At 49.5% G+C, this 116,497-nt stretch overlaps 4 protein-coding genes across 6 annotated transcripts; 2 read left to right on the top strand and 2 right to left on the bottom strand.

Moving 5' to 3' along the window:
- Positions 1-9,498: 9,498 nt before the first annotated feature.
- On the top strand, positions 9,499-74,843 carry LOC105181493 (SET and MYND domain containing, class 4, member 2). The gene is made up of 9 exons (XM_025304169.1): positions 9,499-11,838; positions 14,497-14,641; positions 35,961-36,091; positions 57,459-57,663; positions 59,222-59,343; positions 60,222-60,749; positions 61,650-61,854; positions 71,207-71,422; positions 73,708-74,843. The coding sequence occupies exons 1-9, from the start codon at positions 11,475-11,477 to the stop codon at positions 74,051-74,053; spliced, it is 2,262 nt and encodes a 753-aa protein (XP_025159954.1). The 5' UTR covers positions 9,499-11,474; the 3' UTR covers positions 74,054-74,843.
- Positions 74,844-80,526: 5,683 nt separating this feature from the next.
- Positions 80,527-97,079, bottom strand: yps (Y-box binding protein ypsilon schachtel). Of its 2 annotated transcripts, XM_011138301.3 has the most exons (7): positions 96,901-97,079; positions 94,490-94,553; positions 88,333-88,366; positions 87,899-88,157; positions 87,479-87,786; positions 85,526-85,588; positions 80,527-84,971 (listed from the first exon to the last, which is right to left on the bottom strand). In XM_011138301.3, exons 1-7 carry the CDS (start codon positions 96,959-96,961, stop codon positions 84,924-84,926), a joined length of 837 nt encoding a protein of 278 aa, XP_011136603.1. In that variant the 5' UTR covers positions 96,962-97,079; the 3' UTR covers positions 80,527-84,923. The 2 variants fall into 2 exon arrangements, with proteins under 2 accessions (XP_011136603.1, XP_011136604.1); XM_011138302.3 differs by lacking the exon at positions 85,526-85,588.
- A 3,079-nt stretch (positions 97,080-100,158) lies between these two features.
- LOC105181495 (nuclear pore complex protein DDB_G0274915) lies at positions 100,159-108,563 on the bottom strand. Its single transcript, XM_011138303.3, has 5 exons — positions 107,708-108,563; positions 106,999-107,582; positions 105,770-106,309; positions 103,046-105,619; positions 100,159-101,764 (listed from the first exon to the last, which is right to left on the bottom strand). The coding sequence occupies exons 1-5, from the start codon at positions 108,535-108,537 to the stop codon at positions 101,604-101,606; spliced, it is 4,689 nt and encodes a 1,562-aa protein (XP_011136605.1). The 5' UTR covers positions 108,538-108,563; the 3' UTR covers positions 100,159-101,603.
- A 912-nt stretch (positions 108,564-109,475) lies between these two features.
- On the top strand, positions 109,476-112,597 carry bor (ATPase family AAA domain containing bor). Of its 2 annotated transcripts, none has more exons than XM_011138304.3 (4): positions 109,476-109,849; positions 110,132-110,606; positions 110,678-111,701; positions 112,273-112,597. In XM_011138304.3, exons 1-4 carry the CDS (start codon positions 109,633-109,635, stop codon positions 112,402-112,404), a joined length of 1,848 nt encoding a protein of 615 aa, XP_011136606.1. In that variant the 5' UTR covers positions 109,476-109,632; the 3' UTR covers positions 112,405-112,597. The 2 variants fall into 2 exon arrangements, with proteins under 2 accessions (XP_011136606.1, XP_025159921.1); XM_025304136.1 differs by lacking the exon at positions 109,476-109,849 and adding an exon at positions 109,966-109,984.
- The last annotated feature ends 3,900 nt before the right edge of the window (positions 112,598-116,497 follow it).

Below are 116,497 nucleotides of genomic sequence, written 5' to 3'. Positions count from 1 at the left end.
GGAGTATTCCGCTGCGCTGTGGGAATTAAATTCCTCCAAGAACAATAAGAAGCGCCGCGACGGAAGTCAAATTCGACTGGCTGCTCTCGACCGCGACGACGACGCAGATTTACATGGGAATAAAGCGCCGCGGCGGGACGAGACGAGACGCGCGCCGACGATCCGATCGCGCGCGCGCGATCCGCCGGACAGAGACGGGGGTGACTGCGGAGAGGAGGGTGGCTGTGCTTCGAGCGTTCTCTCAAGAGTCGATTTCGTTTCGCTTTCGGATCTGCGCTCTCGTGAGCGCTCCGCCGGCCGTTTTCTTCTCATTTGCGTAAAGTGCTTTCCGCGCGTGTCCGGCGCGTAATACATCGCGAAAAGCGGTCCCCGAGGGGCCGTTCACGATAATTTATCGCCCCGGCTGTCTCTCTCTTGGCATAAACTAGTTTGCGAGACGCGACGGTTTCGGTTCCGCGGCTTTAGCCGCCTCGCCGGGTTGCCCGGTTTACAATATGGCGAGAGATTTCCGTCTAGATCCCCGAAAACCAGCGGCGCACGTCGCGTCCGGTCGAGAGACTTTCCCTCTAATTTCTCCCCCGTCTCCTCGCGACTCTTATCGGCGACTGCAAGATACTTTTCCGTTCAACGAAGCCCGAAGGGAACAACGCCGTCCGGATTATTTTAAGACTGTCGTGGCGCGAGATGCTGGGGAATTTGCAATATTTATTTTACGAGCGTATATTTTGCGTTGAGAAAGAAAAATCTCTGCGATTTAAAAAGAGAGATAATTCTCCGAAAAGTCGTGACGTCGAAATTCGAGTACCGAGGAAAACTTGCCCAAGTGCAATTTTGCCGAGTCGCGTTGTTATGACTTTTCCGGAAATTGCCGTAGTTTCCGCATTTCTAGACTTCCATTTTTCGGAACGATGCGAATGTTCTTCACTTTCTTCTTTCAATTATATTTATTAGGTATTTATTAGATATTTATTAGGTATTTATTAGGTATTATTAGGAATTTATTAGGTATTTATTAGGTTATTTATCAGGTTTTCGTTACATCGACGACAAAATTACAGCGGCGACAGAATTGCTAAATGTTGCTTTCATATTGTTACATTATGCGTTGTTTTGAGCAAATTTGTCTCATTTTTATCATATTTCTATTTCGTCGCTTTATGTAATAAATATGTAATGAATATAGCCGTAAAAGCTACTTATAAGGGATGCAGTCTTTCGACAAGTCGACTACTCTGATAAAAAAGCGTCTGGTATTTGCAACTCTAATTGCATAGCGAGAAAATTATAATCAGCGGAATTTTTCCAGCAAATGTCGCTATATCAGCAATGATGACCCCGCAATTGCATATCGCTTTTACTATTTTTCGCTAGAACCACAAGAGGACACAGTTGCCGGCACAAATCACTCTAGCGAGATTAATCATCTCTTTTCACTCAGTGTAATAAATTCTTCGCAGCCAAATTTAAGCAAACCCGCCTTCTCCCGCGGAAACTCGGCGAAGGAATTCCTATACATTGCTGTACTTCTATTTCCACTCGCTTATCCGTTTGATTTCATTTACCATCTCGGATTTAGTTTCATCGCATTTTCGGCCTCGTTGATTTATCAAACGTTTCGCGACACGACAGAGAGCGAGAGAGAGAGAGAGAGGGAGGGAGAGAAGAAGAAACGGATCCCCTCTCCGTATTCCCCCGCCCCCGCAGCAGCCGCCGAAGCCGGCTGGCGGCGGGATCGATCAGCGGTCGCTTAGAAATTCTCCGTGGAAGTAATCCGCGGCTTATCGAAGACACGAGCAAAAATCGGCGCGTGCGCGCGCCGCGCCGGTCCGCTCGCGCAAGAGCAAGAGGGAGGGGGGGACGAAAAGAATCCGCTTGCGCACGAAGAGTTTTACACGAACGCGCCGGACGCTTCGTTAAGCACACGCTCCGGTCACGTCCAGTCAGGAGGTCGTGTGAGCTAATTTAACACCCGCGCAACGCTATCGGCCGCGCACGTCTCATGTATGACGGGCGGTAAATTGATAAAAAGAAATTGCGAAAGACGCTCACGTGTGCGAGACAGAGAGAGCGATAAAACAAACGCGAGCTATACGAAGATGCACATGTGCGATGTATATGTGCATGTATGTGCACACTGGAGACGTTCTGGAGTGCGGTCGCGCGTCGTCGGTTAGACAAAAAAGCGAAATCGTGTTAAAAAGAGCGTATCGCGCGCGCGCACGCGAAGCGTCGCGAGCGAGCGAGTATTAATTGTTGGTGACGCACCAAAGACAGACAGACAGACAGAGAGAGAGAGAAAGAGAGGGGGGGGGAGCGGTAGATTTTTGCGGAGGGGGCCAAGTCTCGTTATCAGTCGATTGCCTGGGCGAGAAAGAACAGCCTCGCTCGCTTCGCTTATCGTGAGAGAGCCCGCGTTTTTTCCATCGCGGCGAGAATATTCGCGGGAATATCGAAGAATGTCGAGTCTCCTCGAGTCGGCAAAACGCCCGTAAATCGCTTGGCGTGCATTAACGACGAGCGTGATGGACGCGGCTGCGCGCGCGTGTATGTGAGCCCCGTCGGATGTGTCACGTTGCTTGTTTAGGGAGAAAGAGAGATCGGATTGCGCATCACCGAAGACGGCCAATATCGAACGCGCTGACACAGCCGCGGAATCGATCCGGTGACTCTCTTTAATCGCGTCGAAAGTCTCCGTTAAACCGGCACTCGCGACTGTATTCTCTCCTTTTTCTCTCTCTCTCTCTCTCTCTCTCTCTTTTTCTCTTGAGCGCGCGCACGCGGACAATTTTTTTCATCTCCATTGGGATATTTATCACGATGCGAAATAGAAATTTCTACCGACGACCATTCTTGGTCCCGACATGCGAAATGTGGCGTTCACCTCCGCGCAACACGTTGAAAACTCAAAAACGTCGAAACGTCGGAAACTCGAGAAATATAGCGAGCTTAGAAGATCATTACCTGACACGGAAATCAACTCATTTATTGAATCAAATAATTTATTTAATAGTAATATTTCGGCAATCTTATTGGATTATAATGTCTTAAGAGATTGCCTATGACAAATAATTAACACGCATTCTCCCTCCCCCCTTCTCTCTCTCTCTCTCTCTCTCTCTCTCTCTCTCTCTCTGCTTAATGGTTTTTTTATTTACCAAAACTGTAATCTCAACATCGCGCGTTAGTCATGCTCGCGAGATGCAAAACTGTTTTTCTCTTCCCTCACGGATTCGCCTTGCGCTCTTAAGGGATTAACCCCGGAGAACGCCGATATAAACGCGTTTATCTGTAGCTATCGGTCGCCCGCGCTCTCTCGCCGGAATAGCGAATATCGCGTTAACCGGCGAATATCGCGCGAGCGCGCTGGGCGATTTCGGGCGAATCAATTTTTTCGCGGTCGAATATTTCTCGTTCATAGCCCACGTCCGCGCGCGCGCACCACCGGACGCACGTGATATGCCAAATGCACACGGGGTGTCCCGGAAATACCGGCAAGGACGTGCGGGGAACGCGCGCTGTGCCGTGTGTTGGCGCCGTGGTATGAGGCAAGCTGGGCGAGGGGGGGGGGGTGGGGGAGGGAGGGCCGACAAAGGGAAGGGGGTACAGACGCGAAACACGGCGACTGGCCGATGCGCGTCCCTCCGTATTCACCGCGTTAATCGTATGTTACCGCTTCCGGAAACATACCCGTTCCGCCGCTAATCAGCAGGGACGCTCGGCCGAAACGCCAAAACCGGCCGAACTTCTGCCTCCGGTGGCCCCAGCGGCCGCGCGGAATTTCCATTTAATGACACACCGTAGCCCACGACGCGGAACTACCTAGGCGAATGCGCGGGCGCAAACAGGCTTTGCCCCGGGGACAAACAGCGCGCTTGGTGTTTGCGACCTGTAATCGCGCAGCGAAAGAATCACAAGTCGGGGGGAGCGGTTTCTGCGCTGTGAGTGTCACTGCAGCGCTCGCGATAACAGAACCACGCGTGTGCACCGCGACTGCGTTGCTTTCTTCTTGGAACAGCAAGGAGATGCAGCCGAGAATTACGACAATTTTAGCAACATTAGAAGTTTCTCTTTTTACTCTCAGCGCACGGACGAATTAAATCCGAATCGTCGACGCGCACCCCATAGCGTTCGAGGTCGAGGGGATGTGCGGGGCGGAAGAGGTCTCTCTCTCTCTCTCTCTCTCTCTCTGTCTCTTTCTTTCTCGCTCTTTCTCGTTTTCTTTCCACTGCAGCAGACCCTCGCGACATTTAAGACAGGCCGCACGAAGGTCGCCGCGGCAGGGCCGGCGCGGCGCGCTGGAAGGAAAGTCGATAAAAATACCATTAAGATCCCCCCGCGAGAATATTTCGCCGGCATTATTGTGCAATTTGCTCGAATTACGCGAATCGGCCGCGTCCCTCTGCAGCAACACGAGAAACGCCGGGCCCGGCCTCGGCGCTCGGCGAAAAAGAATGCCATTTAGCGTCTACGCGGATTAAGCAGCCCGGGAAATTAAATACGAGCTGCGCGGCGTTCCGTTCGGCGCGCCCTTATTGCACGCGAACATCCCTCGCGTTCGGCACGACGGCGGTAACGGCGAAGCCGGCGCGCGAAGTTAACTCGTCGAGTGCAAGAACGGCCGCGAGATGGCCACCTGCCGAATGCCTTTGTCGAATGCCGCGCGTCTTTCGCAGTCTTCATCGCTAATCGTCCCGAGAGGAGGTCCACCAAAAGTTTATGCTTTTCCCGAGCGATCTCTCCTGAAAATTTTTCCTGAAGAATCGTAATAGCGAAATAATCGAATAGTCATATCAGCGGCTAATTTTATTTTTTTTTGATAATTTTGATACGTCTGTTAATTTGGAGTCACCGCTACAACAAAGCGCTTGTCTCGATGTTCTGCTCGACGGACTGCTTCTTCAGTAGCTACATCTTCTTCGTGTAATTTTCTACGAATTCCGTTTCCCCGTAACACCGATCGCTTTATCATCCCATTGATTAATTGCCGAAGGATAAGCGAACGAAGCTCCTCCCGGAGTTTTCGATTTTTCGGAACGATGCGCGTCCACCCGCTCGCTCATTAACGTAACCCGCGGGAGTGACAAGCGCCATGACACTCCACGCGAGCTCCAGGCCGCACACGCGAATCGTGTCGCGCTCCCGCGCCATCTAGGAATCAAATATCACACGGGGTGCACGCGCGCGTGCTCCTCCCTCCGAGAAATTCGCTAATTACTGGCGACGTTCGGTCAGCATTTCGCTAAATCCACCGCCGCCGCCTCCGCCAGCTGACCGCCGATTAGCCGGAGCATTCTGGCCGCCGATAAAGCTGCCAGTGTTTTGCTTGGCTGCTACCGCGATAACTCCCCATCTTGGCTCCATAAATCGGCCCGATTATCGCGAACCTTCTGCGAGATACGTTGTCAGCACTCGTTCCCACCGAGAAAATTACGCACGAGAACGACCGCGGTGCACGAACCGCCGTTATCAAAAGAAACACACACATACACACATACACACACACGCACGCACGTACGCGCGGCCGCGCGCGACGCGCACACACGCACACACGTACACGCGCGCAAGAGGGATTGCCCACAGAATTTAATACACCTATCGCGGCTCTTCCGAACCACCCGGTGTAAGGAAGCTCCGTGACGTCACGGCTGGACCGGGAAGAAATAAAGGGACTCGGGGTTGTAGCCAAAATATCGTGATCGATGGAGATATTCAGACGGCGCTTGTGATGATGCGCGTCGCGCTTGCAAACCGAAATGAAGATAAATTTCCGAAACTACTCCACCCCCCCCCCCGCCCCCCGTCCCGGCCGCGTTCAATTGCTTCAATTTAATGACGAAAGATGACAGTCTAGATAACATTATGTATCGCTTCTTAGTATTGCGCTACTTTTCCACGCATCGTTATTACGCTTACGCGATAATGAAAGAATATTTGTTCTAATCTAATCTAACCCACTGCGATGTGGTCGCTGTATCTTTTTTCTTTCTTTTTCATTTGAAACATTCACGCAGAGAGGATTAGGTGACTGGGATATTAGGTGAAGAAAATACGAGTTCACAGCGCGTAGACTCATCTGGGGTAAAGTGGCGCAATATTATCAGCGACCGTGCAGCGTTATTTAAATCTTTTTGGCTTTTGAACTTCTCCGAGCGATTAGTTTTTAATGAAGAAACGTTTCTCCAGCTGCGTGAGCGTATTTGACGCGGACTTTGGTACTTTGGATGTTGCGCCGCTGCACGTTTATATTTCGGTTACTAGAGACGAGTATTTTAATAAGTTTACAAATCTGCTTACCTGGTTATATAGAGAGGAAAATATTTTAGTAGATTTATAAAATCACAGTTTGTCTCTATCTTTCTCGTGCAAAACCAGCGAGGCACCGGTTATTTGATGAGAGAGAGAGAGAGAGAGAGAGAGAGAGAGAGAGAGAGAGAGAGAGAGTTTCGTCGCCGAAATCCTGACAAATTTGCGGACATGTCTCCTGCGGATGTTAATACGTACCTTAGTAGAAAATTCTCTCGGCGTCACTTCTTTTACTTTAAGAAGGGCACTTCTCCCGCCGCATGCGTAAGTAACAAACACAATCTGGCTGGTCCATGAGATAAACAAAAATACGCGCGTGTGTGTGTGCGTGTGATAATTTATACGCGCACGTACGGACGCGCGCGCGCGCGCGATAATTTAATGCGCCCGCGCACGAACGAGGCGGGATTTAACGGGGACGCGCAAGCGGCACAATTTTCACGGCGTTACCGCGAGCAACGAGCGAAAATCTGGCGACGACACTGCTGAAAAATTCATGCCTTTCGGAGAAGAGAATATGAGCGGGATTGCGAATAGATAAGGGGGGACACCTGACGCGTATATGACGAGTAACGGAGCATACATGGTCAGACGTTAAATCGATACAACTGCTGGCGCGCGGGGCGGTCCCGCGGGAATTTTATACGGCGTTACCGCGCGCGAAAGGCTCCACTTACTCCAAGAAGTCAAGTGTCGATTTTTCATCAGGGAAGGAACATCGATACTTTACGCGCTCGAGGCTGCGAGAGTGACGTCGGGACAAGGGGGGTGGAAAGAACGAATTCTCTCTCTCTCTCTCTCTCTCTCTCTCTCTCTTTCTCTCTCTCTCTCTCTCTCTCTCTCCCTCTCTCTCTCTCTCTCGAACAGCGCAGCTGATGTTCGCCGGGCGCCGTTTTGAAAACGCGCGTGAAATAATGCCCGACCGTTCGGCACGCACGGAAAGCCGCGGGGGAGAAATTATAGACTCCCGCCTCTTCGGCATTATTTTGCGACTGTACTTTCCTCCTTTCCCCCTTTCGAGGGTGAAATACAGCGGATTAACCGAACGACGTAATCCCCTCCCCCCCGTGCTTCTCCCGCGCCGTCCGTCTTCTTGCTTCGAATTTGATTCGACGGAAGTCTCTTGTTCTTACTCACTGATTTCCGGACTGGAATTTTCCTCCTCCAATATCTCCAATTTCTATCGGAATCGCCGCCCTTTGAGAGAGAGAGAGAGAGAGAGAGAGAGAAATAAATTACGAGGGAAATAAGTGTGATACGGTGAAATTTTTTATTATTTTATTACATCTACCTGTTAATACAAGTAGATCTTAGGACGAAGAAAAACAGTTGTCGCAATGACAGTTATCGATCGACTCGATGATTGCAATTTGGTCGGCGACTCCACCGATGCTTTATTACGTACCACGTCGCACGACGTGTAATTCCTTCGTCCTTCGATGCAATATTCGCACGAGAGCGCTCGCGAATTTTTCTCCAATATAACGTCAAGATAAGGCCACGGTCAATATAATGCGTTAATCACAAGATTCTCCATTGGTTCTTCAAGAGTTCGGCGGAACTTGCGGTTGCGGGGGATTATTATGAGGCGAAACTTTCGCGACTTTCGGGAGTTTATCGGAGAACTATCGATGCCCCGGCATTTTTTGTCAGTGGAAATTCGTATCAATTTGCTCTCGACGAACGGCGCGTTTCAGAGCTCGAGCGTATCGTTTACTGCAAATGAATGAATGAAAGAAATGGCAGTTTCGATCGTAACGTCTGACAAACGATGGCGCGTCGACGTGTACTTTAGACAAGCGGTCGACGATAAATGCGTCTGAAATCAAAGGAAAGGAGAGGAAGCCGAAAGGATAACGTCGACTGGAAAATCCTGACACGTGCGCGTCCGCGACAAGGTAGAGAAGAAACTAAACTAAATCCGTTTGTTTTCACCTCATCGTACCAACCAAATAATAAATTGAAAAAGATACGTACACAAGGCTGATTTTCTCAAAAGTCTCCGACACATTTGCGGTTTTAATTCATTATATTATTTTATCATTCACGGAAGGATATTAATCGATTTAGAGTATTAAGAAATGAGAAGCGTTGGAATTTGACGACACGGCACTTTAGTCTTGCTTTTTCACTAACACAGTGTGAGGAATTAAAGAATAACTCTGCACGAACCAAGCAAACAAAAGTAACAAAAAAAAGAAAACAAATGCAGCAATCCCAAATTGTGACTCTGTCGCAACTCGAGACCGGTAGCCCTCAGAGGGCCCTCAGAGTCGCAGGACGAAATGCGCGCGACAAAGCAGTCGCACAGCGTCGCGATGTCACGCGGCGGACTCGGGGAATTAAAAGCCGAGACGAAAGAAGTCAGGTCAGCGTCCGTTAAACGATCGAGACGGGTCGGCGCGGCGCGGCGCGGCGCGGCGGCCGGTCGTGGCGAAAAACGTCGTCTCTCTCGCGCTCGTCGGCCGCGCCGAGGTTTTGCCCGGCGCAAAAAGCCGTCGAGGTGCGGAAAGCCCGGAGAGTCGCGCGCCGCCACGACTTTATTACTCGGATAGTTCGATTTACGAGATACTCGAATCCAGGTATTTCCCCGCGAGGAAGCGGCAGGACGGCGCGCGCGGGGACGACAGCGGGCGCGGCTGTAGGCAGCAGCCGAGAGAGGGGCCGAGGCGGGGAGGGGGAGGGGGAGATCAAGGACGTTGGGCGATAAATTTTCTTGGCTATAATGGGGCCGTGTGGTGGAACGGGCAGTGACGCGCGGATATCGGGTAGGATTTTCCGCGTCGACTCGAGAGGGAACGACGCTGAAAAAAGGACCAAAGGGAGGAGGACGCGCCAGCGGAAGCGGGGGCAGGCGAGATGGGCGGGGAACGAGACGGGATCGAGGATGTCGTTATCGACGAGAGAGATTTTCCGAGGTTCCTCGATCGCTCTCGGCGCGATCGCTCGCTCGCTCGCGAGCGCGCGATCCCAGATGACTCCTGACGAAGGGAGAAAGAGCAAGAAAGAGCGAGAGAGAGAGAGAGAGAATGAGGCGTTCTCCGGCGCCGAGTCGCTCGGTTCAGTATCGGAATAGAGGTATCGCGCGCGCGGTGCGTCTAAAATTATTTCTCTAGCTGCCGTTGTCTGCGGGGGACGAGCGGTGGTAGTGGAAGCCAACCCTCGGCTCGTAAGCGCATTCCGTCCTCGTCAGTGCGCCATATATATTCGTTGCCGCCTCTCGCCCGCATTCTAGCGGCGTCGTCAGTCTAAGACCGGTCTTTCGCTCTAATACCTCGTTCGTGTCTATAAAGTAAAACCCTCATAAAGCATCGAGGCCGGCGCGCGAGGAATCCCTGGGTCTGTGCGGTTTTCGCGGTGAGCGAAAGTGGCCGGGGATCTTTAAAGTTTTATTCGCCGGGCAGAGAGAGAAGAGAGAGAGAGAGAGAGAGAGAGAGAGAGAGAGGAGGACGCCGGCAATCGGTTTCAGTCATTCCGCATGCAGCCGGCCACCTGCGAAACGGCCGATGCTCTCTGCGAAACTACGAGTCGGGAGATAATCGAAAAGAAATCGCGCGACGAGAGACGCGCTCGGACAGCGGGGGAGTGGAAAAAGTTGGGAAGAAAAAAGAAAAGGAGCGAGCGAGAGAGAGAGAGAGAGAGAGAGAGAGAGAGAGAGCGTGCGGCAATAGTGAAGTGATCGCTAGCGAGATGTTTAGGCGGTGCGTTGGACGGCGTCCAGCGAGTGGGGATTGAAGTAAAATTAAAACGCGGGTGAAGTGGCTTGCGCCGCGCGAGTGAGCTTGTTCGATTCGCCGGTTCCTGCATGCCGCCACTTTGTCGCACTTGGTCAACTTTGTGCGTTTCCGGATTATTCAGCGTGCGAGCCGCGCGGAGCCGTTTCTTGAAGATCGCGCCGTACGTTCTCGGCGGACGAGCTCTCCGGGTCGGGTGAGCGGAAGTAACGGCGGAGGAAGATAAAAATAATACCGCCGCGAAGGATTAAGAGCTCTCTCATTGGCCATTCGAGATTGCGGCGCTGCCCAATTTGCGAAGGAGGACTCGCGCGGCAGGCGAAATTTTTAAATTCTGTTCCCGCCGCTCCCCTGATAGAGGATCCCCGAGTGGCTATTTCTCACGGGCGAATAGAGTCGTTTAATTCCGTGGACTCGAAACGAGAGAGAGCGAGAGAGCGCGAGAGAATGAGAGAGGGGGAAGGAAAGAGAGAGATAGAGAACGAGAAGCCGCCAGACCACCACGGCAGCTTTTTATGATTCAGTGCGGCGGTACGTCTCTTTCGCGCACCCTTTCTCTCTCTCTCTCTCTCTCTCTCTCTCTCTCTCTCTCTCTCTCTCTCTCAGCCGCTCACTTTGCAATTGGCGACAACTCGCCGAGTCGCTGCGGCGCGAAACCTAAGCGGCCGATTAACGAAATTCTCCCTCGCCGTGACAAAATATTTGTACGCGGCTTCTTGGTATTCCGGACGGCGGCGACGCGTTCATGGCCGTTTCTTCTTAATTCTGCACCGGAGTTCGCGAAACGAGGTCACGCGTTCGACGAGGACGACGCGGAAGAGTGCGGAATGCCGGGCGGGACGTCCGGCTGCTGCTGCAAAATTCAAAAGGATCGGTCGCGCTCGCGCACGAATCGAAGTCAGCTGTTACATCGGAGGACACGGCGCATGCGCTGATCACCAACCGGCAACGAGAAACGCGAACGCGAATGCGTAAAGCGCGTGGCCGAAGCTCACTCGCAGGACTCGCGGGCCTCGGCCTCGGAGGAGCCGCAGAACTCCTTTCGCAGCTCGCACGGTTTCATAGAATCGCAAGCACTCTCGCAGAGTGAAAGCCCGAATGCCGATGAATTGAAGAGAGAGAGAGAGAGAGTACCTCGTATGCTGCGACGCGCGAGAACGAAAATAAGCTTCTGCCGAGGAAGTCTCTCTCGTTTTTCGACGCGAACATGCGGTACTCTCCGGTTCATTGACGCTTGCGCTTTCGCTTCGCAAAGAGCGCTTGCAATTCTGCAGCAGCGAGCGGAAAAACATTGCAAACTGCGAAAGCTGCGTTACTACACCGGTGTTGAGCGGTTTCTAGCGGTGAAAAAGACGGCGCCCCGACCTTTGCGAGCGAAGGAAGGACGAAGGGACTCTCTCTCTCTCTCTCTCTCTCTTCTTTCCCACGGCGACGAGGATGATGCAGGATCGCGAGGACTTTTACGGCACGCTCTGCTCGTCGGAGACCCTGCGCTCCGGCAAGAAGGGCTTCTTCCACGATTTTAGCGATTTTGTCGCGCAAACCGCCGGCGACACGTGGACCTCGCGAATATTCGGCAGGATCGACGACGACGAGGGCCGCATGCGGGCGGTGTTCACCGACGCGAAGATACGGAACGTCGTGGCCGACACGCTGGCGAAGGTGCAGCTCCTCTTCCGGGACAAGGACGCGGAGATTTCCAGGCGCAGACGACTCGAGGGCTACCAGCTCGCCGCGGTCGGCCAATACGACAAGGCTCTTTTGCTGTTCAGTCAGGCCGTCTTGCGTGCGCCCCAGCCGGGTAGCTACAAATAGAATAGATTGCCGAGCAATCGGGACGGTCAGGGCCGGCAAGGGTCGCCGGCGAACGAACGAGCGAACGCTCGGCCGGAGCCCTCTCGCGGTCGTCGATTCAGACGCACAGCCGTGCATTTCCTTGATTTCATGGCCGGGAGACTGTTCCCATGCACGCGATATCGGAAATATATTATTGAAGGGATAACAATGGCTGGTACGAGAGAGTCAAGTAGATACAGTCGCGTAAATACAGCGAGTGACATTCGGCCGCAAAGATTCTTTGAGTTGAGACGTTGAGAGAAAAATGTGAAGGATCTGAAGAATTACAAATGGTGAGGTTCGGTGTAAATCAACGCTTGATTCGCATCAGAATCTCCGGAATTTTCTGTGTGATAAAATGTGAATTTCTCATTCGGGGGAATATATATATATATACCTGGCGACGAAAGGAGCGGCGATGCATCCTCAGAGAAATACTTCGGCTTCCTTTGTCGCTGATTTGAGCAAAATTTTGTTTCAAAGACGGCAGAAGCGTCGGCGCAAGTCGATTAATTTCAGTCTCGAACTTGGCCGAACACCGCGGAATAATTTAAGTTCTTCAACTTACATCGAACCTGTCACTTTTGTGACTCGCACTGCACGCGCGCATTATTTAACTTTGGAGTATAATGTTTTCGTCGGAATTATAGATATTGCAATTATACGGAAGTGTTCGGCACGCCTCCAGCGCAATCGAGTCGATTCTTCTCGAATTTGACTTATCAGTTTCGTAACTCAACCTGACGGGACCCTGGAGAAGTCCGCGTTAAATTGCGCATGAAATAAAAAGATGATGTATGTCCGGCCATTGATGCCAACATTCCTCCTCCTCACTTTAAAATAATGAACAACGCTCGGGAGAGAATATTTCATGTTTAGTCTTTCGGCCAAGAAACCGATAAAATGCAGCGACGTGACGCAATTACCGTTGCGCCGATAATTAGAACGCGCTCGCGTTGTACGGAATGTTTATTCGACGGCCAATCATTACCGCAATGGAACCGCGATTGATATATATGCTGCAATTATGCTGTTGTTTCGTTAGCGTTGTTACGTTTGTCGAACGCGTTGTCAACACGTTGCCCGCCTCTTTCTCGACGCGCCGCCGCACCCCGTCGACGTAAGAATATCTGTTAATTAATTCAAAAAGAGGGGAAATAACCCCAGCGATAAAGGGAGAGTTGCGATACTTCCGGTCATTCGGTTCGACTCTCTCCATCATTCGGCTCACGTGCATCTGCTTTGTGTGTAGACCGGCCAAATTCATTACATCAATCGCGTTTAAGATTGAGAACAATGTGTAGTCATTTTTCTTTTTCTATTTCCAAAGTACAGCAATTTCTTTTTTCTCTTTTTGTTTGTGCTTTCCTTTTCGTTTCATACGATACGGTTTGTCGTTTGAGACTGTCCAGTGATATTGACTTATTCCTCAAGGTTAAAATATCGCCGACCTGTCACTTCATGAGTGAAAATTACTTCTACTCTATCAAACGGCACAGCTGCGAAGATCTGCATTCCAGCTGATAACACGTCGCTTGACGTAGCTTTCATTTACTCACGATGGAGCGCGTTAACGCGCAATTTCGAAGCGTTCGAAAATATCCTCGGTTGTTTTCGGATCAAGCTCTCCCCTCTCTCTCTCTCTCTCTCTCTCTCTCTCTCTCTCTGTCTCTCTCTGTCTCTCTCTCTCTCTCTCTCTCTCTCTCTCTCTCTCTCTCTCTCTCTCTCTCTCTCTCTCTCCGTTAAACGAAATATTTTTTTTCGATTTTAATGAAACTCGGCGAAAGATATCAAGATGCGGAAGGAAAAAGACAGAACGCTTTCACGATCTCGTTTACCACCGTTGCTCTCACGATAAATAATACATAAACGAAACGTTTCGCGAATGTACGCCGATCTCTCGCACGCTTGTAATTATGCGATGTTCCAGTGCGTTTACCCATGACTTTTAATTCCATTTGAAACTCGTTGTAAACTTGAACACGCGAAACTGAATGTCAAAACACACGTTTGAGACAAGTATAAACCCGCGTCGGATGATTTATCAAGGAAAACGGGTGCAATTGTCACAAATTGGGACACCGCTGCTAATTGGAACATTCAGCTTACGTAACTCTCCCCTCACCGCTAATTGGACCTTCCCCTCGCCCAGATATTCGTCTGTCGACGCGCTACACACACACACACATACCCGCGCGCGTCCTGAAAATGTTCTCCTGCATTTTTCCTCGGATCGAACATGGATGTGCTCAGGAGAGAGAGAGAGAGAGAGAGAGAGAGAGAGAGAGAGAGAGAGAGAGAGAGAGAGAGAGAGAGAGAGAGAGTCCCTAGAGATCTCGACGATCTTAAAATACGCGCCGGCCAAGCCGATCTCGCATCGGCAGTGGCACCTCGCCAGCTTCACAACAAGTAGAATAAATACGTCACTCGACTCCTGCTTACCGCGTCGCGTCTCGCCGACGTGCGTCGCTGGAAGGGGGTGGGATTCTCCTGCGTTTTGGCATCGCGAGCGCCGTATCGATAAATCGCACTGTCGACGGTAATCGACGAGCGCGATCTCGCGCACGAAAACGGCGGCGGCGACGAAGTCACACACGCGGCGGGGTCGCGATATCCGTTTCAGATAGAAGCACGACGGTTGATCAAGGTCTGACGTTGCCGCTGGCGCTGCTGGGGCGAGCCGAGATCTTTATGGCACTCAAGGAATACCATTTCGCGCTGGAGGATCTGCGGCTGGCCGCGGAGCACGAGCTGCCGGATAAGCCGACGTAAGTCACATACACACACACACACACATCTTTCTATTTTCGACCGGGGACGCGCGTGAACGCGCCGAGATAATGGCGTCGCATCCGGCCGCGCGCGACGTCTCCGTCGCTGCGGGGGGTCGGTCGCGCGTCACGATATTCGCGATCGCGGCCGGATCGGCTCTAAATCGGTCCGGGCAGGCCCGATCTCGCAGTTGGCGCGATACCCGGACGAGCTGCTCCATACATAATGCAAGCGGCGGGGAAATTCAGCGGAGCGAGTTACGAGCCGCGACCTCGATTCGGCGCGAGACCGAGACATCGAGATCGCGCGCGCGGGTCACGCGCTCGCCAGATTGTCGCGAAAGCCATTCGAGCTTTTTCTCTGCGTCCCCCTTTCTCATCTGCTATCCTCCGTGCCCTGGCACTCTGTCTTTGTCCCGGACCATTTCGCGGCGAATCGTGTTTCGCGACGGGAGCTCGCACGAGAACTCTTTCGCGCGGACCCTTTCCGCGAGTCTCCGTCGCGTCGCCGGCAATGCGCCGCTTCCGGCTGGTACTCTCTGTCATTTTCGGACGAGAGCGCGCCCTCTCTCTCTCTCTCTCTCTCTCTCTCTCTCTCTCTCTCTCTTCCTCCCTCTCGTGCGGATTTTCCGACCGCATCGCATCGCGCACCGGTGAATTTAATCGCGAGTATATCTACTCGGAACGCGCCCGACCGGTCCACGGACCGGAGGCGGACTTCGAGAGCCCCCGATATAATGCCGAGGACGCAGGGATGCGCGCGTACTTCCTAAAATATTCAGAAGGGATGGATACCGCGCCGGGACGGCGGCGGCGGCGGCGGCGGCGGCGGCGGCGGCGGCGGTCGCTTACGAACGAAACCAGACTTCGGTTTTAGCTTATCTAACAACCCTCTGCTCTGCCGCCGCCGCGCCGTTCCTGGGTTAACCTCGTGAAACTATCCGTACGGCTATGCGAAGCCTTTGAGCAGGCGAACAATAAACATTTAACCCGCTGCTCCCGAGGATTTGCCCTCCCCTCTTTCCCCCTTCCTGTTCCTCTTCGTTTTTCCCTCTTGTTCTTTCTTCCTTGTTCTGTCTTCTTCTTGCTTTTTCTTTTTTCTCTCTTCCTCTCTTCTTTCCGTCTCTCTTTGCTTTCTCTCGCGATGAAGCGCGAACGGATGTGTAAAGCGCGACGACTCAGGCTCAAATTTTTATACGCCATTGACGCACAACGCTCCCCGAAGGCTCCGGCTGCCGATGCCCGACCGGCTCGTGCGAAACTCGAACTTCGGCTCGGCGAGGGTCGAAGAAAACACGGAAAGGCAGTTGCAAGCACCCTTTTCCCTCTTTTCCACCCCCCCCCTCCCCCCTCCATACTTCGTGCGACCCGAGACAAGAGACGAGTTCCGAATATCGTAAAAGCTCGTATGTACACGCGCGCGCGTCCGTCGCGTCTGCGAGTCGTTCGCTAACAGCGCGAAAAGTGAAAGAGCCTCGTAAACACGAGGGTTATCTGATTTCGAGGTCCATTACGCGCGGGACATTGCCCGCCGATTTTTGGCTCGAACCGCGAGATGGTGTCTTCAGGCTGTAAAAACGCTGGGACGGTTGAGGGGGGGCTCAACGAGAACCGAGTGAGGGCGAGGAGATGGAAGACGCGTACTCTCGCACAACGGAAGCGCGGGCGATCTTCCAGCTCTCCTCGCTCCTCCTCGCGGATCGAGAGAGAGAGAGAGAGAGAGAAAAGCAAAAGGAAGCGGCTGCTTTCGGTCGGCGCTCGCGATCGACGGCGGTTCGCGGACCACCCTGTACGTGAGGCGAGCGAGCACGTGCGATACTGAGCGAGTTAAACCGCCATTATACACCGGAGGAGAATATTATAAAATCCCCCGCGGCGAAATAATAACGAGGGTAATTCGCCCCGCGTTCGATGGCGATCAGCGGGATTAACAACGTCCGCTAACGGCGACGGATGCGATTAAAGGACTCACACGCGCGCGCACGCGCATTCATGTCCGTAAGTGTAACGCGCATCTGCCGCGACTGCTTTTCTTCTCTCAATGAAATCGCGAGGTAATGCCGGCATGACGGCGCGGCGCGGCGCGGCGGTCAGGGCGATTAAAATCTCGTTTGGCTAGGATAATCGAGCGGCGAGTCGGCAATGAGAATTAATCAGTCGTCATCGTGTATGTAATTACAAATAATTTAACGGATCGATGAGATTAATCGTTAATCGGCGTGTATGTCAATGGAGCCGAGGCGAGCGATCGAGGCCGAGTCGTGCGATTCGCACGATCAGTCGTCGCGTGCTCGCGACGCTTAATCTCGAGCGGTTCGGTCGATTCGCGCGATTTTTAACGCTGGATGATGCGTATTAGCGCCGCAAGTAAATCGGGGGAAACAAGGGGAGAGAAATTGCGAGATGTACCTCGTAGAGCGTAAAAGTAGCTGGTGTATTGAGAGAAACTGGCCGATCTGATTCGAAAGCTGGCTCGTAGATGATACAAACCGCGTGATATTTTCTAGCTAACGAGCTTGTCAGTTGTTAGTTTGTTAGTGATCGTAGCGTCGAAGTGTGGAATCAGTTACGTGAGACTCGCCCGGCCATCACATATCGACCATGATAGACGCGATTAAACAGAATGCTGGTGTTTCCAATCGGAATTTCGAAACCGTCCGAATATTTCAGCGGAAAATTGCTTCACTCGGACGAAACATTTTTCCCGCCGGCTTTATTTTTCTCACGGTAGACACGCGGACGAGCGACAACCGGCGAGGCCTTGAGACCCAAGAACAAGTAGAGGTGACCCGGTCACCTCTACTTGTTCTGGAACTCGTACCGTTTGTCGGAATCTCGATACGACCCATCTACCTGTTTAGCGCATCGTTAAATGGAATCGGACAATCGTTTGTCGAGAAATATATTAATACATAACACACGCTTTTATATCGCATCTCGAATAATTTCTCGGGGGTCCTAAACATTCTCCTTGACACCCGTCTGTAGCTTCGATAAACGAGTTCAACGTCGAGCCGATCACGCTGCCGCGTTCGATTCGAGCTGCAGCGCGATTCTTCCTGATTTTGCCGAGCGGGCCGCGTATCTGTTTCGATGTCCGCTGCGCCGCGCTGTTTGTACATAATTGCGCGATACCATAAACAATTTTGGAAATTCGCTACTACCTGTGGATTTAGTGAAATTCAGCACGGTCACGCTTTAACGATCCGCCTCTCTGTCCCCGCTCGCCCCTCCCCCTCACCGCCGCCGGTTTATCGACGCAGACAGGTGCAGTTATCACTGCATCATCCGTAGAGACACGAGCGAGAGTCGCCCCGCACGGGCTGCTCTCGGCGGCCGCGGGGGTGTTTCGCAAAATCGATAATAAAGCAGCGTGCAAGCCGCGAGCGAGAGAGGACGGACGGACGGACGGTCGGAGAGAGCGACGGGCGAGCGAGCGAGGGCTAGCTGTACTGTCAATTAAAATCGCAGCTGAATTAATGACGGGTAGATGCAAAGCTGACGGATTACGCGAAATGAATTTTACTGACGCGCCACCCGGTATCCGTCCCGACCCGTCCCGCGAGCGGTGTTATGCCCCGAACAAGGGGCGGCGGGCAAGGGAGTTAAGCCGTGGGGTTAAGTTCTAATTATAATTGGTGCAATTATCGACAAGCGCCACTTGAAAATTCTCAAACGAGGCGGCACGACGACGGGGGAAGGAGGAAGCACGACGAGGGGGAGCGAATCGTGAGAATGGCGAAACTCCTACTCCTCCTCCTCCTCCTCCTCCTCCCCCTCCCTCCTTCGTAGAAACGGACGTATTAGCGAGGTGATTTTTCGGACGATCATGACGTTTCACAGGGGCGAACGAGAAGAGGAAAAAAGAGGGCCACCGCGTGCGATGCGGGAAAAATGCGCGCGGTATGTAACGACAGAAATTATCGCGATATTCCCGCGAGCGGAGAAATCGCGCGCCCGCGCGCTGCGTCCGATTGTGAAACAGCGTTCTCCCTCACCTCTCCCCCTCCCCCTCTCTCTCTCTCTCTCTCTCTCTCTCTCTCTCTCTCTCTCTCTCTCTCTCTCTCTCTCTCTCTCTCTCTCTCTACCTCACGGAATATGGATTTTTACGAATATTCTCGCAAACAAAACAGACGATATTTTGCGGAGGGGAGAGAACCGCCCGCCCGCTCGCTCGTTCGCTCGCTCGCTCGCTCGCTCGCTCGGCCGTCCGTTGCCGCCCGTTGCAAAATAATGCTCGCGGAATGACATTCGGGAAAACACGTTTGCTTTATCGCGAAATAATAGTCATTCCGTTTGGCGCGAGCGGTAATTGCGAGGGAATATTTTGCGAGAACAAAAGGCGCGAAGATGGAGAGCGAGCGAGCGAGCGAGGGAGGGAGGGAGAGAGGGAGAGGGCAAGCGACCCGGGTCCGTATCAAATTCCCGTTTTACAGTCATTTCCGTGTCTCGCGTTATTATCCGAACGTCATAGTTAAGAACCGCGAAGGGGCAAAAGTTAAGACGGAAAAAGGGAGCTTCTCCCGGTCACGAAGTGCTCGGCGCTGAATTTAAATCGAGCAAAGCGATGCGTAAGACAATTTGTCTTCCCCCGCCAAGCAGCTACAAACGCGCGGCGGAATATTTTCCGTCGAATGAGAATTTTTTAAGACGCGGCAGGGGAGCTGCAAGGGGAAACGCCGCGATCTTCTTACCGGCGTGACATTTATATTTTGCCGTGCTCCATCACTCTCTCTCTCTCTCTCTCTCTCTCTCCCCCCTCTCTCTCTCTCTCTCTCTCTCTCCCTCTTTCGCTGCTCCTCTTGATCTTTCTCTTCGTTACTCGATATACCACAAAACGCAATACATCGCGCGCAGACGAAATCGGCGGCAGACGGGGCTGAGAAATGTCCTGAGATTTTTTTAATCTCACTCACGTGTGACTCAAAATTCATTTTCTCGGGGAGTGAGGGAGAGAGAGAGAGAGAGAGAGAGAGAGAGAGAGAGAGAGAGAGAGAGAGAGAGAGAGAGAGAGAGCTAAGAGAAAAAGGTGGAAATGGAGATCAGCCAGATACGGGATCGAGCTATCAGCTGGAGATAGAAGACTTCCCGAGCTGCTCCTCGGGGGTCGCGCGAAATTAGATCGGTCCGATCTCTTCCTCTTCCTCTCTCTCTCTCTCTCTCTCTCTCTCTCTCTCTCTTGCTCGCTCGCTCACGAAGGCAATCCGCGACTGGATAAATCGCGGTAGGTACGAGCAGCCGCGCTCGCAACGAACGCTTTTTCCCCCGGATCCTGCCGGACCGTGTTCTCGCGCTTCCCGGGGAAAAAGAGACAGATGTTGAACATGATCGGGGTAGAAACAGCCCGGGGAGAGGAAATCTCGTACATCCGCCCGTCAGTTCGGCAAGAAGGATTGCTCCTCGTGCCGGGCTGGCGCGCGTTCCGCAGCGGGAGCTTTGATCCAGATTGCAGGCGGCCTCTCCTGGGATAACCGGCGAGATCCGCGACGCGCGATTATCGAGATAAACATGCGCAGAGCCGCGCGATGTTTCGCGTGATGTACGAGAGAAAATTTTCGTCCGCCTCGGCGACGACGACGACGACGACGACGACGACGACGACGACGAGGATGACGTAACTTATCATCGCATATTTCAGAGAGCAGCGCGAAGCGTTCTCACGGTGGATCTTTCTTTCCCGCGTGCGGTCGCACCCTCGCTGGGAACAAAGGACCCAAAAAATTGCCCCAAAAATTTCGACGCCCAGACATCTCCGTGGCGGCGGCGGCGGTGAGCTCGTCGCCGTTGCGGGCGGACCTACGCGCGGGCGACTGCAGTTAACCCTTTAATTACGGCCGAGCTCGGCGCAGGAGCGCGCCGCAGCTCGCCGTTGAACGCGCGTAATGGATGGCGGCGGCGCAATCGGTGTTTGTCACCTTGTGCTATGTACCCTCTAAATTTCTCGGAGCGACGTCTCACTCGAAACGGTGGTGCGGGCGTTGGCGCACGAAGCGATAATGAAGGGAGCGCCACTCTCTGCGAGTGGCGAGAGCGAACGTTTCGCTCGAATTTAGAACGGATTCTGAGTCCATACGAGCGAATGTCTCAATTGATTCGAGCGAATATATTCCCGCGATCTGCGGTGGAGCACGTCGACGATTCACTCGACGATTCGGGCTGATGAATTCATGAGCGAAGAGCCACTCGAAATCCGAGTAAAATTTCGCTCCAAGAAATTTAGAGAGAGAGAGAGAGAGAGGGAGAGAGAGAGAGAGAGAGAGAGAGAGAGAAGGCGCAGGAGAAAAAAGTATTCCGCAGCGAAGGAAAGCAATTATACTGACTTTGCTCCCCTTCTTTTGAAAATATAATGGTCATCCTCAAAAAAGGAATATCTCAATGGTGGTCTTCGAATGTACTCGTCGCGAACGTCTTGGAAACGTTCATTAGACGAGCATCATTCACGACAGCGCAAAGTAATATTCAACAAATGAATGAAACTCGCATTTGCGACGTCGTCGAAGAATCAGGGACAAGTCGCTGCTCAACAACGTCAGGCCACGAAGCGAGGAGATTCCCGAAGAGAGCCGCTGCAGCGGCGTTTTTTCTAACCCAACACGGTCACTTAGAGCGGGGAGTCACTGCAGCACGGCGCACGATAGCAAAAAAGGTTAACGGATCCGCTTGGGGATCGGGAGTAAAGCGAGAGAAGAGCGCCGCGATCTCACCGGGGGAGCGGCTCGTTACGTTGATTTTTCGCAAATTACATAAATTAAAAATGCTCAGCTTCTATTATTCCTCCAGAAGAGCCCGCCGGACCGTGCGAGAGGTTCGGCAAGAGGATGAGGAGGAGGAGGAGGAGGCAGGCGGGGGGAGAAGAGCTTTGATCGCAGACAATGCGGAGGAGAGATTTAATTATTGATATAAAGAGCGCGCGCACGCGGGAAGGGGGGTAGGGATGAAAAGCGCAGAAGAAACGCTTTGGCGCTCGAAGTGACGGAGAGATTCCTGCCGCCGCCGCGTTACGAGGAGGCAAAGCGTAAACGCGTTAGATTTATCGGCCGAGAACTGCGCGGAATAAAATAACGCGCTCTCGTGCAGGGCGTCAGTTACACGGCAGCGCGCGATATCCGAGGTAGTCGTGTTGAATTAATGCAACGAGGCTAGGAGACTCGGCTCTCCGCTCCGCTCCGTTCGACCCGATCCTTAACCCCCGAGCGCTCTTTAATCCCGCCGCGGGAGCTTTAAATCCGCCGAATGTCTCGGACTCGGAGAATCGCTAACCGCGCAGAGGCCACGGAGGACCACCCTCCAACCGATAATGGCGATTTTTATTAATTTCGAGTGTGACGCTGTCGAGAACTCGCGCGAGATGCCGGCTCGTTAAGCGAAACAGCTGCCCCTCCCCCCCCCCCCCCGCCCCCTCCGAAAGAAAACACCTCGCACCTCCTGCGCTCGCTGCTCTTGCCGTTTTTCGCGCAGCTTTCGCCGGCTTGAGGAATTCGTCGTCCGGCGATAACGCCGCCACTGTCTCCTCGAGAGCTAAGAGACGTCTGAAAAACGTCAGATGCAGCGATCTGGAGAATTAGATCCGCGCTCGGTTTCTCGGCTGCTTGCGCGTGTGTGGTGTGTGTGTGTGTGTGTGTGTGCGCGAGAGAGGGAGAGAGATGAGGACAAAGAGAAAGAGAGAGATAGAGAGAGAAGGGGGGGGGGAACGTCGTCTCGAATATCCATACCGTCCCGTGAACAATTCGTCACGAGTCGAACTAGTTTGCAAGTCGCAACGCTCCGTTCCGGTGAGAAAAGCGCCCGGTGCTGTCGCCGAGGTCGCTGCTCGAACATGCCGGCTTCATCCTGCCGTGCGTTGCGACACGAATATACATGTACGAGAGCGAGTCGGGAAGTGAGGTTGCCAACTGCTATAATTTTTTACTACTTCGCTTGTACCGGCGCGCTTACACGTATCTTAAAAATATACACTCGCCCTTCGCTGCTGCTGTTTCCCAACGCAGCCGCCCTCTGCTGCTGCTGAAGGGACACTTGGCCGCTAAGCGAGAAATCCGCGAATCAAAAGCCTGCTGGAAAATGGGAGCCTGTTCACTTGTGCACTTGACGCTTGAGACGTCGTCGTCCGCATTGGAACCGCGTGTGTGATGCACGAGGATGATTTTTTCGCATTCCTGGAAAGCGCGCGAGTCCGATCGGGAGTCGACGATTACGTCGAACCGCGACGGCCAGCAGCGGAGGCCAACTACGAGGGCAGTCTGAAAAGTTCTCGGCCTAGCAATGAAAGAAATTTTTTTGGCCGTGAAATATGTCTTATTTTTCAATATAATCTCCTGAAACTTCGTTACATTTGTTCCAACGTTTTTTCCAATAATTCAATAAAGTCATCATTAAAGTGTAATTCCGGAAGGTTCTTTTCGCTCTGGTGTATCCAAGCAGTGGATCCAAGTTTCGTCAAGAGTTATGAAACGACGCTTGAAGTCCATTTGATTTTGCTTAAAACGATCCAAACGCGCTCGAGAGATACGCATTCGAATGCGTTTTTCGTCAATTGTTAGCAAATGCGGCACCCATCTAGCACAAAGCTTCCTCAACTGGTGCTACTACTCGAATGATTTGACAGATCGAACCAAGTTTTACATGGGTTTATATCAGGGATGCCACTTCCCAATACAATTATAGTTTGACAGTTTCTAATGCCATGTATGTGTCAGGTCGAGAACTTTTCAGACTGCCTAGCACATCACTCAATAAGTTCGTAGGATGACTAATAAAACAACAACTTTTAGGCAAAATTTGACTTTATTCATCTACATAGTCTCCTTCAAGAGTGTTCACATCGATTCCCCAACGCTTCTCTAACATTTCGATGCCTTTTTTTGTAGAACGATTTATCTTTGGCCGCAAAATAGGCTTCAATTTCTCGGCAATCACTTCTTCATTGGAGCCAAATCTCTTTCCCTGGAGCATTCTTTTTAGGCCTGCAAACAGATAGTAGTCGCTGGGAGCCAGATCCGGAGAATACGGTGGATGGGGAAGCAATTGAAAGTGCAATTCGTGCAATTTTGCCATTGTTGCGAGCGACTTGTGACACGGTGTATTATCCTGGTGAAAGAACACTTTTTTCTTCTTCATTTGGGGTCGTTCCTTCGCAATTTCTTCCTTCAAACGCACCAATAACGCCGTATAATATTCGCTATCGATGCTATTCTTCCTTTCTCAAGGTAATCAATGAATAAAATACCTTGCGCGCATCCCAAAATACGGAGGCCAAAACCTTACCAGCTGACATTTGCGTTTTTGGTCGCTTTGGGCAGATTTCGCCGGTTGCTGTCCACTCAGCTGACTGCCGATTTGACTCTGGAGTGTAGTGATGGATCCATGTTTCATCCATTGTCACATATCACGTATCAAAAAATCCGTTTTATTGCGCTGAAACAGCTTCAAACAGCCCGCTGAATCGTCGACGCGTTGCTGTTTTTCATTGACTGTGAGCAAACGCGGTATCCACTTCGAGCAGAGCTTCCTCATGGACAAATGTTCATGCAAAATGGTGAATACACAGCCTGCTGATATCCTTAAGGTGTCAGCTATCTCACGTAACTTCAATTTACGATCGGCCAAAACTATTTTGTGGACTTTTTTCTATGTTTTCTGGAATAACTGCCGAATTTGGGCGACCAGAGCGTTCAGCGTCATCGGTATTTGTACGGCCGCCTTTAAAATCAGCAAACCACTTCTCCACCATTTCTCTACCATGTCTCGATGGAGCAGAGTCCGAATAACACTCGTCAAGCCATTGCTTTTGCTTGAACGCTATTTTTTCCCATTACAAAAGCAACGCTTTATTAACACACGAAATTCAGATTTTTCCATTGTTTTCAAAATTTAAAAAACAGTAGCGTCACTAAGACACCACCGTAATTTGTGAACTAAACGTCCGGATTGTCATGAGATTTTGACACGTATCACTTGAAGGTTGGCACTTCCTAAAAATCATATGGATTTGTCAATAATAGCGCCATCTATATGTCATCCTACGAACTTATTGAGTGATGTGTGTTACGTATGTCGGGGAATAACGCGCATATTTTTAAGACACGTTCAAGCCTGGCAGCGCGAGTAATAAAGCGGCAAAAACTCAGCCGAGCCGCGAAGCCTTACCCTCCGACTCGACCTCGTGCATCAGCGGACAAGCATGGAAAAGCGATTATCCAGGGCCGGCTGGCGGTCGCAAAACCATTTGCCATGCTCTACAGACAAGAAGATCCCTGACGGCAAGTAAGATGACGCATTTTCGTCCACGTCGCGTCGCGTCCCCGACAAAAAGCGGAGCACCCCATGGGTGCCGCGGCGCAGTCCCCGGGGGACTGCGGCCGGATTGCCGCTCGACTCGAACCCGAGAGCGGGAAGAGCGGCCGGGTAGGAGGAGGGAAGAGGAGGGCGGCAGAGAGAGAGAGAGAGAGACCAGGAGTACCTCCGGCCGAGCTAATTAATGAAGTAATCGACGTACCGCCTTAGCCTCCCGGCGCTGCTTAGTCACGGCAGTGAAGCGGTCTTGTTTCGACGTCGCCCACGTGGCTAGACTACCGTCTACCGCCGTTGCGCATCCCAATGACTCGACATTATACTGTCCGTTGATCAGACAACCGTCCGCAATTAACAAGTTCGCGGGCGGTTCGGTGCGGTTCGAGTGTACGGCGTGCGGCGCGGCGTGCAAGTGGCGCGTGATGCATGAGAAGTAATTTGCTCGGCCATAATGAGTTCGGGCTAAGGCTCGTCGGGAAGAAGAACGGCCGTGATGAGTGTGGAGTGCGGCGTAAATGCCAAGGAGCAAGACACAGAGGAGGAGGAGGAAGAGGAGGGGGGGGGAGGCATGAAAGGGAAGATGGAAAAAGAAATGAGCAGGGAACGGGGAGAGAGATATGGAAAAAAGAAAACGGCAGAAGGAAGGATCCTGGCCGAATGACAAAGCGCATGCGAGTCTGTTGTCGGCGCCGATTTACCGAGCAGCGCGCGCATGCGACTGTTCCGAGTCCACTCGACGCGAGTCGACTTCTCGCGCAACGCCGCGACACCCCCCCGGTGCACACGCGAGAACGCGCCGCGATAATCCGCGCGCGGCGGTGTCCCTCGTTATCGCGCCCATTGTCACGGCATTAGTATTGTTATATAATTGTTATGACGGAGAGATTACACCCGCGCTCTGCTCAGTGTGCTGCGCGGATGAGCGCGCGGTGCGACGCGATATAAAACGGGATCGGCGGCCGATACCGCGCCGCGCGCGCGACTCTCGTCGCGCAGTGAGGAATAATTGGACACGTCGTAACTAATGGCGCGGTCCGAGCGCGTCCGCTTCGCGGGAATCTTCGCGCCGCGATCGCGGGGGGAGAAGAGCGAGGAAGGAACGAAACGAAAAACGAGCGAGACGCAGTCAAACACGGTGAAAGGGAGAGAGAAGGAAGGAGGGAGGGGAGAGGCCGCGTAAGCAGCCGTTGGTTTGCCAGACCGCGGAGAAAATAGCCGGATCGACCATATTTCTGTCCGAGCCGTAATACCGGCAAGAGGAACGTCGCGCGCTCGTACAACGCTACTCTTCTGCCCCGGGCTGGATTATTTTTGCCTGCGTCCGTCCCGACATCGATACCACGTCGGGCGATTCGCGCAAATAATTTTCTCCGGGGGATCTTCCGCAGCGATTTGTGCCGATTGAACGGCTCTACGCGCCTCTCTTTCTCTTTCTCTCTCTCTCTCTCTCTCTCTCTCTCTCTCTCTCTCTCTCTCTCTCTCTCTCTCTCTCTCTCTCTCTCTCTCTGTCCGGAAAACCGGCATGGCGAGACGCTGCCGTTTTTAGGTGGAAAGTTCAAACGAAAATTCCGGTGAAAAGATGGGAGAGAGGGAGAAAGGCCGATATATATCTTGATAAAATTTGGATTAGTCGCGAGAATGCTCGGCTACTCGTGGCGGCGGGGGGGGGGAGCTTCAAGAGAGTAATTCTGATTCGGCTACGGCGATTATCGCCTCGCGCTATTGTTAAGCTGAGCTAAGAAGATGCCGTGTACAATTTCTCTCTCTCTCTCTCTCTCTCTCGCGCTTGTTACCACTTAGCTTCGATTCTCTCTTCCCTTCTTCATCCTACTGCTCTTCTCAAAAGCGCAATTCCTCTCTGCTATACTTATTAATGTACCGAGATTGTACAGGATCGTACTGTGAAACAGAGAGAACAGCTTTATAGGCGGACTCCGAGCCCCGGCAGAGAAAAGTGTCCGAAGACACTTCTATTTTTGAGGGATCATTCTTGGCAAAGTAGCTCGGGCGGTTTGTCATTGCCTTCCGGGAGGGGACGACTCGTAAAAATATCACCTGTCAATGGTATGACGGGGACTCGAACTCGAGTCTTTCGGCTGGCGTCTTCGCACCAGCTGACCGCGCCACGGGCGTCCGACGTGGCTTCAATTAGCCGACGGGAGATGCCAGCGATCCATTTCCAGTGCTGTATTTTCGAAGCACGGTCATACGGAGTACTTGCCGATACAAGTTCCCGCGTGGGTAATTTATGTGCTTCTCAGCCGCGAGAAGCGGTTATGCACTTTTTGTAGAGCGAAGCTGCAGCGTCTTAAGTTGTCACGATTAGAAAGTGACGCGCTGCGCGCGATGGAAGCGCGATCGGCTCTTTGTTACCCGCTGGGAAAGAGTGCGACAAAGATGCTGACGTCACTCTTGAATCGCACTCGCGACGTCGCATTAATTGTCACCTCGACTGATTACCACGCGCATCAGCAGCGGCTCGCGATTGGGACCGTTTGGAGCGTTGCGGCTTGATTCGATGAAAAATGCATAATTCTTCCCCGCGAGAGGAATTTTCCAAAATCACCAAACAGACCGCACCGTGGCGCGTTTGGCGCGCATTAAAACGCGCTGTCAGGTGGCGTACTTATCGCGCGTTTGTCATTGCCATCTCATCTTCCCGGCGTACGTGAGGGACGGGCGCGTGCTCTGGTCATGGTATCCGATAAGCACAGAGTCCTCAGGATTGGACGTCCCACATGTGTGACGCTAAACGCACGCTACGGATGAGCAACGACGTCCCCTTTAACCCTGCAAGCGCGCGATTACAATGCCGGTCCCGCACGCGCGTCGCCCCTCCCCTCGCCCCCTCGCCCCCTCCCCCCCTCCACCGAGCCGACTGCTCTGGTCTCGATTATTCGTTTTTATCTTCATAGACAGTTGGCGTATCCCTCAATCTGTGATCGGTAGGAAACGATCCGGTAAGAAGGAGCCGTCCTCCTCCTCCTCCTCCTCCTTTTCCCCCCGCCGAGCGATTCGTTTTATTCTGGGATATCCCGCCCCGCAATCTTGACGTGCGCTCTCTCCTCGCGAAAAATCGTATTCGCTGGCGCCGCTTTCACGACCTCCGCCTCGATCTCGACGAGGAAAACGCCAAGCATCCTCGCGGGTTTCTTATCGCATCGGTTGTGCGCCGCTCGCGGCTTCCTGGCCGAACGGTCGCGATTAATGGACTCGCTGATTAATCGACACTCGCTGTCATTATGCGCCTACGAAGTTTGATCAAAAAGTAACGAGAATTTCTAATTTTCTCGGAAGGTATTTATTTAATCCTCAATGTTTATCCCATCTCCTTCAAAGTAGTCCCCCTGTGATATTATACACTTATATCGACGTAGTTTCCACTTTGGGAAACACTGGTGGAACGCCTCTTTAGGTACGCGTCTTCAGCTGGATCTGCGATTTCGCCTTTATCTCATCTATTGTTGAAAAACGTGGTTCTTTGAGTGTCCTTTTGAGAATTGGGAAGTAGGAAAAAGTCACAGGGGGCCATGTCTGGAGAATAAGGTGGTGCTGGCATCACGACGGTGTTGTGTCTCGCCAAGAACTGTTGGATAAGCAAAGCGGTATATGCTCTCTCTGATCCGACTGATTTCGCCACACAAAAAATCGCCAAACACACTGAAAAGCGTGTCTTGCTCATTCGCTCGCCAAGCACAAACTAAGCGTCGCAGCTGCCTGAAAATTAACACGCACGTCACTGGTAGTGTTACCAACGCACAAAAAGAAGAATCAACTGAATGGACAAGCGCGTGCAATTTCAAAATTCTCGTTACTTTATGATCAAGCGCTCGTATGAGAGTGTCATTTCGATGAGATGAAATTACGAGTCGCCAGTATTGGGCCAGCATTTTGGACTTGAAGAATCTCGACTTCTCGCGCGTAAACAATCCATTTCTTGCCGGTTTAAGCACTTCTGCGATACTCAGCTTGCCAGTCGAATCAAAAGAGGAGAATTCTCTCGCTCTCCCTCTCAATGCTTGAAGCATCCGCCGGAAGACGTAGTCGTTCGGAGAAACGATTGCTCGATCGAAACGATTGCTCGGTGTATTTCGTCCGAGTCGAAGATGACGATTAATTAGCTAAACGGCGAGCACAGGTGGCGCGTAAGAAACGGAAGCAACATGCGCGACGACGGCCGCCACCAGCCGGCCCCGGTATTTAATTCCGCGATAAGGAAGTCGCGGCAGGGGCAGGGGAGGGGGCGAGGAAGTCGCCGATTAATCTTGCGAACATATTCCACTTCCCTTGCAGAATGATGTCTGATGTCGCGACATCGCCGGCGCATTAAAATTCAAAACTCTGCCGTTATTTGCAGGCAGAGCGAGCGTTTCCACCGTGCCGCGCGTACCAGCCGAGGTCGTCGTCGTCGTCATCGTCGTCGTCGTCGTCGTCGTCGTCGTCTGCGCGACGGCGCAAAACCACTTTGCCAACTTTAAGAATTTTTATGACAGCCGTCAGTTAATATTCAATACGTCTCGTGTGCCCCGCGAATTCGCTCCGTAAATTCGCTAATGACGAAACTCGTGCGGGCAGGTCGAATCGGACCCTAGGGCGGGGGAAGGAGGGGGGACAGGGCGCGCGCGACTGTCGGTCGTTCAGTTTTAATTAGATGAATCCTCGTGCTCTCGTCCTCGTCCACGTCTCCGTCGCCGTCGCCGCCGCCGCCGCCGCCGCCGCTGTCGTCGTCGTCATCATCGTCGTCGTTTCTCTGTCAAGTGGTGGATCGCGAACTTTTTCCCGAGGAAATGATAAATTTACTCGGATAATAAGGTTTCTCTCCTTTTTCGCTTTTTTCTCCCCTCTCCCCTCCTCTCTCTCTCTCTCTCTCTCTCTCTCTCGCTTTCTCTTGCTCGCTCTCTGTCCTTCCTTTTTTCAAAAGCGATGCACGATCGCGCTTAGTCTCGATAAAAATTTACCCCGTCCCCTCCTCGCGACCCTCTCCCGCGTTATAACGTTTTGTAACTTGTCTTGTCTCCTCTCCTCGAGAGTCACGGCGAAACTAATTTCCAACTCGATCAATTCGATCGATATCTGCGAGGGTTTCCTCGCCGCTGCTGCTGCTGCTGCTGCTGCTGCTGCTGCTGCTGCTGCTGCTTCTGCTACCGTCGCCATCTCCACGTTTCTCCGGAGCATAAAATAACGCCTCTGCGAAAAAGTCGTCTCAATTAGCCTTGAGGGTTTCTTATGAAACTCGCGATTAGAGTTTAAGCGGCCGCAGTACCGCGGAGTGTGTGCTTTTTTATATATGCGTACATATACATACATACACATACATACATACACATATACATACATATATATATATATATAATATATATATATATAGCAATCCGGTCAGCGAACAAAGTGCAGCGTTTAAACCGACTACCACGAACCACACTCGCCGCGCGCGCACCGCGGTAAGAAATTTAATATCCGCGTCCACAAGGATTATTTAAACTGCCCGCTGGCTACGCTATCGGTAAAAAGTTTTTGAAGTAAACCATACGCCCGTACTTCCTCCACGTCGGCCAAGATTGCTCACCTCACCTACGCTTTCACCTCGACCATCCCTCTTCTCTCTTTCTCATTCTCCCTCCGTTCCTCCGTTCCTCGCGAGAGCCTGCCAAGTATAACGCGAAAATTGTCCACACTGCAAATTAAATTATCGTGAAATTAATTAATTATTTATCGATCTCTTTGACGAGACGTAAAATTGCACTTTTACGCGGAGCGCGCAAAGGGGCAAGAGATCGAAATGCGCAAGCGGAGAAATGTTAATTGCGACGCGTCCGAACATCAACGAATCGCGCGCGGATTGCGCGCGATGACGAATGCAGATCGCGCAATGCAGTGCGGCGACACGGGAAGGGGGGAAGCGGGAAGGCACGAGAAAAACATATACTCCCGAGATTTATGAATTCGAGATGGTGCAGCGAAACGACTGCGGGACGTCTCCCGACGCTTCGACGTTCGCGTTTTGATCGCGTTGGATGTTAAGCGAAATCGAAGACGTCGCGCGGGATTATGCGGTGCCGCTCTTCTGCTTTTTCTCGCCTGCTCGCTCGCTCGCTCGTTCGTTCACTCGCTCGCCTCTGTCTCGAGGATGCCATTACGTCTGAGACGATGAAGCCATTATGACGCGGCGAGTGCGTGCCGAGAGTATTTTTCCATCGCCGACGCGGAGCGTCTTTGCGAGTCGACGTGGTGGCCGCCGCCGAGGAGACGATGAGTTCCAATCGATCGCCACTTGTCACTCGCATATTCGCAGTTGCTGCACTCGTCCGCGCTGCACAAAACGCGCGCGTCTAACGTGTGCACATGTAGAAATCGCTGCAGAAAACGGTAGACAGAGAAAGAGAGAGAGAGGAGGGGGGGGACAGGAGGGAGGAGAATGAAAGGATGAGAAAGGATCAATAGAAGCATTTACTCTACCTTCAAAAGAAAGGACGGACGAAAGAGAAAGGAGACAAAGAGAGGACGGCCGGCAAAGAGCGAAGGGAGGAGACAATGAACGACAAGAGCCGGCACAGGGAGAGAAAGAACGAGAGGGCAGCGGAGAAAGAGAGAGAAAGAGGGGGAGGGGAGAGAAAACGAGAGGAAGGCCAGGACAGCTAGCAGGTCACAGTGTGATGCAGAGAAAAAGGGAACAAGAAAGAGGGAGAGAGAAAGAGCGCGTGTGTGTGTGTGTGCGCGCGCGCGAGAGGGAGCGAACACGTCGGCCCGGTTTGATTTCACCGGATGGGTTCGCAATAACAGTGCAAATTATTATTCCACTCCCGTCCACATCGATCGATATGTCGCTTCGATCTATATATTGCGTGGCTATGATCCGAAGCCGACACCGCCGACCTTCCCTGCTCCGCGAGTAACCCCGGAATTAACCCAGGCAAAGCAGGACGGCGCGGGGGGTGGGACGCGGTAGACAGACGGAGACAGAGGGGAAGAGAAGAAGAGGGGAGCAAGAGAGAGAGAGAGAGAGAGAGAGAGAGAGAGAGAGAGAAGGGGGAAGGAGAGAAAGAGAAACATCGAGGGGGACAGGGGGAGGGGGGGTGAGTGGGAGGGCGAGAGTTTCCAAAGAGTGTTCATGGAGCAGAAAATATCGACAGATCACGCGCGCGCTCGCACGCACGCACGCACGCACGCACGCACGCACGCACGCACGCACGCACGCACGTACACGCCGGGCTACTTTTAATAACCGATAATATCCGACGTGCGCTGAATTGAATTTATAGGGAAAACAGAGAGCTACGCTGTGTTTCCTGCTCGTCGCTTCCACGGGAGGGAAATGGGATATGGACGATTTCCGGCGGCGGCGGCGGCGGCCACGAAACTCGCCGAACGTTCTTTCGCCGCGGATCGCGCGCGCTTCCTCCTCCTTCTGTTCCCCCCGCCCCCGTCGGGGAAGATAATAAAATCGCCGAAATATCGGCGTTGTACGGCGTTACTTATCGACGAAACACCGCCGCCGCCGTATTACTTCGACGCGGCAGCTCACGCTAGCAAGGCAAGAGCGAAGGGGGACTGGAGTAGAAGAAGAGGATCGTTCGATTCGACGACTTGTCGCGGAAGAGTCGCGCCGCGAAATATAGGGAGTTTTTCTCGGCGCACATGTGCGGCGTTTCACGGCGGGGAAACGTTCGCGGGGACGCGAAAAGTCCGGGGAATCTTGGAGAGTTGAGAGTTTTCGGGGACGAGCGCGAAGGTAAATAACATCTCGTTTCTGTCTCGCTGCAGCCTCGTATTAACTCGGGATCCCGATTTTGCGGAAATGGAATTGAAGTCACCCGCGAAATTTTCGACCCCGCGCTCGCCTTCGCAGACACTCGGCGCCGCCGAGCCAGCCGATAACGATCTCCGCGGATAATATCCTCGCTTGGGCACCGTCGGAGACGAGTCCGCGTCTGAACCATCCCCGTCTGCTTCTCGATGTCCTGCGCAATTATCAGTTTATCCTGTGCAATCGGCAGCAGCGTCCTTCTCGTCCACGCCGCGGGCCCGCTGAGAAACTTCGCGCGTCGTGCAACGCAACCTTAAAATCCTTGCAATTTTCCAAGGGCGGAATGCTCAAGGATTGAAATTCCAAGACCGGTAATATCTCGTTTCCTTTCAATTTCGAATTTCGATCTTCGAATCACTCAACTGCGATTGTATCGCGAGCAAACTGAACTTTTCTGACGAGAAGGGAACGCGAAGTTTTCAATTCGAAGCTCGCTCGCGAAGATCTTTTAGCGCCCCGGCGAATGTCGATGGCGATCACCACGAGAGATATCCTCACAGCTAAAAATCGGCGTTCAAGCTGTCCTTCAACATATTTGTTTCCCCACGTCTTGCGCAGTTGTCAACCCTAATCGCCAGGAATACCCTGGCGCGTCGCACTCCCCCAGCGAGAGGAATCCCTCAGGTGGGCGAGCGAGTGAAATCGCGCCGTGTATCGAAAGAAAGACAACCCGTGAATTCGCTCTCCTCTCCCCCCCCCCTCCCCGTTCCCCGTTGCGGGGCGCCGGGGCGCGGGCGGAGCTCTGACGTCGTCGAAGCGGGGAAAATATTGCAAAATCGACGGACGCACGACGTGCTCCGCAGTGCGTTTAATAATGGATAATATTTGATACCAAATCCGCCCGAGGGTGGTGATGGCGGCGGCGGCGGCGGCGGCGGCGGCGGCGGCGGCGCCGGCGGCGGTGACGGTGGCGCTGATGGTGATGGCGATGGTGGCCATTCGTCAACACGGGCTGCACCGGAATGAAGCCGCCGCGGAACAATTTCGCGAGGAAAATCCAAAATAATGGAGCAAGCCTTTCGGGAGCGGTTAAACCGCGACGTTAAACCGCTTCGACCTTAGCTCGGGCGCTACCGCACCGCCGACGATGTATTTTCGCTCTCGCGTACCCGACGGACGTCGTGTACGTTTCGATATTATCCCCGTCTCGCATCGTATTCGCGTTTTCTATATTTAAAGCCGGCCGAGGGCGTACGACGAGAAAGATTTGACGACCGGCGAACTTCGCTCACCCCCGTGCCTTTTTCTCTTTCTCTTTCTCTGCTTTTGTCTGCCTCCCTCTCTCTCTCTCTCTCTCTCTCTCTGTCTCTCTCTCTCTCTCTGTCTCTCTCTCTCTCTCTCTCTCTCTCTCTCTCTCTCTCTCTCTCTCTGTCTGTCTGTCTGTCTCATACTCTCTCCTTTTCTCTGTTCTCTTATCGGAGACGCGGCGCGATGAATTTCCGATGACGAAATCGGCAGGTAGCAGCGGCTCGCGATGATTTTATGATGAGCGCATTAAACGAAAATTCGCCGTCGCTTTGACGATGTTATAGAGCACGGTCGTTAATTTCATCCGTTGAGAAATTATTCCGTTGTCCGATTTACCTCCGAACGGGGGTTTCAATTACCCGAGCTCGACTTTGTATCATTGTCAGCGCACTCTCTCTCTCTCTCTCTCTCTCTCTCTCTCTCTCTTCGGCTCGCGTTCGCCGGTGATACTTCCTAAATCAAATTATCGCGAAATAACGATGTCGCTAATTATTCGCAATGTCAGGTCTTAATTGGCCGAATCATTGGCCGTATTTTGCACCGCGCCGGCATTATCATACGAGCGTGTTTATATCGGACGGACGTGCGTGCGTGCGTGCGTAAGCGCGACGCCACCCGGCGGGGAAGGAGTTCGCGGCAAGCCACTCGCGAAATCGGCGCGTAATTCGCCGAGGCACGCATCGAGATAATAAATTACTCTCCGGATGCGGGGAAAGAGAGAAAGAAGGAAAGAGAGAGAAAGAGAGGGGGAGAGAGAGAGAGAGAGAGTAGCGTACACGATCGCGCCGTTTCCTCTTATCGAAATGAATATTGTAATTTCCAAGCGACTTTCTCCGGCGGCGTGACTTTTCTCCCTGCCTCTCGGCCTCTCCTCTCCGCCCAGGTCCCATTCCCCCTTTCCCATTCTCGTACCCTTTCTCTCCGCCCGCTCTTTTTCCTTTTCTTTTATTTCCGCCGCGAGACCGTGCCTGCGCAGCACGATTTATGTCGCAGTTTCCTTCGGCTTGCGAGAAATTTACGTACGTACATACGTGCACGCGCGGCAGGAAGTTACGGATTCGCGGACCGCGGCGATAGCAAGAACACACACACACAGACACACAGACACACACACACTGACGTTATTTCCGTTCGACACTAATTTTCATCCACCGGCGCGGCGCGGCGCGGCGGCTCGACGGCCGCGCCTGCCGAATCCGCGCGAAATCGTCGCACGCGATTTTTCGCGCGATCCAAGGACGCGCGAATTCGTGACAACCAGCGCGGCGACGGCGGCGACGGCGCGGGCGCGTCGCTCTCCCGCTCGCGAGCGCCGACATTTTTCCGGGAGATTATTGGAAAAAGCAACGGCGGCCCCGAGAGCGCGGCACATTTCTCCGCGCTCTCGGGACCATCGCGGCCGATAAATTCGCAATGCCTCTCCGCGAAGTTTCTCAATTATGAATATACGTACGTGCATATCTGGAATATCCGTGTGTCTTCCCCTCCCGCTCCTCTCTCGCTCGCCCTCTCGCTTTATCGACTCTCGTATGTGCACGTGCACGCGCGCGATCTTTGTATCAATAGTGCTTCCGTCACGTCAAATATCCTATAGACGCCTGCACACCGGATATGTACGCGTGTATACATATATAGCGAGTATATCTCGCAGTCGCGCGAAACTCCATAGTATTTGCGTCTACTTCGTGAAACTCGAGAAGATAGTAATTTCAAGCTCGTCGGCTCTCCGCGAGTGTTTATCCGGAAGTACGGCAGCGCGCGAGCGAGACACACGCGGGACATACGTGGAATATTCATAACGTTCTTGCGCCACCTCCGCTCCGCTCCCCCCCCCCGCTAAACGACTTGCAAATGTTTCGCTAATTACAATAGAGTCGCGCAGGGGGGCGCGAGCGAGCGAGCGAGCGAGCGAGCGAGCGAGCGCGAACCGTTTTCCCGATTCTCACGAGTGCGTTCTCGTTTTGATTGTTGAAGGCGGGAGCTGCAACGAAAAACGGAGGAGTGCGAGGCTTTCCTCAGAGTCAACGAGAGCTCTTTGGCGCCCTTCGATCCCGCCGGCAACGACGTCAACAGGCTGGCTCGGTTAATCCCGGACGGTCAAGGAGGTACGTACGTTCTCTCTCGTGAGCGCACGTTCTCGTGCGCGAGCTGCGAGCTGCCGTCACGTGAACTCGCGAAGCTCATTTTCGCTGAGGTCAGGTCGCCCCCCCCCCTCCCTCCCCCTCGAACCCTCCCGCGCGATTTTCCACGATCGTGCACGCTTTGTGCGTCGTGTGCGGCGCAGTTACCGCGGAGGTCGCGCGGGGAGAGAGAGAACGGAGAGAGTTCTCCTCTCGGCGCGTCAACTGTCTTGTCTTGTCGTCCTGCCTGAGAAAAAAAGGAAAGTAGCAACGGCGATATTCCTGTGAGGTTATCGTCGCGCTGACACTGTGTGTGTGTGTGTAATTAACGCTCCCCGCGGAAATGCTGATCGTGACGCTTTCGTTACGCGATTACAGTCGCAAGTATCAGACTGAGTTCTCTCGGTGCGCTTGGGCGATTTTATACGACGACGATGAGTAAAATGTTAATTTTACGTCCAGAAAGATCCGCTCTAAATTACAAGTCAAAGTGACTTTAATCGACAGTTGTATATACGTTTTTTTATTGCGGTGTTTGGTCGCCTCGACTTTAAGCGTGATTCGAGCAACACTTAATGCGCGTTAATGTGTTAGACAGGCGAAGGATGTCGCGTGAGAATATATTAATTTTTACACTTTGCACGAAAACGTGTCTTACATATCCTTTCATTATTTTAATTATTATTCCGCTAATTTTTACATCTGACACTCTTACGTCGTACGTTTCAGAGGCGAAGATAACAAACGAAGTACATAAATGTAGAGAAAGGGAATATGTGTGTGTGTGTGTGTGTGTGCCGATTAGTTAAAAAGATCCGTTACAAGAGAGTCAACAACTGTCGAACGCAAGTTCTGTTGCAGGACTGCTGCAAGCTTCCACGACGAAATTTCCCTTTGACTGTTTATCACAGAGCCTCACTCTCAATTCTTCTCTTGCACAATGAATCAGCGCTTCCAGTTCGCCAACAAGCAACACACATCAAACGAATTATTTCTTCGCAAAATTTAGTGTCGGCCCACCGGCGCATGAGATCTCGATATTTTTTCCCTTTCTACTGCGTAAGACAAGAAATATCGTGCGAATAGCGGCAACTGCAACGGCAAGGCAAGCGCGCGCGATTATCTCATCTCGGCGATCTGCGATCTGCGACTCGCGCACAGTGCTGTGATACAGGAAATTGATATTCGAAAAGGTCTACAGCACTCGATTTTCAACCGATTGGGACGATTTCTTTTTCCTTTTTAATGAAGGTGAGAAGATCACCTACAATTCGACCGAGCGATATTTTCGATATCAGGAATCCTAACCAAATCCTTAATAGACAAAGTATGAAATATTGATACTGATTTTCAGAAGATGATTTTTTCTACTTCCGTCAACGCGCAAACCATTACAATTGCCAAACTGTGGTATTGGTTTTCTTCCAATGTCTTCTTACCCTCGCGATATATAAATCCGAAGAAATCAATAGCTTATGCATTAAATCTTCATTCGTTGCTACTCGGGAAATTTTTCGCGCATTGAACCGTCTGAATCTGCGAGTTTCCTTGTTTCTTGCTTCTGCAGCTTGCAGCTTGCTCCGCAGGTTTGGAGTTTACGAGTCGAACAGTACAAGATTTACAATCCATGGATTCATAGTTTGGCAATCGTAATGGTTTGCGCGTTGACAGAAGTAGAAAAAATCATCTTCTGAAAATCAGTATCAATATTTCATACTTTGTCTATTAAGGATTTGGTTAGGATTCCTGATATCGAAAATATCGCTCGGTAGGATCGTAGGTAATTCTCTCATCTTCATTTTCAAACAAAAAATCGTTCCAATCGGTTGAAAATTGAATGCCGTAGCTGCTTTTCGAACATCAATTTTCTGTATATCACAATACTGTGTCGCGGCGCGAATTCGAGACGCGCAGGATAGCGTCTCGCGCGATTCTCCGCGTCTTCGGCGATTTTTCGGCGTGTAAATGCCGAATGCGTATGCATTTCTTACGCGCCGGAATTCCGTCGCGAATTATATCAATCGCCCGGGATGCGCGCACGCGTCGTAGATGGGATTCCGTAGATGGTCGCTCGCTCACTCGCGCGCGCGCGCGTCTTTAACACGTAGCAGCGCTGGGGATCTGCGAATTCTCCGGGTCGCCGGATACACGTCTAACGCAGTGGTAAGCTGCTGATTATCCGCGAGCGATAAGATATTACGGCGCCATATGCTGACGCATTACTGGCAACGCGGGAGCGCTGCATCGCACGACGTGTTACGCGGCCGCGTAACGTTACGCGGAGGCGGTTCTAAGTGTAATCTGCGGGGATAACAAGAAGGTTAGCGAAGCAAGACTGGCGTCAATATCGTTATACCGGCGGGAGACAGAGACGGAGACTGGAAACGAGCGAGCGGCGGACGAAGAGAGTGAGAGAAGGTGGCGGAGATCACGAGGGAGAGAGAGTGCGCGTACAAGAGAGAGAGAGAGAGAGCGAGAGAGACGGAGACGGAGAACCGGAGTCTGCAATAAAGACGGAATAATAATGTCTCTCGCCTTCCCACTGTCTCTCTCTCTCTCTCTCTCTCTCTCTCTCTCTCTCTCTCTCTCTCTCTCTCTGTCTGTCTCGCGCGTCGGGAAACCTGTATCCGACGTCAAAATGCAGGAACTATTCCGGATTATGCGCTCGCCGGCATTGTCTTGTCTATTGACTGCTTAGAACTATCCCGGAGACGGCTTCCCGGATACGTCATTTTCGAGTTCACCGGCTGGAATAAGGAGCACGTCTCCCGCCGACAGACGGTCCCCCGTGTGTAATAAGAATTACGGTAATTCATAGTCGCGCGCGTACTCGCCTCGCATGTGCAGCAAAAGCGGTGGCGACGGCGGCGTTGGTGGTAAACGCGCGGAAACAGGAATCGCCGAAAGCGGATAACGCCCTTCCACTCTTTCAGTTTTGTTTCGTTTCGTTTCGCCTCTACCCCTTCACCACCCTCCCCATCTCTCTCTCTCTCTCTCTCTCTCTCGCTCTCTCTCTCGCTCTCTCTCTCGTTTCTTTTGTAGACACGTCGCCAGAGCAGATTTGCGATCTAACGCTGTTAATTAGAAGGAATGTGACTGCCAAAAATACAGAGAACTGACTCGACGCTCAACTCGATTCTCCGATACCGTTTTTCCGGGCTATATGTGTGTGTGTTCTCAATTCCGGGGCGAGAGAGAGAGAGAGAGAACGAGTGAACGCGGATGGCGACGACACGCGACGACACGACAAACGCAGCCTTTCTTCTCGATATCTCGGCGCGACGATCAAATTTGAGCGATCCGCCGCGAATCAACGACGTTGCGACGTCGCGGTTGACGAGCGACACGAGAATGGCGCGCGTTCTCTTATCTCGGCAAATTGCGCGGGCGTCGTTTCGACGAGAGGAAAGCGACGGCGCATCCGGTACGCCAGCGCGCCCGCTCGCGTCTTTCCCCGAGACGTCATTGCTGTGTCTGTGCAGTCAGCACGACCTTTTAAAACTTATTAAAAAACAATGTTAGTTCCAGTAGCATTTCTCATAGTTCTACAGTTCCTGATAAGAATAAAAAAAAGAGTTCTGTATTCTTAATAGCAAAAAATCGAAATTGAAAAAATGTGCGGATTTTTTTTCTCCTTTTTATCGGGGACTGTAGAACTCTGAAAAATGCTACTGGAACTAACACTTGTTTTTTAATAATTTTTAAAACGTCGTGCTAACTTCACGGACACGTCATCGCTTACGGCGGAGCGGCGACGCGCACAACAACAGTGTCTCAATTTGTGACAGTTGTATCGTGGTATTATTTAATACCAGTTTCCTCTCCGTTAGATTTGTTATTCTTTAATTTCTCCAAAACTAAATTGTCAATGGAAAGATAACAGTAACCGGTCATGTCACTAAACGGTACCTCAGTCATCTCTGAGAAACTATTCGAGATTAATTTCGAGTCCATCTATAAATAAAAAATGTGGTACAATTAAAAACTCAAATGTTCAAACTTTCCCACAAGATCGACTCTGTGTATTTAACACGTGTATTATTAATTCCCAAATTTATTTTCATCATGAAGCTCACTGATTGAGACATTCAACTCGACCTCTTGAAAACTGTCGACGAAAAAAGCAAAAACTAAAACTGTCACGTCACTAAATTTACGTATTTACGTGGTATCTCAGTCTGATCTCCGAGAAGATATCATAGAGAAAACTTCTCAAGGTCTCCAAAAAAAAACAAAAAATCAACTTTGTACGTTCAGTCCGATATGTACATTATCGATTTACGAATTTACTTTCACGCGGCTGATGAGGTCACTTGGGGTCACTAATTGGACCATTCACCCGACTTTGTCCCGCGACTTGAATTCGCGCGTCATAAACACACACCGTGCCCATGAAGAAAGCACGGGCGGTCGCGAAGGGCGGGAGGGAGGGCGAGAGAGAAGAGCGACGAGCCGCGCGTATTCTTCGCGGCGCGGGGAATTCCGTGCCGCGCGGCGGTGACTTTGCGGACGATATCGAGTTTCGCACCGTCGTCAGGGGGGGGAGGAGGGGGCATTGTCGGCGAAAATCCTATTCACCGGCACGAGCGGGCGCGATTCCGCCGTCACAAAAGCCGCGCCGCCGTCGCCCGCAAAATATGTGATTCGTGAAACCCAGCTTAAGACCGCGACGCCGCGCGTCGGTAGCGTGATGTCGCGTAAACTTGCATTCTCACCGTCGCATTTCTCCGGCTGCCGCTCTACGGATTTAATACCCCCCGTCGCCCCCTGTTCTTCCACCTCCTCGCCCGCGACCGATTTAACCGCGCGAGCATTACGAGCGCGTCGATCAAAGCACGAGCGCGATTCCCCGCCGATGTTCCGTCGAGCGAGCGCCTCGTCGACGGCGGAACGAGCGATGACTTTTGTAGTCGCGATGACGACGCTCGATTGGCCGCCCCCTCCGGCTCTTTGGATCTCTCCGCGAATCACCACCGTCGCGTACATTAGAAAAGAAATAAAGAGATTAGAGAGCAAAGCTCGTACCGAGTTGAACTAAAGCTGCCGGATGTTGAATCCGGCAGATCTCTGGAGGCGCTTCCAGGAGGAGGAATTTAGAAACGTAGTCTGTGAAAGGATGTTTCTTGAGGAATATATCGATGGATAAGGGATTTTTAATACAATCTGGATTCTTTTCTGTAGTATGAGCTAATTCGTACAGTTGTGTGAGATCCAAGCGTCCGGCGCAACCCCAAGTAACCCGAAGTAATCCTCATACGACTCATGACGAATCGAGCGATTCTGTCGATAAATCCTGCCATTCCACGCTCATATAAAACAAACCCAACATCTGCGCAACTTGCCGACGTGCATTGATCGTCCAATTTGTTGCCTGATCGCCCAATCGAGGACGAAATTACTTGCATTATGCAGTCGAATCGATCTTCGGGCGATTATCCTCAGGCGATCGAAGGACACCCGCCGCAGCTGCTGCGCAACTGCTTTCAATTTTGCCGAGTCCTGGCCGCCGACCTAGTTCGACCTGATCGCGTGGAGACGGGCCCCGTGCAGTGCCCGATTGCGCGATTAAGACGCGAGATAAGACGCGTCACTCGCGAGATTCACTTCCCGCCCGCGGGGGGCGGAACGCCCTCGGCCGCGCGCGCCTGCACCCCGGGGTCGCGCAACCCCGTAATTTTCTTCGTGGCAGCTCCGACTCGGCCAACTCGGTTACGTCTCGCAGCGGCTCCTCGGATAATCACCGGAGCTGCGCTCGCTTACGCGCGTACCCGCTGCGCCCTAACCGCGCGCGCGTTCGCCTCTCGTTCGCGGAGAAGCCGCCGACGGAGAAGAAGCGCCGCGTAACGGCGTCGCCGGCGGAGAGGAGATCGGCAGAATAGCAAATTGAATCCCCACGAAGCTCTCTCTCTCTCTCTCTCTCTCTCTCTCTCTCTCTCTCTCTCTCTCTCTCTCTCTCTCTCTCTCTTCCCGGAAAACGACACCGCGCGTCTCTTACCCCTCCCCCTCCCCCTCACCTCTTTCGTTCTATCTCTCTGTGTCTACCTCCCTAGCCATCTATCTACCTATCTATTCCCTCTCCCCCGCTCTCCCCGTCGCTCCCCCACCTCCCCCCTCCGCCCCCCCCCCCGAAGATCGATGGGGAATCGAGTTATCGGCGTTAGTAGATCGAGCGTACCTGCGCCGCGTTAACCCACGAAACTTTATTGGCAATGCGCCGCGCCGCGCGGACTCACGCGTGCCCGGACTCGCGATCGCCGCGAATTCCAGAAAATCGACTCTCCCGCTCGCTCGCTCGATAGGGCCGCGCTACCCTCCGCCCTCCACCTCTCCCTCCTCTTCCACGCCCGCTCGTCGACCGCCCGGGTACTTGCGAGCTTAGCAAACCTTTTCCGCCCCCCTTCTCTCTCTCTCTCTCTCTCTCTCTCTCTCTCTCTCTCTCTCTTGCTCTCTTCTCTCTTCCCTCACGCCCCCTCACCCTCGCTGCCAGCCCTCCGGAATGAGAAACTTCTTCCTCTCGCGGTCTTCCGGCCCGCGCTCCTCTCTTCCGGTGAGCGGGAGAGGATAGGCGGAAGTGGTGTAGCGCTTTTCCAACTACCAGACGATCGTCTGATTCATGCGCGCACCTGGAGGCGGGGGAGGGAGGGAGGGAGGGAGGAGTGCGAAAGGTGCAACGCGTCGTATTTTCGGCTCCTCCTCAGCCGCATTCCAAGGGGTGTAGATTTCACTCGATGGTCCTGGAGACGCGCTGCATGTACGAGGTGGGAGGGGGGATTTTTTCCAGCCGGGCACGAACGACGTCCTCGACGAGACGTGTCGGGACGAGATGGGTGTGCATGAATGTGCTGGCGATTTTTATGCTTTTATTTTTGCTAAAAGGTCGCGTCCCTTATCGGTGGTTCGTACACGGAGAAAATATTGCGGTAGAAATTGCGTTAAAATGGTAGTCCTTGGTACAATATTGCCCGTCAAGTCGAACAGTACCCGTACTGCAGCATGAATTACTGTAAAAGGAGTGAGTGACGATAAAACAAAGCGGAGCAACAGGACATTCAGGTGACTGCGAGACTGTAAAAAGTCTCGCAAGCGTGCACAATATTTCTGAGCGAACACGTGGCACAATTTCGCGGTTATATTTCTGTCCAAGATTGCAAAAATTTTGTCGCCATTTTCGCGAGAATATTTTCTCCGCGTGCGGCGGACTCGTATGTCTTTCCCGCAGATTGACGAAACGGAAATACGAAGGAAAACGGTACGAAAGAATCATAAAAATCTACCGAAGACCGAAGTATGTCACGTAAAGTTTAATATGAAAATTTGGGTGGGTGTAATTTTTAGTAAATTTCTTGCCGCGTCATTTCGCAACAAAGACAGGACTGTGCGTTACTGTGCGTGAGGTAAATTTCAATTAACTCATATTCGCCTCGTAAATGCAGTTAACAATTACATAAGTGCGATTAAAAAATTTTTCCGCCTCGTGACGAATCGCCGTTTGCGCACCCCATATTTAAAAATGTCCTTCGAACCTTTCCATACGCGAGCTCTCGTGATGCGCGGAGGTTCGCAGTCTCGTTAATCTCGCGTGTTCGTAATCTCGCGGCGAAAAGAGAGAAGCATCGTAATCGTTATGCAAACGATCATACTCCACCGTCGCGGGAACATATCCGCTCTAATCGAATGGAACATTGCCCATACAACATTAGAGTCCCCTCCGACAATGAGCTCGAGTGAAATTGTCGCTTCGTGCGAAAAAATCGACTGGGAGATCGCGAAGGGGGCGAAAATTGACCACGCGTTGTCTCATCCGGGAATCACAACGACGTAAGGATAGAATCGTTTCGTCTCACCCGAAGGATCCCAAATTACTCACTCACACACCGCGACGCAATTCCGCCACTCTTCATTTCTGTCTCGGGTGAGATTCCACTCGAAGATATTCACACAGAGCAACACGAGAGAGAGAGAGAGAGAGAGAGAGAGAGAGAGAGAGAGAGAGAGAGAGAGAGAGGAGTAGAGAGATGATCGCGCTGCCGCACGTATGCGACGTCGGTCGCGAACGTGTTAAGCTTAACATGCGACACGAGAGCGAGAGCGGGGGAGAGACACACAGGAGGCAGCAGGTAGAGAAGAGCGAGATGAAAGCAAGGAGATTCGCACGGTAACGCTCATCAGCATACGCTCGTAATCGCTTATCAACGCCCGTTTGGCCTCCGCGCGCGCGCGCGCGCGCTGTCAGCTTATATTTCGCTACAAAAGTTAATTAAGCAGCCCGAGTCTCACACGGCCGAGTCTTATCCGCGCGATACGGCAGCCCGATACGCCTGCCTGCACTGCGAGGGCGTTCCGAGGAGGAGTCGCGAGATACCCCGCGGATGCCACGGGGATCCGATTAACTCCGGCTCCGCAAGCTCACTCTAAGACGTAAACCGTAAGAAATGGACCAACCGCGGCCGCTTCTTCATGAACCGTGGGAAGAATAATCGCCCGCGCTTGGTTAATTCGCTTACTGCTCGCGTCTTAACCCTATGAGGCACGTATTTTTTTTTCAGAAAATCCGAATCTCATGAAAATTTATATTTTCGGGGGTTTCTGGGCTCGCTGATGACGAATCCGTTATCAGATCTTCGAAATTCAAGATGGCGGACGCAAAAATGAAAAATCGCGATAATTTCGGTCTGACTATGGGTATTGTGGGGTTTTCGGAGTCGCTGATTACGAATCCGTTGTCAGATTTTCAGGATTCATGATGGCGGCCACAAGTATGAAAAATCGCGATAATTTCGGTGACATCGATGATTCGTAATCAGCGATCTTGAAAGCTAACCCAAGTGCAATTTCAGCTAATCGTGTGCAAATTTTATGATCCGCCATCTTGGAAAATAAATTTTAGAATTTAGACCTCAGATTCGTAATCAGCGAGCTCAAAAACTAACCAGAGTACAATTTTAGCTAATTTAATAAAAATTCTATGATCCGCTATCTTGGAAAATTAATTTTGGAATTTGGACCTCAGATTTGTAATCAGCGACCCAAAAAAACCCCAAATTTTGATTTTGAGCAGAAAATTCACTCATAGTTCGTGGAAAATGATTTTTTTCTGTAAGAATGTGTATTTTTTCCCAGTTCATTTATTTATAATAAATGGACAACTTATGCAAAACACTTTTCAACCTTCCATGTTATGTCCCCATATCATATAAGAAGCTAAAAAACGCAAAAAACCCGACAAGAATCCCTCAAATATGAAATATTTCATGAAAATGTGAGAATAAATAGGTGGTAAGTATACTTACCACTATGCCTCAAAGGGTTAAAGCAAACTCGCGAATCCTCATCAAGGCGAGCCTCACAACGCGAATTGCCTGCGTGGCGATAACGAAAGCGACGCTTATCTTTGATAAGTGCTCCATTCACTAACAAGTGAAGTAAAAATCGCCAGTCGGTCTATCGACTGGTCGTGATCGGGGGAGGTGTTTTTTAGTGGGTAAAAACCCCACACTATCCAATTGGGTGTCTTTTAAAGATTTTTCACCTCCCACTGAAAAAGAAAATTAAAAAGAAAATAATGAAAGTCGCGCGAGACGAGCCGCACGAGGATCGAGCGATCGTGCGAAGCATTCTCGAGCCGCAGGACTGCCGTCCTATCGAGATTCCTCGGTTCTGATCGGGCAATTCTTACGTTACGGCTGCGGCGATTCGTGCGGAGGTCCTAAGAATCATCCGGCGTGGTTCGCCGAACTCGCTGCGACAGCCGAGTATCGAACCGCCGGATGACGACGGACGCAAGAGGATGACCGATTGTCGCCGCCGAGTCTCAAAACACAGCGGCGACGTTTGTGCGAACGGCGGCGAGAATCAGGAGACAAAAGCGCGCGCTTTATTCCATCGAGTGGCGGATTCGAGTTTCTGCGGTCGGATTAACGCCGTGCATCCGCACCCCCCGCGCTGTTGCTTCCGCCGCGCTGCCGCTCCCGGGGTATCGGTGTACGGCTTTATGTCTGATTCCCCTGCAACTTCTGCCAAGTTGTATTAGGATTGAACTACGCGCGCGCGCGCGCGAGCGAGAGAGACGCAGAGGGAGAGAGAAGATGAGGGGGTGAGAGAGAGAGAGAGAGAGAGAGAGAGAGAGAGAGAGAGAGAGAGAGAGAGAGAGAGAGAGAGAGAGAGAGAGAGAGAGAGCGGGGTATTGATCCTTGATAGTTCGCGAACGCCCAGCAATCGCGGCAAGAATAATTCGGCAACGATACAGTAACGAGCTTAATCTCGCAAGTCACTCCGCCGGCGTTATCGATTCGCGCGCGCGCGCGCGCGCGCGAGCGGCATCCGTTTCACGGCCGGCCGGCCAGCCAGCGGCGGGCGGAAAAACGGCGGAGCGGAGCGCGGAAAATATAACGGAGGAGTAATTGAAAGGCAAACGACGGGATAAGGGCGGCTGCCCGTTGGCAGCATCGAGAAAAAAGAAGAATCCGGCAGCACCCTCCGCCCTCCGTATTGCTTCTCACGGGGGCGGCAAGGTGGAGAAGTAACTGCGCCGGAAAGAAATCGCGCGCTCCGTTCTGATTAACTCGAGAAGCGGAGTGACCATCGAGTGATTCTTGACGCGAGAGTGAGTTTTACGCAGGCGGGGGGGAGGGGGCGGCGCCCGAGTGAATATTCTCAGTCGGGAGAATCGGGAGTTTCGCACGTCGAAGCTGTTTTAGCGCGATCGATTCATATGGGCTTAGAATTCGCTCTGAGCTCGAGCGAAACTCTCGCGAACCGCGGTACCGTCGTTGTCGCTTCGCTGAATGTTCGCTCATCTTCCGAGCGAAACTTCGCTCCGGCAGATCGAGGCGAGCGAATTTCTTCGCGGAGAAATTCCGCTCTCTCGTCGGTTGCTGCGAACAATCCAAGACGAATGGAATTGTATAAGTCATGTCCTCTCTGAATTTTTTTCTCCTGCGAAGTGAAGTTTGACTCGAGGAGGGCAAATCGACGGCCGAGTCGACGCCCGGCGCTCTCAGCGATTCTCCCCATTCTGACTCTCGTCGGGCGAATGTTTCCGCTCGAGATTGAAGAGTGAATTTAATATACTCCGCCGCCGCGGAGGAACTTGTTTCCTCTAATCGGTCGGGACATTACGGAATCAAAATCTACTCTAATCTCGAGCCAGACACGCAGCCCTGCGCGAGCGCTAGTATTTTCACCACCGCCCCGAGTGAAGATACGCCATTTTCCATTCACTTTGAGCGAAGTTCCGCTCCGAAAGACATTCCGATGTAGAGCTCTGAGTAATTAGATCGATATCGCGTTACGGTTTGTTCTCCAAGCGGAAGAAAGCGTTACGTGTTTAGTAACAACGCGCATCGACTCGTCGCGCCTGAATTGTCGGTAATGAATTAAGATCAACACGCACATGCGCACACAGACGCCGATCCATATGACGGGTCGAGAGCGATTGGTGTTAGTCCGAGAAACTGGATTCCGGCATTGGATCCGGGCCGAAATCAGGCCGGGATGGGTCAGGCGCACCGGCAGGACGCGCCGATGGGAAAAGCGCGGGAATGCAATCACCGGCCTAAAAATCCGCAAACCCGTATATCGGAATGTTTGACGAAACGTCGGACGCGATCCGGTTCCGATCCGGCGTCGAATCCGTGCGGGAATGCGGCCGCCACGCCGGGTTGAGAAGCGAAACGCGGGGCCGGCTATGGTTTCCATGGTAACCCACACAGTCGATTTTCCCGGGAAACGCTTAATTCGATATTCCTTTGGAAGAGAGGCTGCCGCAAATATATGCAAACATATAATGCGTGCCGCTCGAGCGACGCCTCGGATTCGCTCGCGTCATCGCGCAAATCCGTGTCTCTTTCTCTTCTTCCCCCTCCCGCACCCCCCCCGCCACCCTCCCGCTTTCGCTCATCCTCCTCGACTTCAGCGACAAAGAAGAGACTTTTGACGACTTGGCAGCCTGAAGAGCGAATGCGAGAGAGAGAGAGAGAGAGAGAGAGAGAGAAAGAGAGAAAAGGAGAAAACGGAAAAGAGAGAACGGCCTCATCAGAGGACGGGATACTCCACCTTCCGACAGGGGAGGGGGAGTATTTAATCGAAATGCACCGTTTTTATGCGAGACAATTTCGTTGGTCCTTTGTGACGCGTGTCGCGAGGTGGGCCAAGATAACACATGTTTCACGCGTGTCGAAGGTCGCAGGCGGCCGTTTCCAGCGCTTCTCCATTCGTCTTCTCATAATGAGATTCGTCTAGACGCGGATAATTCTATCGGCTCCTTCGTTCTCCCCTCCCCCCCTCTCTCTCTCTCTCTCTCTCTATCTGTATTTCTCTCTCTTGCCCTGGCTCTTCCACCCTCATCGCCCATCGCGCAATCTCGCTTCGCTCATCGAACGGGGATAACTCGCGAGATAATAAAAATAATTTGGCCGGCGCCTCGAAGAGAGAGAGAGAGAGAGAGAGAGAGGCAGCAGATTCGATCGTCCCGAGCGAGTTCGTTAAACTCGATTAGACTCACGCCCGGGAACGAACAACCTCCCCCGCGTGTCGATTGTGACAGTCTCGACTGCGAGCGCATTCCCGGGAGCGTCTCCGCCGCGGGTGGGGCGGCCGGTCTTTCCTCGAGGGGGAGGATTTCCGCGCGTCTGCTCTGTTCGAGCGGTTCCCTCTCGCAACGAAACACGTGCCCGCGAGAGAGGGGAGACGGTCCAGCCACGCATCCCCCGCGATTAATCGAAGCTCTTTGGCTCGGTGGTTAGCCGGCTTGCGGAGTCGCGATAGGAATTCCACCTCGCTTACATCAGACGTCCGGCGCGGCGCGATGGGCACGAGGACGTGGCCGAGGACGAGGACGAGGACGAGGACGAGGGTAAGTAGGTAGGTTGGTAGGTAGCTAGGTTACACGAAGTTTGTGCGAGGGGGAGAGCGAACGGCCAGAGGGAAGGGAAGGACGAACAAAAAGACACTTTCCAATTACGGCCGGTGCCCCGGTGCGCGCGGGCTCCGGTGTAGCTGACGGCCGTTTAGCTACAAAGAGACGAATCGACGTCGATAACTTGGCGCGCGCATCATTTGAGCGCCAAATACCATGTCGGAAAATATCGGATTTCCCGCGCAAACGAGGCGTGCCGTCGACGGGACGGACGCCGGTAGAGGGTGGGCGGCAGGGAGTGAGAGAGAGAGAGAGAGAGAGAGAGAGAGAGAGAGAGAGAGAGAGAGAGAGACAGGGACAGCTGTCGAACAATTCCATGCATTCGTGAGCACGCGCGTCCGACGAAGTATATGCGGAAACAATATTATTTCGCCGATGCTTCGTACACGCGACTGGACCGGCCCGACCGACCTTCGGAGGGTCCTGGATCTCCCTCTTATCTTTCTCTCTCTCTCTCTCTCTCTCTCTCTCTCTGTCTCTGGTCTCTCGTCTCTCCCGTTCTAGGTCCGAGATCTGCATCGGCAAAGCGAGGATGAGGGATCTCCTCCACGTCGCGAGCAGGCTGTATCGCAGAAATGATATCTTGGTCGAATTATTCGGATCGGGAATAATTTACGCCCGGGGCGTTCTTATTTCCCGTGGCACCGTCGCCCACGTGCGCGTTCCGCTCCGCGAAATTGACTCGACCTTAATTAAATGGCTAGTGACGAATTTTCGCGCGTTGATTAAAGTGACTTTTTGTCTGTCGCTCGTGCGCGAAGGAGACGGAAAGAGAAAGGGAGAGAGAGAGAGAGAGAGAGAGAGAGAGAGAGAGAGAGAGAGAGAGAGAGAGAGAGAAAGAGGGACAAGAGTGGGAGAGAAGAGGCAGAGTGTTAATTATTTTAATGCAGATTAATTAGATCTCCGCTAGCATGGCCGCAGTTTCGGCCGCGTCGAAAATCCTCGGCTCTGAGCGACGCAACACGCGTGTCTCAAAAGACGTCTTGAGCTTCCCGTATTCCCGCCATCTTGATTAATGGCCGTATTGATTAATGACGTCAGAAGCGAGAAAACATGTGTTGAAAATTCTTCGATCGACAGAATACGTCGAGACGAAGAGGATCCGTAAAACCGACATTCGTGATCGATCGAGTGCTCGTCTGAAAAATATTCCGGAAACTTGCCTCTCGTTCTAACGATCGATAAATAGCCGCGAACTTAACGGCGACGGGATCACGAGAGGGAGAGAGAGAGAGAGAGAGAGAGAGAGAGAGGGAGAGGATGAGTCGAGGAAGAAGCTTACGTGCGACGTGAATCTTGCGGCTGCTCGTTGACTGTCAGAAGCGACAGGACAATTCTCGGGGCATTTTACGAATGCGCCCAATCGATCACGAGTGTCATTTCCTGGACATATCCTTCCGTTACAACGTGCCTCGCGGGGATCCTCGGCGTGAACTTTCTCGCTTCTGATCGTCATCAATCACGAGTTCCGTCCGTGAGAAAGCGCTGGCCTTAAAGACGTCCGAAGGACGTCCCGCTTGTTTCAGCCGGCTTTCGGACGTCTCTCAGACACGCGTGCCGTGCGCGTTAATCCTTTCGCGTCGACGACCCGAACCGCGGCCGCGCGAACAATCCGAGGAACGATCCTGAGGACTGAGGCACGACAAGCGCACGCTCGTCGCGCGAACATAATATACGGCAGGATACGATTATTGAACCGCGGATGAAAGTGACGCTCTCAGTGACGCGGGGCAGGGGGCAGGGAACGCGGGGGTTTAATTAGATTTTTATTTGCGCGCTTTATTGAGGATAATAAAATATCCGCGCGAATATTTCGCGTGTATGTATCCGATGACAGAAGCCGCGCCGCCACGCCGCGCCGCCTGCTCGTGCCTGCCTGCCGCGCGGCCGGCAATTAGCGATCAATCGATCGGAATCGCAAACAGAAAAAAAGAGGCGAAAAATATGAAATTTTGATCGGCCGTGTCGATAACCCCGTGATTAACGGCGGCAACCGGTCATCGCGCGGACGCGGCCGCGGAGCTCCGGTTTGATCTCGGCCGTGTTTATTCGCGTAAATGCCGTTTATACACGCCCGCCCGACCGAGCGAGCGGCTTCAAAAGCGGCCGGCCCGAGGGCAGGGAAGAAACGGAGCAGGAACGGCAGGTGGTAGATGCCGAGGGTGGAGGAGCAGGAGGAGGAAGAAAGGGAGAAAGAGACGAAGCATTTTCCGCGGACTCGGCTTCTCATTCCGCGGCGACGGCCAACGGCGAAACGATACTCTCGACGCTTACGCTTTTCAGCTAATGCCCTCTCCCCCTCCCTCTCTATCTCTCTCGCGGCTCTCTCTGAACGCGAATAGCGGCTTGACTCCCGTAGCAGACGAGATGCCTGGAATTTCTCCGCCAGTGGCAAAACTTTGTTTGCCCCGTGGACCGGGAATTAAATTAAAAGACGCGTCGCGCGCGACGCTCCCTCCCCCTCCCCTCTCTTTCGCTCCGTCGCTGCCTCTTCGCTCTGTCACGCTCGCTGTCTGTCTCTCACCCTCTTCCGGTCGTCGCGTCGCGACGATACATTACTTTCTACCGCTTTTAATACTCTCATCAGATTGGATTCATTTATCTCTCACCCTAAACTTAGAAAATCCGATCCACCGCCTCCCCCCCCCCACCCCCGTTACCCCGCACGTGTTCTCCGTCGAGTGACACGCAGCGCTAAGCGGTGAGAATAAATTGAAAATCTTTTCGACCGGCGAAGAGAATTGCCGCTCTTTTCGCGGCGCCCCCGGTTCGCGTGCATCAACTTCGGTAATTAGCCTTGTATCAATTAATAAATTCTGTCACGCACGCTTCTTTTGCTCGCCGCACTCGTGTACCACTATCGCTCTCTTTCTCTCGTCATTTCTCTCTCTCTCTCTCTCTCTCTCCCTCTCTCTCTTTCGGCCCGTGCCACTCTCTCAAGAAGCCGCGCGTTCTTGATTTTAAGAGTGCTCGACGAGCTCGACGACGACTTCTCGCGCGGTCTGTCAGTCGGCAGACGATCTCTTGATGTTTCACGTTGAACACGGAAGAAAAGGGCGAGAAGGAAAGAAGCGGGCGAGAGGGGCGGTAGGAGAGGAAAGACGGAGAAAGACAGTGGGGCGAAATAAAATGTCGGATCGGCAGGACCTCCCCCGACGAGCGAAATCCAGCGGAATATTTACGCGCCGGCGGCACATGCAACGCAATCCGGCGCAATCCAGGCGCGATTAATTCCACTTTGGGTCGCGAGCGATTGCAACAAAGACGGCTAAATTATCGCGCGGCAAGGCTGGAGGAGAGCGGGCCGAGAGGAGAGCGGGGCAAATCGCCCCGGTAATAAGTGTAAGGACATTATTTCACGCGCTCTCGCAGTCTGAATGCGAGCTACCGCTTCCGTCGCTGCTGCTTCTCCTCCTCCTCCTTCTCCTCCTCCTCCTCCTCCTCCTCCTCCTCCTCCTCCTCCTTCTCTTTCCGCTACTGCTACTTCTACTACTACTGTTCTACTACTCCGGCTACTACTACAGCGACGAGTTCGCCCGACTAATTGATCGTTAAGAGTATCTCCGAGTTGAGCCAACCCCCGGACCGTTTCAACCGCTCAAACAGAGACAAGCGTTTCTTTGTTTTCGAACGTGGAATTGTAGCACCACAAAGCAGCCCTCGAGCGCTTCATGGCTTAAGCCGAAAACGCGATTCGAAGGTTGTGCTGCTGCTGCTGCTGCTGCTGCTGTAGGTGCGGCCGTTCGTAACTGAACTTCATTTACTTCAACCTTCGCCCCCGCCCCCTCACCCCGCCATTGCTGTTCTTGCAGCCGCCGCCGCCGCCGCCGCCGCCGCTCTGCAAGAGCTCGCGAGTCTGACTGCGGTCCAATCAAATTAGAAGAGTGTTCAAAGTATCAGCGGCGCTCCCCGTTGGATAGATCCGTCTAACTTCTTAAGACTTAAGACGCGGCGAGCGTTGCACGCCTCATAAGAGCTTATCATCCGCCTTATCGCCGCGCTGATAACCGCCGCGGAGCGTCGGCCGAATATAAATGAAATTATTACTTGGCGCTGCGCAGCGCGCTCTAGCGCCGGAACCCCGAAAAGCGCACGGAGACAGCTTCGCGAAAGTGAGGTAGCGCGCGAAAGTGTGTGTGTGTGTGTGTGTGTGTGTGTGTGTGTGCGTGCGTGCGTGCGTGCGTGCGTGCGTGCGTGCGTGTGTTTGTGAGAAGCTGCGACGACAGATTTTACCTTCAGAGTGTGTGATCGCCTACAGGCGTCTGACGAAGTCTTCGTTGTGTGCAAACTGAGCCTTCGGGCGTTCTCATTTGTTAACCAGGATCCTCAAGTATTCAGATATCTAACTATCCGCATATCTGAGATCGGTTTCGGTCGGGAAGGTCAAAGCCGCAGTTTTCGGATAATTCAAATAACCTGGATTATTCGGATCCAAGTTGGGACTGTTGCGAAAGATTCAGCTGCAGAACCGAATTATGGATTGGAATTATATAAGAAGAAAAAAGAAACAGATAAATAAAAATGAAGCAATTTAACACAATCAAAAATGCGATGCGAAATAATTATTATTCAGATACATAAACAAGCGCGATAATCTCAGATTGAATCGTCAAATTGAATCGGTAAAAAGTATCGTCTGATTCGGCGGAGAAAGCTGCTTTGGGGATGTTGTAAAATTCGTGAACCTGATTGGCGTGCACTCTTGGCTGAAACCAACACATCACACTCCGATCAGATTCACGAATTTCACAAAGTTGTATCTTGTTTGGAGTCGCCGTATAAATTTTATCCATTTTTTATCAGAAGAGGAATCTAGAGAGAGCAATTTTTACTCGTGGCGCAAAATAAATTCGCATTCTCGCATGTAGAGAGAGAGAGAGGGGAAGAGAGAGAGAGAGAGAGAGAGAGAGCGCGCGAGAGAGTGGGAGAACTAGGTATATTTTTTTTCTCTGACACGCATGGCCATGTCATTGCATATTTTCTCCATTCATCGTGCGCCGCGCATTCTTCGCGGTAATCGATCCGCCGTATCATAAATCAGTAAGTGGATCCTGCAATTTTAACGCGCACTCCGTCCTCACCCGCGGGTATTATCCCCTCTGAATTCTGCGGACTCGCCTCCCCTCCCGCTCTTTTCCTCTTGTTCGTTTTGACATTTCGTTTTTCTCCCCACGCTTCCACACGACCGACCGACCGACCGACCGACGGCGGATGCGTTTCGTTAACTGTACGAGCGCGGTGCGCGGAAAATTCGAAGAACGAAATTCGAGCGGATGTGCAAGACCCGCTGATTATTCCGCGGCGTGTACGCGATCGCCGCGGCGAGCCGGAATTTTCGAGCACCGTGAACGATAAATGAGAAAACAGAGGTAAGGTGAATGTCCCAATTAGCGGCTGAATAACCTCGTCGTGAAATATAAATTCACGAATAAAATCTACACGAGTGCAAATTTATAAATCAATAATGCGCGCGTTAAGCTGAGTACATTAAACTGATCAAGCTGAGTACACTAACTGATTGTCGGAAAGCTTGAACGTTTGAGGTTTTGAAAATTTTTATCTCTTTGTAACATCTCACCAAAAATGACTGAAGTTGTCATTCCCATAAATAATATATTAAGCGGCGTGGCAGTTTAGTGACATTTGTTCTCTCATTGATAGTTTAACCTTGAAGGAAGAAAATAACTCGCACGCAAATCCGCACCGGAAAGACGTCTGATAGTAAATTGTATCGAAATTTCTAAGATGTCAATGAATAATTGCTTGAATTCTGTCCCCGTCAGCGATAATACATAAACTTTACAGTGAGAACACACGTTTGCGATAAATAAAGATCCGTGGTGTCAGCTGATTTATTGAGGAAACGGCCCAAGTGTCGCTAATTCGGACATTCACCTTAGGCAAAATCGCGGAGGCGCTCCGGCGAATGCAGCGAGCCGATCGTCATATTTCACGCGGCGATCGGTAAGTACGATAAATGAGCGCCCGCTTATTGCGGGAACCGCGGCCGACAGGTGGATAATTTTCGAACTGTTGCGCAAAACTGATTAATAATACGTAACGAAGTGGACCGGGGCGCAGCGAGTGAGGGAAAACGACTAATTGTTTGGCGGAAATTACGGTTATGTTTAACTACGTGAAGAGAGAGAGAGAGAGAGAGAGAACGAATACTTTTTCGAAATTAGCGGGAAACAGTCAGAATATCGCAATTACTACAACAGGCCGGGGTTTGTTGTTGTCCGCTTCGGTGAGCGAGAACGGAACTCGCGCGCGCGCGCGCGGCGCGTAGGTATCGTCGCTTCACGGATCATGATTAGTCGTTCGAGCGTATACATCCTCTTCGGACCGCAGTAATTTCTTCCATTCATTAGAGCACCGCAGTGGGCAACGTGCCACATGCGAGCGTCGCGACCGAGATAACCGGAAATGGCGTTTCGTGCGGAATTGCGGCTTGTTTACACATTCTCGTTAGCCGGGAATCCCTTTCGGAATTCTTAAATAATAGCGCAAGCGACCGCGCCGCGAATAACTCGGATTAACAACGAAACGAAGGCGGCGTCGCGTTTCGTTGAAGTCGTCCGGGAGTCGTACGCGCTGAACAGCGAGGTCGAACGCTCATCGAAATTTCGCCCCGCCGCATTTCGATCTTAATCCCCGATCTAACGTCAGAATTATTCATCATTATTGTCACTCAGCCGCTACATATCTTGAATACGTTTCTTCAGGGAAGTTCTTCAAAACTTCGGTTCGTTTTCCAGGACGATACATAATCGACAAAATCATCGCAGCGATTACTTCGATGAAAAGCACGAAACAGTCTGCTTCGTAAAATCCTACCTGCTTCTCCTGACGATACCGCGCGAATCGAGCGCGCTTGCGATGAACGCGCAGCTCTGAGCTTTCCAACGCGCCCTGTTTCAAGTCTCTACGATTCTCCCGCGTGGAGATATCGGCGATTTTGTGCAGGCGCGATCTGATCGCCGGGACTGAGCGTCGCCCTTCCCCCTCTCCTTCGCTCATGCGCGCCACGTGCGCGCTGCTTACGTCACCGAGCGCGCGTAGTAGACGCGCGCGTAATCGACCCCGTTCATTGACGATTCGAGCGCGGGCCGCTCGGAACCTTCCGCGCTCTGCAACTCGTCGGCAAATCGACGTAGAGACGTGCGGTAAAGCGCATTCTCCTTCACTCGACGCGCCGCGCCGCGCCGCGCATGCACTCGCGCTGCTTTGACGTGGCCTTAAGACGACGAGCAAGTGTGCACAACGCATGGAGACTCCTAATTGCTTATAATTATTTATCATCGTGCTTAATAACAAATCCAAGCCGTGCGGCTAGAGAATATTACAGCTTCTGTCGCGTAAATTATTCTCAACCTCAGCACGTTTCTCAGCCAGAGGATCTGGTAAATGAGTTGAGGAAAAAAATAGCAGAGACTCCCTCCGGTTCCTAAGATGTAAAAATACGCACGCGTGAAACGGAGAGATAATAAATGGGGCCAGAGTGTCGAAAGAGAGATATATACCTCGATCGCTGAAATATATTTTTATTATAGAATTCTCACCGCGTGTGCGAGATGTGAAAGATATGAAGTCGATAATTATATTCCTCGCGACACAGAAGCCCGGGCGAAATTTTGCTCGTGCTCTCTGAATTATCCAACTGCCGGTCGGAATTACACCGGAGTGTATGTTTAACTCGAACCTCGAGTGGATTGTCAATTCATACGACGGTAAATGCTTCAATCGATTAGACCGAATTTGTTCCTGCGGCGATGGGTTATACAGAGCGGCGTAATAGTTTCAACACGCGGTGTAATCAAGCCACTGACATTTTCTAATCGTGCACATTTGTCTGCGAACGTTGACGTGAAACCATCACAGCGGGCGCAGATGTTCTCTCTTGACACGCTTCTTTGAATAGTCGATGACAACTAAATAGACAAGCGTGCGTACAATTAAAATACTCGGGCGTTATATATTGTTCCAATATTAATAACTTAATTATACATTGTATGCGTCGCGTAGCCGTTGCGTTTACTTTTCAATCTCGACTGAAAATATTCAGCCGACGATTCGGAAGACGATGGAAGACGATGCACTGTTTGTAAGCGAAAAGTCACTCGAGTTCGAGCGACTCGTCTTTTCACCGTTTCACTGGAATTTCACTGGAAGAACAATCTGAAGAGCGCGAAGACCGAAAGTCAGTCCCCAGGTCGAAATCGCAGATTTCGAATAGCACGAGTTCCGCTTGGCGCGCATCTTTTGTCGCAAATATAGAGTAGATTGAAGAAGAGTTACATGATGCGCGGTAAGTTAAGGCGTGTGCGAGTCAACATTGCGCGACAGCCAGCCGTCTGATGAGCTCGCTCTCGCGGAAAGAACGCCCTCCCCCCTCTCTCTCTCTCTCTATCTAAGAAAACATCGCACGTGTCTCAGGCGGCGCGCCGTTAAATGGCGCTGTTACTTCCGGTCTACGCTGGTCGTCCGACTGCCTGGAAATCCGTGAGACCGCGGCAGCGGGTAAACACGCCGTCGCGACCAGGGAAATACATCCGGGCGATATTCTGGTAGTCGAGCCACCGCTGGCGGGTTGTCTCCTACCGGAATTCTATGGCACCCATTGTCAGCATTGTTACTCGAGGTGAGGAGAAAATTGCCGCCGGCTTCCACCTCCCGTCGACCCGCTCTCCTCCTCCTCCTCCTCCTCCTCCTCCTCCTCCTCCTCCTCTTTCTCCTTCTCCTTCCTTCCTCCTCCTGTTGCCCCTGCCTCTCCGCAGTCGCCGCCGCCCGTGTCCCGAATTTAATGGACAATCCTTGGACGGCGCGTAATCCTCCGCGTAACTTTCGCTTTGTCCGCACGGTCCGCGGTAAGCCCGGCGCTTTTTACGAATAAACTCACGACGGCGAGAGAGAAAACGGATTTCATTAACCCGAGAGCGGTGCATGTGACGAACCGTATGCGAACGGGGACTCGTTATTAAGCGACGGTAAAAGCCGAGCGCGCGCGCTAAACAAGGCGCAAAGAATTTCGCTGCGGAATTCGCCGCTGCCGCGCGCGCGCGCGCGCGCGCTCGTCTGCAACGACGCTTCCGAGGGAAACGCCGGGCGAAGGGAGACGGGGAAGGGCAAAGGGAGACTGGCAGGATCGGATCTTCCGGTTCGTCGTCGTTTGGCTGTCCTCTGTGTCGCTTTCCCGCAGGCTTGGGCGTTGGTCCTTCGAGAAATGCTCGTTGCTTCGAATAATCGAAATTAACGTCGAGTTAATTGGAATTACGCGAACGGCGAACTGATGACGGTGTCGCAATTTGCGACAATTGCGTCTGTTTTTCTTTAATGAGCGAGCTAACGCAGCACTTTGATTTTTCCCGAGTTGTTATTTGTAACAATTTTCTCGAATTAAATTAAGAATCGTGGTAAACGTTGAAACAGGAAAATTGCGTTTTGAAAGTTGATACGATTTAATATCGAACTCTGTGGTTAAATCGGTCTGTTTGTTAAATTTGTGCGGATTATTCTTGAGCTTGCAGTTACTCGGCAGAATTATATCTTCGTCGAACCGTCAATGAAAAGGCGCGACCAAACAACTGTGCCGCGTCAAGATGAGCGTTGCGTGCTTAGTTTGTTAACACGCGTGTGTTATCAATTTATGAACTGATGCTCACGACGAGGCAACATTCACTCCTCATAACGATCAATTGATGGCTTCAATATGATTGATTATACATTGATTCATAATTAATTTCATCGATCGATTAAATTATTCATTATTGCGCAGACGGCGATTAATTAATTTTGGTCATCGGTGCGCCGATTATTTCAGTCAATGAAGATTCCGATCGATCAACGTCCAACATTGTTTCGCTATCGCCGACGGCGACGGTGTTTTGTTTCACTCAGTAGCATCAATTCGATCGGTGGCTTCCAATCGAATTTTCCAGCTTTTCGCCGTCGCTCGTGCGAGTCGATTTTTGTTCGTTAGTCCCGCTCGTCATTTCATTCGGAACTGTGTTGAGCGATGAGTTTAAACTCATCCCCAATGGAACCTGCCGATCCCCCCCGAGCGACGATCCTTTTGCGCGAGCGACAACGGCGAAAGTTCCTGCTTGGCTTTTATTCGGCAATTTGCATAATTTACTCCCTTCCGCTACTAACCCCGTTTCCCTTTCAATCGATCTAACGAATATCCTGGGAATTTTTAGACTAAGAGCGCCGCTCGGATGCCCGAACTGCAGCAGCGTCGCCTTCTGCGGCAGAAAGTGCAGGGACGTCGCGATGGCGACGTATCACAAGTACGAGTGCAAAATCTTGGCCCTGTTGATAGGTGAGATTAAACACGACGCTCCATTGTCGTTGCGACGCGCAAAGTTGTTCGACACTATTGCCGCGGAGATCGCAAATATCTTTTTGGGGGATTTTTTTTTCAACCGCTATTCAAGGCCACGATTATTTCGCGGACCTTCTTAAATTATGAGGAATTCGAATTTTCTATCATATTTATTATTTACAATAATTTATAACGACAACCAACGTTTGTTTCGCCATCGGCTCGTGTTAGCTTACTTTTCTTACATCATTACAAGTATTGTTTCACCGAGAGAGCGTAACTGGCATAAATTCGGCGCTGAAGCCGTGGAATGAAGTATCACCCGTATATTTGTCAAAATGAATTTACCCGACGAAAGAAGAACCGAACAATTGAGCTGCGAACGGGATCGCAGTTTTAACATATAACAAATCGCGATTGCGTACAACGACCGTTCGAATCGATATTACTCAAATTCCATTGGCCGTACATTTATAATCGTTATAATAATTAATCTCACCGGTCCACCGAATCACTCCCAGATTATTGCGTGCATGACGATTGATTATTAATCCCGATTACCAACTCGCGCCGATTACTTTAGCCGGCTAAATTTCCGTAATCGATTAGCGCCCAGCGTCGGTGAACGATAAGCCAGCGGAGCTTCCGGCGAACGCGCGCCCGTCGCCGAGCTCACGCTCCCGATGGCGTAATAAACTTCGTCATATTTCTCCCGGGGCCTCTCCGCCGCGATAAATAAAACCGGAAGCGCGTTCGCCGCCTCCGGTACGCGCGCGCGCGCGCGCGCGGGCCATTATCTCGAGCGGCAAGCGAGCGCCCTTCGGTACGCGCGGGTAATTACAAGCCACTTTTAAATTTCTACCCCCCCTCCCCAGGCTCCGGCATGAGCGTACTCAGCATGCTCGCCTTGCGGATGGTGACGCAGGAGGGTGTGCGTAAGTGTTTGAGGATCTGCGAGGAGTTGCGGAAGAGTGGCGGGCGCGCTTGCGAAAAGGCCGCGGCGCCTTCGGCGACGCTCGCGGTTACGACGCGGCCGGATATGCGCGACGACGACGACGACGCCAAGTCGGCGAGCAAGTCGGCCAAAAGGAGGATCAGACGGCGGAAGCTCAGGGAGTCCAGACGAGGTGACGGGATTACCGCGACGACGAAGTCGGCGAAAGTGACGGAAGAGCCAGAAGGGAAGGAGCAGGAGGAGGAGAAGGACGACGAGGGGCAGGTGGGCACAATGAAATCCCGCGAGGACGGCGACGACGAGGGCGTCGACGTGCGAGCGTACGATCTGGTGACGCACCGCGACAGACGGACGGCCAAGGACTTCCTCGAGAGATCGCTGATGGCGGCCTTTCTGCTGAAATGCCTGCAGAGGGTCGGCTTCTTCGATCGTCCCGCCGCGGACGACGGTATTTATCGCACCTGCGGCTCGTATTTAACTTGGCGGGATAGATTTGCCGCGCTCTCGAGCTCAGCTCGACGAGGGCTCGCTCTCGCGGGGGAGGGGGAGGGGGAAGGGGAAATGTGCTTGCCTAGGGATGCAATCAGGGGCAAATAGGGATTTCTCAAAATATCGATAACGATATTATCGTCATTCGGAACCATCGATAACGATAATATCGATAATTTTGAAAAATATCGATATTTATATAAAAAAATGTATACATATAGGGGGGTACGCGAAAAATTTAAAAAGATCTTTTAAAAATTTTTATCTTCATGTAATTTATCATATCATATTCTTATTAGAAAATATATAATAAACCGCAGTCGTATTTGCCGATCAGGAGATCACCGCGCATACATGAAGCGGGAGATGCTATTACGGTTCAACGATCGAGGTGAAAATGATAAAAGTGAGCGAATTTACTAGACATCGACCAATTAAATAATATATATTCCAGTGAACTCACTCACTCACTTTTGGAATTTTCATCTCGGTCGTAGAAGGCCGTAATAGGCCCCCAGAGCTGTAACTGAAAAATACGAAATATCAGTAAAATTCATATCGATATATCGATTTTCAGTTTTATCCGAGACAAAAAAATATTCGGTATTTGTCTCTCGATATATCGGTTTATCGTTGCATTCCTATGCTTGCCTCGCGGTTGGACTTGCGATTCAGCAGATTCGCGCGCGGTCTCCGGCGCGGCGTAGAGTCTCCGAGGTTCTTCGGCGCGAGCGCCTTTCCCCGCAGAGCGAGGGACTTCCCGGCGGGAAGTTTTCCCGCCGAGAAGGTCGCGCGAGACGGAGAAACGCGCGCTCTCGCGCGAAGCTACTAATAACGGAAAGTTTCGGCGAGTCCGCAGGAAGAGTCCCAGACGCCGAGGAGATCAGCGTGGCTGGCCTGCTGCTGAGGAACCTGCAGCTGCTCCAATTTAACGCCCACGAGTTCTTCGAGACGCGGCTAAGCGCGCAGCATCGATTCCGCGGCAGCCGACCGGTCTATCTCGGCGTGGCAATTTATCCCACGGTCGCCCGTTTCAATCACGACTGCTATCCCGCGGTGACGAGGTAAGGGAAAGGAGAAAGAAGCGTGATACGACGAGAGAGAGAGAGAGAGAGAGACGCCGCCGCTCCTTCTCTCCTTCTCTCTCGCGATCTTCTTTCTCCCTCGCGCTCCTTCTCTGTCGACTGTCGCGCGGCGCATCCACGGGAAAATAAATCCGCCGCCATGTCGCCGGCATGTCGTGCGAACTTCATGACGTACAAATCGCAGGCGGCGCGATGCTCTTGATAATGTTATCGCGCCGGATCGAGCATCTCGCGGCGCGCGTTCGATGTTTATTAATGGCTTCGCCGGGTGAACTTCCGAAAACCGCCGCCCAAGCGTCCTTTCGACGCGAATTTTAGCGAGTGATCCGAAATTAATGCGCCTGCATGGATTTTCATCGACGAAGAACTTTAATGCCAAAAGGTTTAAGTAACTTTACCTATATGATTGCTTATATTATTAAATCCCTGTCATATTATGTTCTGAAAGATAAGTCTACGTATTACAACCGTATATTTGTCGCTATTAAAAAATTTCGCTGTTTCTAAATTAAAAAATGAAGCAATTACATCGCGGTAAAGTGAGATCAGAAGAAATATTCATTCGTTGTCGTACGATGGCGGTGCATAGATTAATTTGGGGAATTAGTGTAACACTAATAAATACTAATTGAAAAAAAAATCGAGATACTAATTGCGATGTATTATGATATATTATTTGAACTCTACTTGCTACTGCTTGAAATCTACGGTATTACTCGAACAGTATTATTGGCATTAAATTTATGGCAATTAGGTGTGAATGGTTTTCGAAAGTTCATCCAGCTCGTTTTCTATCGCTGAAGTAGTGTACATTTCCGGAATTAAAAAACAGACAGGTATATAGTGGGGGCTTGTTGGGTAAAAGGGAGAAAGAGAACTAGTACAAGGTAAAGCAGCCAGTCCGGCGATAAAAAACGAGCCTGTAATACGTCCGTATATAGGATGTCTGATGCAGGGCACGACAACGCTCTCTCGCGTACATGCAGGTTAGGTCGGAGTGCACACAAAAGTCCTCCGCCACTTCGCAAACAGCTACGTAAAATTTTGAGATATTAATTAAACAAAGTTGGCGAATAACCGCGCTCGATACGATAGATGAGCTGTGATGGCGACGCCTGCCTGCCGTCGGGTGCTCGCAGTTCAGATCAAACTGAACAAGAAAGTCCTCCGCCACTTTGCAAAACAACCGCGTAAAATTTTTCAGTTATTAATTAAACAAAGTTGCTGAACATCCGCGTGCGGAGCGACGCCTCCACTCGCCGCCGCTCGCCGAACGGCAGCGAGCGAAGGGCGAAGTAACGTTCCGCCTGCTTCACTTTGACCTGATCCACTTTCTTTATCTTCCTTAATTAATCTACCTAATCGATAATTCAAAATTTTACACGGTCGTTTGCAGAATGGGGGCTGTAAGACTTTTGTGTTCAGTTTGACCTAACCCATATACGCGACGAGCGTTAGCGCGCGTTGCGTCTCAGACACCCTGTATATTCTCTATCTCTTTCTTTTTATGATGAAGAACATGTAGGCTCAGATGATCGATCGTTGTTGGCGGCAAGTACTGCTTGATGCGTTTGAAGCTTCGACGCTTCGGTATAATTCGTCGCTTGAAGTTGAAGCTGGGAGTTTCGAATATCTTTCGACTTGGAAGAGACTCGAAATATCGAAGCTCTTGGTAGAATTAATTTCGGGGAGTGCGACGCGATTCGTATCGATCGAATATTCACACCTTGGAATTTCGTTATTCGAATATAACGACTGTGTGAGCTTCCGAAATTCTAAGTTCCGAAGAGCCGAGGCTTCAAGCATAACTTACAGTTGCTACTTCCTCGATCCTTGTTTATGTTTAGTCTTCTTGCCTCGCAACGCAGATCCGCTGAAGAATTGTCTGTTTATACAAGCCATGTAGAAATATTTACACCTTTATGCACAAACTATACAGATACTTTCCGACAGCGCGAGGTAAGAGCGGAAGAAGAGCTAAAAGGGAGGGGAAGAGTAAAAACGGTGAAGAGAGAAAAGGGAAACCAGCGAGAAACATAATTTCCCGGCGTGTTATTTCGTAGACGCGATCGTCCTCGGACTTTCTTTGCCTTTCAATCGCCGTCTCTCCGATAACTCCTCAATAGCCGCGGCGTCGAGCACGATAATTAACCGAATAAAAGGTTCGCCGTCAAAGGTTCGCGGGCGGTCGCGCAGCCGCTCCGCGAACTAACTCGAAGCGGGTCAAAGCGATCAACGTTGAGAATCCCGTGGCGTGTGCCGCGAAATTTCCACGGTTACACACTCCCACAAACACACACACACACACACACACACACACACACATATTGCGCGCACGGTCCCTCTCCCTCCCTCTCTCTCTCTCTCTCTCCCCCCTCTCTCTCTCTCTCTCTCTCTCTCTCTCTCTCTCTCTTTCTCTCTCACGCCGAACTTTGGCGGCCCGGCAAAGTGCTCGCGACTCGCTTTGATTTGCATACTAATAACGTAGCCGCGCGAAAGAGTAGACCGTCGTGGCAGATGAGAGAGCTAATTAGTATAACCAGACGGTACACAATCGCCTGTGTCCTTGAGGGAATTATTAATCGGGTTGCGCGCCGCGCCGGGGTGGTCTGTTAAGTAAAGTTCTTTCCAAGCATTCGGCCGAGCGCAGCCTTTTGTTGCCGGAAAACCATCGCCACTACCATCACCACCACCAGCGCTGTTCCTCGCCTCACTCTGTTGCACGAGGTGTTGGCGCATGCAAAAAGCCCTCTCGCGAGGTCTTTTGCCGTCGACGTTGCGCGCCGTTATCTTTAAGAGAGCGCGCACCCCTTATCCCCTAGCATTCCCACCCCCTCGCTCGGCTATTCGTGCGTGCCGCGAGTCGGAATTTTGGTTCCACGTCGAGTCTGCTTCGGGGCGGGAGGCGCATCGCGTTTCGTTCGGGGTTGATTTTATAAACCGACGACTTGTGTTCATCAGCTTGTTGCGTTGTTGAGGAAAATCGGAGACGAAATCGACGTCGCGAAGAGGTCGGTAACTTTCACGAATGAAGTGAAAGGGATGACATCGACTGGGTATTTTTCTTACCAACCTAATAGTAGGCTCGACGAAAATATACAGGGTGCTAAATTTCAAACGTAACAGGTAAAAAATCTGGAAAACTATGAAAGATATTAAAAAAAGCTAAAACACGTGTACCATGATTTCGAAGGGGAAAGAGAATGGCTTTATCAGTTTTTTATTTGGAGGGCATTTTCAAGGTCAGTTGAAGGTCAACTTAATTTTTTAAAATAGAAAGCCCAATTTTATACTGTATCTTCTCTTTCTACCAATTAATTTTAACAACTTTTGTGTGAAACATTTTTTTATTTGCCTAATATTCTTTTAAATATTTCAGGAAAACTTGGTAACTTTTTCAACATTTAACTCACGATATCTCGCTAACTATTCGTCGAAAGAAAAAATAGTATTAGACTTTTTTACTTTATTTACTATCAAGAATATATTATTATAATAGTGCCCTAACTTTTGTTAACTTATTGTTAACCTTTGGAAATTTCAAAATTATTAAATTAACAAAAGTTAAGGTACTATTATAGTAATATATTCTTGATAATAAATAAAGTAAAAAAGTTTAATATTATTTTTTTCTTTCGACGAACAGTTAGCGAGATATATCGTAAGTTAAATGTTGAAAAAGTTACCAAGTTTTCCTGAAATATTAAAAAAAATATTAGGCAAATAAAAAAATGTTTCAGACAAAAGTTGTTAAAATTAATTGGTAGAAAGAGAAGATACAGTATAAAATTGGGCTTTCTATTTTTAAAAAATTAAGTTGACCTTCAACTGACCTTGAAAATGCCCTCCAAACCAAAATAAAACCAAAATAAAAAACTGATAATGCCATTCTCTTTCCCCTTCGAAATCGTGGACCACGTGTTTTAGCTTTCTTTAATATCTTTCATAGTTTTCGAGATCTTTTACCTGTTACGTTTGAAATTTAGCATTCAGTATATCACTGTAAATGCGTGTCGTCAATCCCAATCGAGCACTAAAATAACGAAATAAACGCGTAGTGTGCGCGACGTCGTCGCAAAGTAGCAGAATTTCTATGGATCTCTCGAGAAGAAAAGTCGAAAACTGTTCAGAGGCCTCGAGAGGCCGAGCCCGCGGATTGACAGCGCACAGCTCGTTCAATATTAATGCTCGAATTTCCGAGCCTTCTATTTATTCAATTTTATCCCGCAAATTCCGCTAAACTTGGAGGATACCGACGGGGAATTTCCACGGGGAGGTGCCACGCTATACGGACTATTGTTCCGCTTTGAGACGCTGCGAGTTGCTACTCATCGGGCTTGTGCGAGAAACGGCACTCTGTTCTGATCTCAGTTTCCGAACTCGGTTCAAGTAATCGTTACATCGCGACAAGCGACTTGGAAATCGACGCTCGACTCGGCTCATGTAGCCGCCTTTTCCTCTAGGAAAGCTTTTGTCGGCTCAAACCTTGCATCTTGACTGTTTCTCTCGCAGTTGTTTCCGCCAGAATCCGTTGTTTACATCGACGTGCACAGACCGGCGCGACAATTTGCTGCATGATTGCCGGCATCTCCTAATCATACGAACTCCCTTCTGAGCACCGATAAAAGGCCGTGACTGTGACAGATGCAGACCGCCTCGACGGGATCGCTCCGTCCGCTTTGAATAATCGATAAATAATAAATCAACGTCGCGTGTACGATTCCCTCCTTTGTCATCCTTTGTTGGAAGAAGCAATAATTTGTAACGGCGGACGCTAACGGTGTACTCAATTACGCAGCTAATTGCAAGTGACAGCCGTACCGAGCAGTGATTTGGCATTCAATTATTCAGCATTCGATCATCTCGATATTCGCGACTATCCGACGAGCTCGAGGATTCCAAAATGCTTCGGCAGCGTTTCGGTCTTGGTGATTTCCCGGCCGCCGAATGTGCGTGCATCTTGTTGATTGGCGGACGACAATCGGTAGGGGATGTTCACTCTCCGCTACCCGTCTCTGCCGATTGTTTCGGTGCTCTCTCGCGTGTCTCTCCCGTGCTCGCCGCGACCGAATTATTTTGCCCGAGGCCGACGGAGCGGTGCGTATCGGTGAGTTATTTGCGACCCGCGTCGAGTGATTAAAATATTTCACCGATTTCTGAGACATTGAATCGGGCTCTCTCTCTCTCTCTCTCTCCTCCCCCGTCGACGGCGCGGTTGATCGACTCGTGTTTCTCCGATCGAAACGTATCCACGCTAGTGCAGGCATCGGTGGAGCGGCACGACGAAGCAACTGAGAACAGGAGGAGCTGGATCGAGAAGCCGGCAGGACGTCGCGCGTTTGCAGGTGTGTCGAGTAATTTATTATTACAGGATGCTTCCGATTGCAACAGACGCCCGACGAACGAACGCGCTAAAAGGAAAAGAACATCCAGGCGGAAACTTGGTATCTTAAGCTTAAGTCGTTTAAGCTAGTCGTTGCAACTTCCTGACAGTTCGTCACCGTACCTTCTTCATGCAAGAAGAGATACTGACACGAATCGAGATTATAAGCAATTCGTTGTAATATTTTTTGCAATTAATCATATTTTTAACGAGAGGCCGTGTATAATTTACGACTCTAAATACCGGCCTTCGAATCTGATGCGATCCAAATGCGCAAGCGCTGATTTTTAGTAATGCTCCTTGAATAACACGCTTTGTCGTCTCTCGAACCGTCAGTGTCGTCCTTCACGGCGAACATCGACATGTTTCTTCACGTATTTCTTCAAGATGGTGAAAAATGTTTAGTTTTATTGCTGTACCGTACCTGCATTTGAACTTTTGTTGATAAACAGCATTGCTAAACATATAACTGCTATTTTTATCCTTAAGAATGTTTCTCTCTCTCTCTCTCTCTCTCTCTCTCTCTCGCTCCTTTCAAATCAAAGCTTCCGTCGATGAGTCAGTAAAAGAATGGCAGAAAAATTTACTGTAAGCATACAACTGCTATTTTTGTCCTTAAGAATTCCTCTCTCTCTCGCTTTCTCTCTCTCTCTCTCTCTCTCTCTCTCCTCTCTCTCTCTCTCTCTCTCTCTCTCTCTCTCTCTCTCTCTCTCTCTCTCTCTCTCTCTCTCTCTCTCTCTCTCTCTCTCTCGTTCCTTCAGATCGAAACTTCCGTCGATAAGCCGATAAAAGAATAATAGGAAAATGTACTGTAAACGACAGAGAATTACTTCATTCACCCACACAAGGATAATTTGACGTTCGCCGTGCGCACTGTGTGCAGTTGACCAAGTCGAACAACTGATACTTCGCTTGTCGGCGTTAAGAGTGAATGCAGCGAGAGAGTACACTGAGATAATCGAATATTGAATATCCATTCTCTATAAACGCTTATAGCGCAGGAGCCACCCCGCGGAGGCTCCTTAACGGGTCCTTCTGGAAGTCTCGACATGAGCGAAACGCCGGCGAGCCACCATTTGTAGCGTCAAAATGGGACAATAGCCAGTATAGCGTTATATCTCGCGGGATTCTCCGTTGATCCGCCAAGTTGAACGGAATTTGGGGATGGGCGGGAGGGAGGGAGGGAGGGAGTTAATGCAGAGAATCAAAACTTCGTCCTAGGTATACACGCGCGAGTACACTTTCGCGCGCGCGCGCGGGCGGGCGTATCGACGATCGAAACTTGACGAAGTCTCCCGGGCGCGACCAAGTAATTCGCGCGAACTGTGTATTTCTATCGTCGCGTATGTGTACTTTTGCTGGAAGACGGGGGAGGAGCGGGAGGATGGACGGCGGCGGCGGAGGTGGGGTTGAACAAACGACTCATCAAGTTCAACAGCGACATAATCGACGTAAGAATATCTGGCCGGTGCGTTCTACGAGGGGGCAGGTCTAATTAGCGGTGAGGGGAAAGTTACGGTATATACTTCGGGGGGCTTTCTACCTTGGCTTTCCTTCTCGAGTACGTTCGGCTTTGCAGCAGCTCGCTGCGAAGTAGCATCTCCGAAGGGATTTGTTGCGTCGATTTGCTGAAAACTGTCAAGGGACATTACAAAACATTTTTCGGGGTCTGATTCTGCTTTTCGAAGCTTGCGGGTTTTCCAGTCGGAAATGCACGTACGATGTTTCCGAGATATGCGATTCTGTCAATATGTGCAAAAGCCCAAGTTCCCCGAATATATTCTCTCTCCCCCCCCCCCCCCCCCCCGGTCTGTATTAAAATTTTATTCTTCTGATGCTTGATCTCATCGAGCGCAACAGTTCGTGTAAGGAAGTGAGGTTTCCTGTTTGATACCGTAAAAATGCATCGACTGAGAGCAGAAAAGCGCCAGTTCCCGTATTATTCCTCTCTCTCTCTCTCTCTCTCTCTCTCTCTCTCTCTCTCTCTCTCTCTCTCTCTCGATTCCAACCAGATAACCCGCGTCTGAAGCGAGAATGGGATTCGCAATCGGTATCGTGATCGGGTAATCAATTTTCGATTTTGGCAATTCTAATCGGAATCTATGCTGTATCCGACCTGGGGAGTCCTGAGAAATTTCTCCGCGGGGTTGTGTTGTAAAGCGCGCACACAGGCAGGCAAGGTGTAAACACGTGAGAGAAGCAAGTGCTGGCTGGAATCCCGAGCCGAGTGACCCGAAGCACCGTAACCTCCTCCTGCCGTAAATCGGTACACTCCCTTGACTAAACCTTGACGGCACCGTCCAGATATCCTCACGTGGATGATCTCGACGTCCGAATAAATCGCCCGATGTGCCGCGGCGTAATAAGCTGGGGCAAAGTGGAAAACGGTGTAATTGGCGGGAATGAAGTCGTTCCCGCGCGTTTACGAACACGCGTCCGCGGCGCTTCCGCCGCCCCGCGAATCTATTAACGCTAATTAAGCACGCGGCTTCGCGTGCGTAGCTGAAGCTTCCGCGATGACTCGGCCGCTCGCGGCCATTACGCGCGGAATTATTCCGCAATGTCGCGGTCTCGCCCGCGCCCTCGCGACGACGCAGGCGCGAATTGTTGCTGTTGTTAACGCGTTATTAACATCGTCGGAGTCTTCTTGTCGCGCGATTCGCGGGGATTATTTCGTCGCGAGATAATCGCGTCGCTCTCGCCGCTTCTCGATTTATCAGCTCGCCGTGGCTCGCGACCTTTTCCGAGCGCGGGTCGGCTGATTAACGACCGCCGACAGGCTGTTTTAGCTCGTCCGACGCTCACGCATGCGTGCGCGCGCGCGGTTTTATTGAAAAGAATGCCCGGGTGATGAAAAAAAAGAACGGCGCTCGCGTGAAACACGTGCGCGGTGCGCGCGTAACGTTCAGCGGCGGGAAATTTGCTTTATGCGTTTGCGAATGATTTTTCATATTTGCGAGACTATTAGTTTACAGCGATCGCGCGAGCGGATCGCGATGAAAAAGGCACGCCTCTCGCGCGATAAATCCCGCTGTAAATCTCGCGCGCCTCGTGCGAACAAAAGAGAGGAGCTTCGGCTAAGTAACGGGAATGTACCAATTAGCGACGCCGTCGCGATGATTTGTGACAATCGCGCTCCAATTCGCGACAATTGCAATTCGTTTCCTCTGATAATCAGCTGATATTTAGATTTGTTCTTGCTCCAAATTTGGTGCCCGATTGGTTCCAGCGATCTCTCAATATTAGCAAAAGGCATAATAAAAACGACAATTCGAACAGCTGCTTGCCGACATCGTGAAAGTCGATAGTTAATAACGGATTTGTTTATTTATCATATCTGTGCGGTTGTTCTTTAGAACCTCCGAAAGCGGACAGTCGAGTGAGAAAAGAAAACTAAACCGTCACAAAATGGCGTTGCCTTCATCTCTTCCAGAAGATCTTCTGAAGAAATGAAAATCCGAAATAAAAATAATTAATTAGTCATTAACATAATTAATTAATTCATTTCTTTTCACCATGAGGTTATCTAGTTGTCAATTCGGACTCTCACCGTGTTGCTCGGCAATTTCCCTTTTCTCTCGCTCTTCTCTTTCTTCTTACGTCACACGCTACGCCCGCGTAAAAGTTCATTAAAGCGTCAGGCAAAAGTCCACCGAAGCGACTGCTGCTAACTCGGTTAATTCAGTCAACAACGTGCGGGAGTAAGGGGAAGGGAGGGGGGGGGACAACAGGTCTCGCGAGGCCTCGCCCCGCGTCGTCCTAGTTTATTAACGCGTCGACGACTCGTCGCGCCGCTGCTGTGAATCATCGTGGCGACGTTAACGGTAACGTTAACGTTGATCGCGCTAACCGCGACTGACCGGACCCAAGAGACAGATCGCTCGGCATAACCGTCGCCTCGCGCACTCGCTTTGTCCGTCATCGTCCGTCATTGTCTCGACACCGCAGATACTTCGTCGGCCGGCACATCGTAATAAGGGCGACCCGCGGTCTGCGGCCCGGCGACGTTATTGCCGAAAATTACGGGCCGATATTCACGAAGAGGAGCCTCGCCGAGCGTCAAAGGACACTGGCGGCAAGATATTGGTTTCGGTGCACATGCAAAGCCTGCCAAGAGGACTGGCCGCGCTTTGAGAATCTGACGAACGACTCCGCGAGCTTGAGGTAAGTCCATTTAAATTCGCCGACATCAAGCTCATTAACAGGGGACTAATTTAATTGAATGAACAGTCTTATCGATACACCGCGTCGGGCCAAGTTCTCCCGCCTCACTTTCTCTCTCTCTCTCTCTCTCTCTCTCTCTCTCTCTCTCTCTCTCTCTCTCTCTCTCTCTCTCTCTCTCTCTCTCTCTCTCTCTCTCTCTCTCTCTCTTTCTCCTACGCTCGAATGTCTCCCTCTCGACAGATTACCGAGGAGGAGCAATATCGATCGGAAATGATGTCAAGTACGTTTAATTAAGACGGTCGACGTTAACACTCTCTCCCTTCCCCCCTCTCTCTCTCTCTCTCTCTCTCCGTCTGTCTTTCGCAGCCGGCGGAGCCTCTCCGCGAGGGCTTCTCGAATCGTTCGCAATCGTACGTTGCTCGAGACACGATTAGACTGGTCGCCTCGTCGAGTAGCCGCGTCTTAAAGCAGATAACTGAAGTGTCGAATACATTCTCTCTCTCAGTTCACCGATGTTCATTTTCGGCAGAAACGCGTTTGTGCTTCGGCCGTTCGCTCCGAGTATGAATTTCGTGTGAGGCAACGTGAGGTTGACACATGACGAAGGGAGAATACAATCTTTGAGTACCCCTCGCGCTTTTCAATTAATCGGTAACCTTCGTTATTCTTTGTGTACGCTGGTCAAGAAAAGTTGGCATGGCAAAGTGAAAATTAAAAAAATTGTTTTGTGAGTGTAATTATGATGGGATGATGGATGATTTAGTCGCTTTATTATTGCCCGATCTGAAAAGATTATAGATAACTATATAAAATCACATATAATTATGTACATAAATCATAATATTATATTATTATATGTATAATTAATTATTATATTAAATATATATATATATATATATATATACACAGGGTGTTCGGGATCTTTTGGAAACGAAGAATTGTGAAAATTAGTCAGATCGAACTGAGAAAAAGAAGTCATGTGCACCATTTTGCAAAAATCGCAATAGTTATTAAGTTATTAATTGAAAATGCTCAAGGTCCGGTCCAGGTATTTATGCCGTCGGAAACTCATGCGAAAAAAAGTCACGTCTCTACTCACACTCTCTCTCTCTCTCTCTCTCTCTCTTTCACGAATAAAGTTCGAATCTTAAGAAGAGTCGAGGTACGATTAGATACTTTCCAAAAGTATCAAAAACGACGGGGAAAGAGAGATAAAAGCGCAAAAATGTCACGCGACGAGAATAACAAGCAGCCTAAGGTGGCGAAGAGAGGGACACGGCGCGGGGAAGAGCGAGGCAGGAGGGGGGAGGGAGAAGTTAGCAGATGTTTTTAGTGATCGTTAAAAACCGCAAGTCCTCGGCGAACGAGGCGAAGTTCTCAAAGGGAAGCGCAAGGACGCTCCCGTCAAAGGTACTTCCATTCGCCGTCGTGAGAGATCCTTGCGGCGCCGGCGACGCGAGACGGAGCCAGGTGCTTTTATCAGTTTCGCGGTAATTTTCTGCTGCGCCGGATAGCGCCACTCGTTACGCGTCCTTTATGTCAACAATGTACATCGGACGACAGTATTTTTCCCCGAGAAATAAACTACAGCGCGCGCCCCTTTGAGTTGCGGGGCCGGTCGACGCGCGAACAAAAGTTCAATTACGAGTAATTATTTCATCGTCGCGCCAACGCAAATGTAATTCTCCTAAGTACCGCGTCGAAATCAATGAAAAAGGCTCCGCGTCGGTGTACAATCACGGCGACGACGACGACGACGACGACGACGACGACAGTTGAAGCGTAAAGTCCTCCACCCTCCGGCTGTGTCTTCTTCGCTCGGTATTGAGGAATTGTTCCCCCCGAAGGGACAATTTAATACCTATTAAGACACTCTCACGACTTTTCGCATTTCGCGTAGCGTCGTGCTACGTCCCATTCGTCTTGTTCCTCTTCGCTAAACTAGTGCACAACTATATTCGTTTCTTCTTTTTGCCCTTCGACGCTGCGCTGAGACGAAAGTTTTTCGATATATTCATCACTATAATCGCGCAACGCGAGCGGATTATTGTCAGAAAAGACGAGTAATTTTTGCCGCAAGTATGATATTACAGCGCGCTGAGAGAAGGGAGGTGTTTGCGACTCGCGATTGTCGGCTAATAACGCGCGCTGCCTCGGGGCGAGGAGTTTTCGGCCCGGCTCAATCAGAAAATCTGTCTTCCCCTGCCGTTCCGCGGTCTCACAGTGACGAGCGGCCGGCGCACAAAAGAAACTCGCGGAATATCCTCTTGATATCTCACCCCCAGATGTCCCACGGCGGGCTGCGGCAGATTGCACTCGCGAGCCTCGCAGCAGCAGCAGCAGCAGCAACAGCAGCGGCCGTGTAAGCCGATAAAATGTCCGGGCTGTCAAAAGAAAATCTGCTTGGAGGATCGGCTTGCGTGCCTGCGGGAGTGTGAGGCGCTCTATACCCGCGGCTTGGCGAGCATGGAGGAGGAGCAGGTCAGCGAGGCGATCGAGACCCTGCGTGAGGCCCTCGGCAGGTTCCACCGGGTCGCCGGTGCGCCGCACCGGGACACGCACCTGGCCGAAATTGCTTTAAGCTCCTGTCTGGCCGACTCCGGGAATACTTGGCGGCCGACGGCGCTTTGAGCGGACCTCCGCGGCGGGAGGCGAGGATCCTCGGCAGGAACGGAGCGGCGGAAGCAGCACGAAGAGGAAGGAAGCAGGGCGCCGCGCCACGCCGGCGGCTTCCTCCTTCCGGCCACAGTAAGCGCACACAGCTGTGTGTGTGATATCGCGGCGAATAAAAGCCGAGCGGCGGCGTTTGATCGTCCCCCGTCGAACGGCAATTTTACGAGCGGCCGCGGCGAGGGGAAGGGGGCGGCCCGGCGGAATTTCGGCTTTCCGGGCTTCCGGGCTTTTGAGCTTTTGGACGCGCGCGCGCGCGCGCGGCACGTTATTATTTATTAATGTATACACGGGGAAAATAGCGTCCTTTGATGCGCATTATTTAAGACGGATAGACGGTTGCAATTATATGTGAAATAAAGCGGAAGAAAGTGAAAAAAAGAAGAGGAAAAATGTGTCTTTTCAGCCACTGTGCGACATTGCCGAAACGCGCGCTGACGCGATGAAGCTCCTCGTTGACGGAGGACAATGGCACGCGAAGAGGCACGGCTGTGAAATGTCGCGCGCGATTTCGTGCGCGAAATTTCATTGCAAAACGGCGCGGATACGGTGAGATAAGCTGCTCATCGAAGCATCGCGATTGAGGATTATTTATTCACGGGCTTGCGCAGTAATCGGTTATGGGGGCGAGCGCGGGGGGGTGGAAGCGACAGTGTATGAGATATCGACGTCATGAGGGCGACGGCGCATTCCGGGAGAGCGTAAATATTTTTGTTGCGCTCTTATCTGTCACGCAAAAAAATAACAGTAATAAGGATAATAATAATAATAATAATAATATTATTATTATTATCATCGCGGTTTCACAAGTCAAGGGTCGAATTGATGTCGATGATGAGTTTTCGGAACTTAAATTTTGCAAAGATGACGGATGGGAATGGAGGTAAATTAAAAAATTTGTCTTTTTCGGAAAAAGTGAATATATATTGTCGCAAAGAGTACAAAATACCATAAAATTGTTGTACAAAACATTTTTTCGTATACCTTATATTTTCGAAGGTATTCGCCAAAAATGAAAAAGATCCTTTAGTTTCGGAGGGTTGTTCCAACCCCTAATCCCTAACATTGAAATACGTCACTGAAAAAATATAGGTCTAATATTTTTTCGACGCTCTGTAGCGTGTCCGGAGGCCATCAAACTCGATGAAACGCAGTTTCGACGCTCCTCTTGAAAATTCCAATCATAGACACACAAATACGAGTGAGATAACACATATATAGAAAATTACTGAATCTCAGAATTATCGCGTCGGAGGACCGAACTTAACGGAAAATTTCAGCGCGTCTGCATGAAAATCTGCAAACATTTCGCATGAAGAAACTTGCGAATTCCGCGCCGCAGATGTACAGATGAGATATAATATGTACAGAAGATTACCGAGTCGAAATCATCGAATCGGGGATCAGATGAGATTCCTCCGTTATCCACCGCGCTGCTCAATACTCGCACTGTGTATATCGTTTCACTGCGCGGCTGCCGTCCACACAACCGACTACCGCCTGTCGATGGCGGGCCCTCGCTCGCGACGTTTGGTTGCGCTTCCTTAATTTATCATCGTGCTCGTGCCGTTTCGCATGCGAGCTGGTGTACGCGGTGCTCGCCGCTGTTGCCGCGGTCGCATCGGACACGCGGGCAAATAAATAGCGATAATTGATATTGCGGGCGTGATCCGGCACGCCGGGCGCGGGTGTCCGTGTCGGGGAATTAGCGCCCGAGGCGTTTGCCGAGGCATCGACCTGGAAGGCAACTTTTTTAATTTCGTGTGCACACAGCGTGTCGACCAATTTGGTTCATCGGGATTTCCTCCCGCGGATCGCCCTCTCTCACCTTCCCCCTCCCTCTCCCTCTGTCTCACACTCTCTGTGTGTGTCCTCTCCCTCACCATCGTGCCGTGCCGCATCGTACGCATCCTCGTGCCCGAAAACACACGGACACACGCGCACGCGAGAGCGCGTTTCTCCGATAAGCCGAGCCCCTTTTTGCCGGGCGCTCGCCGGCGGCAAGAAATTCGGCAAATCGACGATATCACGGTCCGTTCGTTAAGAGAAATCCCGCGGCTCTCCTCGAGACTCATTTGCGCCGGAAGTCGAGCTGTAATAAGCGAGCGATGTGTATGTCTTCACACCCCCGAGATATTCGCGAGTGGATCGAATCGAATCGGTCTCGACGACGATGATTCCCCAAAAGCTCGATTTCTTTTCGCACCGACGACAGAGTCGCGTGACATTTGTCGATATCGCGTTGATGTACAGTCTGTACTTATTGATATCTACGAGATATCTTGTAGCTTCATTAGTCTCATGTCGGCTGGATTATTGACGATCGAGTAGCCGTCGAGTGTTTCAATGTTAGGGGTTAGGGATCGGAACAACCCCTCGAAACTAAAGGATTTTTTTCATTTCTGGCGAATACCTCCGAAAATTTTCGTTTCTAGAAATCAATTCTACGCATTAAAATACATAAATTTTCAAAATTTAAAAAAGTTGTAAGGTGAGGGCGTTATACTGCATATAAAGTACCATATAAAGTATACGAAAAAATGTTTTGTATAACAATTTTATGGTATTTTGTACATTTTTTGCGACAGTATATTCAAGTCGAGTCGATATGGCCGCGTCGATTCGACCTGCATGATATAAGCCGAACGTCGACAGCTACGCAGACCGGCATGATAGCCTTGACATTTTATGCAACCAAGTTATTAGAATCTTTTATACGCGACGCTGATTCAGTGTCTGACTGATTACTCAAAGTAGAGGGAGCGGCCCTGCGAAAGCAACGTGTTCGTCGCGGTGGGCAGCTTCATGTTGATGTCCAGAGAGAGAGAAATTCGATGCTGGTAACCTTGCACCGAATGTCAAGTCCATCGCGCCGGTCTGTGCGCGTTGTAACATCTTCCAGATACCGCGATGAAATCTCAGGAACATCAAATCGATCGTCGACTTCCACCTGACTTCAAGCTAACCTCGACATGATCTCGAGCGAATTCTTTATCGACTTGCAAACCCGGCCGGCGATCATCGTCCCCCCCGAGGTCCAGCTTTCCTCCTGCGGGAGGAGAAGAAGCCCGCTTTCCCTGTTGAGAAATAAAAAAGGAAAAGGAAGAAAGAAGCAGAGAAGCTCTCTCCGATCACTTCCGCCTGACTTCGCGACGTCTCGCGAGTCCAGCGAACGACGTTCGTGTCTCTTCGTAAAGGGGTCGCCACGTCCGCGAGGCTGCCTTCGCGTGAACCGGAAGAGCGCGGTCACGAGGACGGAAATCCTATGAGCGCGCAAGAGCGGAGTCGCGCGACACAGCGCTTCCTCAATATTGTATCCATAATAAAACTGTTTTACATTTTCGCCGAGCGCCGAGCGCCGAGCGAGAGGCAAAAACGCGCGCGGCGGATCTATACGGCGGTTGCGTGCTCACGTATCGTATATTTTATAGATCCGGATTAAAAGATTCAGAGATCCCCGACACAACGCGTTATAACCTCTTTCAGTGTCTGGCACGGAGAAATGCGCGTAACAATCGCCGGCAGGCTCACGGCGATATGTTTAAACTGTTATTTTCGAGAGTGCATCGCTCGCTCGGCCAACGCGCACGGGAGCTTCTTGTTGCGTGTGAGTGTATATAAGGGGAAGGAGGGGGGAGGGAGAAAGGCTGCATGTAGTGCACGGCAAGTGCGCCGACGAATGACCGCCGAAACCCCGAAATTACTCCACTTTTGCGCGATCGTATAAAATATTGAAATATTTTTCCCAAACACGACAGCGCGCGCACGCGGTGCCGTGAATCTTTGATTTTTACGCGGCGATAAATCAACGCTTGCCCGCTTTGATGGAGTCAGTAATTATTCACCGGTGATTTTCGGCCAGTTTTAATATTCTCGCCGCTCACTCGCTCGCGAAAATTTTCAATAAACCGTATTTTCCGCGTTCTGAAAAGGGAAAAAAGAAGGAGGAGGGAAAAAAATGGAAAAGGAGGAGGAGGAGGAGAAGGTACAGGAGGAGGAGCAAGGGGTGGGGGAAGAAGGAAAAATAACACAGCGCGCACGCGGAAATTCAGACTCCGCTTCGTAGCGCACAAAAGGGAATGATATTTTTACATTCAACGCGGGTCCGGTTTGATTTATTCAAAATTGTTTTCTTAACCGGGCATTTTTTTTTCTTCCCGGCCACGTCTATTCCACATCGCCCGAGGCGCCGGAGGAGAGGGGGTGAGGGGGAGCGGCGGAGAAATACGAAGAGAGAGAGAGAGAGAGAGAGAGAGAGAGAGAGAGAGAGAGAGAGAGAGAGAGAGAGAGAGAGAGAGAGAGAGGAGGCTCACCCGGGAGGCGAAATCCGGCGCGACGTGAATTCCGCGGCGAGTGTATTTCGTATTTCGAAATCGAAAGCGTGCGACGCGCGCGCATGCAGGCGCGATTCGCGTCGCGCCGCAGTGCACTTCGCTGCCGATAGATCGAAAATTTAACGTATCGTTAAACTATGTATGCGCGCCGCTCGATGCCGGCGATGCGTGCAATTTATAATTCATAATGATGAATCTGTAATGCGAAGCCGAGATCCGTTATGTCAATTACGCGAGCAAAGAGGCAGAGATGGGGGACGGGACGCTCCCTCCCCCTCCCCGCTCCCTACGTATGTACGTTACTGGCGATCGTTGCTATATATGAGATTAACGTTGGAACGATGGAAAATTAATTTATATACCTCGCGAAAGGTGATTAAGTGCCGGCGGAATGCCGGTATTATTGGAAATTCCCCGTGACGGAATGCATTATATCTGTAATTTCCCGCTGCCGCGCCGGCGGCGCGCCGCGCAAAATTGCGGCGCGCAAAATGCGCACATACGATTCCGCCGCCGTCACGGACACTGAAAATTGCATTACCGTCCGGGGGAAACTCTTCCGACGGAAGATAGACGAGGATTAAATCGCGCTCGCTCGCTCGGTCGGTCTCGGTGTGAATGTGTGCACGTGTACGTACGCAGATGCCGGAAACACAAACCGCGCCGCTTTATTCGGAGCGTGTTACCGCTCCAGGGAGATCCTCCTCGTGGAGGCTTAAGGTGATCCGAGTCGAATTCATCTTTGGCGCGATCGACCTGCGCCGAGATTCTTCCGCTCGGCTTGTTTCATCGCAGTCATTTTTACTAACAGGCTCGCACAAATCCTTCGTTTATCGCACCTCTTCGCGATAACGAAATCGCTCGCGTGCAACCACGGTCGTAAAAACGAGCGGGACAAAAGGGAGGCTGGTAACGAAGAAGACGAAAAAAAGGTGAGTTGAATTGAAACAGAACGACGCGTGTTTCTTTGGTGACTCTTGCGATTTTTCCGCTAGATTTGCATATTAAGTTGTGATTTGTAAGAATCGAGTGTGACCAATTAGCGACCAAGCAAGCCACCTCATTATGAAAATTAATTAATGCATTATATATGCTAAGTATTGACAAAGTTGATTTCGTTGAAAAGCTTGAACATTTGAAGTTTTGTTAAATTTTTTCAATTCCGATTCATTAAAAATTAAGATGTTAATTTAGTTATCGAAAGAAAAAAATATTTATAATATTTGAAGGATTGTAATTCATTTATAATTTCTCAGAGAAGTGGCTGATGTAGCATTTAGGCGTGTAATAGTTTAGTTTCATTTGTTGATAATTTGGTTTTGAGGAAGATAAAGAATATATGCAAGTTCTCTCTAAGGTATTTTGACGAGTAATTGTTTGAACCGTCATCTTCAACAATATACTCGTAATTATGTTTCAGAATTTACCATAGCGCTTTTAATTCTATTTGAAACTTACGATCGATAATATATAAAATTTAGAGTGAGAATATTTTTAAAGGATATATCCGTATTAACGTTATCAAATTTATTAATATCATATTAATTATTATTAAGTGTTTAATTTATTATAAGGAGGGAAGCAGACGCAATTGTCGCAAATTGCGGCCTTCACCTTACGGCACACAAAGTTGATGCTTACACGAACAGAACAGAAAAGAGGGGAAAGGACGTATCTCCAATCGAAATAAAACGATGCATATTCTGTTGGCGACGTTCGCGATTCTTTCGATAGATCGGCTATTTATATTTTATAACGCACATGTTGATTCTCATACTAAAGGGCAAGACAAAGAAGGAGCAACCAGAGAGGGATGGGAAGGGGAAAGGGGGTGCTTTCGATTGAAACAAAACGCATGTTCTCTTTGTGACTTTTGCGATTTTTTTGGTAGATTTATTTTTTATAATGCACATGTTTCTCGTGAAAAAATTAAATTCCGTGTATGAAATTAGCATTTAGAGTTTCACGTTTCGGTACAAAATTCATTGGGGGAAGGGGGGGGGCAGTCGACGGATGACTTAACGGGACACGCTTGGACGACGAAACGACAACGTCGTGCCCGGCGTCCGTCGAGGTTTTTTGATAGATTTTCTCTTTTCGTTTTTTTTTCTTTTTGTCGTTTTTTTTTGCCTCTCGAAAGTTGAACGTCTCCTTGATCGGGATTTCGTATCGTTTTCTTTACTTTCTTACGCATTTCGTCCCCGTCGCCGTCTTTCTCCCGCGATATACTCGACTCGAGTATCGCCTTCGCTCTCTCTCTCTCTCTCTCTCTCTCGCTCTCTCTCGCTCTTTCACTCGCATGAAACTGAATCGGAGCTAATTGACTGTCGCGACGTGATACCCTTTTATTGCGATTATTTTCTGCGGAGGTCACGATGCGAATGCACGACGGAAATTTCGAGCGAGAAGGGGGCCGCCGGCGCGTCTCGCGTGGTGGTTATGTGTGGGCACCCCTCCTTTCCCGAGAATCCCTTTTCGATGGAAGAATGAAATTTTCTCTCTTTTTTTTTCTCCCCCTCATGTTTCTCACTCTCTTTCCCTTCTAGCGCGACTCGAGTCTCCGTTATCTCGGCGAGTGTCCGATCAGAGCTAGCCGACCGGCGCAGCTCAACGGGAGGAATCGAAAGAACGCCGATCTGCTTGATCATAAATTTATATTCTCTTTTTCTTATTTTTATCATTATTGTTATTTTCGCCACGGTCGACCGGACGCTCGCGAGCGACTCGCCGACTCGCGTTCGCGGTGGGTCGAGCTCACGGCGATAGAAACGATCGCCCGCTTTGCACGTCGATTAAAACGTCCGACACGAGGTAGAAATCGCGGCAAGACTCGCATTCGACGATCGCGGGGCGAATTATTCCACTTGCAAAGCGCGTACAAGCCTCTCGGAGGAGGGGGTGAAGGAAGATCGTTTTGTCGGTCGAATCTCCCGCGAGCCGTTTCGGCAATCGATGGAACGCACGGCCACGTATTTATCTCTGTCTCCCTCCCTCTCTCTCTCTCTCTCTCTCTCTCTCTCTCTCTCTCTCTCTCATTCTCTTTTCCTCTATTTTCTCTTCCTTCTCTCTCGCACTCGAATGAAATGCTCCCGATGAAACTGTTCGCGTCGTCCGATCAAGCCCGATGAAGCCGTCACACTCAACTTTCGCAACGAACGCGCGCCGTTCGAATGACACGACACGACACGACACGACACGACGGCGACGATTGACCGCGGCGACTTGTGTCAAGATTCGACGACGGCGATAAGATTAATCCGAGCGACGAGGCGGCGCTTCGTCGCTCGGCGAGTGGATATATTTGCTTTTGTTTTCCCATTTTTCCTCGCGTTATCTCGGTTTACACTATACCGCTGTGTGTGTACGCGTGTGTAATACGTGTGTGATTACGCGTCGAGTTAACTGTTGGGTTATTCTCTCGTTATCCTCGCGTATATGTGTAAGTGTGGATGTGTGTGTGTGTGTGTACCTGGTTCTTTCTTTTTCCGCTTGTCGGTACAGCTCGGTATAGCTTCTGGTTTCTTGTTCTCGTTTTTTTGTCCGCGATTTTCTTGTTTCTAACTCTGATATTCACTGTTAACACATGCATTGTTCTTTTTTCGCAGTCAGTTACAACTGCGCGCCCGTGTACGTTCGGCGCGTCACTTTGTGAAATTTTTGCTTGTTTCTCGCGCCTCTCGCCGCTCGTCCCGAGAGGCCGGTCTTCCCCTTGGATTATCTCTCTCTCTCTCTCTCTCTTTTTTTTCTTTTTTGTTTACCTTTTCTTTTTTCAGGTTTACTCGTCTCTCGCTCTCTTTCTACCGTGTTGCATGGGTACGCGCGGTTACGTTAGACAACGGAGGGCGGTCTCGCGCGCGTTGCGAACAACGCAGCATTCGAGGGAGAGTCGGCGCGTCCCTCCCCCTCGTCCCGACGGACGTGGATCGTGGGTTAATAGAAAAAGCGGTAAAGTGTAAGCGACATGCCGGTTACATCGCGCGCCCGCCGGGATTCTCCTCGTACGATGCTCTCGAGCGGGACGATCCACCTCGGGCGCGACTCTCGGCGCCGATCGTCGCCCCCGCTTTTGTGTTTCATTTCTTTTTCTTTCTCTTACATGACGTTTGCAGAAACGGGAATTGCCTGTCCACGTAACGTAACCGCGCGTTTGTCTCTCCCTCCACTTGGCACCACACTCACGCACACACTCTCTCGCTCTCGCGCGTTCTCTCCCCTCTCTCTCTCTCTCTCTGTCTATTGTTTTTAATCCCTTATTACTGCTTTTAATGAGCATCTCTCAAAACCCGCTCCTTAAATTCTAAGCGATCGGATGTTACATCCTTCGAATTACGGCTCCTCCTTCTCCTCTTCCTGTTTCTCTCTTAAGTCTCTCCGACGCGTACAAATAAAAACGGAGATATTATGCACTTTATACGGACTCAACACACACGGGTGTCCTGGCAAACGCTACTTCACAAACGGGACATGGAACAAGTGAGACACAGTTAAAGACGATCGTGATGCGTAACGACAGTATTGTTTTGGGCGGAATTTTCTCTTGCGGGCATCTAAGTAGGAGAACGACTGTACCGCGCGTGCAGCCTCAACGGCGTGGCGGCCGCTTTTCTTTTTTTTTTTTTTTTGAATCGACACGCACAGAAGTACGATACGACGACGGTATGAACGACCGCGGCACTTTGACGCAATTTTGTCGAGCGAAAAGCCGCGTCCAAACAACACGAGAGCATGGAAGACGTTCGAAAGACTCAGACTTTCGCGCATCTTCGCGTCCATCACACGCCACTTCGCGTGGACGTCTGCTGTGTCGTCTGGATACAGACTCGAACGAAGAAGAAGAAACAAATGCAGAACCAATCGTTTCACCAGATAGAAAGATAATTCAACATCATTTTTGTTTGATTTCGTTTCATTTTTTTCTCTATTTTTTTCGTAGAGGAAGACATATATTATTTATTTGTTATCCGTCCGCGATAGCACAAACTAAAATTTTTAAAATTAGTTTGCCATGCAAAATTATACAAAGATTTATATATATATCTCTCTCTCTCTTGTTCTCTCTCTCTCTCTCTCTCTTTCTCTCTCTCTCTCTCTCTCTCTCTCGCTATCGTACTCTCGTGACATTCGACAATTTCGTATTGTCAGTTGAGCCGATGGATGTGTGTGTGTGATACGCCCGGGCTCCTATTCTGAAAGTCAAATCGAACGATCGTCACATGCGCGGTTAGCAGTTTAAAAACGACCTTCCCGATGCACAGTCGAACGACGTCAAAATTCAGAGGACAACCGGACGTTTTACTCACGATTAATCAATAATACGATAAGTCAAAATAACATTAATCCGATAATTAGTACACGCTCAGCCGGACCCACCAGGGGTCAAATTGACACCGTACGTTACAATTGATTGTAAAAGTATGAAAGATAAACATTATTAAAATAATTGATCATTCCTTTTTTCCCATGACACAAATTCGCTATAAAGTGTTAGAAAAATTTAGTAAACCATCAATCACGAATGCATCGTTGGTGCGCGTACATCAAAGATCGTTCTCCGTTACGCTACTTATTGATCGATAGAATATAATCGCGTGTAAAAGAGTGAAAGCAATGCACGGCAGTTCGGTTAATTTTGAGGATAGTAACGCAAGTCGAAGTGAAACGGATGACTTCGAGACGAGGATAAATCGCGAATGAGACACGCACAGTTCCGACGATACGATATGATTCGCGCGTGCGTACATGCGTGTTTGTAGTGTGCGTGTGTGTGTGTGTGTGTGTGTGTAATTAACAATATTTTCTTTTTTTAGATCTCATCACGGTGTTTCTCGCGATCACTGGTATAGTGTTCGCTACTACTTTTGATGAAAAGTGGCCGAAAGAAAAGGAAGCTTCGTGTGAAATAGCAATTACAAACTCAAATGTCGCACGTGAGGGAACGACCTGAAGTGTCTCACCGGAGAAAAATCAGAAGTAATAACATACGAAACAAAGAATGCGCAAAAAAAAAAACGAAAACAAAAAATGTATACATATACTCAATATATGTTATTCTCGCTGCGCTCTCGAATTCATCGCGTGCACCGTAAATTGCTTCACCCTTCTTCTCACGCAATGCACATACGCACGCGCATTCTTCGCACCTATATCTCGCGTCCGGTTGGTCAATCTTACAACCTAGCCATCCTTCAAGTCAAGAGGCACACGGGAGCCGGGAAACGCACGCGGCGACGGGGTATGTTCCCGCGGCGCTCCCCGATACCCGTACGCATCTCGACTTGATTTGCTTCCGCGGGGAGAGTGTGGAGTAGTGTTTCTTATTTTTTTAAGATTTTTTTATGATTCTTTTAGCTTTTTTTTGTTGACGTTTTCTTCTTGTTGTTGCGATGCTGCTGCTGCTGCTGCTGTTACTGTTGTTGCTGCTGCTGCTGTAGTGTATAACGGGTGTTGGTGTTTTATATTAAAAGGAGTGTCCTGCTGTGGTAGCGTTACTCTCTCGGTTAGGCGGTGCTCTCGGTGGTGGTGGTGTTCTGCACCGGTTGGCTCTCCTACAACATACACGTCGAGCGTCGTTACAACTTGGCATTTGCTTGCGGAAATTGCGGCTCATTATCGCGGTAGCGCGACGCGCGTTCGAGTGTCCACCGCGTAATCGCTTGCGCACATTTCTCGCGGAGAAGTTGCACAAGAATGCTCCGTTGCTGCCATGTTCCTCGCGAATTTGCTCCCGAGGTTTCGCGGAGGTTTCAGCTCACCTCGTCAGCGGGACGAGGAGCTCGATACTGGTACAGGATGAACCGAAATATCCGCTGGGAGAAATATCCGTTGGGAGAAACGAATCCACAAAAATCTTTTCAGGCGTTTCTCCAGGCCGCGGAAAGCATAAAAATGTCGAACAATGCTGCAAGATGGAACGCAGAATTTCTCAAGGGGGATGACGAGAGAACGAAAGTGGGGAAAAATGGTGAGAGAAAATAAATAAAGAAGGCTGACGCGGTAGTGCGCGATGCTCGATGCCGAAGGTGTAGGTGCGAGAACAAAGTAAACCGAGATGGACGCTCTCCCGCAAGGCCGGACAGAGGAGAAAATAAAGCAACGTTACCTGTGGAGCAGGGGCAGCGGCAGGTGCATCCGTATCTTTAGGTGCATCCGACTTCTGCTCCGACTGAAAAGAGTACAAAAAGAAAGTGCAAACAGTGTGCGCCAAGCGTCATCGTCGTATTCACAGAGATTCGTCGACGGACCACGTGTTCGGGAAAACTACACCTCTCTCTCTCTCTCTCTCTCTCTCTCTCTCTCTCTCTCTCTCTCTCTCTCTCTCTTCTTCGCGCACTAGGCGTCACTGGTACCTGACCACTTCTACCTGACTTGGGAGCACTCCGAGAATTTTGAACGTGATGGACAAGAAAGAAACAAGCAACGATAGAGAAAGAAACAAGCAAAGAAGAAAGCAACAATATCTCGAGTATTACTTACATGTATTATAACATTCATAACGAAAAAAGAAACAAGAAATATATTTGCGAGCTGTATCGTATATAAAAGAAAATTTATGTACGTTATATTTATATATATTTTTGCATATACTTCAATGAACCAAGAAAACAGTACTCGTAAAGTAAAAAAGAAACAATACGTGAGGTGTATTTTTACACATACAAAAATTACATACAAAAATTTTGATTGAATGCAATAAAATAGATGTGCATTTTTTAATATGCGAAAATATAATAGATACGAAATGTCTGACGGTAATATATGCAGCCGTCGCCGGCAAACAAGTGCTGTAGCGTTTAGTAAACAATCATGTGAAATTTTGCGTTATTCATGTGTATTTGAGTACATTTATATATTTTTTCGCAATCAAAAAAAAGAAAAGTTTTGTTATTCTTTTCCGTTATTGAATAATCAACAATGAGGACGTACAAACGCATTAATATTGGATGGAAAATTCTGACTCTAGACGTAGAAAGCAATCAAACGTTAATAACGCCTAGTATGCGTACCAAAATCTCTCTCTCTCTCTCTCTCTCTGTAGACCGCTTTCAATTGATCGTTTCGACACTTCATGACACTGAGAGGCGATACGTCGCACAGCTCCCGATTTATGATTGGTGTTTAAAGTGCTTTGTAGAATGGACGTGGGAGGAGGCAAGCCGAACACCGAGCAGTGCAATCCGTTGACGAAGAGATAGATATTTACAGATAATAATACAATATACAAGATGAAGCTGTTCGTTGGACACAGCGATGGTACAACAAACTTCTGTGCGAGCGTCTCGTGTAAAATGCAGAGAAAAAATGCGCTTAGATAGAATCGTCCCATTGTTCCATTCGCGGATAAAAGAAATGCGAGATGACACGAGTTATCTATCTCCCACCTGTTCGACCCGACAGGCAGGAGAATCACTGTGTGTATTATACCTTGCAGGATTCGGCAGGAATATCGGTGACTTGCGTACGAAGGGAAGTGACGGGAGAAGGAGCGGAATTGGATTTCCGGGCGCCCGAGGATGCCAGATTATTTATGGTGTTCGTCCGTTGGCTCGAGGCGACGCGAGGCTGTCGCAGGAATCGTCGTCTGTAACGCGGTCGCGGGTTCGTCCGCGAATTACCGACTTGACTACCAGCCTCGCCAACGTGCTCACCGTCGTCAATCACCTGACAATCGTCGCAATGTCACACCAATTCGGCGCAAAAAATTGAATTGAAACAAGATAAGAAAAAACTATGCGTATTCAAATGGTCAATTTGGCTTTAATACTTTATTTAACCGATGCATATTCAGATTTGCTTCAACACTTTATTATTTAGACTGAATATGCAACATCGAGGTTGCGAGACACGAATGTGCAACTTATCAACCGAGTCAAGGTCCAGAAAGCAAGGAAAAAAAAAAACGCGGGAAGAAAAACGAGAAAGACAGGACGATGAAAAGAGACATCGGTTTGTCTTTGAGACGTTTGACTCTGGTATCTTCATTGCACTCGCCGTATCACCGGGATACCTCTCAAAGAGAAGATCCGGCTAAACGTCGTCAAACTGTGCCTCTCACCTGGCCATCCTGGCTGCGAGGACGTCGCGATGGCCCACCACCTCTTCCTCCGCGGAAGTTGCGGCGGAAGTAGCGCCGTGACGGTCCGCCGCGTCCTCGGCCACCACCACGCGGTGGGGCGCCTTCACCAGCGCCCTCCGTCTGTTCACCGCCCTCCCCAGTATTCTCTCCCTGCTGGGGAGCTGGCCCGGAACGACGTGCCCCGCGGCTGTAGCCATCATAATAGCGGCGCATCCGATAGCGTCGCTGTTGCGGCGGCTGCTGGCCACCCTCGGCCGCATTCGCGTCATCGGCCGCCCTCGCTTCGCCTAATTAACAGATGCCGTCCAGTTAATTCAAGTTGTGCAGACTGCGCGCGCAGGTGAGCGCAGTGGTAAAACGCTCACGAGGAAAATCGGATGCACGACGAACGATGCCTACCTGACTCGTAGCCCTCTTGGCCTTCGCGAGGTCTACGCTGGGGTCTACCGTTGCCGCGCCTTGGGTACACCCAGTGCGCGGAGCGGTAGCCGCGCCGCTTGTCCGCGGCATATGGCGAGCCCTTCACGGCTTCGCCAGCGGGCCCGGTGACATTCGCCGCTTCGTGGCCCTTCTCGCCGATGACGACGTCGAATTCCACGACTTCGCCGTCGCCGACGCTCCGCACGGCCTTCCTTGGATTGTTCTTAATGATGGCCGACTGTGGACACAGGTAAAGTTGAGACACCGCACGTGCATATATTTAGTATTATTAAGGATCTCAATCGATTAGGAATTGATTGTTAAAATTTGAATCGATTGAATTAGATAATTAAATTTAATTTTTCAATGAAATTTCGCGCTATTCTGAAACGATCGAAGTGTGAGAAACTTACTTGATGTACGAACACGTCCTCTCTGGTGTCATTTCTGTAACAATAGAAAACGAGGATTCCATTAGAGACAGTCGATGTTCATTTTCTCACGCGAGTGACATGAAAGTTTTCATTTTATTTTATAAAATTACGATACAAAATGAAAACTACAATGAACGTATTGAAGAGATTCCGCGCGCGATTCCCATTACACGATATATTTATGTTTCTCTCGTAAGGGCTGCGTGAGCGTTAAAATTCCGCAACGAAATGAACGATTGCGCCACTAAATAAATTTCGAACGAGAACCGCACAGAAGTTCCGCGATATCATCGAGAAAAAGGCGCTCCATAATGGCGTCCACCTATTTAACACGCCCGTGCGTAATAGCATAGTAGAAATTTCGCTTAATCATGTCAGTCCGCTTGCATTCTCTACAAAGTTCCACGCACGTGCACAATACACAGCATCGCGAGTATGTAGCGCATGCACGTCTCTCTCCTTCCCGCGCGCGCGCATGGATTCGCGAGCGTACGAACGTAATCGGAATCCATGAAGCTGCGGAGCAAAGCACGGAGTTGAGAGGTCGTCGAACTCCGCAGCTCGCTGCTGTCAGGGGGAGAGAATGAGAGGCAGGAAGGAGAGAGGAAAGGAGAAAGAGAAAGGAGAGAGAGAGAGAGAAAACAGCCGTACACAAACGCCAACTGCCAACTAGACACCTCCTTTTTCTCGTGCGCATCAACAAAAGGTGGATCAGGTGCGCGGCGATCAAAATTCGAATGCGGCGAACTTAGCAGGATCGATATCCTTGGGTCGCGGTTATCCCAGTTCATCAATTAGTTTCGTTAAAAGACGCGGTCACAGACTGCGAGATCGTCATGAACCGGATAGACAAGCGAACCATCGTTGATTTCCGTCGCGCCCCGAACGATTAGAGCATCATTTCGTCGAATGCTTCTAATGAATTGGATAATTGCGACGGACATTCGTAATTCCATGGAAGACGCGGTTTTTGCACCACACCGGGAGAAGAACCATGTAAACACTTTATTCGGTGGGCATTGGTAACTAATTTAGTTAAATTTAAATTATTTCTCTTACCTAATGAATACACTAATTATTTTCGGGGAAAGCCGCAGTATGTTTTAAAAAAAATGCACGTTTCCCTATTAGAGCGAAATTCTCTCAGAGTGTAAAAATATGTAATATTATGAGATATATAGAATATATATGTGAATATGTGATATCAATACGCGTACAAATCTTACTAGAGCTCGTTGTATCAGTACTTTTTTTATCTCTTAGATCTTTCTTCTCTTGGTACATATAACTGTGCGACGACAGCGATATTGCCGCTCGAGAGACGGACACGCGAAGTATCGAGTATTCTCCTCCTCGGGATCTATCTCGAATCTCGATAAATGTGCTCGTATACTTGAACTATTCAGTCTTGTTATCCGGCTCGCGCTGTAATTCGCGCTCGACCGAACTGCTCGTTCGCTGCGATGTCCTAATTATTTCGCGTTCGAGCGGAGCACGCGAGCGTTTTGGCTGATTATAAATAATTCCAACTTCATCCCGGCTCGATCCGGCGGAGAACTTCACAACCGAACAAGTGTCTGCGGTGTGCTCGAGTTTGGTGAGCTGTGAGCCTCGCAACATGGGTCGATGGCAAACAATCCAGCTATGATTCAATGGGTATCGAGACGGAACGTTACTTTCCCATCGCTAAGGACGAGTTCGTCAAATTGACGGTTGACGGACCCGGCGAATGAGCAATGAGACTGTCGGAGTGAAGACCATTAAGTTCTAATGAAAGCCGACAGTTTTAGAAACGCGCTCGTCGACGAGCTGAAATTTTCCGTTCTTAATGAGTTACGACGACTCAGTCGCCATTAATTTGTCGTAACTAATCCCCCCATTTATCATCGCTCAGTCATTCATTTATCACCACTGATATCGACATGGCATTTCAAAACCAGGAATATTTTCGAAGCTGACAATTTTAAGGATGCACTCTCCTCGACGAGTTGGAATTTTTCGATCCTGATGACGGCCTAATCAGCAATTAGCGTTACTAGTCATCGACTTGGCATCACTAATCGTCAGCATCGCTGATGTTACCACGGCACTCCGAATCTGAAATATTTCCGAGTAAACCCGGAGGTTTCGCGCGCGCTCGGTGCGCCGCTCGGGGTTCCATTCGCCATTGTTATTAGCTATCCACCGTAAAACGGCTTCCTCTCGGTTGTACATTCAGGTCTCTCTTTGCCATAAGGTTTCCGTCGAGATTATTGACGAGACTATCGCGCGGTAATTCCAAGTCGCATTAACACGTCGACTGTCGCGCGGATTTCCACCAATTATCGCGCGAATGCTCGATTCGTGTTCGAATCGTCCGAGATGCGGCGATTAGGCGCGATCCGCAATTGTTCTCGCCTATATTCGCCGGCTCTCTGTCCCGGCCGAGTATTCAATTTGTCGTAGACAGAGAGAAATGTCGTCCCATTGTTGAAAGAAGCGATTACCTCTTTTGTTAATTTTCTCTCTTTTACTGGTTATTTTCGACAAAGATTGTTTTCCCGACAATCGTCTCAGAATACAATGGTCGTCAGATTTTGGAAAAGCTCATTCTCATTTCATTGCTTTTCCAAAAAGGTCATAAAATATACTCCACAAGAAGCAGACCGTCTTTTTATTTCTTTTTTAATATTCCTTTCATATTCTCTTGTTTCGATTCTATTCCCTTATAATTTCGATTCTATTAATATTCTCGTATAATTTAACTTTTATAATTTATAATTTCTCTTATAATTTAATAATATTCACGTTTCGATTGGATATTCTCAATTAAAGTAGAAAAGTACTCGCTAGTATCCCGAGTGCAAATTCGATGCGCTTTCGACAAAATATTAATGAAACATTTGAAACAGGTGACACTTTACTTGGACACGACGCGTATCTTTGCGTGTGCACGCAGTTGCTTACGTTTCACGTGCAAATCGGTGAGACACGCTGATATTGCGGGACCGGTCACCGGCGACCACCCTGGTAGCAGTCAACGTGTCAATAGAATCCATGGCAGAAATTCCTCCGCAGAAGGAAGACTAAAAACGCGCTGATAAAACCGCATCGGCAAGACGAGGGAGAGAGAAAAAGAGACCAGAGAGAGAGAGAGAGAGAGAGAGAGAGAGAGAGAGAGAGGAGAGAGAGAGAGAGAGAGAGAGAGAGAGAGAGAGAGAGAGAGAGAGAGAGAGAGAGAGAGAGAGACGCAAGAAGCGAATACGTGAACTTGCTCGGAGAGCGAAGGAGCGCTGAGAACGGGACAGCTCGCGCGCAACTTATCGCGCCTTCGCATTTCCCGTGTCCTTCTGCGCGAAGGAGCCGGAATAAGTGAAGTATAAAACACACGGCGATTCCCTGGCACGGTCCGACGAAAGCGTTCTATATTTACGAGTGGCCGCTGCGTTACGTTTCTAACATTCGCGTCGGCCACTCCGCTGGCTGCCGGTGAAAGTGCGTGCACGCGCGCGCCCTCCGCAGTTCCCGGAGAGGAGGTGCAACTTGCACGAGCCGGGGAACGACGGCGGCGGCGGCGACGAGGAGAGCGCGCGTCGTCCTTTGGGGATTTCCCGGAAAAATAGAACCGTGAGCGCGAGACATGAGCGGCAGCCGAGGAACTAATCAGGATATTATTTTTGGACTGCTCTACTTGGAAGAGGATACAAGTGATCGTGCAACTAGGACTTCAACTGTTTATACCAATGATTCTCCCACAGTCGAGTCCTGATTGCAAAAATGCCCAAAAGATGGTAATACTTATTTGGTAGGTAATAATAAAACATACTTATTTATACTGATAAATCTATCTCGACGCTGAGATTCTGTTTCAGTCGAGTCTTGTTTGCTTCCGCGGTGAGGAGGAGAAACGGCAGAAAGATAAAAAATTTTTCGCTGAGCGCGTTAATATTTATTTAATTCAATGTATATATTTTTGCACTGAGAAGAATATTTTCCCCAGATGGAAGGATATACATTTTTTCTTTCCTTAACTGTAGCTTTCCACAAAAGTTTAAAAAATTGATAAGAGAACTTAGAAAAATGAGGAAATTTCTAGAGAAAAAAAAAAAAAGAAATAGAATCCAGAAATAAAAACAAATTTGTCCAGTGAATGTGTTAACGGCAAATAAATATTTTTCATCGACGTTTCTCCTCTCGATATGCTTACGATCGGATTTACCGTAAGTTCTATTTTCCCCGGCGTGCGCAACTCTAAAGCAATATCCTGATTGGTTCCGCGGCCAAAGTTCCGGCGATTTGTGTGCGGAAGCCCTCAGCCCTTCCCGCTGTCCCTTTCTCTCTTCTCCCTCCAGCGCGCCGCGTCGGAGCGACGACATGGCGCTTTCCGTGGAGCGCGGGAGCGACTCGTCGGCGACGGAAGCGAGTGGAAACGCGTGGAGATCCCGCGCGTGGCGCGATGATACGCCGAGGAGCCGCGTTGTCGTCGCACCGACTCCGACTACGCGAACGAAGGACTTCCTGGCGTGCGGCCAGAGATAAACCACGGGACCTCGAAAATAGCGAGGAAGCGGCTCTTCTGCGCGCCGCTCCTGTGCCCGCGCGCACGTGCCGAATGAGGTGTCTATTTTCCGTGCGGCAGAATGCCAGGTCGAGGTTGCAGGTCGAACCTGCGACGGGACGGGAGACCGGTTTTCCTAATATTAGCGGCTAGTATTTTCCCTTATCCGTTCGGCGAGACTAATTGACTCGGTCACTCGCGCTCTAGATCCGAACGTTTATGTCGCGGAGTAATGACGAGATAATTAATCGAATAGGGTATATAATAAGTCGAAAATTTTAAAAGAACTCAAGGCAGAAGAGTAAATGAAAAAGGATTAAACGGAGAAATCAATTAAGCACTGACTGGACGAATAAAACAATATTAAATAGAGTTAAATTAACAGTGATATCACACACTAAACGTGATGAAACAACAAATAAAGTGAAGTAACGAATATAAAAATAAGAAAAATTAAAATAAAAAATAAAATTAAAATAAAAATATAAATGGAAGATTAAACATTAAGTGAAGGGATCAACGAAATGCTGCATAATAGTGTAAATATAATAATAATAAATAAAATAAAATAGCAAATGGAGAATTAAAAAAAAAAACAGATTAAAATAAAAAAGCAAACGGAAGATTGAATAGTAAACGGACCAGCAAACGCAATACTAAATAATAATAACGCAAGTGAAGTAGTAACAAATAGAACAAAGAATATCGGGGACAGTATCGCATGAGAGGCGCAATCGCAGCTCACACGTGTTCACTATATGAGCGGTGAGTAAATTAGCCGCGTCGAATCCCTTAATCGATTTGTTAATTTACCTTAATTTCCTGTTAATTAAATTATCTCTCATGCGGACAGAACGAGCATTCCCGACGTGGTGGTGATTGGACAAGACGACGCGTCGATAACGACGGAATGCGCCGCTGAGATCGAGAAGAGAAAGAGAGAGAGAGAGAGAGAGAGAGCTTTTATCTACTTTATTTGAAAATTTATCGAAAGTTTGCCTGAAGTTACGGCCGTGTCTCATGAATTACTTGCTCGATATGTCTAAGAAGACTGACGCGCGGCTATCGACATCAACGTACGTTCTCACGCGCTTTACAGCGGCGACCACAGCTGCAGGTTTTCCCGACGCAAACAGTCGCGAGCGTCAAGAGCCGATTAACGTCCTTATCGAACATCTTAACGCAGAAGTCGGAAATCGCGAAAGTCACTCGAGCGCGCGATTATCGGCGTCGAGGCTGCAATTGCGAGCGGAATTCGCGTTAGAGTTTAGGGGGAGAAAAAAGTGCTCGATGTCGGGGAGAGGAACACAATCGCGGGACGCTTGCGACGCGTTTAGTGGATTTTCATTGAAAATGCAGCGGCGCTGCAGAATGAGCAAAGCGTCCCTTCAGCGCTCGCGGCCGTACTGCGAAATAGGCGTTTAAATTAATAGCGCATGACTAAGCTTCACACCCACGCGGCCAGACGGACGTGTATATGTACTCCTTTCTCGTTCAGTGTTTCGTGAAGTAGAGACGAGCGAGTAATTAAAAAAAAGAAAATGGAGAGAAAACGGGTCGCGGGATAATCGCGTAATAATGATTATAATGATTACTGACCTGTTGATGAACCCGTATCCACTCTTGACGTTAAACCATTTAACAGTCCCCGTCACTTTGTTAGCTGAAATCGCAAGAACAACGTGTCATTCGTCTGATGATGCAAAATTCTGCGTGCATGCACGTGCAGAAATATATATAAAAAAAAATACACATATACACATACGTGTGTAAATTTTTGTTAAAAGTTTAAGACTGTGCGCGTGAGAAAGGAAAATCGTGCGAGAAAAATTAAGTGCGACGCTCGACTCGAAGATTGCCTGATAATTATGCGAGGGAAAATTTCGCAAAGTTACGATACACGGAGAGGAATGGTCGAAAGCGTACAATATTATCGTCAAGGTACCTGGGCGACCTTGAGAGAAGGGAATAATAGATATCCGACGTACATTATTGCCGCGGACTTATATTATCGCCACGTGTTTACAAGCAGACGACCGCTTTGAAATCTCAATTCAACGATCGTGCGGCTCTTGCGGCAAATGATATTTCCGGGAGTAATGCAACATTAGCTCCGTCCGTTAGCTCTGACCGAAATTCGACACGTGTAAATACGCCACGCGACCAGCGGGGACACAATTCGACGGAAATCCGATCCGACGGCGCTCGAACGTGAGGCGTCTTTCTTCGCCGAAAGTCCGAGGTTTTCGAGCGAGTGCATACGTTACTTTTTCGCGCATCTCCCGTGACGAGAGATCGAAATTCGCGGCGATTTACGGCGGGAACACAATCCGCTCGCGAACAATTCTAACGCGGACGCGCGATTTCGCCCCTCGACACGAAAATACACGATAAGTCTCTTCATGACAGTTTCGCGCGTGCGACCTTGGAGCGGAATCCAAACAAGGTCGAAATCGAGCAGCGGAATTATGGGAACGATGAATCGACCGCGCGCGATGTTGTGCCCGAGATTTCTCAAATCCCTCGAAACCGCAAAGTGGCGAGACGAAACCACCTCGAATAGACGTACCTCGAACTCCGAATCTTCTTCTTTTATTTATTTATTTACGGTATCACCCGTCTCAGCACAAAGCTGTTACACGATTCTTATCGTTTCGGTCTCCAAACTCAAATGCTCAAACTTCCCACGTAGAACACACATACACACACACGTGCAAGAACCGAAAGTACACAGACATTCTACATCGGAATGTTGAAAAATATCCCAATCTTATTTTCTTAATCTTCATATTGCAGAAGTAAAATAATAAAACGTGCCGACGAAAAACGTAAAATAAATGCCGAAGTAAAATAACAAATCAGCCACGTGTCTCGTAATTGATGCCTTTCACGTTATCCAGAGCCGACCACATGAGACACAATGGGCCTGCTCGAGAACGTAGCTTCAGTGCATTTTTGCCGAAATAACGCGTCCCGCAGCGACTCCATCGGACTCGCGCGATTTCCCAGCAGGCACCGAGGAGCGCGGAGCACGTGTTCCGCGCTCTCTCCGCTGCGTAAAAGACCCCCGCGATCTCGAAGCGCGCGACGTGGACTTCCGGACGGCCAGTTGGCCGGCCGACGAGTTTTCGCGCGAAGAGCGCGTGGGAAGACACGCAGCCTTTCGGGAAATTCGGCGGGCCGCGCCGCGCGGCGGAAGAAGCACCAGGTCGAGAGAGAGAGAGAGAGAGAGAGAGAGAAAGAGAGAGAGAGGAGCACCGTCGTCCCGGGCGGCGCACGTGTTCTCTCGCCGGAGAGAGCGCGCGGCTCGCCGCAGCACGCTGCTGCAGCCGCGCGCGCGGCGAGCGCAGGCTTACATAACGCGAAACGTGAAGCGCGTGCGGGACACGGCGGGTATTTCGGCTCGACGCTGACCGGCCGTGCTCCGTTTGGCCGCGCGAGGGCCAAGGGTCCGCCGCGAGGGGAGGATCTTTTACATCTTCCCCGCATGCGGAACGTCCGCGCGAGCGACTCCTCTTTTCAGGTTATATCTCGCTCCGCGATGTTACACGATGCAATACGATGCAACGCGGTGCGGCGCGCCGCAATGGTAAACGGAAAGCGCGGCGTCCGCGAAAATCGATGGTCGAGCGAGTGAGCGAGCGAGCGAGCGGCAAGCGAATGGACGAACGAGCAAGAGAGAGAGAGAGAGATAGAGAGAAAAACGCAGAGAAACCGCGCGTCGAAGAGGTACGAGTCGCGTGAGCCGGCGCGGAAAACTCGACGAGAGTCACACGTCGACGAAGACATCCCGAACGCGGTTTCGCGACTTCCACAGGCCGCCGGCCACATGTCTCTGGCGACGAAACGCCGCGAGAGCGTACGGACGCCATTACGGGCGGCGCAGGGACGACGGCCTCGTTCGGTCGGTCGGTTGTTCGCTCTGCTCCGTTCGGCTTGCCTCGCCTAGTCTCGTCGGAGCCGCTCGATTCGGTCGCGTGTAGAAAAGCCGGGAGATTTCGTTCACTTACCGATGACCATCTTCTGCTGGACAGCCTTGGGTTGTTCGGGCTGTTTCTCCGGGTCAGCCATCGTGGTGTTTAGATGTTAAACGCCGCTGCCGAACCTAGATGTTACCGTTCCTCTTGGTTGTGATGTTCAAACCCGTCTGCTGTTAGAAACATAGCTGTTCGCCCAGGAAACCGAGAGACAACAGCGTGTCCCTCTAACGCGCGCGCCGATTGGCCGACGCAGCGCCTCGCCGCCGCGCGCCCGCCAATCGCGCGGCCTGAAACTTCACGGAGACGCCCGATTCTCGCCGAACGCCGCCGATGAAGCGACCAGTAGCGCGGCGTCATTAACGCGGTTCGTCACGGTCAGGCTTTACGTTATGACGCGCTCTGTACTGCGCGCTTAAATTTCGAGACCGGGGAGGGAGAATATTTCATAAATTCGAATCATGTCGAATTGTCGTTTCGGTACTGGAATGTATATTTTGAAATCTCTTAGTATCGTTGACGATAAAAATCTTTTTATCGGCCTTATCGACGTCTAGTATAGTCCTTCCGGAGTTATCTAATGATAGGTTGCTTGCTCTTGAAAGAAAAAGATTATTAAATCGATGATATTTCTCCTCATGGTGTGCAGCCTACTTTCCTAGATTTCTGTGCATTCTTTTCTCTCTAACCTTAACTTTCTTTGGGAGAGGAGATTGCAGAGAATATATTGCAAACGACTCCTTTTATTATGACGAAAAATTGAATATAGAAAATATTGAACGGTCGTCTTCGATATTGAAAACTGGGTGAACTTAAATTTTTAATCAATTTCACAGGAATTCAGCTCGAGACTCGAGGAATTTACGTGGCATTGTTTCGGTAGTTGTTTCTTTATTAAACTTTCAGGTAGAAACAACGAGAGACATTTCTTTATCTGAATTTTGAATTTCATTTTGAATTTCTGAAACTATTTTACAAATCGAACTTTTGAAACATCATTTCCAAAATGAAGATAACCGAGATTCATATCTCGCGGTTAAATCTACCGGTAAAAATCTACGATTTTCACTCCGATTTACATGATTCACAATACCACGTTTATCTAATTATTGCGTCATATCGACATATATTGATACAATTAACATTCTTCTAGCATTCTTCTCTCGAATATACATACGTGTAATTTAATTTTAGATATTTCTACTTTAAAGATTCCTTGGGAAGAGTCAGGCAAGAGAAAATACTCCTAATAGCACAAATGTCCAGAGAACGTCCTGGGGAGATTTCTTTATCAGGAAGTCCTTAGGACGTCCCCAGGAGAACATATGCTGTCTGGGACATTTTCGCTTTTCTTTTCTTCTATTGTTCGCAGGTAACACAAGACCTAAAACTATTTCAAGAATATTCTAGAAATGTGCACAATAGAAAATAATCTATTGATTTTTCGAACGCTCCAAGGAACGTTTCAAGATATGCGAAATGATGACTCTGCAACGTTTCGTAGTATCTCGGAATGTCGGTAGCTTATATAAATGACTATGATTTTTGCTTTGAATCTATTTGCCAGCTAAAGTCTTTCAATCATGTAATGTAATTTCTATTGAATATCGTGTCACGTAGACAAGTTTAGACTGTATGGACAGAATATACGTGATGTGTTACACAACTATCCTATGTTTTTTAATACATATTTCGACTGTAATTTACTTTGGCTCTTTTGCTAATTTATAATTCACACTTATTTTATTAATCTTTTGTTGAATCTACAACTTTCGTCCCATAATTTGTTAGTACAACGGATTTTTTCTTATACATAAATAAATAAATAAAAAAAAAATTATACATATAATTTACAAAATATTTGTCGGTTATTCCTTTTTTACTCCAAATTATTCATAATCACATTTTCCAAAATTCTCTGGCTACTTAGATTTCATGTGGCATTTAAACTATTTCGATTGCATTATATATTTCATATTAAAGCTGAACTTCACCGAACTCTGATACTATAAGCTGATAGATTATTAATTAAATAATGTCGGTCCAATTGTCAACATGCAAAAATAATATGCAGTTTGTCATTGAAACGTGTGAGAAGAAATTTTCTCTCGTTCCTCCTTTATGACGTATAATTCGAACGATTATCAAACCAACATCACTTGTTTTGTTAATATACACAGTGTTAATTTTCTCTTTGTCATTGTTTAATAAGAAATCATTATCGATAATTCCAATTGGTCATCAATTCATTTAATCGGAATTTAATGAAAGTTATTTGGTTATCATCACCACGTGATTAGCACGTGGAGAAAGTCTAAAACTACTAAAACAAGATATCTCAATGTATGTATTGACAAAATATACATATGATATATACATCTCACTGAGCAATTATATTCTGAGTCCATGAACTATATAATTAATCCTCTAACAATCTTAATTGCAGATTAATTAGTGCCTTTTTGATCATTTGTAACATCAATAAATGAACCATGTATAGCATCGGTAGTTTTCACGAACAAAGAATCACCATAAGTTGTAACTAACAAACTCATCAGTTCTATATATGATTTATTTATTCATTTATTTACTTATTTATTTATTTATCTATAGAAATAAATCCCTTTGTGGTATACATGTTACGGCACAGAGGTGAATTGTATGTCTAACATACAAAAAGCAATAAAATAAGTACAAATTACAAATCAGCAAGACGAGGTCACAAATTAAACTACAATTAAAAATGTTAAAATGTTCGTTAGAAAAATGTATGAGTACAAAGTAGTTACAGTACGTTATTCTGTCCTTAAACTGGATATCAATATTCGGTACAACAACCACAATGAGAATTTCGGAATACATGGTGTAAAAATGGATTATTTGAATACATAAAAAGGAACGTATAGAAAAATATTCGTCTCTTTCTTTAGAGATAATAACGTGTTCGCTATGATGGTTCATTCAGGAAGACCGTCTCGACAAATTGCCTTGTATATTCTCTTATGTATTGGTCTAAAATAAATTGAATTTGTTCACGTAGATCTAGAAAAAGATTATCGCTGTCCTGCGTATGTAACGTTAATCTCTCGCGGGATATCGGTGCGTCAAACATATATCACGCAGCAAACATAGTAAATTGCGTAAGCTCCGACATCTCAAAACGCTTCAGAATCGAAACTCAAATTATCTCGAACGTGCTTAAGTTCAGAACTCGGAGTGTCCAAAACCCAAGCTAGGCACGTAAGAACATGGTCCTTTTGGGACCGTTTTGTTACCCGAAAACAATAGAAGAAAAAAAAAACCGATGGTTACACTTTCTCGATTATTCCGAAAGTTCCCTTGAGGCAGAAATAACGATGTCGAAAGAATACATGTACGAGAGAGAAGAACGTTAGTCGCGTCGTGTGTATGAATAAAGAAAAAAATTCGAATTCGATATTATGTAAACGCACGATATGTATACACGAAGGATTATCTTCCGACGTTGTTGCGGAAGGCAGTGATTTCAACGGCGTTTGCAAGGTGAAATTATAATTAAAAATAAACAAAAAAAAAACATGCGACATGTGAGAGAGTATAATGTTCTTATTCTCTTCGTACATAATTTGTCGTCAATGTTACATATATTTGTTCGAACAATTTAGACCGGCATTAACGCAACTGACAGAACAATAATTTGTCGTAATTTCATTACTTCGCACCTTACAGTAATTCGAACACATCAATGTATACAGCTCGGTATAATAGCCTTAACAAGTGGTACAATTGGATTATTAGTATTTTCCTAACCGTACACATTCATTTTTCAATATTATAATGTACAGTTTTGCTAACAAACAGATTATATATACTGCTTGGGCTGCGTCGTTCTCGCTTCTCTGAAGAATCTACAAACACGATTAGTCAATGATGCGTATACGATTAGTAAATCCTAATAATTTAGTTTCAGTGCATGTTAAGCCCTTCATGCTTCTCTGTTTACAATCTTTTAATAAAAGACAGATGAACACTCATTAGCTCTGCCGCTCGGTTTTTCATCTCAGTCGTAAAAAGAAAAAAATACTCGTGGCACGAGATCCCTACGGTATATGGTACAAAGAAAATGAGAGAGAGAGAGAGAGAGAGAGAGAGAGAGAGAGAGAGAGAGAGAGAGAGAGAGAGAGCGCTAGAATTTCAACAGCTTGGAATATATTTAAAGCAAGTGGTACAAATCGATCCACAATCACCCCGATACTTTCGTTACATGATGAGCGACACTTCAATACATTATACACACATTCATACGCACTCATATACACATAAACACATTTCACTTATTCGTTGAACTGCAATTATAATATTAACGTACTGATACATTTTGTCATATAAGTGGAAGAACATTTACTTACACGCGAGTTTCACTCGACGGAGGTGGGCTCGTGTTGAAAGCACCAACAGTGCGCGGTACTTATTACATGTTACTTATTATTTTCGCCGTGTGTACATATGCGTGGTGTGTGTGTATGTGTGTGGCGCACGCGCTCGCGCGTGTATGTGTGTGTGTGTGTGTATGTGCAATATGCTGCAACATTTTATTTGTTTGTTCATAATGGGAATATAAAAGAATATTGAGTACTATGTACGCGCTCGCGTTGATCGTACATCCCTAAAACATGAGAAATAAATCGAGAATAGAACACTCCGATGCGATTCAACGAAAATCTGTACGTTCAGACACGCGACGTTTACATTCTCCATCATCTCGGCTTCCTCGTGCGAATTGCTCTAGATCGCGGCGCGGTGGATCCGCTCCCGATGCTGAACATACCGGGAGTCGCAGGGTTGAAGGCTGGCGTGCCGGACGTCCCGAAATTGATGGTCGGAGTCGGCGACGGTGCGCTGAAGTTGAAGCCAGTTGCTGTTGAAAATCAAATAACGCCGTTAATCGCGTCCACAATCGACACGTAAGCAAAGCGTGCGAACAATCACACGGCGGAACAATAGAGAGCAGAGAAAGACGATTTCACACGGAAATTTTCATCTTTCGTCTCCCATAATTAATTTCAGTTTCGGCGAGCTTCACTGATACTGCGACTGATGCGACGAATATCTTGTTCATTTGTAAAATTGCTCTTTACACAGACAACTTTTCATATAATAATCCAAGATAGGCTCTTGGTTTGTTTATGTAAATACAGAAATCATGTTTTCGCTGCCATACATTTGCGACTTCAGTTTCCTGTGAGATATCGAAGTGAGCGTCACACGTTTGACACACCATTATCAGCGAATAAATCATTCTCTGTATTCATTCATATGTTAAATTACGTATATACGTGTAAATTACGTATATATATATATATATATACAATGTAAAATGTATATACTTGATACAAAGTATATACACGTATATACAGGCGTATGCAAAGATACGTACACCGTTTTCAAGCGAATGTTACTTTTCAAGAGTTTCATAAATACAAGTGCACATCTATCATAATTTCTTCATAAGCAGATCAAATTTACTCAAAAAATATTCTAAATCCTAGTAAATACTTCAATCAATTCAGGGTATATTATATTAAGTTATAAAATTCGGGTTTTTGCTTTCTTTATAGAGAGAGTAAGTTCTATAATATTTCTGAAGAATAAATTCTTCTTTCAAGCTTGGTAATGTACCTTTCTAAACTTTGTGAGAGGCAACACCGTTATCAAGAAAATATTCATTACCGAAGATATTTGGAAACAGATACGTTACTAAAGAAAATAAACCTATACACTTTTTTATCAGTACATTTTTCTTTATATATATATATACGTATTTCTTTTTATATATTAGATCGGCGCAAAAGATTTGTCATATGTGTGTTTGTCAAATAAGATATAAAAGCACAAACTATGGGTTTACCATGTTTACCGAATGAAAATAAAAGCCCCAGTTCCGACGAGTTCATAATTTCCACCATAATAAACGAACATAATAAAACGAACATCAACCCTTCAATTTTCCAGATATCAAACGCAGACTTCTATCCTCCCTTCAACGCCCAACGATTCCCACGAGAGAAGTTAACAGAGAAATGACAAATCTTCAGCACCGGCCTAACAATAATCTAAAACGGAACTCCGTTTGGTGTGACACACTCGTGATAGCGAGCGCTTCAAAGTCCCGCAGATTCTCTCAATCAGCGACAATCACCTGGCTTCGTGGTTGCAGATCCGAACTGGAAGGGCGCGGGCGCGGCAGTGGTGGAGCTGCTGCTGGCGGCGTTGAAGGTGGACGCGAAGCCGAAGCCGGCCTGCTGCTGCTGCTGCTGCTGTTGCTGCTGCTGCTGCTGCTGCTGTTGCTGCTGCTGCTGTTGCTGCTGCTGGCCGTCCTTTTGATTGTTGCCGAAGAATATGCTGCTCGCATTGTTGCCCGCATTCCCGGTGCTCTCGGTCGAGCCGAAGGTGGCTATGGATGAGCCGCCAAAGCCCGATGACGTGGACGACGTGGTCCCGAACAGAGGCTTATTGTCGCCGAACGTGGTGCCGGTGCCGGCGGTGGCGCCGCTGCTGGAGACGCCGAAGGCGATACTCGTGGGATTCTGCCCGCTGAAGACGCCTGTGCTCGCCGTGGGGGCGAAGGCCCCGCTGGCCGGTTGGCTGGTGTTCGTCCCGAAGAGAGCCACCGCCGTGTTGTCGGCCGTGCCGAAGATACTGGTGGTGCGGCCGAAAGCGGCTACGCTCGTGCTCTGCGGCGTGTTCGTCGCGTTCGCACCGGTGCTGGGCGCCCCGAAGGTCGAGGTCGTGTTGTTCGCGCCGCTGTCGAAGGCGGACGAGATCGCGCTGGTGGTGGATACGTTGGTGATGCCGAAGGTGGGCGCGCTCGTAGTCTGCGTCGCGCCGAACAACGGAGTCGACGTGTTGCCGAAGATGCTGGTGCTGTTGGCTGTGCCGAAAGACGCCGGCGGCTTGCTCTGGCCGAAGATCGGGGTCGCGACGTTGCCGAATATCGACGACGCGGTGGTCGAGCTGTTGACGTTCACATTGGCGTTGACGCCGCCAGAGAAGAGGTTGCCTGCCGTATTATCTGTGGAGGACACACTGGTGGTGGCCGCGAAGATCGACGACGCTGTGGTCTTCGGTGAGTTGAATATGCCGCTAGTAGCCGGCGTTGACGTGCCTGTGCCGAAAACCGACTGGCTGTTGGTCGTGCCGAAGATGATCGTCGCGCTTGTAGCCGGCGTGGTGCCGAATATGGACGCGGTGGATGCGCCGAATTGCGGGGCGCTGGTCGTAGGCGTTCCAAAGCGCGGAGTCGAAGTCGTGGTTCCGAACTGCGGAGTGCTGGTCGTGATTCCGAACTGCGGAGTGATGGTCGTGGCCGCTCCGAACTGTGGAGTGCTAGTCGTGGCTGGGCCAAACTGCGGCGTAGCGGTGGTGCTGGGTGTCCCGAATGTAGGTAGGACGTTGTTGCTGATTGTGCCGAAGCCGGTGGTGCTTCCGGCGGTAGTGGCAGGTATAGACGTCGCGTTTGCGACACTATTGCTGCCGAATACAAAGAGAGGTTTGTTGATGGTCGAAGTGGGGGTTGCGGATGTACCCAATGAGAAGGTAGGCGCGCTGGGTAGACCGAACGCCGGTGTGGCCGTCGTGGTTGCGCTCCTTGTCGGACTCGCGCCGAAGGAGCCGCTCGTTGTGGTCACCGTCGAGGTGTTGGCCGTAAAACTGAAGGATTTGCTCGTATCCAACGGCAACGACGTCGCCTGGCTGCTCGCGACGTTCTCAAACGCGCTCGTGGGTTGTACGTGGCCGCTCGACTGGCCTAAGCTGAATATGCTTCCCGAGGACTTTGGAGTCTGCGAGGCGGTATTGTTACCTCCGAAACTGAACAAGGTCGACTGCACGGCCGCAGACGTCGTCGTCGCGGTGCTATTTGGCAGGTTGCTCGCGACGTTGTTGAAACCAGCGAGGTTGGTCGCATTGTTGCTGGCTGGTAACGACGTTCCAGTGAAGTGGGACGGCAAACTCGACGCCGAACTCAGTATCGGCGTCGTGGTGGATGTAGGGAGCTTACCAAAGCTGAAGATGGGATTTGCTTGACTATTCGCGCTGAAGGAGACAGCGCTCACGCTCGTGGTAACAGCGTTGTTCGCCTCGACCTTGTCGCTTGGCACGGCGTTGGAGCTTACAGGCGCGAACATCGAGCTCGATGGCGTCTTGTCAGCCCCTAGGAAATTACTGAATGTTGGCAATATGGTAGTCGATGTAGCAAGAACGCTGTTGGGAACGTTGTGAGCGCTGAAGTTCGGCAACGGACTCGATGTCACGGTTGCTGGCGTTTCCGCGATTGATTTCCCAAACACGAACGTCGGTGGCGTCGGCGTTGTGCTCGAAGTCGAAGACTGGCCCTTCGCCGGCGACGCTGTGCTCACGACCGCGGCCATGGTCGTCACGATTTTCTCCTGGCCGATCGGTCCCTCTGCTTTAGGTTTAGGTGTCAAGTTTGCTTCTTTGCTCGTCGGAGTGATTATCGTTGGAGTGTTTGACAGTGCTGACGATGCTGGGCTAGGCAAGCTGAAAGTCGTAGCAGGCTTTGCATCAGGTTTCGACGTGAGCGTGCCACCTGGTACGATGGCCGCGGTGGAGATCGGCGTGGTGTTGACGGTGGTCGTGGTAGTCGAGGAGTTGAGAGTCGCGCAATTGGCGGCCGAGGACATGACGACCGTCGGCGCGACCGCGTTCACGTCGTCCGCTTGAATCACGACATCCGGGTTGATCTTGCTCTCCGCTGCAAGCACAAGCAACGAATTTGTTACTTGAGATGATCTAACGAAAGTGTCGATGGATAAACCTTTAAAAAATTAGAGTAAGTTGAACGATAGAGTAACTATGAAGAGTCACTTTGTTAGGATGAAAGAGAAATGTGATACATGCTTACCTTTCCCCGATATCGCATCGAACATACTTTGAAGTCTCGCTTTCATGCTGGTTTGCCTCATATTCCTTATGTCTTCTTTCTTTATCTCCTCCACGTTGTTCTTCGCAAACTTAGCCTTTACGCTGCCCTGCTCCTCCGCGAGTAACTTCAAAAATTCATTCCGCTCGGGCTCGTCTCTCATAAACAGCTTGTCCGCCAACTTGACGGACTTGGTTGGTGCAAGGGACGTGGTGCTGCATACAATTTCGACGTTTCTAGCATTCTTGTGGACCGTCGGCACTGGTTTATTCAGATTGAGCCTCGGCTCGTTATTAGATGTCTTTAGTATACCCTTCGTCAAAAGTGTTTCTTGCACTTTGTCACAAGTAAGAGTCTCAGGACTCCTCGAATGTATTTCTTTAATTTCAGGTTTATGACTATGACTTATATCTAGATTCGGATGCTCTGGCGAATTTGGAGAATTGGAGTTACTGGACTGTGTGCTTTTCAGAGACTTGAAGTGCTTCTCGAAGTCGGGTGTGCCGCTGCGTGAGAAGTCAACTACGGTGAGAAAATAATATTAGGAAAAATTATATACAGTTGTTCATGATGTCGGAAAAAAAAAATAAGACTCACACCCGTCGTGTACAGATAAAACGAACAAATTGAACAGAAAAGTCATGTGACTCCTTTAGCAATGACTACAATAATTATTAAGGATTCGCCAATATGAATGAATGAGAAAGCAAGATGGTCTCTGTAGACATGTACAAAGATGGCTTCCAGTTTATGAAAGCCTTTCTTCTTAAAGAACCCGAAGATGACTCAATGATTACTTCTCAAGATTACCTAGCAACGGTATCAGCTAATCATGAGAGGCACACATCTTTCCTCGACGCTTACAATTAGCTGATTTTGACTGTTGCCAGATTCTAAGAAGTAAGACATCTTTCTTATAAGCAGGAAGCAGTTTTTTTTTCTTTCATGGCCGTTTACGTAAAAGATGTAATACTTTTTTTTACATAGTTTTTTGAGACCTTTGCTTTGCCAAATTATCTTTATAGCTTTCTTACTTTTTTACTTTCTGTACGCTCATTCATTCACATTATGCCTTAAATAATCATTGCTAAATTGTATGCAAAATGGTAATTTTCCTATTTAATTTGATTCGTTCTATCTGTACATAACGGGTATGTGTTAAATTTTCATGTTATATAATATATATAGTATACATATAATTCGATACTTACTTGCTTTCCTTTTAACACCGGAAGAAACATGAACACTGGAACTCAACGAATTCAGGATATCGTAGCAGGATCGCGTTTTTGTACGTTTCTTGGCGGGTCTGATGGATACATTTTGAGGGGAGAGTTCCTCCTCCGACCTAGAATCGTCCCTGCTCCGTTTCTGCTTGGTCTCTTCCAAAACCATCTCAGTTTCCTCATCGAAAAGGTCTTCTGTTCTTTGCTTCTTAGCCACATCGAAAGTGACATCCTCCCTCGATGCGTGTCGCTTCAACGATATCTCCTTTAATACCTGGACAACGCTCGTGGTCGACTTGTTGTTCGGAGCGTGACGAATATTGGACAGAAGTCTCTGCCTTTCCGGCGGAGAGTATCTCGAGACTTCCGGCGGTGCCAATCTGACCGTTACAGGCATTCTCATCTTCGTCGATTTTGTATTCAGCAAAGGAACAGGATTAACATGGAGATTAACCTTCGGAAACTGTCCTGTACCATAATGAGACTGATGAGTCAGTTTACTCTTTGCTTCCGTAGCATATTTAGTTAACCTTGTTGTGAGTCCTGGTGATGACACATCTGTATACACTCTATAGTCAAGAAAATACAAAGATTGCGCAAAGTATCAAATCAATTCTGACTGCAAGAAATTATATAGGAATCTCATTATCTCTTTGAACGCAAATGAGTATACTATAGATATGATTATACTTACTTGGGATCAATATTGTATCGCGTAGATGCCAACAGCGGCCCGGCAACAGTCTGGACTGTCTTCATGCCCGCTGGTCTAGGGCGCATCTTGGGGCTGATGCTAGTACCCCACGGAGAGCCATCAGGGCTAAACTGTGTGATATTTTCACCCCGGCTCAATGTATGGCTTTGATTATACAGGGGTGTAGTCCTCTTGGCAGAGAACAAACCTATGTCACCATTCCTGGAGTCATCTCTGTCACCAGGTCGAAGCACCGGTGTGGAAGTATGCTTGCCTAAAATAAGCTGCTGCGAGCGCTCATGGTCACCGGCTTGACAAAACCTGTGGTACATGGTGTCGTTGTCGCGCGAGGTTTGGTAAGTATTGCGCCGGATCTGGCCCAACTGGTCGATCGGACTGAACCTGGCCGCCGACGAGGGCGACGTCGGTGTCAACGAGTCCCTGCTTCTGACCACAGTCGTCGCGTAAGAGTCGCTGCTGAGCTGATAACTCTTACCTCTTCCGCGTCGGCTGTCCATCCTGAATGAGAAACGTTCACGGTAACAATAGCTCGCACTGTGCCAGAGCTTACGCGTGTATCCGCTAACGTGGTCGACAGCGGAATCCAGGGCCGCGCGCAGCTCGACGACCGCCTCCCGCAGATAGACAAGTACGTGATACGCCTGAGGAGACACTAGGCTGTCGTTGGCGAGCAACGAATAGCAAGCGTACACCACCAGCAGCAACGATAGAACGAGCCCGAGGATCGCGCCCCAGGCGTTGTAGACCAACACGCACCCGCACGTCACACAGATCAACACCACGGCAGCGCGGTTACCGAGGTTCCACATATTACTTTAAAAAAGTAACCTCCCCATATTTAAAAAGAGCACACTCACCGCAGCCGCGCGAACTTGCCGCGGGCGGGCAGACGGATGAGGTCATCGATACATCGGCACTCACGATTGATCGAACACTCTATGCAAGAATTGGCCGTCCGAGTAGCCGTTGAGTCATACTACTGACTACGTTGGGATTTTAGACGGTTGGACTTTTTCCCATCTGCGTATACGCATAGATAGATCTGCGTCACAGATAGATAAGAAATGATGAAAGATCTCAGCTGAATGGCTCAATCGAGAGGTGAACTTTATCAAGAAGCAAACAATACATCAGGCAAATGCGCCTTTGTCTTCAATGAAATCTTTGTTTTCTTCCTTAATTTCTCACAAAATTTCGCATAAAATGTCTGAAATGATTAAAAATGAGGCGAAGTCAAAGGAAAACAGATAAGAAAATAGAATTCACTTTCCAGGGGATTTCTAGTGACACTTTGGGTCTCTTTCGAGAAACTTCTAAACTAGTGAAATATGTTAGAATAGATCTGTTCGCGTGTTACTTGCACTTTTGACACTTTTATAATCTAATTCCTCTTGCACACCGAACGCGATTCAATGGAACGATAGCCAATGAGAGTTTTTCTTTCTCAAAGAGTAGCCAGTGTGCAGCAGGCGTAAGATATAAAAGTGCCAAAAGTGCAATCAATGCAAACAGACCTAATGAAGCATATATTTTGTTCTCGCTCTAACTTATTGCACTAGTTTTTCGAAAAAGAACAGATCTCTAGTCTCGAAAACGCAAATTCTCCTCTATTCAATATCGGACATTGGAAGTCAGATGTTGATAGAGTGTGAAATCTCCATTACCTAGTTGTGCTAGTTGCCGATGGTTGCCGATGGTTGCCGATTGCAGCGATCTTCGAAGCAAAGATGCTTGGTGGTGAGACAGCTGCACCGAAAGTCCAAAGATGGCGCATCCGTTCGCAACCACCATCTGCACTCCAAACGGACTCCACGTGACAGAGCCCGGTGTTCGCGTGTCGTGAGAGAAGACGAGAGGTGTGCGATTATAACCTTCTTTGGAGCACGCAGATCGACCGCAAGAACATGTCGTGGCTGTTCGGATATCGCAATTCGCAGCCGCCGTCGGACTTTTCGCAATATGTGCAACCACCGCCGGCGGCGGGCGGCAGCGGTGGCGGCGGCGACGACGGCGGCGGCGGTCCACCAAAGAAGCTGACCAAGTCACAAATGGAAGCGTACATGTTCGACTCGGCCGCGCTGGAACGTGCCGCCAATGCCGCCAAGGAACTCGAACGATCCAGTAAATTTTCCTTTCTCTCATACTTTTCGCGAAAGAACCTCGTGCGCAATTACGTAAGTGATGCCGAGTGATGTTGTTATTGCATCATTATTTTACAGGAAGGACATTTTACAAGATACAATCGATAGTTCTAAAGTAAGAGTACTAATCTCTTAAGTCAAAGTATACAAATCTATTGTCGCACAAAAGTATACTTTTGTGCTTGCTATTCAGTCAAGATAAAGTCATAAAGTGACTCTATGGTCTTCCGAAAGTAATGAATATGATTTTATCTTCACATAGGACATGCGAAAGAGGCCTTGGAACTGTCTAAAATGCAGGAGACCACTAGGCAAGTGGAATTACAAGCCGAGATGAAGAAGTATGAATCCAACATTGAGCAACTCAAATCTGAACAAAAGCGGGTGGAGGGTGAGGAGAGGAGGAAAACCATACAGGAGGAGACAAAGCAACATCAAATGAGGGCACAGTATCAGGATCAATTGGCTAGAAAGCGCTACGAAGATCAGTTGATGCAGCAGCAGAAAATGAACGATGAGAATCTAAGGAGGCAAGAGGAATCAGTGGCTAAGCAGGAAGCCATGAGAAAAGCTACGATAGAGCACGAGATGGAATTGAGACACAAGAACGAAATGAGAAAACTGGAGGCTGAGCTGAGGGCCAAGGCAAAGATCGACAGGGAGAATCATGACCTGAATCTTGAGCAAATTAGGTTGAAAGCCTCGGAGAAGAGGATTACCGTTTTAGAATCCATAAAGTGAGCGATTGATGTATCATATGACGCACCAACTTGTATGTATGTGACTTGATAATCGTTACATCTTTCAGAACAGCTGGCTCGGTATTGGGGTCAGGAGCCAAAGCTCTGCTGAGCGACTGGGACAAGATCACCGCAGCGGCCGCCGGTTTGTCATTGCTGGCCTTCGGGGTGTACACCGCCAAGGGTGCGACCGGCGTCGCGACGCGCTACATCGAGTCCCGCTTGGGTAAACCGTCATTGGTACGCGAGACCTCGAGATTCGCGTTGCTGGACGTAGCCCGGCACCCGATTCAGGCGGCGAAGAAACTGAAGCCCAAGCAGACCGATGCGCTCTCAGGCGTTATACTCGCACCCAAGCTGGAGGAGCGGCTGCGCGACATCGCGATCGCCACAAAGAACACGAAGCGCAACCGCGGCATGTACAGGAACATATTGATGCACGGGCCGCCGGGCACCGGCAAGACCATGTTTGCGAAGAAGTTGGCGGAGCACTCGGGAATGGACTACGCGATCGTCACAGGCGGCGACATGGCACCGCTCGGTAGAGACGGTGTTACTGCCATTCACAAGATGTTCGACTGGGCGTTAACGTCCAGAAAGGGTCTGATGCTGTTCATCGACGAAGCGGACGCGTTCCTCAGGAAGCGGTCGAGCGAGCGCATCTCGGAGGACCTCAGAGCAACGTTGAACGCCTTCCTCTACCGGACCGGCGAGCAGAGCAACAAGTTCATGCTGGTGCTCGCGTCGAACACGCCCGAGCAGTTCGATTGGGCGGTGAACGACAGGCTGGACGAGATGGTGGAGTTTATCCTTCCAGGTCGCGAAGAGCGCGAGCGCCTGATCCGGCTCTACTTCGACAAGTTTGTTCTTCAGCCGGCGATCGAGGGTAACAAGAGACTGAAAGTAGCTCAGTTTGACTATAGCGCGCTGTGCATCAAGATGGCCGACCTGACGGAGGGCATGTCCGGCAGAGAGTTGGCGAAGCTGGGTGTTACCTGGCAGGCGGCAGCTTACGCCTCGGAGGACGGTGTGCTGATGGAAAACATGGTCATGGACAGGTGTATCGAGGCCATCAAGCAGCACAAACAAAAGGTGCTTTCAATATCTTCCGGTGAACACGAATTCAACACCGCGAGATCGTCTCTCCTGACAATCGCATATATCATTACACGGCGAGAATATATCATAGCTTTTTTCATACAACTCTTTTCCAACCTCATCGTATTTTCTAGTAATGAGGGAACAGAGGCTGCCGGTGGAGTTTATTTCAGAGTATATCAAGAAAAGCGTGTTTATTTATTTTTTTATTTTTTTATTAATAATATATTAACAATAATACATATATAATAATATATATTTATTAATATATATATATATATATTAATAAATATATTATTAATAATATTTTTATTAATAATGTTAATAATATCTGCTGAACCCTTTTGTAAAATAATTAAGACAATAGTATAACGAATAAGAAGATTCTCATACAATAGAAAGAGAGGAAAGAAAGAAAAAGATAGAGAAAAAGGAGAGAAAACAAATTTTTCTTTCTATGTTAAATTTTCTTCATTAGTAATAGTAGATTTTCAATAGTAGTAGGTTAATACGTATGTTTCAGTTTTTAAAATACAATATAATACAAATGTCCGACTCATTACAGGTACACTGGCGAAGTGAGCAAGAGAAGCAGGAGTCAAAGTCGATCTACGCCACGGAGGAGGACGGAGTCAGCCAGCCGACTACCTCGAAGACCCCGGCGATAGAGCCGTGCCCGGTGGTAGCTCCAGTCTAAGCGACCGAAGCGAGGGTTGCGATGACCGCCGGTCTCCTGTCTTGAAATCGGGCCAGCAGCCCGAAGTTAGTCTAGTGAAAGGGAGTTCGGGGAGGAGGTACAAGTACAAACGCCGCTTGGGAAAGAATTCCTCTGGCGATTTTTGTATTTCTCGCAACGTACGAGTAAAGAGTCAAATAGTTCGATTACTTCACTCGACCGTCTCATTACGTAAGTCCTCATCCCCCGCTCGCCTCCTCCCTCGTCCCGTGGATGACGCGGCCGCGTCACTCTCTTGCATCCGTAATTATAAATCACACACGTCTAATTGAGAGGCGATAATCTGCGACGAGACGCGTGAATTTATGCGTGTTTACTCGAGAGAGGAAAGGGGCAGCGGAGAAGGTGTCACAAGTTCGGCCGACACAACAATGGCCGTATCGCGCCGCGACTTTGAGTCCTTCGCGATTCGGGGCTTCGCTTAATTGAATACAATCGTGATACTTCGGCAATAATTCAGATTACTCGGAATCTGAGGAGAGGCAGACTTGTTGGAAGCTTGCGTGTCGCGCGATAATTTTCGTTTCCTTCGAGGAACTAGTATACGTCTTCGGAACTTGGAGGGAAGCATCATCGTTGAGGCTTGGCGGGGAGAGCAGACGAAAAGAAGACCAGTATAAGGCGGCGCAGACTAATTAATTTTGTCGGTAGCGTCTGGACTTCGCGCGAAGTCCAGAGAGCCTGTTATCTCGTTATGTGCTTTCCGTCTCAAGGTACACTCCGACGAGACGCAAAAAGATCTATGCGCGAGTCCGTTAGACTATCGCGATTATCGTCGCAGTCTGCGTTTTCGGAAGGAGACGTCGGCGAGAGGAGGGGAGAGAGAGAAGAAAACAAATCTCGGGAGGAACAAGATAGATATCTGGCTAGCGAGTGTCAGCATGTACGGCTGGTCCGTCCCGGAGAGATACGGCCAGGATTGCGCGCCAGGAAGCGCCGAGTTGCGAGAGTCACTGGGTTGACATTGATTTTATCTCCGCACTATCTAGCAGGAAAACACGCCGTTGGGAGGAGGTCTCGCTCGCGCGGCCGGCGGCGAAAAAATCGCAAGAGTCGCAGGCCGTGCTCGCACGTGATGAAGCGGATCTTCAACTTCTCTATCGGGAAAAAGTACCGGAGGACTTCGCGTGCGAGAGGGAGAGGGATTCGCATGGCCGCCTCGGCATTCCAAAAAATCGCGGCGCGCTTATCTCTCCCCTCATAAATCCTTGCCATGGGGTCATTATTATATCGTTCGGGACTTATCGCCGCGCTCGTATGTTACGACACTCGTCGATCGATTTGACAAGACATCGACGCCGACGACGAATAAGATCCGTCGACACGAGCCCACGAGCAATCTATTTTATCCGTCCGCTTGTGTGTGTGTACACACACACACACACACACACACCTTTTCTCTCTCTCTCTCTCACTCACTCTCTTTCTTTTCTCCTTTTCTTAGACTCCCGCTCTTGGCCGTCGACGATCTTGAAGCGCCTTTGCGTAATTATACGTCGGGCCGATAAGAGACTTCCTTATCATCGTACGACGCTCGTCGGCGCGGGCGGCGGGTAAGTTCGGGGTAGCGTGAAAGAAACGCGAGGCCGCACGAGGACGGATCGAGAGTGGGTGAAGAGGCCATCTTCCAGTCATAACACGGCACAATACTTCGCGACGGAGCGCGGACAGAGCGTCGCGGCGCGCTTTCGTGACACGCCGCTGCCAATTAGCACGCGCCGCAGAAAAATACAAATCGGACCACATCACCGCCGTCGGCTGTTGGCGCCGCCGATGCGGAATGCGATCATACGCACAATAGAGACTGGGTGTACGCGATGCTTCGCTGTAGTTCACTCGATGAGAACATCAACTGACGGCGACGCCGCGTCAATGTTGCAGCTCGCCGCAGCCCAGAGGAGGATACCATGATAACATTAAAATGACGTCAAAGTGACGAGCAAAACTCAGTTTTTCATCATGATTCGGTCGTTTTCTCGTCATTTGGATGTCATCATGATTTGTCGTTCCGCTTGGAACTGGAGCTCGCCAGACATTCGAGATTTCTGCCGGGCGGTCCGTCAATGCCCAGAGCTGTCCAGCTGATGTTAAAAGAGTGTCCAGATTACGAAATGTTGCTCATCCATCGATATATTTCTCAAGAAAATCTACTTGCAGGGAAAATGTATTTTTATATTCCCGGTTTTTTTTTTTTCTTTCTCTCTCGGCAGCTGTCGAGGTTTTTTCAAACGTGCCAATTCTATTCCCCATTCAACGGGGTGACTTATTTGCATCGACGTTAGACATTGAACGATTGGAATTTTGGCCGACCGAAATGATTGAAATCAACGGGTCGAGTAAATCAATGTCATCGATAAATTATTCGCGATTACATTTGATTCATTAACTTCGATTGCCGACTTGCCAGTTATTTCAGTCAACACTGCGCAATATACCAAGTATAGTCCGAAAAGAAAGAAGAAATACAAAGAGAGCAGAGCAACAAGAGAAGAAAAGGGAAACTCCTCATCAATTACGCGTTAAAGTATTCCCATCCGTTTCTCCTCTCCTTCTCACCTTTGCGACATGACGGACTAAGAAAGTCCAAGAGACGTCCAATTTCAATTGTACTGCGTCGCGGAATGGGGAATTATAACATGGCTATAACGTTGTTGATATTTATTGGGTTGGTATTTATTGGGAACGCGTCTGTTTACTGGGTATACTCTCTGACCGCGTGACCTGGATTGCGAAGGAAGAGGAACGAAGATGCTCGCGATTTCTAACGGGAGACCCCGATAATTCCGAATAGGCTCGCGTCGGAGCGAAGTAACGAACGAAACGATGAGTTACAGCGAGAACGAGCGGCGTAGGCGTGCGTTTACGACTTGAGCACTTGAGCCGTAACTTCGATTCTTCAGGGCGAACGAGATATAAAAGTGCGCGTCGAGATGGAATCGCGATCGCGAGGGAAACCGAGGCCGAGTTTCGGGAGACCACGAGGACGTCCCGCTTGTGAACTCGACAGGGGGAACAGTGCGGCCAGGTTGTTCCAACTTCTTGGTAAGTTAATTGATAGTTAAATCGTATGTCTGTCTTTGTCTGAATTGAAGGAAAAACAAAGATAAACATATGACTTAGCTATCAGTTAACTTACCAAGGAGTTGGAACAACCGACCCTGGGCCGGTTGTTCCAACTTCTTGGTAAGTTAACTGATGATTAAATCGTACGTCCGTCTTTGTCTGAATTGAAGGAGAAACAAAGATAAACATATGATTTAACTATCGGTTAATTTACCAAAAAGTTGGAACAACCAGCCCGCTGCGTGTCGCACTTTCGGCGCACGCGACGCAAAGCTGCGCGAAACGCGTTCGCCGTCGCGACTTTGGTCTCCTATCTCGCTAATTCCGGAAGAAAAAAACAGGAGAATGATCCGTGAGACCGCAAAAATTCGCGAGAGAGAGAGAGAGAGAGATACGCTCCTAGAAATTGCCTCGTAATGTGCATCGTCGTCAGATCGTCGCGCGGTATTTTTGTACACGGCGGACTTAAAGATATTTATATAACTGTCCAAGCTGTGGTCTCGATAGAAGTCGCGATAGAAGTTGCAATATACTGATGACAAAGTGGCTTTCTTTTTTCCTATCTCTACTGAGAAAGACAGCAAGAAGCATTAGAAGCGGGGAATCTCGACCGCCTTTTTATGAGATTCACGCGCCCGGCGCATGACTAGATTCTCCATTATCGATGTTCTATATCGGCACGCGCCATTATCGTGAGGGTCCTTCTGGGTCCTTCACGAAGATATGTACGTATGCAGTGTGGTTTCCATTGACTCTGTCTACCTGAACAGAGGACAAGTGAAACTTTACGAAATCGTCGTCGAAGTCGGCATACCAAGAACTACCGATGGCTGACGCGAGCCGTTTCCGCCGAAGCTCTCGAAATAAATTTTTGAAAAAAAAAAAGAACACGTACTATATACGCATAATTGGTTATTTTTTGTGTGTTAATTTTACTCAACATCCATTAAAAAATCCATTAAAAAATCGTTATACTCGAATTTGAGTGATT

The sequence above is a fragment of the Harpegnathos saltator genome, unplaced genomic scaffold (assembly GCF_003227715.2).
Source record: "Harpegnathos saltator strain DR-91 unplaced genomic scaffold, Hsal_v8.6 scaffold119, whole genome shotgun sequence".
NCBI lineage: Eukaryota > Metazoa > Arthropoda > Insecta > Hymenoptera > Formicidae > Harpegnathos > Harpegnathos saltator.
The sequence above is the reverse complement of the archived record's forward strand: the minus strand, read 5'-3'. Positions and strand labels throughout refer to the sequence as shown.

What these genes read in the sequence shown, in the direction of transcription:
- yps (XM_011138301.3), bottom strand. Translation starts at nt 96,961, where the DNA reads ATGGCTGACCCGGAGAAACAGCCCGAACAACCCAAGGCTGTCCAGCAG. An exon ending in AGGACGTGTTCGTACATCAA is followed by an intron (nt 88,158 to 88,332) that starts GTAAGTTTCTCA and finishes CTGTGTCCACAG; the next exon opens with TCGGCCATCATTAAGAACAA. An exon ending in CCAAGAGGGCTACGAGTCAG is followed by an intron (nt 87,787 to 87,898) that starts GTAGGCATCGTT and finishes TCTGTTAATTAG; the next exon opens with GCGAAGCGAGGGCGGCCGAT.
- LOC105181493 (XM_025304169.1), top strand. Translation starts at nt 11,475, where the DNA reads ATGATGCAGGATCGCGAGGACTTTTACGGCACGCTCTGCTCGTCGGAG. An exon ending in AATCCCGGACGGTCAAGGAG is followed by an intron (nt 36,092 to 57,458) that starts GTACGTACGTTC and finishes CACGTGTCTCAG; the next exon opens with GCGGCGCGCCGTTAAATGGC. An exon ending in TGTCAGCATTGTTACTCGAG is followed by an intron (nt 57,664 to 59,221) that starts GTGAGGAGAAAA and finishes GGGAATTTTTAG; the next exon opens with ACTAAGAGCGCCGCTCGGAT.
- bor (XM_011138304.3), top strand. Translation starts at nt 109,633, where the DNA reads ATGTCGTGGCTGTTCGGATATCGCAATTCGCAGCCGCCGTCGGACTTT. An exon ending in ACCGTTTTAGAATCCATAAA is followed by an intron (nt 110,607 to 110,677) that starts GTGAGCGATTGA and finishes TACATCTTTCAG; the next exon opens with AACAGCTGGCTCGGTATTGG. An exon ending in TCAAGCAGCACAAACAAAAG is followed by an intron (nt 111,702 to 112,272) that starts GTGCTTTCAATA and finishes GACTCATTACAG; the next exon opens with GTACACTGGCGAAGTGAGCA.
- LOC105181495 (XM_011138303.3), bottom strand. Translation starts at nt 108,537, where the DNA reads ATGTGGAACCTCGGTAACCGCGCTGCCGTGGTGTTGATCTGTGTGACG. An exon ending in CGATACAATATTGATCCCAA is followed by an intron (nt 107,583 to 107,707) that starts GTAAGTATAATC and finishes TCTTGACTATAG; the next exon opens with AGTGTATACAGATGTGTCAT. An exon ending in CGGTGTTAAAAGGAAAGCAA is followed by an intron (nt 106,310 to 106,998) that starts GTAAGTATCGAA and finishes TTCTCACCGTAG; the next exon opens with TTGACTTCTCACGCAGCGGC.